Here is a 144179-nt window from a genome sequence, read left to right as displayed (position 1 = left end):
CAAGGGAAGGCTGTCATCTCCTTGCCGGCCCGCGGGGCTAGCTCCCTGAATTTCCACCATTGCAAATAAGATAGGCCATCGGCAATCCTATTATTCAGGCCTGGTATGTGCCCCACCCTAACCACTCTGTTAGCTCTCAACTAAATTAAGGTAAAACATCACAGCAGTCCAAGCACGCGGGCCACTTGTGAGCCACTGTTAACCACTTGCAGCACGGCCTGATTGTCAAACCACAGCATTATCTTCTTGTTGCTAAAATTCTCCTTTCAAATCTGAAAAACATACTTCAATTGGAAATAGCTCCAGTAACATTATGTTCCTTGTCAAGTGCTCCTCCTTCCACTGTCTCGTCCATGATCCTGCACACCAACTGCCGTTAAGGAAAGCCCCAAAGCCCTCACCAAAGGAGATGTCCGTAAACATACCCAGCTGTCTGCTAGACAGCCAGTCCTCCCTCCAAAGTGATATCTCATTGAAGTACCTTGGAAGTTCTACCCAGTGGGTCCACTTTTATCGCAGCTCCCAACCTGACATTGTGGTGTTTTTTGGATAGACTGATTGTCTTCAATGCCAGCCTCCCTGCGTAGACTCTCCCTGCAGGAATGACTCTCCCTGCGAAATTAAGTTGACCAAGCAACTTCTAGAGCTCTGCCAGTGTCACTTTCTGTCTACATCACATTATTACCACTGTCCCCCAGAACTGTTCCACCTTCTCTTTCGGTAGCTTACAGGTCCCCATATTTGAGTCTATTTTTGTTCCCAAAAATGGCATTGTAGTCATTGGATCTACTGTCTTATGCCCTGCCAAGGCGAACTCCGGCTCTTCTGCCAGCTGTTTGAAAGCCCCCAGTGCCAATCAACTGCTCCCTTCCACCTCTCTTCCTACAGAGATAAAGTCATCCCGGTACTGTGCCACTTTGGCTACTTCCCATCTTTCTCATACCGCCCGCTCAAGGACGGTGCTGAAAAATTCTAAATGGTGGCAAGACACAGAGAAACCCATGGGCATGCACTTCTAAAAGTATGTTTGTTGCGAAACTGGAATCCTAGCAGCCGAAAACTATGCAGGTATACCGGGAGAAGGCGGAAAGCTGCTTTGATATCCACCTTGACCATTAACGCCCCTTACCTTCCTCATTTATCAGGTCCATGGCCTTACCAAACGATGTTAAATGAACATCCTTCAGGGTATGAAAGATTGTGAATCAGCCTAAATTGTCCTTCCTCCTTTTCAGGTACCACCCTAATGGAGAAACCACAAAATCTTTGATGGGTGGTGTGGCGAATGGGCCCTCTATTCTACCTAGTGCCTGATGAAATCTATTAATTTGTGGTTCAACTATTTCTGACAATTCACTGAATTCAGATAACGTGACACCCTTCCACTAAAAGTATTGCAAGGCCATATGGAAAAACTCTCTGTGAAACCCATTAACAGTGACTCAGCTGCTGCTCTGTTGTGATATGCTTTGAATATGGGGCGTAATACTTCTAGCCTAACTTGCATTGGAGCTCTTCTAAACACACTAGTTTCCAACCCCTTTCTTCTTTGGCTGTTCCCTGTGTTTAGTTTGCGGCTTCTGTCTTTGTTCACAGTGGGTGTCATGGTCCCCACCACACCTGCTGCATGCATGTTTATGCCTGCAGTTCACTCCCCAGATGCAGTTTCCTTTTTCAAATCTCCAGCAAGTGGTACTTCTTCCAAAGGCCGCCAGTTACGGCCACCCTCCACCAGTCCAAAAGGGCAATTTCCCCTATCATTGCTGCTGCTGTAGCTATTTCCCCAGAAACTGCTGAATGCCCTGTGATATGTCTGAGGCTCGCCCACTGCCTGACGGTGGAAAGATTTTGCTGCTATCATCTTGTGGATATACCCTTATAAATCTTCATCAAACCAACTCATGCTGGAAACATCTGCTTTTATTACTTAAAACCCTCATCGTATTGCAACCAGGCATCTCCTGCATACTGATCCTGCACCTCCTGAATACGCTGCTTGAAAGTGATTAGGGACGCAGCATCCCACCGGTCTTTTTCCATCATTATCTCTGTGTACCTTCTGAAGCTATATAGCCAGACCCTCTTCCTATCTTCATACGTGTTGGAATGAACATCCAATATCCCAAACATGAGAGAACCTTTAAACTACGAAAGCCCCTAAAACAGAAGACTGAAACCACACAGAAAGCCAGAGTCTCAGACAATATGCACAGCACACAGGCCTTAGATGGCATCGACAAGAGAACAGATCCATCTCTGAGACCCCTACTGGACGTGAAATAGACAGTAGCCAGCAAGACACACACACATACACTTAGAATTGAGTCCATGTAGGATGATGGCAACGATAATGAATGTGCAGGAAAACATAAGGCTTAACCAAACATGCATGCCCATAAGTAAACACGGCCAAGACACTAGGAGTGCTGAGAGTAGCCATGTAAGCACTCATTAGAAAACACTAAAAGGTAGCAAGTACAAAGCATAATATACGTATATTTAACTTCCTTTGGGTGTGTAACACATAGAGTAGATGTCAGAATAAAGGTGTTTTCATAGGCTATCTAGATTCACTAGGCCTCAGAAAAAAGGCATAATTACACACAGTAAAATGCATCTAGTTTCAGCTCACATTAGAGAGCTACACAGACAACGTCAGAGGTCCCAGAAAAGTTATAAAGTCACAATGCGATTGTTCAGAAAAGAGAGGTGACACTAATTTCCAAGCTCCGAATGAGGAGCAGTGGCTTAATTAGGTGTTACAACTTTGTGAAAAGTACATGTGAAAGAATGTAAGAGATTCACAGGGGATGGGCAAGGAGCAGAAGGGCAGCAGGTTCCCTGGCCTGGAGTAAATGAAACATGTAACAAGTAATATGCCTATCCTGTGCTTTATAAACTAGCAAGACAAAGGTCACAGCTGCAAAGAAAAAGAACACAGCAGAAGAGTGCACAAGACAAGTTGATCAGGGAGAAGTCACACAATGCCCCTGAATGAAAACATCCCCCTAGGAGTGGAATCAGAAACACATAACCCTGTGAGCACCTCAACCATGGAAGAGATTGAAATTCAGGACCAAGAGATGTCATGAGGTCTTAGTACATATTAAGGAATACATTCAAGATTACACATTGATTCCCGATAACCCCTGGAGTATAGTTATGCATAGGCAATAGACCCATTTACCTCCATGCATACAGAAATACACTATTTAGACATGCACATGGTCCTAGAGCAAGAGGCCAATAAGCACGCCCCATGAAGTCATTCAAGGCACATCATGAAATAGGAAGGAAAAGGGTGACATGTTGGCAACGAGAAGTCGCAATATTAACTGTCAGTTGAACAGTCACATGGGTGATAGTGCTAAATTGGTGCCAACATTTCCCCAGAACATCCGAAAGAACATGTGCAATCAGCAGTCAGGTTGTATGTATAACATTTTAACCTGTCAACTGTTCAATCAAAGATGTGTGAAACTAGATGACCCCGAGGGTTGTATACTAATTGACCTTTTCACAACTGACCTCAGGAGAATTGACCTCAGGAGAATTGACCTAATTTAGAATGTCAATTAGGACATATATGTGGGCGGAAACCCCTGCAAGCCCCACCTAATCCAAAATTCCCTGCAACCCCCCACCCAATCCCCTTATATTATTTATAATCCAAAACCAACCCAATACATGTACAAAATAACTAAAATAATATAAAAGTCAATTGTGCAGAAGGTCAATTAGGACCACTATAATTAGGTCAATTGTGCAAAAGGCCAATTGTAAAAGGTCAATTTGGGTAATACCGTCATGGGATCATTGTCAAGAGGTAGTCATCAAAATGGTCACAAGGGATAGGATAAGGCAATAGGACTAGACATTGTATAGAATCACCTAGAGAGCAACAACACTGTCCAATCAGCGAGTGTGAATTTACATGCATCTTGAAACATTGTTAAAGTCTTCACTTTTAATTATATAAACTGGCATTTAATGATGTAATGTTGAATAGTTTGTGAATTATTCCCAGCTGTGGTTACATGTAATAAACTTTTGTTTTGTTTTGCTTCCATGCACTTTTATTGGCTCACTGGAATACTATTATAACATTTGTGTGGGCCCTACTCTATATATCTGTCCTCTTCCTTTTTCCCTTCTTTCACTAGCTGCTCCAGTTGTAAGTGTAAGAATATATCTATGACATTTTTGCTCCAAATTCTTTCTTTAATCACCACTAGCATGTGCCAGACAAGACCTGCCACTCTTGTGGCCATAGGTGTGAAACCCAGGCTGCTCCTAACCTCCACTGCCAAGGCCAGCGCACTTCCTTGCCTGGGTTGCCCCTTCTGTGTGGTGCTCTGGGATGCATGCCGCATGTATATACTCACCTCTGTTCAACTGGGTTTCTGCCGGGTGCTCTCTCCTGTTCCTTTCATTCGACACGCCTGTGTTCTGTCCCTCCTCTGCTCCACGATCTGCACTCCCTCCTGCCTTGCACACTGTGCTATTTTCTTTTGCCCTTGGCGCAGTGTTTGTATTGTACTCCCCCCTTCTACCTGCCTCTAAGCCATAATTTTTTTTTATGCATTCACAATGTCTACTTATATCTTCTCATTATTGTTATGCAGTGCATTCCTTTCTTATTCCATTACCATTTTGTTGATCTGCTCATCTAAATTGACACAAATTTGCTTGATCATTCGCTGCCATTGAGGCCACAGGTGATTGAGGTCCTTTTGAGCTTCCCGCACTCGTGTTCGCCCTTATTCTTTCCCGCAGGAGGTGGTTGACTTCCCCTTGGCTGCTTCCTCCACTTTTTTAGTCTCGCTCCTTGTCCTCATCAGTCTATTGGCCGGCAGAGGGCCTCCAGTGGCCTCTTCCCTTTTTGTCTTCTGCAGCACCACCATGCCTGTTGATGCAGTCTCTTGCTCCTCCACTGTGTGCTTCAGATGCATGTCTAGAATGCAAGATTCATCGTCCCTTTCTTCCACCCGCGCTACCTCCTCTTGCTCCTGTTCTTCAGCCAATGCTTGGCCTATCAGCCACTCAAGCCCATTCTTCTTTGAGGCTGCCCTGAACCTCTTCAGCAGTGCCACCATTTAATCTGAACGTTCCATTAGGTCCATGCTCCCGTTTTCTTTTGCAGGTCGCAAGCCCCCTCGTTTGCAGTCCTCCAGGATCTTGCTGGGGCTTGGACTGGCTCATCAACGACCAAGCTGGTGGTTACTATGCAGTCACTGGCCCACAGGCCATTGGTAGCGTACTGCCGGGCTCCTGCACCCGCATTCTTCGTTCCGTGAGCACGGACGGGAACACTTGTTTTGGCACCCCACTGCTTATGCCAGCTTGGCCAGGTGCGTAATCGCCCTTATCGAACCAATCCAATGGTCCCCTCTCCTTGCTTCAAGTCTCCCGTTGCTGTGTGGACTCCCTCCGGTTCATTCCAGCCCATAGGCGCTGAGTACATGGGGGTGCAAGGGGCAGCCACACCATTCTCTTTGAACAATGGGGGCAGGAGGGACATTTTACCAAAGGGGAATTATGTACGTATTTGTATGGAGATCTGTGTAAGTGAGACCAAAAACAAAAATAACAAAACATCTGTGAAGTGAAGGCAGTCACAAAAGGCAAGAAGATTGTGACTGTCCACACCCTCGGTGGGAACAGCAAGGTTTCTGCCTCCTCTCCTGCTGTGTTCAGTGTTAGTGTAGTTTTAGCATGAATCTTGCAAAATTAGCAAATGCTGCTCACTTCAAAGTGGGAAGAACGCCTCATCATCTCAACATTGATTATAGATGCAGTGGACACGCTGCGCTTGTTCTACTTTTGCTATTTCTTATGTGTTCCTCTTTAGTTTGCTTAATTTGTCTTGCTTTGATTTTTTGCATTTATCTTTATTTCCATGTGTTCTTTCCTGACGTTTCCAGCACCTCACCTGTCAACTCCCCTTTTTCTTTCATTCTTTCCTCTGCCTGGCATCCCCTCACCCCTGTGAATCTGCTGCCCTCTCTGTCTCCCTCTCTCTCTTAAGTGGTGAGTCATCCACCACCAGCTCTCATGTCACCTGTCCCAGGCTGTTTTAAACCAGAGGCCACTGATTTAAACTGAATAAAATAGCTAAGCATGTTAATGCACCTGCCGTGGAACTCTCTGTGCAACCAGAGTGTCGAGCTGCTTAAGAGACTGGCAGAGAGGATTGAAGAGTGGGAATTAAGGAGAGAACAAGGGGAAGAAAGCTAAGAGAGTGAGAAAGGTACGTCAAAGCATGGAGAGAAAGAGGGAGGGCGAGAAAGGCAGGGAGTGATCTAGAGATTGAAATTTGGAGAATAAAGGAGAGAAGGCAGTGTGGGGAATGAGGAAGAGAGTAGGTGACTGGGTTTGGGAATGTGCGAGCAAAGAAGAAAGAATGATGAACGGATCAGGGAGTAAAATTTGGAGAGAGTGAAGTAACGACGAGATGGAGACTGGGGGATTGTGAGTCGGAGAGATGGAGAGAGCAAAGGGAAAAAGCATTTGATGATGGAGAAAGAGAGGGGAAGAAGATGGTGTGACAGATGGGAAAAGAAAAATGGAGAGTTTGTATAGGGTAGACAGTGGAGGATGGAAGGATAGTGGAAGGTGTTAGATGGGAGGGGGATGGGAATACAAGTGCGAGGGGCAGACACAGGGATTGTGTAAATAGGCAAAGTGGCCCATCATGATGCAGGACCTCTGCCCCGAAGCATTTACACACAGATGCAAAGCCAGAGAAACAAAAGGTAAAAAACAGAAAAATAATCAATACTCTTGCAGAAGCCACTAGGATCTAGGATTTGCCACCCTCCAGGCGGTGAATCTGAACCAGAGGCCTTTTGAAGCGCAAGACCACTCTGAGGGCCTCCTTCTAACAGGACTGAGGGAAGGCCATCCAATCAATGTGCTGTTCACCCCACCACCCCCGAATGTTACTCTGACGGACAGAGATGCTTGTAAGTTTCCCACGGACAGCATCGGGGCCTTTCCATTTTGTCTGTTGAAATTAGCCTTGAGCCTGAATGGGGGGAGGGGGTGGGGGAATGTTGGCAGTCTTATGACACAGCAACATGGACCTTTAATTCAGGAAATTACATCTATGCTTTGTAGTACATGGGTTACATGTTCCCTTTGCTGGCACCTTCAGGCCATCACCTGTCTCTGGCCTCTTGCAGTATCCAGCAGTTTCATATCCCCTCGCTCCATTTTTACTCTGCTTTCCTCTACAATAGCACCCTGCTGTCAAATAGTGATTAATACCTTTTCAATGGACATTTAGTGTTTCAGCTACCCGCTGGCTGACTGCCCATAATAATCTGCAGGTATTAACACCCCTGCTGCATTCTTTTTTCCATCCGTAGGCAAGTGGGCTCCGAAAATAAAATTGAAATGGGTTCCCACCAGCCCTAATACATGCTCAGATGCCCTGCAGTTTCCTATTGCTTTGTATTCACTTCTCCTATGCCTCCGGTCCTTAGACCCCATGGTCACTGGTTTTACTCTAATGTATGCAGGTATCCGTCAAAACTAAGGAATGTTTCCATGTGTGACACAGGTTTCCATTCTCAGCAGGGAGGCGTGTGCTTTATATTGACTCACAGCACATTTGTGCAGAGAGGAACCTCATTGTTTGCTGTCTCAGCTGGTAGGCCGTGCTTGAATGGGAATGCATTATGGCTTAACTCACTCTCCTCTTTTGGGCAGATTTTCGGTTGTCAGCTTTTCTTTATATTATATTTTTCTTGTGATATACTAGACTTTTTTCAGCCATGAACACCATTATGGATGAATTTATTAGGGAGCAACTGTACGTGACATCACATAACTTGTTGATGAACATTGTGATAACTTTTGAAACATTAGGTGTAACGTTTAAGTGCAAAATTAAAACAAAATATTTCCCCCTGTAATGATCTCCACCCATACTCTTGCCTCTTACCTTTTTTCTGGGAGAAGTATTTTTGTCCTGTGAATGGGATGGGGTGCCTTAGCCCTCCACCATGTATGTCATGGCACCGTAACACCAGTGCTTTGAGTGGGCCAGGGCCAGCTCGAACTCCTCAATCCCACCATAACATGGCAGGAAACATTATCCTGCCACGGCCGCAGCCGCGATGGGAAATGTGTCCACAATTAAGTCAGGCAAGCTGACAGACGTGTCAGCAAGCCAAATCGCTGCTCAAACAGTTTGTGCGACGGTGTGGCTGGCTGGCACTTATGTCAGTCACTGTGACTTCCTCTGGTGACCCCTCCCCAGGTCACCAACGTATCTTTGACCCTCAGCAAGCCTAGGGACTCTCTGATATATTTCTAGGTTTACAAAAAATGGCTTGGAAAGAACACAATTCAAGGCATCTTTTACAAAGCTTTGCCGACGGACAAAGATGCCTCAGGCTTTGCCGAAAGACAAATACACCTCAGGCTTTATCTTGTTGGCAAAGCTTTATAAAAGATGGATAGAATTGTGTATTTTTCAAGCCATCCTTTATAAACATAGAAATATGCAACATATTTCTATATTTCTAAAAGATTGCTGGCAAAGTACACAAACCATAGTAACGCACGCATACAAATATATACATACATACATACATTTATACATTTGTTTGTCTACCTTACTATGGTTTGTGTACTTTTCAAGCCATGCCCATCATGCAGGCTACGCCCCCACATGAGGGCCCCCCTCAATGTCTTACCCCCCCTTAAAACCCTGCCTAACATCTTCCCTGCCCCCCACTTCTGGGGTAGCTGCACCATTTCCTAATCATTTGTTTGTGGATCAAGTGGCAAACAGGTTATCTTTGGCCCTGAAGAAGACCCACAGTTCGTTTTGCATTCCCAGAGGAGCAGGAGCTCCTACCACTGCTGGAGCAGTGGGCCCCACTGTAATCAAGGTCTCGACAGCTGAATGAAGTGGAGCCCCCCCCACTTAAACCTAAACAGAGAAATTCAAAGGGACTTATGTGGTGTTGCAACTATGCGAAAATTGTATTTATAATGTTACAACATTCTAGTATTCAAAGACATTGTGTTTATAAAGTCGAAAATGGCATTTCCGTGATGTAATATGGTGGCGAGGCACAGAATGAACAATAAGATAATCTGTAACACAGACAGAAATTCGTCTGGCTAAAATGCCTTTAATGAAAATACATGTAACCAAATTGTGACTAAAATAAGAAGAAACTGAGTAGTGCTCAAAGTGTGTAATGATGAGATCATTTTAAAGTTGAGACGTTCGAGGACACCATGCTTTCAGAAACTTGACTAATGGACAGAAACCAGACATTAAATCGGGCCTGGTCGAAACCCTTATCTGAAGAATCCAGCTGTACAAAATTATAATTGAACAGTGCACCAAAAGAAGAGTCAGGAATGCATGCTAGAGCGTATTTCATTTTGAAGGTTTTAGTCCAATTAAAATGAATTGCCCAATGAGCTAATGCTAACGATGAGGTTGTCTAAGACTGAGCAGGAGCGGTGGGGGCAGATTGCCTCCTCATATTTGGCTATAAAAATGAGCTCTAGGGAAGGCTGAGGGGGGTTCTTTTTGAGGCAGGGAACTTGACCACAGAAGATAGGGCTGTGCTCTGTTAGCAGGGAAATGAAATAAACCTTTATGAATTTAACAGTCTCTTTGCCACATTTAAGAGCAGTCCTTATTGAATTGTGTTGGAGTATGTGAATCCTGCACCCCAACCTCCTCAAGGTGCAGCTATCTTGTTTTACAGGTACTAGAGGGTGTGCTCTGACCTGTGGGCCCGTCAGAAGACTATGCGCCCTCTTGTACACATGGCAGCAGAGGACGGTTTTTGACCATCAATTATTGATTAAAACAAGTCACCTAATGGCCGTTGACACAAAGTAACTCTAGATCTTCGGCGATATCACAAGTCCTTCACCATTTCGGGCTTAGTAGACTGTGAAGCTCCCCGTAGACAATTGTAGTCATTAAGACCACAGTCTGGGCCTGAAGGGACCCGGCATATCTCCTCCCATCTCTATGGGCGGCGGACCAGACGAAAACCTGAAGAAGGCAGTGATCGAGAGGGTCGGGAGAACAAAAAAGGTGAGTGAAAACTGCCCTAGCCGATAGAGTCAGGGACACGGGGAAAAAGAATAATGGCAGTCCAGATTTGGGAAAAAACCAAAACCATTAACTGCATTCAAAAATCTATAACAAGAGTAAAATATTAATGAGGGACATGCATGCAGGTGGTCGGGGTTTGTGTCTGAGGTGTTACATGTCACGCTATGCATGTGTCTAAATTTGTATGTTGTGGCAGTTCATGTGGCTCGCTTCATGGCATAACTGTCTGCATGCGCAGTTAAAACATTGGAACTAGTATAAAAATTATATTTTAAGCTGAAAAAAAAAATTGGCGTCAAGCCAAGGTTTTGAAATTGCAAAAAATTGCATTAAAATAAGTGATCAGATATTATGGTTTAAAGCACACACATTCATGGTGATTGCGGCCCAAAAAGAGTTAGACAACCTGTCAAAAGTGCAAAAATGCTGGTACACTTTAAGTAAACACATTGTGTTTCAAACAAGCAGCTATGGCGATAAAGTTGTATTTCCTTGTAGCAGTCAATATAACTGATAAATTGTGCTAAAAAACCATGGATTTTTGCATTGAAATGGCTGAGTTGTAGTGATTTAGGGAAGTGCTGTTCTCGTGCATTAAGAGCACGACAAGAGAAATAAAAACATGCTTGCTTTATGGCCCACGAAAGTGAGCAGTGATTTGTCAAGAAAGGAATGTGCAAAGACAGTTTTGAGATAAAACACTGCCTGCCAAATGACCCTGCCTTGCAAAGCTGTATGGAAAAAGAAACAGGTTTACAGCCGATGTAGTTGTGAGGTTATTTCAGTGATCTATAGAATGTTTGAGTGCATGTGTGTTATACATTGTATTTAATTTTTAAAACAGAGTGCATTGCATGCAGAATAAATGTGCCTCACGGCAGAGCAGCCCCAGCAATTGTAGGAAAAGGGCTTGATTGCATATTAATGCGTCCAGCCTGTTGTGGAAAGCACTGCAAGATTCTTTCAATTTAGTACTGGTGAGTGGACATCCCAGCTCTTAGGAGCCGGATGACTAAAGCTAGGCCCCATTGTGGAGTTTCAAGAATAGGCATACATTATTGGGGTGACCTGGAGGATCTGGGGAACTAACAAGAGTGATTCATTCCGATAAGGATGAATGAGTGCGGACGAAAAGACATCTTTTGTGTGGTGCCAATGAGTTTTGGCAAAGAAATGCATTAGTTTTCTGATAGCCTGTGACTATGCGGCCGTGCTGCATTTAAGACAAGCATTTAAAATGTATAAAAAATTAAATGAGATGCCCAGGATCACACAGCGTTTGAGGGGTGAAGCTGGGATTTGTGCCAATATTGCAATTCCAAGCAGTTGAGCACTGTCTCTTCCAGCTCTCAACATGAACTAAAACAATCTAATGTTATAAAACTGAGTTGCAAGAGCACACAACCCGTATTTCCAAACCTGATAATTCTAAAACCCAAAATATTACAGACAGGGGCTGCACAACATAGGAATGATTTTTAGTGTGGGTTCTCAATTATCAAGGGAAGTTCCTGCATGCAAGTAGCTAAAACCTTGCAGAAAACAGCACAGTAATGCAAGGGATCACTGTGCCGTCTGTTTGCATAGCCAGGATATAAGCATGAACCCTTTTGCTGCACAGTCTCGAATTTGCATACTTGTTTGCCCTTGGACAGATATTCTATGCATATCTTTTAAGGGATTGCTTAGGTTTTAAGAATGCCCAGCTGAGCAAACTAATTTTAACCCCTATCTGGTGCAGGAACAGTGCTGCTAATTGAGCCGCTTGTGCTGCAAACCCAAGTAAACTGTGCAGGTATATTTGTGAACTTCAGATTTAAAAACAGTTCAGCCAGCCTCACTGGGATGTGCCCTTCTGATCCCACACATGAACACATATCCCTACAATAAGTGCTTAACACACTGAGACAACTTCTGAACCTCTGTGGATGAATATGGATTTCAACTTTGGCTAATGCACACGATCAGCAACATTCCCACAGAGGGGAAGTAACGCTACAAAGGTCGTGTTACCCAAACTATGTATTCCACAATGAAAGCGAAAGGCATTGCATGTTTTAATTGAACAAGGCAGAATGTACTTGTCAAAATCAACAGGCAATGGGTTTGGAGCATCAGCAGCATGCAATCAAATTTTCCTGGCATGTGCTATTTACACCTAATGTAAACTTGAATCTTGCTGTAGACCAGGCAGCATTGTGGGGGGCCCTAGGCAGCCACCCCATGGGCACTCCAAAGAAAACGTCTCTGGGATCTACTGACGTCTGGCAAGGAATGAGCGTTTCCTAATAGCACGGAGCATGCAGAAGCCCGTAGGCATTGTGGTGCTATTACAAGGAAGGGGCTTGCAGATTACAATAAGAAGGCATACACTAGGTACTGCGGGATGAAGCATGCATCGCCTGTGGTTATAGGACAAATAGATATATTGTAGTTACTATGAATGAGCTGCATGTTAAGCTCACACTGGATAGAGTACATTAAGTAAAACACAGCATAGTGGTTAAATTAGCAAAATGGGGATAAGTGCATACACTGCTGGGAGAACTGACAGAGGCAGGTAACCAAAGCAATGTTGAGAATTTTGCGAGAAATGAGGAGGGTTGGTTCTGCGCCAAGTTCACTGGAAAAAGCATTCCATGATTTGGGGACAAGACGAGGGAGTTTAGCCCTGTGGAATTAGCTCCTTTGGTTAATAGGGACAGCAGCTGGTGACACAGAGTCCATGAGCATGAGCACTGTGGGATAGCTCAGGATTTATGTAGTGCTTGCCCCTCGTATTGCATGCCGAAAAAGCTTCTCACCAAGGTAGGCCCTGCTGTGACGCGTATTCATGTGTTTATGTATTGTTAAGTACTGTATGGAAACAGGATGCTAGCAGTAGTGGTGAATTTTAACACTAAGGTTGCAGGGCGGGCGCACCTAATTGACTTGTTAAAATGGGATTTTAATCCGTGCAAGGGGAGGGGAATTCAAGGCAGTGTATGACCATCCTGCACACCCAATAGGGAACCAGTGATGACAATGAAACAGGTCTTAGCCCCATTTCTATTTTTTTTATATTGTGGGGTGGCAAACAGCCTGGTGCAGGTAGGCAACCTGACCCTGGCTGAGCATCACAGAAGAAATTGCCTGGGTCAGTGCACCAGCGGTCCCAGTGGCACATACATGCAGGACTGCTAGCAACTTAGGCAAATGGAATATGGCAGTCAGTGTATGAATGTTGCTTTCTATAGCATGCGTGGCTCTGAAGAAGCTAGAGAATGGAGGTCATAGTCTAATTTAGCTGTCTCCTTGCCCTCAACCCCTTTCTGGGCTAGCAGAGATCCTGTAAAGGGCAGAGTCTTTGTCTGTGCATATCTGTGAATGCCACCAGCCTCATACATGTCACTCAATGGGGTGCTGTTTGGACACGTGGCTCTCATACCCTTTGGTTGCAGACACCTTGGCTCAGATATTGCTTTGTATTTCTGAGATGTGGACTTTTAGTTAAGTTTATTGTGTATGTGCGTGGTATGGCGGAGGCACAGTGTTCCCCGTTTTGCGAACTGCCTTTGGGGATATGACTAGGTGCTTTATTTTAGGAAATTGTATTTGTTTGCCTTATTTGTTAATGCCTTCACATTAGTCCAGTCCAGGTGTCTGTGATCTGGGAAAAAAACATTGCAGATATTTCAGTGGATTCCAGGCTGTTTAGACTCATAATTAGGCCAGGATTTGTGATGTCATATGCCTGTGGGCTTGGACAGTAAATTGCACATCTTGGAAGCCATTTTTTCAAAAATGCCTTGCAGAGGGAGAAGCCACCGGTACACTGAGTGGTTTGAGGTGGCCTAGCTCGCTCCCAAAATCCTGCCAAGATATGTACACCCCACCAACTTCCAAGTCACCAGCCACCACTGGGCTGAACTGACCCTAGCACCAACATCAGTTAAATATACCAGCGCTGTGTAAGATTTACATTTATGACTTAAAATAAAAAGGTAGCCTTTCCTCCATGGATAGCCAGTGAGCACCTCATCTGGCGCAAAGTCATGTGTAGTCTTTCAAAGAATACTGAGAGTTGCGCACAGCAGCACTCCACGCTTTTAGAGCTTGTGAAGATTTTGTAAGATGCCGGCAAGAATGGCAGTGTAGTAATATAATTTAACACTGATAATGACAAGAAATGAATGAGCAGGTGGTGTAAGTATGGCGGGGAAAGGAAAGGGCCAGAGGCATTAGCAAATGAGATAGTGAAAGGGAAGTAATGACACAGGGACGTCACTCCACCTAAATGATAGAGGTAGCGGAAGTGACATCTCAATGACCCTTGACCTCTGATGATAACAGTATAGGAAAAGTTTTAAACATTTTTTAATTCTTAGGGTAGCAAAGGGGACTGCAGGACAGCAAGGGATACCTCCGGGGGTGCAGCCACAACCCCTGGCGACCCCCAAATGATGTCCCTGCAATGGCACTGCAACAATAAAGTGCAACAAACAGAGTGTAGCATGTAACCCGGCATGGCAAGAACAAGGGTTATTTTACAGCTACAGAAGTAGTGTTAGAATAAGAAGAGGTAGTGATAAACTTCATGAGATGAGGAACAAGTGATTTTACATGGGGTTTAAATCAATGTGCAGGCAGGAGCAGGCTCTGCCTTGTAGCTGAATGGTCCATTGCCATTCATGCGTTCCATCATTTTTGACTAAGAATGCCCCCTGAAATTAAAGGAGGTTAATGGATCATCTGTGACCTGCTTTTGGGGAATTTGGGGGAATTTTGGGGAATTTTGGGGATAGCACACATGTAGTGAAGGGGGTTTTTGGGTGCTCCTAAAGGCTTTTTCTAGGAGCTCCACCGTGACTGGTAGGACAATCAGTATGGAGTCATACCAGGAGTGGTAGTTTACAATTTTGAGGCCTTGTCAGCGGGAGGGGAGAACATTTTTATTAAATGGGGAAAAAACTTTCAGTTTGAGACGGGCGGTTGAGATTCTGGTATCGTAGGAATTAGATGAACGAAGAAAGACTTGAATGACAAAGCGTGAAAGAATGATGATAGTGTTGAGGTTACCAAGGAAAGCATGATTATTTAGGGCATGCCTTATTTAAACACAAGCAATTTTGAAGGCATGAAAGCGGCAGAAAGCAAATGAGATTGGGTGAGTGAGAAGTAAAAGATTAAGTATGTGTGCAGCGTAATGAATGTAGCCAGCTGTACAACCTGGTGAAGAAAAAAAGGGAGATGAAGGATTTTAGAAATTCAGGCTCAGGCTGCGAATTATGAACATTTGCAAACACGAGGTGAAACGGATGACCTCCAGGAAAATGAAAGCAGCCATAAATTAGGGAAATATGGCAGTTGATAAAAGAGCAAACAGAATGAAATAAGAATCACGAAGGACAGTAGTGGTTCAAGTAAGACTTCCGGCGGGGGGCACCCGAGAGAAAAACGTGAGAATTCCAGGGGGGGCCCGAGAGAAAAACGTAAGAATTCTGGGGGGCACCCGAGAGAAAAACGTAAGAATTCCGGGGGCCACCCGAGAGAAAAATGTAAGAATTCCAGGGGGGCACCCGAGAGAAAAACTTAAGAATTCCAGGGGGGGCACCTGAGAGAAAAACGTAAGAATTCCGGGGGGCACGTGAGAGAAAAATGTAAGAAATCCGGGGGGACACCTGAGATAAAACGTAAGGATTACCAGGGGGGCACCTGAGAAAAAAACCTAAGGATTTGCCTTAGCTTCTGCGCTTTAAAGAATGGTCAGAAGAAACGTGAACCCAGAGCCCACATAATAGGGGACGACTAGGCTTCGGTGACGATTAAAGAAGGCACAAATGGGGTTCGTTTACACCCCATGTCGGGGTATTGATTAGAAGGCAGGTATATGTGTGTCCAGCTGGTATTTGTCTAGTCTGTCAAGTGTCTGTTATACATGTCCTGTTTTATGTCATATATAAGGAATTGTGTCTCCTTGTTGGTTGAAATCAAGTAAAAGTTTAATGCGATTTGACAGTTGAGAAGGAATAGCACATAGATTGATGTTCTTTAGTAAATTGGTGGTATAAATAATTTGGCGGGAAGGGACTGGATTGGAGCTTGCTGCATTTGATGCCCGCTCATTGTAATGGGAGTTTTGGACTCACGTAAGGATATCAATAGAAACAGAGTTAAGCCCGGAAAACATTGCTCCAACTAGAGGAGTGGGTTAAAGGTACCACCCACAAGATGTTTATGCCACGGACACAAAATGAGTCTTCATCTAAAGCCATTTTACAACGCATGGCAATTTACTTGCATGCCGCTTAATGAAAAAAAAAGAGAGGTTAGAAAACGCTATGCTGTTCTCAAATTGTAAAAATATTAGAGCAAGGAAAGGAGGAAGAGCCTCCAGCAGCTTGGTTGAAAAAGAATATGCACTGAGGGGGGTGAGACACCTGCAGCAACGCCTGCCCCCCCTGAAACAGGAACCGAGGGAAGTAAGCCTGAGGGACTTTGCCCATTAAAGAGAGCTAAAAGCAGCCACACGTTATAGCAACCCCGCTTATGAGTCGCCTCCATACAGTAGTAGCAACAATCAAGGGAAGGTTAAGGACAAGAATCTCACATCCCTAGCCAAGGGACAAGGGGAGATGCAATGATGCGTTAATGAAGGACGGGATCAGGCACAGACAAGTGCATCTCTCGACAAGGGGAGAGAGGGAAAGAAGAGGAAAGAAAGTGAAGACAGAACTGATGAGATAGCATTTACAAAGGACGAATGGATGGGAGGACAAATCTCATTGAAACCCAATGGGAAAGGCAGTGATGATGGGAGGCCTAAAGAGAAGTTAGATGAGGCACAAAGGAGGAAGAAAAAGAAGGATTTAAGGGACTGAAGGATATGAAGGAAAGTTAGGCTAAGGCGAAAACAGCTTTATCACGAAGAGCAAGAAAAGCAGCTCGATCGCAAACCAGAGAGCAGCCTAGGAACGTGACAGACAGAAACAGCAAAGGTTAGAAGAAAGGCAAAAGGTACATGAAAGAAGGGATGAGGAAGTTCAAAGGAAAAATGAACATAGAGATAAAGAGAAAAGGAAGAGGATAGGGTCAGAGAAGAGGCGAGGAAGCGCACAAGGATTGGTCACAGAAATAAATAAACAAATAAATAAATAAATCAGGAAATACTGAAATGAGTGGTTATCTTGAATAAAAAAATAATAAAAGGATAAGGGATACACTCAAAAGCATAATGAAAAAAAGAGCAAACGGTGGAAAACAAATAGCACTTATGAGGTTTCCTGGCTAACAGGAAAAAGGAGCATTGGGCAATAAAAAACATCAGGAGACCATGAAGACCAAGAAAAGGAGTATGGCTGATAAAATTGGGTCAATTAAATGAAGGAAACTCGCACAAGCCATTTTAAGTAAATATGGTGAAATAATTAAAACAACTTGTAAATGCCAGTAACAATTTTGATGTATTTTACAGACAAGCTATGGACCTCTTGCGTGGAAGCACAAGAAATTGTCTGCATTGCCTAAAATTAGGGAAAAAAGAGAAAAAGGTATGTACTAGTTCACGCCAAAAGGGTTTGAACACGCAATTGATCAACAATAAAGTTAAGAGGATCCAGGTGAGTAACAGGAAAAGTAGCAAGAGACACAAGGTCTTCACAAGTTAGCTGTTTTTCCCCAAGATAGGTATAATCTGGTGCGGAAAGAGTAGAGAAATAGATAAACAGCATGGCCATTCCAGACAACCACAGAAAACAGAAGTAAAATATAAGGCTTGTAATTATTTTTATGATCATAATGTCAAAAAGATTGTTATGATAGAGGTATGCAAGCATTAGAATAGGCAAAACATTAATGAGAACAATAAAGGTGGAGGCACGTAGTAAGAATTGGTGCCATAGTCTTAGAAGACAGGGGTAGGCTAGATCAAGTTAGACAGTGACAGTGTGCAGCGAAACGCCTCTGTTTTATCTCCCTAGGATGAACACAAAGCACAAACATAGACCATGGTCCAACTAGAAAAAAAAGAATAGAAAGAATGGCTGCTAAGCTGAAGAAGTATGTGCAGCTAACCAGGAAGAATTTACTGCTAAACTGAAGAAGTATGTGCAGCTAACCAGCAAGAATTTACTACTAACCTGGAAGAATACAGCTAAGCTGAGCAAAGAACCCAGCCGAAACTAAGTATCCCCGCGGGGTGGTTGGGAATTAATTGTTTATATGCAGCAACGAATAGGGGAGAATGACCCAGAGAGTATTTTTTGATAGCAGAAAGGGAGCAAGGGGGTTAAAGTTGGGAAGAAAACCTGACCCCTTACAAATGCCCGAATGACTTTTGCCTTTATTTTGACTTTCTACAATGACGGGGATCCCCAAGGACGTTTCTGTCATCTACTACGGACATGCCTAGAAGACCAGGAAAGGAGAAGACATCCTTCTTTAATTGTTTTGTCTCCTTAGGGTTGCATGTGGCACCCAGAAGGGGAAAATGTGTCCCATGATGGACGTGATGTATTGAGTGGTATTGAAAACAAAAATCATTTTCCAAGCCAGCTGACACAGAGCTAGGAATGGGGGGTATTTTAGTTATGGTGTAAAAATGACCCACAAAGGGAAATGTTTAAAAGGAAATGTTTTGTAGCTTGTTTAGGAGGCAGGGGTGTCAAATAAGAGGGAATGTCTCAATTTCTAGGGAATAGGGTAAAGAGCAAATGCGAAAAGAGGTTTTAAGGAAATGGGTTGGTAGGAAATGTGTTAGATAAGTAGAGACCTGTTTATTTTACAAAAGAAACTCATTTAGTTTTATATTACAGGTATACGTTGAGGGACCTGTATGCCTTGGAAATTGACGTTGAACCGCGTGAGGAGAGAGTGAGGTCATAGAGAAACCCAGGGAGAGCCCGACGTTGAATTATGTCTGCAAAAGACTCCCCCAACACTGCATCCCCATGCTGAACCCTCCCCTCTTGTGGACTCATTGAACAATGAACCCTTTTGAAATAAGAATAACGATGGACAGTAGTGGTTCAAGTAAGAATACCGGGGGGGCACCCGAGAGAAAAACGTGAGAATTCCAGGGGGGCACCCGAGAGAAAAACGTAAGAATTCCAGGGGGGGACCCGAGAGAAAAACGTAAGATTTCCGGGGGCCACCCGAGAGAAAAATGTAAGAATTCCAGGGGGGCACCTGAGATAAAAACTTAAGAATTCCAGGGGGGGCATCTGAGAGATAAACGTAAGAATTCCGGGGGGCACACGAGAGAAAAATGTAAGAAATCCGGGGGGGGGCACCCGAGATAAAACGTAAGGATTACCAGGAGGGCACCTGAGAAAAAAACCTAAGGATTTGCCTTAGCTCCTGCGCTTTAAAGAATGGTCAGAAGAAACGTGAACCCAGAGCCCACATAATAGGGGGCGACTAGGCTTCGGTGACGATTAAAGAAGGCACAAATGGGGTTCGTTTACACCCCATGTCGGGGTATTGATTAGAAGGCAGGTATATGTGTGTCCAGCTGGTGTTTGTCTAGTCTGTCAAGTGTCTGTTATACATGTCCTGTTTTATGTCAAATATAAGGAATTGTGTCTCCTTGTTGGTTGAAATCAAGTAAAAGTTTAATGCGATTCTACAGTTGAGAATTAATCACACATAGATTGATGTTCTTTAGTAAATTGGTGGTATAAATAATTTGGCGGGAAGGGACTGGATTGGAGCTTGCTGCATTTGATGCCCGCTCATTGTAATGGGAGTTTTGGACTCACATAAGGATATCAATAGAAACAGAGTTAAGCCCGGAAAACATTGCTCCAACTAGAGGAGTGGGTTAAAGGTACCACCCACAAGATGTTTATGCCACGGCCACAAATTGAGTCTTCATCTAAAGCCATTTTACAACGCATGGCAATTTACTTGCATGCCGCTTAATGAAAAAAAAAGAGAGGTTAGAAAACGCTATGCTGTTCTCAAATTGTAAAAATATTAGAGCAAGGAAAGGAGGAAGAGCCTCCAGCAGCTTGGTTGAAAAAGAATGTGCACTGAGGGGGCTGAGACACCTGCAGCAACGCCTGCCCCCCCTGAAACAGGAACCGAGGGAAGTAAGCCTGAGGGACTTTGCCCATTAAAGAGAGCTAAAAGCAGCCACAGGTTATAGCAACCCCGCTTACGAGTCGCCTTCATACAGTAGTAGCAAAAATCAAGGGAAGGTTAAGGACAAGAATCTCACATCCCTAGCCAAGGGACAAGGGGAGATGCAATGATGCGTTAATGAAGGAGGGGATCAGGCACAGACAAGTGCATCTCTCCACAAGGGGAGAGAGGGAAAGAAGAGTAAAGAAAGTGAAGACAGAACTGATGAGATAGCATTTACAAAGGACGAATGGATGGGAGGACAAATCTCATTGAAACCCAATGGGAAAGGCAGTGATGATGGGAGGCCTAAAGAGAAGCTAGATGAGACACAAAGGAGGAAGAAAAAGAAGGATTTAAGGGACTGAAGGATAAGAAGGAAAGTTAGGCTAAGGCGAAAACAGCTTTATCGTGAAGAGCAAGAAAAGCAGCTCGATCGCAAACCAGAGAGCAGCCTATGAACGTGACAGACAGAAACAGCAAAGGTTAGAAGAAAAGCAAAAGGTACGTGAAAGAAGGGATGAGTAAGTTCAAAGGAAAAATTAACATAGAGATAAAGAGAAAAGGAAGAAGATAGGGTCAGAGAAGAGGCGAGGAAGCCCACAAGGATTGGTCACAGAAATAAATAAACACATAAATAAATAAATAAATCAGGAAATACTGAAATGAGTGGTTATCTTGAATAAAAAATCAATAAAAGGATAAGGGATACACTCAAAAGCATAATGAAAAAAAGAGCAAAATGTGGAAAACAAATAGCACTTATGAGGTTTCCTGGCTAACAGAAAAAAGGAACATTGGGCAATAAAAAACATCAGGAGACCATGAAGACCAAGAAAAGGAGTATGGCTGATAAAATTGGGTCAATTGAATGAAGGAAACTCGCACAAGCCATTTTAAGTAAATATGGTGAAATAAGCAAAACAACTTGTAAATGCCAGTAACAATTTTGATTTATTTTACAGACAAGCTATGGACCTCTTGCGTGGAAGCACAAGAAATTGTCTGCATGGCCTTAAATTAGGGAGAAAAGAGAAAAAGGTATGTACTGGTTCATGCCAAAAGGGTTTGAACACGCAATTGATCAACACTAAAGGTAAGAGGATCCAGGTGAGTAACAGGAAAAGGTAGCAAGAGACACAAGGTCTTCACAAGTTAGCTGTTTTTCCCCAAGATAGGTATAATCCGGTGCGGAAAGAGTAGAGAAATAGATAAACAGCATGGCCATTCCAGACAACCACAGAAAACAGAAGTAAAATATAAGGTTTGTAATTATTTTTATGATCATAATGTCAAAAAGATTGCTATGATAGAGGTATGCAAGCATTAGAATAGGCAAAACATTAATGAGAACAATAAAGGTGGAGGCACGTAGTAAGAATTGGTGCCATAGTCTTAGAAGACAGGGGTAGGCTAGATCAAGTTAGACAGTGACAGTGTGCAGCGAAACGCCTCTGTTTTATCTCCCTAGGATGAACACAAAGCACAAACATAGACCATGGTCCAACTAGAAAAAAAAGAATAGAAAGAATGGCTGCTAAGCTGAAGAAGTATGTGCAGCTAACCAGGAAGAATTTACTGCTAAACTGAAGAAGTATGTGCAGCTAACCCGCAAGAATTTACTACTAACCTGGAAGAATACAGCTAAGCTGAGCAAAGAACCCAGCCGAAACTAAGTATCCCCGCGGGGTGGTTGGGAATTAATTGTTTATATGCAGCAACGAATAGGGGAGAATGACCCAGAGAGTATTTTTTGATAGCAGAAAGGGAGCAAGGGGGTTAAAGTTGGGAAGAAAACCTGACCCCTTACAAATGCCCGAATGACTTTTGCCTTTATTTTGACTTTCTACAATGACGGGGATCCCCAAGGACGTTTCTGTCATCTACTACGGACATGCCTAGAAGACCAGGAAAGGAGAAGACATCCTTCTTTAATTGTTTTGTCTCCTTAGGGTTGCATGTGGCACCCGGAAGGGGAAAATGTGTCCCATGATGGACGTGATGTATTGAGTGGTATTGAAAACAAAAATCATTTTCCAAGCCAGCTGACACAGAGCTAGGAATGGGGGGTATTTTAGTTATGGTGTAAAAATGACCCACAAAGGGAAATGTTTAAAAGGAAATGTTTTGTAGCTTGTTTAGGAGGCAGGGGTGTCAAATAAGAGGGAATGTCTCAATTTCTAGGGAATAGGGTAAAGAGCAAATGCGAAAAGAGGTTTTAAGGAAATGGGTTGGTAGGAAATGTGTTAGATAAGTAGAGACCTGTTTATTTTACAAAAGAAACTCATTCAGTTTTATATTACAGGTATACGTTGAGGGACCTGTATGCCTTGGAAATTGACGTTGAACCGCGTGAGGAGAGAGTGAGGTCATAGAGAAACCCAGGGAGAGCCCGACGTTGAATTATGTCTGCAAAAGACTCCCCCAACACTGCATCCCCATGCTGAACCCTCCCCTCTTGTGGACTCATTGAACAATGAACCCTTTTGAAATAAGAATAACGATGGACAGTAGTGGTTCAAGTAAGAATACCGGGGGGGGCACCCGAGAGAAAAACGTGAGAATTCCAGGGGGGCACCCGAGAGAAAAACGTAAGAATTCCAGGGGGGGACCCGAGAGAAAAACGTAAGATTTCCGGGGGCCACCCGAGAGAAAAATGTAAGAATTCCAGGGGGGCACCTGAGAGAAAAACTTAAGAATTCCAGGGGGGGCATCTGAGAGATAAACGTAAGAATTCCGGGGGGCACACGAGAGAAAAATGTAAGAAATCCAGGGGGGGGCACCCGAGATAAAACGTAAGGATTACCATGAGGGCACCTGAGAAAAAAACCTAAGGATTTGCCTTAGCTCCTGCGCTTTAAAGAATGGTCAGAAGAAACGTGAACCCAGAGCCCACATAATAGGGGGCGACTAGGCTTCGGTGACGATTAAAGAAGGCACAAATGGGGTTCGTTTACACCCCATGTCGGGGTACTGATTAGAAGGCAGGTATATGTGTGTCCAGCTGGTGTTTGTCTAGTCTGTCAAGTGTCTGTTATACATGTCCTGTTTTATGTCAAATATAAGGAATTGTGTCTCCTTGTTGGTTGAAATCAAGTAAAAGTTTAATGTGATTCTACAGTTGAGAATTAATCACACATAGATTGATGTTCTTTAGTAAATTGGTGGTATAAATAATTTGGCGGGAAGGGACTGGATTGGAGCTTGCTGCATTTGATGCCCGCTCATTGTAATGGGAGTTTTGGACTCACATAAGGATATCAATAGAAACAGAGTTAAGCCCGGAAAACATTGCTCCAACTAGAGGAGTGGGTTAAAGGTACCACCCACAAGATGTTTATGCCACGGCCACAAATTGAGTCTTCATCTAAAGCCATTTTACAACGCATGGCAATTTACTTGCATGCCGCTTAATGAAAAAAAAAGAGAGGTTAGAAAACGCTATGCTGTTCTCAAATTGTAAAAATATTAGAGCAAGGAAAGGAGGAAGAGCCTCCAGCAGCTTGGTTGAAAAAGAATATGCACTGAGGGGGCTGAGACACCTGCAGCAACGCCTGCCCCCCCTGAAACAGGAACCGAGGGAAGTAAGCCTGAGGGACTTTGCCCATTAAAGAGAGCTAAAAGCAGCCACAGGTTATAGCAACCCCGCTTACGAGTCGCCTTCATACAGTAGTAGCAAAAATCAAGGGAAGGTTAAGGACAAGAATCTCACATCCCTAGCCAAGGGACAAGGGGAGATGCAATGATGCGTTAATGAAGGAGGGGATCAGGCACAGACAAGTGCATCTCTCCTCAAGGGGAGAGAGGGAAAGAAGAGGAAAGAAAGTGAAGACAGAACTGATGAGATAGCATTTACAAAGGACGAATGGATGGGAGGACAAATCTCATTGAAACCCAATGGGAAAGGCAGTGATGATGGGAGGCCTAAAGAGAAGCTAGATGAGACACAAAGGAGGAAGAAAAAGAAGGATTTAAGGGACTGAAGGATAAGAAGGAAAGTTAGGCTAAGGCGAAAACAGCTTTATCGCGAAGAGCAAGAAAAGCAGCTCGATCGCAAACCAGAGAGCAGCCTATGAACGTGACAGACAGAAACAGCAAAGGTTAGAAGAAAAGCAAAAGGTACGTGAAAGAAGGGATGAGTAAGTTCAAAGGAAAAATTAACATAGAGATAAAGAGAAAAGGAAGAAGATAGGGTCAGAGAAGAGGCGAGGAAGCCCACAAGGATTGGTCACAGAAATAAATAAACACATAAATAAATAAATAAATCAGGAAATACTGAAATGAGTGGTTATCTTGAATAAAAAATCAATAAAAGGATAAGGGATACACTCAAAAGCATAATGAAAAAAAGAGCAAAATGTGGAAAACAAATAGCACTTATGAGGTTTCCTGGCTAACAGAAAAAAGGAACATTGGGCAATAAAAAACATCAGGAGACCATGAAGACCAAGAAAAGGAGTATGGCTGATAAAATTGGGTCAATTGAATGAAGGAAACTCGCACAAGCCATTTTAAGTAAATATGGTGAAATAAGCAAAACAACTTGTAAATGCCAGTAACAATTTTGATTTATTTTACAGACAAGCTATGGACCTCTTGCGTGGAAGCACAAGAAATTGTCTGCATGGCCTTAAATTAGGGAGAAAAGAGAAAAAGGTATGTACTGGTTCATGCCAAAAGGGTTTGAACACGCAATTGATCAACACTAAAGGTAAGAGGATCCAGGTGAGTAACAGGAAAAGGTAGCAAGAGACACAAGGTCTTCACAAGTTAGCTGTTTTTCCCCAAGATAGGTATAATCCGGTGCGGAAAGAGTAGAGAAATAGATAAACAGCATGGCCATTCCAGACAACCACAGAAAACAGAAGTAAAATATAAGGTTTGTAATTATTTTTATGATCATAATGTCAAAAAGATTGCTATGATAGAGGTATGCAAGCATTAGAATAGGCAAAACATTAATGGGAACAATAAAGGTGGAGGCACGTAGTAAGAATTGGTGCCATAGTCTTAGAAGACAGGGGTAGGCTAGATCAAGTTAGACAGTGACAGTGTGCAGCGAAACGCCTCTGTTTTATCTCCCAAGGATGAGCACAAAGCACAAACATAGACCATGGTCCAACCAGAAAAAGAAGAATAGAAAGAATGGCTGCTAAGCTGAAGAAGTATGTGCAGCTAACCAGGATGAATTTACTGCTAAACTGAAGAAGTATGTGCAGCTAACCAGCAGGAATTTACTGCTAACCTAGAAGAATACAGCTAAACTGAGCAAAGAACCCAGCCGAAACTAAGTATCCCCGCGGGGTGGTTGGGAATTAATTGTTTATGTGCAGCAACAAATAGGGGAGAATGACCCAGAGTGTATTTTTTGATAGCAGAAAGGGAGGAAGGGGGTTAAAGTTGGGAAGAAAACCTGACCCCTTACAAATGCCTGAATGACTTTTGCCTTTATTTTGACTTTCTACAGACGACGGGGATCCCCAAGGACGTTTCTGTCATCTACTACAGACGTGCCTAGAAGACCAGGAAAGGAGAAGACATCTTTCTTTAATTGTTGTGTCTCCTTAGGGTTGCATGTGGCACCCGGAAGGGGAAAATGTGTCCCATGATGGACGTGATGTATTGAGTGGTATTGAAAACAAAAATAATTTTCCAAGCCATCTGACACAGAGCTAGGAATGGGGGGTATTTTAGTTATGGTGTAAAAATGACCCACAAAGGGAAATGTTTAAAAGGAAATGTTTTGTAGCTTGTTTAGGAGGCAGGGGTGTCAAATAAGAGGGAATGTCTCGATTTCTAGGGAATAGGGTAAAGAGCAAATGCGAAAAGAGGTTTTAAGGAAATGGGTTGGTAGGAAATGTGTTAGATAAGTAGAGACCTGTTTATTTTACAAAAGAAACTCATTCCGTTTTATATTACAGGTATACGTTGAGGGACCTGTATGGCTTGGAAAATTGACGTTGAACCGCGTGAGGTCAATAGAGAAACCCAGGGAGAGCCCGACGTTAAATTAGGTCTGCAAAAGACTCCCCCAACACGGCATCCCCATGCTGAACCCTCCCCTCTTGTGGACTCATTGAACAATGAACCCTTTTGAAAGACAGACACTCTGAAAAAACACTGAACCTCATGTGGTAAGGAACAAACAATGGACTTCTGGTCTAAGCATCCAAGAAACCAGGGAGACCGACTGTGAAAACAGCACAGTGGAAAGGAAAAGGCGACAGGACGCAGACGGTCCACCAACGCCAAACTCATGACAACTACAACGGAAGATACAGAAAAGGAAAGAGTGTGGACAAGAGGGAAGGACGAAGTGAAATGATATTCATGGACAGGAGAAGATGCTCAAGGAGAGATTGTACTTTGTTGGGGTGGGAGTTGCAGACAAGGTGTGACATACAAAGAGACAATGGGCTAATGGGTTACCTCAAAGCTTGACCAAACCTCTTGAGTCTCACAATGGCTGTGAATCGTCCAAGGCATACAGTTAGATTAAAGGCACACAATTACAGAAAGTAGGGCTTACATGGCAGGAGATGACACACACATGTTTGTTTTAAGTATGACAATATGTTATTATATTCCAAATTTTAAGATCGTGTTAAGAAATGTTTAGATAAATGTTAAGGTGAATGGAAATAGAATATGGTTTAAAGTTGTTGTTTTAAAACGACTGAACTTTCAAGATGGGGGAGTGTAATAAAGTTCCCGACTTATATATATATTGAATCAACAGTTGAATTAAGTGGAGGGCCCCCCCACACTTAAACCTAAACAGAGAAATTCAAAGGGACTTATGTGGTGTTGCAACTATGCGAAAATTGTATTTATAATGTTACAACATACTATTATTCAAAGGCATTGTGTTTATAAAGTCGAAAATGGCATTACTGTGATGTAATATGGTGGTGAGGCACAGAATGAACAATAAGATAATCTGTAACACAGACAGAAAATCGCCTGGCTAAAATGCCTTTAATGAAAATACATGTAACCAAATTGTGACTAAAATAAGAAGAAACTGAGTAGTGCTCAAAGTGTGTAATGATGAGATCATTTTAAAGTTGAGACGTTCGAGAACACCATGCTTTCAGAAACTTGACTAATGGACAGAAACCAGACATTAAATCGGGCCTGGTCGAAACCCTTATCTGAAGAATCCAGCTGTACAAAATTATAATTGAACAGTGCACCAAAAGAAGAGTCAGGAATGCATGCTAGAGCGTATTTCATTTTGAAGGTTTTAATCCAATTAAAATGAATTGCCCAATGAGCTAATGCTAACGAGGAGGTTGTCTAAGACTGAGCAGGGAAATGAAATAAACCTTTATGAACTTAACAGTCTCTTTGCCACATTTAAGAGCTGTCCTTATTGAATTGTGTTGGAGTATGTTAATCCTGCACCCCAACCTCCTCAAGGTGCAGCTATCTTGTTTTACAGGTACTAGACGGTGTGCTCTGACCTATGGGCCCGTCAGAAGACTGTGCGCCCTCGGGTACACCACCTCTTCAGATGCTGTAATATCTGAGGTAAGCCGAGGAAAAGCAATCGAAACAGCATGCCCACCTGGTAAACGCAATCTTCATTTTTTGCAAGAACCGTGCCTAAATTGCACAGGCAATATTGTCGCGCATCCGATAAATTGCTGATCTATTTGCCGCATTATTGAAAAGTGCCTGCAGCCAAGTACTAGAAGCCATTGGTACACACGAGGCCCGGACCCGTTCCAAGATGGACGCCCCTACATTGCTGGTCTGAGCTCTCCTGCCTGTCCCTCCTCCACTGAGGCTACTGCCATCGATTGGCTTGAGGATACTTTTATTGGCCAATTGTTAGCTGGCGAGGCGTATGCCGGCCCACAAATTGAAGGACCACGAAAATAAGGACCATAACCTGCCCCGTACCTGCCCAGTACTTCCAGACGCCAGCGGCACGAAACCCTCGTCAGTTGGACCTTACCCTGTGCCAACACAGCACACACCCTATCATACAGTAAGCATATGATGTCTCACTTCACACTAGCACCTTGTAACATTGGCACGCTTGTATCATACTGCCCACTCACCAACATAGTATAGATGTCCCCCGGCCACCACTGACCTATAATCCCTGCCGACCAAATGCCTTTATATGTTGTATTACTTTAAAACTATCACCCACGTCTGCATTAGAAAAATGTACTTGCAGTGCTCCATTATAAGGATATGGATTGCCTTATCAGCCTACACCCCAGCATCTGCCTGAAACTAGTACCAGACACTCACCTATTGATCTTGTACCTGATTTATTTCATAAGTGGTCGCTTCTGCACTCATCTAGGTGAAACCAGGTGAACCCCCACTATTAAAATTGCCTTGCCTGTTTTGTTGCACATGGCCGTTTACCCTTCCACTGCGATTATTGAACCTAAGTGGACCCCCATTACTGTTTACACAATGACCAGTGACTATTTCAGTGACTATTGTTCTAGTGACCATTGTACCTAGGTGAACCCCCATTATTGTTTTCACATTACTTTTTAGCCTTTACTGTGATTGTTGAATCTAGGCGAACCCCTAGTACCGCTTGCACATTGCTCTTTAGCCATTTACTGTGACTATTGAACCTAGGTGTACATCCACTACTGTTTGCACATTGCTCTCTAGCCGTTTACTATGATTATTGAATCTAGGTGAACCCCCAGTACTGCTTGCACATTGCTATTTAGTCGTTTACTGTGACTATTGAACCTAGGTGTACATCCGTGATCAGTCATAATATCGAGAAAAAAATGTTGAAAGACAATAATTTCGGAAAAAAAATGTCGAAAAAAAATAAATTGAATTATTTATTTTTTATTTATATATTTTTTTGGGGGTTTCGCGAGTAAAAAAAAGGTTACAAAAATAAAAAAGGGGGGGGTCAGAGGGGGGAACCCCTCCATTTCGTATAAAAACGTAGTTAAAAAGAAATTCAATTTTTTTTTTACATTATTTTTTAGAAAAAATTACTTTCGACATTTTTGTATTCGATATTATCACTATGAACCGTGTACATCCACTACTGTTTGCACATTGCTCTCTAGCCTTTTACTGTGATTATTGAATCCAGGCAAACCCCCAGTACTGCTTGCACATTGCTTTTTAGCCTCTACTGTGAATCTTCGCACCCAGGTGAACCCTCACTATTGAAGCTAGCCACTGGCACACAGCATTGCCTTTTAGCCCTCACTGTGACACTCGCTTTAGGTTAACCCCATTGTTGATGATAATGCTAGCAGAGCTATGTACACTCATAACTACCCTGACTACCACGAGTAGAAACTTGATCACCCAGACCTGCCCACTTATAATCTGTCTCCTCACAATCATGGCCTCCATTACCTATAGCACCAGCCCACCTACAGACAAAAACACAAGACTTCGGGCAAGTCCACCTCGCATCTATGAACCTAAAAGAAATGATGTAAACAAGACCACTGGATCTCCCTCTAGCCATGATTACCTTGCCAAGCAAACTCAGACAACTAAATTAGACACTCCTAATCTTGCACCCACCCACTTGTACATAAAGAAGTACCCGAGCCAAAATAAACATACAACCAAACCTTTATCTAATACTATTCCTAAGAGTGCCCTGAAGCTAACTGGATAGCTCATTAATGCCAGATCCATCGTAGCCCATGCCACCGAAATTGCAGCCATTCTAAATAACGGTAGTCTGGACTTTCTCGCTATAACAGAGACTTGGTTCCACGAGGCAGCTGGACCAACCCTGATGTTAGCTGTACCAGACAGTTACCAAATCCTCAGAGCAGACAGACCTAAGGCCAAAGGTGGTGTCCTAGCCATCATCTCTAAAACTACACTTACCATTAGGCTAAACACTCCACCCCTCTGTACATCTTGTGAAATACTCTCAGCTAAATTGTCGCTATTCAATAACCGCACGTTGACTATCCATTTGATTTATAGACCCTCAGGACCGCTAGGAACTTTTGAAGACGACCTCACTAGTCTCATAGCGAATAACACCCAAAACCACTCCCCAACATTGCTGATGGGTGACTTCAACATCGGCTTTAATGACCCAGACAACAAACATGCCCACTCTATAATGGCCTTACTCAATGACCATGGGTTTACCCAAAAAGTCCTCTCCCCCACACATATCAAAGGCAGAACCCTCGACTGGGTTTCCGAACTTAACTGCAACATTGTCATTACCGACTTCATCCCACATCCTTGGACAGACCACTATCTTATAAATTTCACTGCCACACTTGATCTCCTCAGCCCTAAATCCATCAATATGATACTCCCGCTCCCCACTAGCAGCAAAAAGATATTGCTGCAGAAAAACTCATCCCTCTCCTCCTTCCCGCTATCAATGGCCTGGAGAATAACACCAACACATTCACTCTAGTGGACACCTTCAACAAAGCTATGACCACTGCACTAGATACCGTAGCACCAATTAAACTACGTAAAGGTAAGCAAGAAGCTCACCTGAATGCCTGGTTCTCACCCCAACTCAAGGACCTAAGACAGCAAAAAAGAAAGCTTCAAGCTATCTGGCGCAATTCACCTACCGACAACAATAAAGCTAAACTAGCTCAACTATCTAAACTCTATAAGAAAGAAATTATCAACACAAAACAAAATTCTATTTAATGACAGAATCACTAAAACTAAATCAAATACTAAGGAACTTTTCTCCATCCTCAGGGAAATGGAATCCCCCCTCCAACCAGCTGACACTGTCCCTAAGGTCAAGATATGGTGTACTAACATAGAAAATGCCCTATCGAACAAAATATCTACCCTCCAACTCAAAATAGCAAAAAAAAGGACTCTTTGCCCATCTCTGACAACAAACTTCATTGCCTACCAAGCATTAATCTAACGCGCTTTTTTGCTTCAAAGCCATCTCAATTATTGACACTAGTTTCCCAGTGTCTCTTGTGTCTCACCCACCATGTACAACAAATTCACCAAGCCACTGTTTGACAAGTTGGATAGACTGGGCATCACCACCACTAATTACGCAGATGACACCCAGATCCTCATACTCCTTTCGGGCAACTATGAAACAGACCTGGCCTTGGTGAATAAGATATATATCCTCATTCAGGCATGGATGGCGACTCACGGCCTCTGCCTGAACGACGATAAAACTGAGATCCTGCTCCTAGGATCTAACTCTAACCTAAAAAAGCTCACCCTAACTACGCATCCTTTAATATTGATAAACAACGTAATTAAGGTTATGCCGGGGGTTAAAACTCTAGGATACTACCTGGACTCCTTTCTCACTCTTAAGAGGTAAGTCAATTCCCTCTCCTCTACAACAGCTTACACCTCTAAATTAATCCGAGCTGCTAGACTATTCCTCTCTAGTGCCAGGTGTCTCACCCTGGCCAATGCTCTTATCATGTCTAGACTAGACTATTGCAACGCCCTGTACTCAGGAGCTAACAAGTCGGTCACTGACGAACTCCAAAGACTGCAAAATAACGCCTTAAGAGCGGCATTGAACATCCCACTGAGATAGCATATCTCTAAATACTGGCCAGAGGCCCATTGGCTTAAAATCAAGGATAGAATCCCCCTTAAAATCATCTCTATCACGTCCAAATGCCTAAACAATCTAGCACCTCTTTACCTCTCTGAAAAAATTGCCAGAAGATCTACAACCCGACCTACGAGATCTGCTAACACATTTATGCTTGAAATCCCCAGATTTAAACTGACCACGGCTGGCGGAACCAGCTTCCCCATCAAAGCTGCGCAATCAGGGAACACTCTCCCACTTGACCTCAGACGCCCACTACCGTACGGCAGGTTTAGAAGCAATGCTCTCAAATGGCTTTGCACTAATAACCAGTAGAAACCGACATCCCACCTCACGACCACCCTATCCTTTTGACACCACCCTGACCCCCTCTGCATTTAACATTACCATAGCAACTTATACACTGAACATCTTCTCCATAGAGACGGACACCTTCCTAACATACGCAATGTTAAGCCTGATTCATGTTATGCCTATGACCAGTTAATCTACCCATGGGCGTAATTTTAGGGGGATACAGGGGTGTTTGTCCACCCCAACTGTCATGGCACACCATTTTGTCCCCATTCATTTGGCTGGGGCACCTTTTAAACAGATGTCATGCCCCTCCTCGCCCAACTTTTTCAGAAAGGTTACTCCACTGACTCTAACCAACTAAGCTCTTCTTCTTCCTATTGGCAATTTCCTGTACTGTACTATATTCTGCATTCTACTTTGTACTTACTTGTACTGTAACCAAGCTTCGAGACTTCTTGTACTGCTGCGCCCGGCTGCCCAAGGGCTTGGTGCGCATTATCAAATAAATAAACAAACAAACAGTCTAAGGATCAAAGGTCAGCCTTCCATGGTCATCCGCTGCTTGGGTTACTTCTCTCTTACAGACTGGCTTCCATAGGTGCTGCGTGTACATTTATTTCCACATCAGAGGAACTTCCAATAATCCGGATATGGCTTGCGTTAAAAAGGTTCCTTTAGAAACACACATTTGGGGACGGTAAATAAACACATGACTCTCTTTACAGAGTGAGCAAGGGGGCGTATTCCGCCTGCCAGCCGCAAGGAACCAGCACATACGTGACTGTGTTCAAAGTAGTGGCAAGCACGCGATTCCCAAACTTGGTTATGTGTGCTCCCTACAGGTAGAACAAGAGAATGCGCGTACGGCTTCATGGAAGGCGTGCAAAATGGTGTTACATTCGTCATCAAAAAAAGACATATATGGGTTAAGTAAATTAAACATTTCTGTCACGCAATAATCCCACAGACATTGTAGGTACAGTGGAAGCCATTCACAGAAAGGGGACTCCGAATAAACGGAGTATTACTTAGTTCATACTCCTAAACCATCCCTGTGGTGGTTTTTATGTTGATTGCGTCACGTTTCCTCTACTTTATGAAATGTTTCCGCCCGGGCAGACAGTGCTGCATGGTCCCGGTTGAAGAGCCCCTCCTTCCTTCCCGTATATTGGGAAATTTCGGAGTCGTGGAGTTTTTTTGCATGGTAATGAGCGTGTGCCGAGGGTAGCCAGCGGTGTTTAAAAAGCGAACGGGAGAGGGAGAAAGCAGACAGGAGGCGAGGCTGACGAGCAAACAGCAGCTACACAAGCAGAGCCACCCATCTCCCCAGCAAAGACAGCACTGACAGGAGCTGCAGAAGAGCCGGCAGCAACAGCAAAACAACCAAGCAACAGCTCACCCCGCAGCAGCAGTGCAGCCGACAACTACACCAAACACTTGTGACAGCCTCCCAGAGGCAGGTGGCAGCAGGGGGAGGCTCCACTGGACACAAGTAACCCAGCGACCCAGAGAGAGAGAGAGACTTTCAAGTGTGAGGAGGTCATTGTATACGCACCTTGCTCTGGTCATGAAGCCCGCCTTGCCAGTCTTACTCTTCCTTCTCATTGCAATCTACTCGGTTAACGTTGAAGGTAAGTTTCTAATATGTTGTTTATTTTATGTAGGGGCATGGGGGTTCTTAACACAATTCAGCATAGTTTTTCCTCAGAACCACTTCCAGACACAAGGGGTAGATCCCAAGGTGTGTTCATTCCCCATAGATATCGATGTAAGGTTGGACAGGGCAGTCTAGAACAGTCTCCGAAATGTGTCAATTCACTAGATATTGTGTGCTCTCGGTGTCGCACTCGTTTGGGGCGTTATTTGCACAAGTTTAAAATGCACCCCACTCTCAAAATCGGAAATTACATTGTTCTGGTCCCTATTGAGTCCCCCCAGTCACAAACACTCGGTCAAATCTGAATACTTGATGCTTCGATTTTTATGACTGAATGCACTCATGCCCTGCACCACAGCGCTAAAGTGCGCGCAAGTCATTCGTGAAATGGCGTCCTTGACATAGCATGGCTCATGCTTCAACTTGTTTCTATGACCACGAACAATTAAATGCCATTTAGGTGCTACTTGTCTGTGGAGAAAAATGAACGCACCATACTAGGGGATTATCCAAAATAACTCTTTTATTGTCTGCGGTAGAAATGCAGGAAATACAGAATAGAACACATGTGTTTAAGTGTAAACCTCATACTGTTGGATAAGTATTTCTCAGCACCGGGGAACATTTTGAACGCCGATATAAATCTTCGGCTCTGCTACTGAACCAAGGACGAAGCGCGAGACGTGTCACCTTTAACCTTTGTCACCTTGTCACCTTTAACTCAACGTGTTTCTGCGTTATTCTCAAAATACAGTACACGCAGGAAAAACAGGATGTTATTCTGTCGCCTTTCGCTACAGGTTCCAAATGCAAGTGTTTGAGGAAGGGTCCGAAGATCCGATTCTCAGACGTGCAGAAATTGGAGATAAAGCCCAGGTACCCCTACTGCGAGGAGAAGATGATCATGTAGGTACCCGCTGCGCGTGCGCCTGCGCGTGTTTCAATGGGACACTCGAAGTTCTCTGGGTTTTCCACACTTCACGTGCACTGCGCACATGTGCTCCTTCTTCCAAGCTGTCGGCTAATTATATTAGGCGACGCCTGACCTATTTTCACAGTCATGCAATGCAGCGCGACATCCATAATTACATTCAAAACCACGTTTCACGCTTATATGAAAAAAATATCCATTTTAGCAGACCATCTTTACACGACCCGTTGCCGCGACTGGATGAGGTAAACTAGAGCAGGAAGTGCGCTGTAGTGGGTGCGCCATGACAGCCTTCATTAAACGCGTACTCTAGTCGGTGCGTTCACTTTGCGACTTCTAGATTACAGAAGCAAGTGCAAAGATTGCACGGTACTAGCACTAGGGTAAAAATTGCCCTATTTTGAAAAACACTTGCTAATATTAGAAAACCACTGCACCATGAAAAGTGCATTTTGGCATGTTATAAGCATTAGGGCAAGCATTGTGCAAAAAAGATACATTTTCACTGTATTTGTGCACCAGAGCACAGTTTGCCCTGGTGCAAATACGCAAGTTAAAATGTATCTTTTTGCACTAGGTCACTGTTTGCCTTGGTGCTGATACCATGACAAATGGCACTTGCCATCCTGCAATGGTTTTTTAATATTTTCAAGTGTTTTTAGAAATAGGGCAAATTTTGCCCTAGTGCTAATACTGTGTAACTTTGCCCTTGCACCAGTGCTAAATTTCTGTAATCTGGCCCATAGGTGCTTTGGCTTTTGTTTGAGGTCCAAGCTCCAGGACTGAGGGCGGGGGCGGGGGGGGCTTCAACTCACTATCCGTATTCACTGTTTTGAAGAAATATGGCCTCATGACCGTATAGTGACTAATAGATAACTATATGTGGCCCCAGAGCAGTAATATTGGGATCTGGGAACATCTGTAACAGCCACATTATACAGAGAGACCTGTTGTGTTTTGGGATGATCAGTGAGGTGGCCAGAGGGTGAGAGATGGCGTAGCATGAATAGGGCTGTGAGGAAGACATGAGGAGGGGTGGCCAGTGAATGAGGCGGAACTGCGTGCCATGGGTAAGGGAGGGCTGAGCAGGGAACTGTGCGGGCTGAACAGTCAACCTGTATGTGTATTCTTGAATCCAGCAGCCTGAGTGGAAGATGGAGCAGGACATTTGTCAGAGCATGGGTGCCGACTTTTGATTTTCGTTATGGGGACGCCATTTTTATTTTTATTTTGCACTTACTGAATCCTTAACCCTAATGCAGCAAAAGCTACTGCACATTTTCACGACACGATGAAAACACCATAACTCGTTGGCAAAACACTGGGTTCTGTTGTAAGGTGGATACACGAGCACAATGTAATGCTTTGCGTTTCATTCAAGAGAGGAGTACAAAAAAGCATTCTGAATATAATGCAGTTTATTTATGATACAACTATTACAGGCACTCTTTCCATGCAAATGTGTTTTCACGTGCAGTTGCCGTCTAATACATTCATCCATAATGCTGGCCGTGTCTGAAAGGTCTAGCATATCACAGTGACAATTTTAAATCAATAAAGCTGACAACCCAAACTCTGCCCAAAACAGTGGAGTGATGTAGGCCATCATGCATGCCCATTCAAGACACGGCCTCCCAGCTGAGACAGCAAACACAGAGTTTCTGCTCTGCGCAAATGTGCAGTGATCCAATATGAAGCACAGATCTACACGCTGAGAATGAAAAACTTGTGTCATACATGGAAACACTTCTGAGTTTTGATTGACACCTGCATAATAGGGTAACACCAGTGACCATGGTGTATAAGGGCCAGAGGTTTAGAGGTGAATACAAAGAAATAGGAAACTGCAGGGTGTCTGAAAATGTATTGGGACTGCTGGGGGCCCATTTCAAAAATATGTTTCGGAGGCCCCTTACCTACAGATGGAAAAAACAGCCCAAAGCACTGATGGGATGCTTGCATTATAGTTCAGGCAGAAGAATGCAGCAAGGGGGTTAATAGCTGCAGATTATTATGGACAGGCAGCCAGCGAGGAGATGAAGCCTAAATGTCAATCGAAAAGCTATTAATCACTATTTCACAGCAGGGTAGTAATGCAGCAGACCAGAATAAAAATGCAGCAAGGTGCTAAGAAGATTGCAGGATACTGAATGTAGCTAGAGGGAGGTGATTGTCTGAAGGCGCCAGCAAAGGCAACCTGTAACGTGTGCACCTGCAAAGCACACATTTAATTTCCTAAATTAAAGGACCATGTTGCTGAGTCATAAGACTGCTTACATGGGCCCCCGTTGAAGCTCAGGGCTCATTCCAAATGAAAACATGGAAAGGCCCTGGTACAGTCCCTGGGAAAGTAACAAGACTATATGGCATTCAGAGTAACATTCAGGCGGTGGGGTGCACAGCACAATGACTGCATGGCCTTCCCTCAGCTCTGTAAGAAGGAGAGCCTCACACTGGCCTTGTGCTTCAGAAGGCCTGTGGTTCTGATGTACAGCTTGGATGGGGGAACATCTCTTCCTGGCTCCCTGTGGCTTCTTTGGCAGTATTGATTATTTTTCTGTGTTGTACCTTTTGTTCCTCAGGTTTTGTATCTGTGGGGGGGAGGTCCTGCACCATGAAGGGCCACTTTGCGTATCTACACAATCCCGTTATCTGCCCCTCGGCACTTGCATTCCCATACCCCCTCCCATCTCACTCCTTCCGTTAGCCCTCCATCCTCCCACCTCCTACCCACTCTCCCTTTATCTTTCCCCATCTGTCACTCCATCTTCTTCACCTCTCTTTCCCCATCCTTTACTCTCCACATTTCAATCTCTAGATCACTCCCGGCCTCTCTCCCTCCCTCCGTCTCTCCAGGGCTTCACATACCTTCATCCTCTCCCAACTTTCTTCAGTTGGTTCTCTTCTTAATTCCCACTCTTCCATTCCTCTCTGCCAGGCTCTTAAGAAGTTGGACACTCTGGTTGCACACAGCGTTCTACGGCAGGTGCATTCAAATGCTGAGCTATCTAATGCAGTTTGAATTGGTGGCCTCTGGTTTAAAACAGCCAGGGACATGACTTTTTCAGTGGGTGGTGACTGACTCAGCACTTCAGAGAGAGGGAGACAGAAACAGAGGGAGACAGAAACAGCAGCAAAATCATGGGGTGGAGGGATGGGACGCAGAAGTAAGAATCAAATAAAATGTGACCATTGACAGGTGAGATGACTGGAAACAAAGCTTCAGAAAGAAGGAGAAAGCCATGGAAGAAGGGATGGAAACAAATATAAATGCAAGAAATCAACGCAAGAACAATTAAACAAATTTAAGACAAAAAAAGTAAAAAAATAGCAACAAGAGAATGAGTGCAACGTGTCCACTGCCCCCATAATCTATGTTGAGGTGATGATGAGGTGGCCTTCCCACTTTGAAGTGTTCAGCACTTGCTAATTTTGCAAGATACTGCTAACACTTCACCAACACCGAGCACAGCAGGAGAAGCTCCAGAAGCCCTGCAGTGCCCTGTGAGTGTGTGGACAGTCACAACGTGCTGGCCTTTTGGGAATGCCTTTGCTTGACCCGGATGTTTTGTTATTTTCGTTTTTGGTCACACTTACACAGACCCTATGCAAATAAGAACATAGTGTCCAAACAGCAACGTCAATTGGTGTTCGCCAGGGGTCGCAATTGCGACCCCCTGGCAACCCCTTTGGAACCCATGGCTCTGCCTCTGCAACCCCAGAGGTCTACAGAGAGAAACCAAAAGTAAAGATGGCTACCACAGGAGAGCCCTCTTTACAGTAATTTCTTTTTGAAGTCGGTCTGACTTCAAAAAGAAACTATTGCAGTTATGGTTTTAATTTCTTTTTGAAGTAAGACTGAATTAAAAAGAAATCCCCTCCCGCCCCCACAGGACATGGAGGGCTCTAGCTCCCCTTTTCTGCACACGACGCCAATACCATAGCTGGTTTCTAGCATGCATAGAGCATGGGACATAGCCCTGCCTGCAGAGGAGTTCCTCGTCGGAGCAACACTGGATTTGGAAAAGGTAAGAACGTGTTTTTGTTTGTAAATATGTGTGTGTGCATGCATGAAAGGGTGTTGGTGTATGTAAACATATATCATGTAATGTGTGTGAGTTAGTGCATGATGTATGGTTGGCTGGGAGTGTGAGTGGCTGGTGGATAGGTGCAATATAAATGAGCATGAGATGGTATGCTTGTGTTCGATGCCTAGATTACTTAAATGCAATCTTCGTTACTCCTAGTCCTAATCGTCCTTGTCCCAGTACTTGCCCATGAAGCACCTTGCCTCATACAGTAAGTACTGGGGTGAGGACGATGAACATTGAGGTAATGCTGGGCCACGGTGCTGAGTTTGGGGTTGAAGGAGGAGGGTTGGAGGGATAGGGAACGTGTCAGGAGGGAGGGTAGGTGGGGGTGCATTATCACGTAGTGGGGATCCATGATAGAGTAGGCATTATATGTGTTATTAGTGCCTAGACTCACATTTTGTTACAGCGAGTCAAGTCCTTTCCTAATGTGGCATGACATTTTTACAGGGTATCTATGATAAAGTAGGCCTGATAAGTGTTTGTTACCTGTCTAGACTGGCATTTGTCATTTCTTACAGTGGTATGACATTTGTACAAGGCATCTATATAAAAGTAAGCATGATAAGTGTTTGTTACCTGTCTAGACTGGCATTTTGGTGCAGCCAGTCTAGTCATTTCTTACTGTGGCATGATATTCTTTACAGGGCATCTCTAATAAAGTAAGCATGCTAAGTATTCGTACCTGTTTAGGCTGGCATTTGGGTGCAGCCAGGCTAGCGATTTCTTAATGCATTGTGACATAATAGTCTGGACATCTATAATGAAATAAGAATCATAAGTGTTATTATGTTTCTATAATAGCATTTTGCTGCAGCTAGATCAGCAATTTCTTACTGTGGTTTGACATTTTTTACTGGGCATCTCTTAAAAAGCAATCATGTTAAGTGTAGTTACCTGGCTAGACTGGCATTTGGGTGCAGCCTATCATTAGTGTGGCATTTTATGTTTTGCTGGGCAGCTATGATAAAGTAAGCATTTTCAGTGTTATCACAGGGTTATGTTGGCATTTTGCTGCTGCCATTCTAGCTATGTCTTACTGTGGCATGTCATTTTTTACTGTACAGGAAACATGATAATTATTATTGCGTGTCTGGCCTACATTGTGCAGCCAGTTTTGACATGCTTTCTTCTGGTGGCATTGGATTTTTAATAGCAAAGCTGTAAAATAGCTGAGCGGGTGATCTGTGCGTGATCTGTAGGTTCAAATCCTGGCAAGGCCAACTCAGCCTTTCATTCTTCCAAGATCGATAAATCAGTACCAACTTCAGTTGAGATGGTAATTGTATGTAAATAGGAGCTATGTACCGCACTTTGACGAAAGTGCTATATCAGTAACACATCATTTTCAATAAAGCATCAATGCTCCTGTGCACTGAAAGTGACTTGCTTCTATTGGATTTTATGATACTCTATTATCACAGCAACTGACAATGTAGAGGATCTACTTTTCATATAATCAAAATAACCGACATACAGCTATAATTGGTATGATATGGAAGTAACTGGCCATGCAATGCTGAAATGGCATATCAATGGCACTGCCTCAGCCTATTTCTTTTTGTGCCTGTTGTCCGAATGGGCTCTGTAGACGGATATGATAACACTGATCCTGTAGGTCGTTGTTCCGATTTGCTTATCCCTTGATGTGCTTTTCACCCTGAAGTAAACTCCACTGAGAATGGGCGCATGTGGCTGGCTGACACACCCTGGAACAGACGTTGGAGGCAGGCTAGACTTCATATCCTGCTGCATAGTGGGTCCTTCTGTGCTCTCTCCCCACCTGTTGCATCACCCTGGCGCGATGCAGTTTGTTCTGGTGCGTTGCAGTGCCAATTTCTTCGAAACCGTACATCCTAGGGCCTGGAACTCGAGTTGTGTTCCTCCTGTCGGGACCAGTCCTTCTACGATCACATTGATGTTCCTCTGATTTCAGGCAATCATCTCATGTGTGAAGGTGCTGAAATCCGAGGAAAGGAGTGGGTCGTGCAAATGTCATGCAGCTAGTAATGTCCATAGGGGACAGTAACAAGTAACTATGCAACATTTGGTGCAGATCAGTGAACCAGTGTGGAATTGTATATTTAACAACGCTTCGCCAAGCCACAAACCCACACTCAAATTTGTACTTGTGCTGAAACCTGGAGAACAGGGTGGGATGGGCATATGTCATGTAGCCAGTAATGTCCAGAGTGTTGTAACAGGTGACGCTCCAAAATTTGGTGCAGAGTGGTGAAACAGTGTGGAATTGTATATCTAACAAGAAAAAAACATATGAACTGGGGAGTAACACATTGTAGTGCGCTCAACTTCCTTCAGTTGTTGTTGGCCAAATGCAACAGAAACTACACTTGAGGTTCCCCTGGGTTCCTCAATCAAGTATTTACAAAATGGTGTTGGTTGTGCAGCAATGCAGCGCAGAAGGCTCAACCTACTGGCTTTCTATGCCTCAGAGTAAGTGTTAGTCCCATATTGAGAAACAAATACAGCCATCCAATTGTGTGAATGGTGATTTATTCTTTTCACAGCAGACACGTGTTTTGACCATTCGGTCGTCCTCAAAGCGAGTATAGCAATGGATATATCCCTGGCAAGATATCTATGTCATTCCTCTTGCCGGTGAGATGTCTCATTAGACGTTCTTAAAGCGACAATCTGTCCTTAATCGCTATTGAATGTCATCAAACAGGGTGATGAGCCTTGTTTGTGTGTACCTTTGAATCGGAGGCCTCCGATTCAACAGTACATATGGGACTGATCCCATTGACTTGGCGACAGGTATTGGGACCTATGACTTGGGCATAGTAAACACGCAGATTCATTTTTGAATTTCGTCTACTTTTCATGCTAACGCGAACAAGACTCATCACCCTGTTTGAATACATTCAATAACGTTTAAGGACAGATTGTCGTTCTTATGAACATCTAATGAGGCATCTCACTGGCAAGAAGAATGACATAGATATCTTGCCGGGGATATATCCATTGCTTTATTCGCCTTGAGGACGACTGAATGGTCGAAAGACGTGTCGGCTGTGAAAAGACTAAATCACCATTCACACAAATGGATGGCTGTATTTGTTTCTTAATATGGGACTAACACTTACACTGAGGCATAGAAAGCCAGTACTTTGAGTCTTCTGTGCTGTATTACTTCACAACCAACACCATTTGGTATATCTAACAACGCTTCGCCAAACCACAAACCCACATACACATTTTGACTTGTGCTGAAATCCAGGGGAACGAGGTGGGGTGTACACATGCCATGTAGCCAGTAATGTCCAGAGTGTCCTAACAGGTGGCTCTGCAAAGTTTAGTATATTGTATAAGGAACACTTTGCCACAAACCCACAAATCTGGACTTTTTCTGAAATGTGGGAAAAAGGGTGGGATGTCCAAATGTCACATAGTTACATAATGACCGGATGGTCCGAAGAGGCAACTATGCAAAATTTGGTGTAGCTTGGTGAAACGTTATGGAGTTTTATAAGGAACAACGGTTCGCCACAAATCCTGCTACAAACAAAAAAACACATTTTGACATATATATAGATTAAAAACTTGAACACATTTTTAATCACATACTTCACAACTTTTAGTTCATTACAAATGGCAATAAATTACTTCAGGCACAAGATTCTAAAACAAACATTACAGTCATTAATGAATTCAACACAATAGAATATAATATCATGTTCTATATACCTTACAGGGCCTCCACGATTACATTTTCCACCTATCCAACAAATTAATCCCTTACCTACTTCATTATGGTGGACAAATCGAGAAAAACATTTTCTTCCAGCTTTTTGTGTATCACTATTAAAATATTCACTAAAGCAATGGTCAGTGAGATAGATCCTCCAATCTCCATATAAACTTTCCAAACCGCATTTTCCTTGGCCCTAGTGTTGTGTCACAGCCAATCAGCCAATGTTTTAGCGTTTCAGCTTCCCCCAGATATTTACAGAGCCAACAATGTCTTTCATTCCAAGGGATCCCTCATATGGGGCCCCACCTTTGTAGTGAACCTAGTAAGTTAAGACAAAAGCACATATACATGTAATGATATTTCAGCCCTGGGGATCTCAACACAGAGGACTGCATCTCCTCATATTTCCTCCGGTGTGTGGGTAGCTCTCATTGTAGGTTATACAATGACATTCTCTGTATATCTTTGCCCATTTTACAATATTAATTTTGTTTTACATCGTCACCAGGCTTTCCATTAATGTAAGCTTGTTTGTGTCCATTTAACTAAGAATAGACTCAGAGCACTCCCCAAAATTGCTCAATTCTTTGTAATAATTATTGATAAGATATGTTAGGTCATTTATAACGCGGCACAAGTGTTCCTAGGCGTGGAATTTGCTTAAAGATATATTCAAATCTTCAATTAGCGAATCTGATGGTGAAACCATTATTGCCTCTGCATATGTTGTACTATTGGGTCTGACCCTATTACATCAAGCACCCCATCCATGGCATATGAAGGCAACACCCTTATTAAAAAGGTGGTTGGTATATAAAACATTATTTTAAAAATGTTTACATTTATGTACTTCTTTTTACTTTTGCAAGCCATTTTCGGTAATGTTACCTGGGATTAAGAGGAACTGATGCCACCTGGGTCAAAGGTCAAGTAACATCACTTCCTGTTATGTCATCAGGTCTGTGATGTCACTTCCTCTACCCCTGGCATTTTGGTGAATTGACGTCCCTGTGTCCAAGGGTGCAAAATGACACTCCTGCCCTCATTGTTCTAAGAGAACGGGGGCAGCTGCCTGCTTTGCCCCCATGAACTTGGCACCTATGACCAAAGTAGTATAGAATAAAACGTATGCTGTAGTTGATGCGCCATGACCATCTTGCATAGACATGTGCTCTAGTCGCTGCGTTCACATTTTGATTTCTAGTTGTGCATTTGTTTTTGGCTGAGGTCCCAGCTCCATGACTGTAAACATGGGGTGGGGTCAGGGGGACCTTGAACTCACTATCTGTAGTCACAGTTTTGGAAAACTATGGCATCATCACCTTATAGTGCTTAATAGATCAGAAATGCAATACGTGGCCCCTGACCATTAATATTAGGCACGGGGAACATCAGTAACAATCACATTAAACAGAGAGACCTGTTGTGTTTCAGGATGATCAATGAGGCAGCCAGAGGATAAGAGATAGCATAGCATGAATGGGGGTGTGGGTAAGACATGAGGAACGGTGACCAGTGAGTGAGGCAGAATATAGAGTACAGTAAGCAGGGCGGACTGAGCAGTAAAGTGTGCCGGCTGAGCAGTGAACGTGTATGGTTAATGTTGAATCCAGCAGCCTGAGCAATAAATTGGTCAGTGGGCAGAAAATTGGCCCGATTCAGAGATCAATTAATGATTAATAATGAGCAATTCATCAGGTAACGAGATAAAGCAGCATTGCGGAAAGTGAATGCCTTCTTTATTTTGCTCTTGATAGCATCTAGCCCCACTCAATATGTGCCAAATAACCCAAGATTGGAAAATTGACGTTGTGTCGATGATTGTAGAAAAGGCTTAATACTGATTTTGAATAATGTATTCATGTCTCAATATGTTCCTTAGTTAGGTATGCTATAATTTCATGAAACCGTGAGGAACATTTCTGTTCCATTGACAGTCAATTTTTTGCCACTCATATTTTTCAGTGCGATTTCTTCACCTTCAGTAGGTTTGGTAGCTCAATTCGCTAAAGTCAAAGAAAACGTGGTCTTTCTGATGTTAAAAGAAAGGTATTAATTGGTATATACTTTACCGAACATCATAGAAAATGCTTATTCCATTTTGGATCAGTAGTGAGACTGTAGGGAGTTTTAGCCCACTTTGCAGGTAATGTTATATATAAGAGAAGAGAGCTAAGGAGTGGAGTCAGTGAAATCACAGCAATGCCTGCAATGTCCTTTGGGTGGGTTACTGCATTCTCACATAGCCACAACCATGCCACAGCCTTGTCTCCAGGCGGTGGCCACATCGCAACAGGGTCTAGGCAGCTTGACACCGGCCCCCAGAGCAAGCAGTCTACATGAGAGTAAGGGATATGGCTCATGCCCCAGAGGCCCCTCTTACATGTGGCAGCGAACTATGAGACCAGCACACAGTCAGAGATACAAGGCATCCTTGTAGTCCGCCACCCTACAAATCTCCCCGCTCATGCTGGTTTTGGCACTGGTGTGTGAGACTGGGCAGCAGCGAGAGGGGATTCTCTGTGGGTGTCCCGCTGCCTCTGTAGCGGTGCCCCTTCCCTGACAGTCTGCACAGACACACTCTCTAAGGCAATGAGACCAAGCTAGTGCAAGGGGCAAGGAAAGCACAGAGTGGTGCTGCAGTGTCTATGCACTCGCTCGTCCTGCGTGCTTCCCCGGGTCAGCTGCCAATTGCACTGGATGGACAGGTTGCCATACTCCTTGCCTAATCCCTCCTCATGTCTAGTGTTAGGGCATAGGAGGGGAGTGTAGCATAGCTGCTCATGTGTTTGTGATGCAAACACTGTTCGGTGGAACAGCATTAACAAGGACTCAGTGGTGAGGTGGGCTTATCGAGTGCTTTGACATTTAATAGAAACCCCTCTCAAAGTGGTCAGTACTCTGGCATGTGATTGCAACAGCTGGCTATGTGGTGAATATTTAGGTATTTTATGAACATCCTATCAATGGAGTGATTATCCAGACATCTGATGAAAGTGGTGGGCCGCCATGATTTTTGCTAAAGGGTTCTCAGGATAAACATTATAAACTGGGAGGAAAACAGGAAATCAGTGGGTGTTCAGGTCGAGGGGTCGAAGAAGAGTGGCCCATGGACTGTCATGAACGTCAATAGAGTGGACATTGAAATATTGGTCGACTCAAGCTTGCCACACACCAGGATAACTCTTAAGTTCTTTGGAAGTTGCTGTACAAATTAATTCCCACCCTTATACCATTTCACATAAACCCCAGTGCTTATGGCCAGTTTCCCATTATAGTTGTGGGATATGTTTGGTCTTGCATTGAGTATAAACTGTGTGTAGCCTCTATGAAGCTGTACTTGGCACACAAGGGGGTTAGTGTGTTATGCTAGGAGGAGCAAGTTACTTTAGAGATCAACTATATCGCAGCAGGGAGGTACCCATTTTGTACATGAGTATGTGTAATGACCCCAGATTCCTTAAAGGAAGAATGTCAGCTAGTTTGTACTGACAAGTTGGGAAAACCGAAGGGATTCTTTCATAAGATTACAATTAAGAAGGGGGAGATGCTTAAAGTCCATAAAGTAAGAATTGTCCTGGTGTTGGCAATGGGAGTCTTTAAATCAAAATTAAACAAACATAAGTCAGTGGGTGTGATCACAGGGGTGGGGCCTCCCTCTGGAACAGCCTCCCTGCCTCCCTGAAACTCGAGGAGAACCATCTCCGGTTCCAGAAGCACCTCAAGACCTTCCTCTTTGCTTCTGCTTTCTCCCCTCCTCTCCCCTGCTGAAATCCTGACTGGAACTGCACTCGTCACATGGCTATGCTCTGATCTTGGGCCCTGGTCCCCTCCCCTGTCAGTTTCACACCTGCACTGCCTCCCAGGCAATACCTGCACTTGAGGGCTGTTTCTGTATCCCTACAGTCCCCTACCAGCTCAGGACACTGGATGTCTGCACTTACACGTGCACTTGCCACAAGCTGGCCACACTTTTACTTATTGTTCTTATTTATTTTATTTATTTTACTGTTGATCCAATGTATTGCACTGCCCCTTCTCCCTTACACCCTACAATTTTCCCTTTTTTCCCTCCCCTGCACTTGCGCGATCTCAATGTCACCTGGACAAGTCAGATTGTCGTCTTTGTCCTCCCTTTGTCCCCCCCCCCCTTGCCTCATCACGCCGTGAAACGCTTTTGTATAGTCGCGTTATAAATGCCATATCATATCATATAATATCATATCATATCATATCATATCATATATCAAAGACATTGAATCATCAGGGTGGATTTCTCCAGTAGTACCTGCCTGTAAGTATGACAGGGGTTTGCAAATGTGCATTGATTTGTGGGAAGTAACTGTCAATATTTGAGTGGACAGAAACCTCTACCAAATATCAATGAACTGCTGGCTACTATGGGGTGGGTGTTTTTTTTTAGTTTTCTACATTCAAACTTTCCATAGCGTACCACCAGATCAATTTGCATGAGGTGTCATTTCTGCTTACCTCCTTCAAAACATCCTTTGGTGCTTTTAGATTTTGTATTATGCCATTTGGGTTGTTGCACGCGTCAATGTCATTTTCCAATGCTTAATGCAAGAATTGTTCAGTAGTATAGCATGGGTGAGTTACTTTCAGGACAACATAGTGGTAGGTGGACTGAAAGCACAAGAACATGATGAGAAGGTGATGAGGTGATGTCAAATCAAAAGTGCAGAGCATCACGTAACTTGGTCAAACCATTGACAGCAAGGGCCTTAAGGCTCAGGAAGGGCTGGCCAAGTTTATGTTGCAAGCCCTGCTCCCTCATCCAAGGAGCAGCTTAGGTCTTTGTTGGGTATGACCAAGAATTGTGTGGTGTTTATCCCTCCATGCGGAGAGAAGACTGTTCAGAAAAGGGAGCTGCTCAAAAAGATGTATATTTCACATAGTTACAGCAGTGTCAAGGGGAATGCGCCATCCTTGTGTACTTTTGATGTGAGATGTAAGATGATACCGACCACTGATGTCAGCAATGCAGGACTGGGTGCAGTATTGGCTCAGTGGTTTAACAGAGAGCATTGCCTGATCCCAATTTCTTCTAGGGCCCGAGAGATCAAACAAAGAGGAATGCTGTCATTGAAATGTGGACACTGGTGGCATGGTGGCCATCCAAGCGTTTTTTGCATGTTGTTGTGGGGCGTACCTTACTAGGTCAGCATGGATCATAAACCCCCCATGCATGCCATGACCAACAAAGGGTTAGTTTTGGTGTTTCCCCACATTGCCAGATGGATGGCTGCCTTACAACATTACAGAATTTGTGGTGGAGTATGTACCATGGAAAAGAAATGCAGTAGGGGACTGTCTATCACAGCTGCCATCTGCGACTGCATGCACGGTTGGGGATCAGGACAGTGTGCTGATTGCATGCATAATGCTGGCCCTGGACAAGGGAGAGTGACTGGTGCAGTCTGACAAAGTTTCTTAGTTAACATGGGTTTGCAATGGTTTGTGTGACAGTTTGACTAACTTTGAACATGAACATGAAGACAGGCTATACTACACGGTTTTGGATTAGCTGGAGGAGGGATTGTGGGAGCATCGCCATGTGAGAAAGGTTGGTCCTCCCTGTCTGATGGAGGGGCTGCCCAGTAAATTTAGCCCACAAGGGATATTTGGATAGGACCTTTTGCAAGATGCAGCTGCGAGGGTCGAAATTGGTGTCCAGTAATGGATAGGGAGGTGGAGCAGATAGTCAGAGATTTACGTCATGTGCCATTAGTGATAAGATTTAGACTGTACGTGCGTGTGTCAGAACGCTCCTCCAAATTCTTATGGTGCGTAGTTGACCCCGTAGTGTAGGAGAAGAGTTCTTCATACCAATGTTCCCCTCTAGATGTACAAATGAACATCCATAGGAGACCATTAATTGAAAAATGGATACAACACGAGCTGCTGGTGGCTGCAAGAAAATGCAAGTACAATGTGTTATTGAAGACAATTGGTATACACAAAGTTGTACTGTTTCTTAAGAGTGCAAAGGCTAACCTGTGAATACACACATCAGGGGTTGATTCTAGAGGGTAGCATTGCCGTGGTATAACATCTTGAAACAGGAGGTCTGAAACAATATACCAGAAGAGGGTCTTAGGGTAATGAAATGGAAGATACGTCAATCCAGATATAGTACACACAAACTGGCTTACCGTGTTGTGGCCTTTCTAAAACTAGAATCAAGGTAACAGTATGTGGATAGCTAAGAAGTCAAATAAAGTCTTCAGGGTCTGTGACAGTCAAGAAAATCCAGGAAAACCTGAACCGACAGCACAAAGACGCCTAACAAGAGTTCAAAACACTCACAGGAAGTCTCTAGAATGAGTGCATAGCTTGTAGAAAAGTACGTTGTTATAAGTTCACAAGAGCAAATCCAAAAACAAAGAAGAATTAATCCATCAGAAGTTTCGGGTCGAAGGGGTTGAATGTGGAACAGTGCTAAGTCGTGAAGCGAAGGAAAACCAAAATGCAGTCCGGGTCGATGAATCCAGGCGGGCAACAATGGTACAATGTCGGCATGCAAAACTCTCCAGTAGAATTCTGGGTCGGGATTCGGGCGTGCAGCAAGGTAGATGGCAAACGCAAGGTCAAAAACGGGAAAACAAATCGAGGGTTTGGGAACAAGAACAACCACAGCTAAAGTTCTATGCCAAGGAACACAGAAACGTAGAATAGGCTCAAAGAACAGATTCAGAAGCGCAGCGCAAATCGTAGGAGGGGCTTAAGTTCCCAATGTCACATGACCAGCGGGCTACGCTCTCCCATATGAAAGCAAAGAGCATCTATGCAAGGGAGGCCAACGTTGCCCTGGTAATCACCAGCCACACGTTACCACAGTTTTGTTGTTGTTCAGGGATTTTATAACCAGTTTCCTCTTGGTAAACACACTGGGGAGCAGATCGTTTACCCTGTCCTTTTTTGGACAAACCATGTAAACTCCTGGTAGATGAACCAACATTGAGCGAGGTCCTGGCAGTGTGCAAACCAATTGTCTAGTGTTAATTCCAGGTGAAGTTTGGGTCATGTTGGCTCTTGATATAATGGGAATGTTCGATACACTCTGGGTGACGAGGTGATGTTCTTGCTTATCATGGTTGACCATACGTCTATGTGGAAGGATTGACATTTTGAAAATTCATATACTAAATTACAGGTCAGTTTTAACAAAGATTGTATTTATTCTGATGCTGATCAGCCGACACGTGTTCCTACCACACAGGTTGTTCGCAAGGCAATACTTATTCCTTGTAAATTTTCTATAATAACCAAGGGTGACTTCCATCACACGAGTGCTAAGCACAAGGCAATATCGTAGACAGAATCTTGTGGTTCTCAAAGCTTCTTGTGAGTATCACATCTCTTTTCGTAAGGTTGAAAGAAGACTCTTGAGTCAAAAATTAACAAAGATTCTGTGGATAATTAATCCTGATCAAAAGTCGCCAAAACACGTGTCGGCTGATCAGAATCAGAATAAATACAATCTTTGTTAAAACTGACCTGTAATTTTGTATCTGAATTTTCAATATTTCAATCCTTCCATCAACAATATTTTTGGCAGTGCGCAAGTCACAATTTTTCCAATACAATTGGATCATATTACTAAATCAGGGCCCTGTTTGAGTGGGCTTTGTGGAAGGGTGAACGCTGCAGGCCATCATTTCAATACTCCATAGGTGGACAATTAAGCGCACAGGTATACTTGTTGAACCCTCTACCCAAATAACTCTAATACCTCTATGTGGCTTAAGGTTATCCCATCCAGTTGGTCTCAGGAAGCACGCAGTTGTAGGCAGCGTTATGACAGACAATGGCATGCCATTTGTCTGTCACCAGATGCTGGAATTATTTAGGAGTAGGGTACAGAACAGCATAGAACTACCCTGTGATATCCCAGTGCTAATGGGTCAGCAAAGAAGCTTATAGGTTCATTAAAGATGTAATTCAGTTGGCGTTGGCGGGTAGAATGGATTTGTGTGTTTTTATGGCTGAAGCAGTCAGAGCACACAGACACATACCATCTGACATTGCTCATCGTACAGATACCACGTCACTATTCCCCTGTACCTCAGTCTGTCCTCCTCTTGTTTCCTCCGATTTGAGCCAGTGCAGATTTTGGGATGAGGAACAGGACTGAATGGCAAAGAAGCTCAATAAATTAGAGATCATCTGTTCTCTCAACAAAGTAGGTCAGTCATCTAGGAATACAGGCACTTTCATAGCGGGGCTGGATGGGAGGGTGATGAGGAAACTGCAGGAGAAGAATCCATAGAAAGAACATTACCAGTAAGTCATTTCTCCTTCAGTGGATTGCTTTCTTATGCAGATTTCCCATCAGATAGACTCCCAAAGCAGTGCGTAGTCTGGTGTGGCGTTCGGATGAAAGTCCCGATACCAGGAAGGTCTGCAGCACTGCTCTACCAAGGCGAGCGTCAGCCCCACGCCACACATTCACACAATAACGATTGGTAAAAGTGTGCCAGGACTAACAAGTTCAGCACGGCAAATATCTCTAACCTGCACTCCCATTTGCCTTGCCGAGGATGCCGCTCCACCTCTAGTGGCGTGCTCCCTGATGCCTGCGGATGGATTCAATCATGCATTTTGCAATGCTGCATTGTGTTAGGACAGGTACATAAAGGCCTGAATTTGTCTACCTGACAAGCGGTGGTTGGAGCCATAGTTCCACTCTTTGTGTACACTTCAACCACTGGGTTTACCTGCCAGCTGACATGACGCACCTCCATGATCTCTCCTAGCACACCTGACGCAGCAAACCTGAGCCAAGTATCAGCTCATATGAACATGCCTGCAGGGATTCCTGTCTCCAAGGAAACCTGCAGCAAATGCGACATGCAGCTCACGCTTTACAAAACACTCCCTGGGCCAAGGCATCATTCCCTGAATACACCTGTCAGCAATGAGCCCTTGAGTCCCAGCTGGCATAGACACAGTTTCCCATTGATGCCTTGTACTGAGGTCACTCTTTGATATTACCCGGGGCGGATGTTTGCACAGCTGCTTCTAATGTAACGCAGCATCAGTGTGTGTTTAAAGCAAGTGCAAACTTTTAGTTGGTTTGCATTGACAATGGAACAATTGCCTAAATGCATGGTCATATTTCGATGCGCTGTTTTAACGACTGAATAATATATTGGATGCTGAGCATTTTGAAATAACCTGCAAAGCATCATACTACGCACTGGAGTACATGGGTAATAATAGCTGATAACGTTGCAGCAAATAATGGGCTCTGATGAAGAATGATACAAATGTAACTGCACCCGAACATTTCCCAAGTCGAATCAAACTCTTATTGCAATTAATTTCCAAGCACATGTATATAAACATTCAAAGAATTTGATTATGAAACTTTAAGGATCATGCGCCCTTTTCAGAATATTTACTAAAGCAGCATATGTTCCCCTCTTTTGTTCAATGCTGTCTGAATTAAAACATTAGATTACATTGAATTGAAAATACCTGTTGTGCCTCAGCCTTGTAAACTAGAAGTACGTTGTTCCATGTCTCTAATGTGATGACTTTTTTAATTATCATGCACTTATTAGAATCCGGGGTGGAGGAGCCAACCAATCAGGTTGCTATAATCGTGTGCTGAATCCCATGATCTCAGCACGCGTTCTGAACAGCTTAACGGCGCTCATCCGCCCGCCATCTTAAACCACCCCACTTCCCCCCAGGTCACTTTTCCCCCAACCGCCGACCTACCCATCTCACCTTTTTATTTTGGTGGCGGTACAACCGCCGCTCCAGCCTCCATCATAGTCCACCATGGAAATGGAAGAGGGGCTCCGCAAGCAGTATTTTCTTTGAATGCATTCATTCAAAGAGGCCTCCTGTTCATTCAAAGAAAATACATTACTATCAGCACCTCGGGTTTCTGGATTGGAAACCCGAGGTGCTATGGCAATAACACCCGATCTGGCCCACCGCACCAGGTGGTAGGTAACATTGCCTGGCCCCATTGTTAGAGCCCTCGCTGCGCTCAGGCCTATAATTTGGGCCCGGGCTGTTACCACCCGATCCAGCCCGTCAGATTGGGTGTTTTTGCCATATTAACCAAATGAATCTGGGTCAAGCGACGGAGATAATATCTTAGTCCATTGGTTTAAGCCTGTTTTTCTATCACCTCGCTCAATCCCTTTTCATTTCCCCACCATCTGTAATGAAGAATCTCACCCACTAGAATTGCAAGTGGAGGTTATATTCTAGGGAAATAGAGGCAAGAATGATGCTTTACCATTTTTTTGTAAATCTTGCAAACTGCAAAGAAATTCTATTAATAATGCAAGAAATGCTCCAGGAAAGGTGGTGTCATGACCACCCATACTCCCCTCCACTCCAGTCACTGTTTCCTTCCCTCTGCATCCCTCTCCCCTACTCACCTTATTCTTTTGGTGAATTCATTCAAAGATTGGAATCCCGTTGTGCTTATGGCACTAACCCCCGATCCGGCTCGCTGGTTCCGGTGATAACAGTGCCGGAGCCCATCGTTAATGCCCTTGCTGCGCTTAGGTTTTTTAAATTTATTTCGTTTATTTATTGGATATTTATAATACACCTATACAGTACATGGCGTTTCAAGGCGCATCAAGACAAAAGAGGGCGGGGGACAGCGATGAAGAAAAACAATAACGGTCCTACTAGGCCTTAAGTCAGGGTTGTCCAGCTCCTGGCCTCAAGGGCTGGGATCCTGACCTGTTTTCAGGATATCCTTCATTAATATTCATGAGGAAAAATGTGCATACATTTAGAATCATTGTATGCAAATGTAGGTCATGAATATTAATGTGAGTTGTCCTGAAAACCCGACATTGATCTGGCCCTCGAGGCATGGAATTGGACAACACTGCCTTCAGTCATTCGGATCATGCACGTGCAGTAATAAGAAGTGCAGGGAAGTGGGGGAGGAGAGGAAGTGCCGGCCAGCGCGGAATGTGCTAATGCTAAGGTGAGAAAAGAAGTGAAAGTTACAGTAAGTGCAAAGTGAACAGGTTCAAGCACAGCGCACGGGTGGAAAATGAGGAAACAACATTGGAGTGGGTACTTGGTGCAGGGGTCCACATCAAGTATCCAGTTACAAGTAGGAAACATGCATCATTGGAATGCCTCACCTCATGGTGCAGGGGGTCTACATCAAGTATGCAGGTACAAGTAGGTAAAATGCAGCATTGGAATGCATAAACTGATTGTTTAGGGGGCTACATCATGTATGCAGGTACAAGAAGGTAAAATGCAACATTGGAGTGGGTGCACAAATTGGGAAAACATAACCTCCTGGTGCATGGGGCTACATCAAGTATGCAGGTAAAATGCATCATTGGAATGCCTCACCTCATGGTGCATGGGGATACATCAAGTATGCAGGTATAATGCAGCACTGGAATGCCTCACCTCATGGTGCAGGTGGCTATATCACATCAAGTATGCAGGTAAAATGCAGCATTGGAATGCCTCACCTCATGGTGCATGGGGATACATCAAGTATGCAGGTATAATGCAGCACTGGAATGCCTCACCTCATGGTGCAGGTGGCTATATCACATCAAGTATGCAGGTACAATGCAGCATTGGAATGCCTCACCTCATGGTGCATGGGGATACATCAAGTATGCAGGTATAATGCAGCACTGGAATGCCTCACCTCATGGTGCAGGTGGCTATATCACATCAAGTATGCAGGTAAAATGCAGCATTGGAATGCCTCACCTCATGGTGCATGGGGATACATCAAGTATGCAGGTATAATGCAGCACTGGAATGCCTCACCTCATGGTGCAGGTGGCTATATCACATCAAGTATGCAGGTAAAATGCAGCATTGGAATGCCTCACCTCATGGTGCATGGGGATACATCAAGTATGCAGGTATAATGCAGCACTGGAATGCCTCACCTCATGGTGCAGGTGGCTATATCACATCAAGTATGCAGGTAAAATGCAGCATTGGAATGCCTCACCTCATGGTGCAGGGGGATACCTCAAGTATTCAGGTAAGAGTAGGTGAAATACAGCATTGGAGTCCAATGCCTCATGGGGCAGGGGGCTAAACCAGGTATACAGGTGCAATACAGACAAACAAGATACATAAACAGTGCTAAACTGTAAGTAAGGTCAGGTAGGATGCAAAGCACATTGAGCGGGCATAAGGTCATAATAAGGTGGTTCCAGGCAGCCTACGTAAACTGTACAAGATATACATAAAGAAGGTATCAGGCAGTGTACATATACTGGGCAAGGCAAGGTCACAATCAAGTATGTCAGAGGCATCTGCATACACCACCTGTGGAAAAAAAAGATCAGGTGGCTGCCGAGCAACTACAAAGTGGGGGTTGTTAGAGTTAGTCATTGGTAAGTTACTGTTACAGGGGTAGCAGACACGAGGAGAGCATTCCGAACATAAAGCACGCATCAGCTGAGCCGCACCAGCATTGGTGGGGCTCTATCAGATCTGCACAACCTACGAGATGAAGTCAGATTTTCACACGGCTCTTAAAGAGGTACTAGAGGAATCGTAGCAGAAGTCTGAAGTAAAAATAAATGTGCGATGCAAAAGAGGGAGTGAAGATAGTATGCTCCTTACCTTCTTGAGGCAAAAAGTTAATCTCGGCACCAGCATCACCTGTCCGGGCGCCTTTCGGGCCCAGACAGGCCAAGACAAGGGCTGAAGCAAGACCTTTATAGGGAACCTTTTGAGGAGCTGACGTCGCCAGCCGGCTCCCAATGCAGCAAAAGAGTTAGCCCGTGCCTCTTCCAATCGGCAGTCTGTTCGGAGGCGGACAATCCGATGGAGAAGGACTCTGGGGAACTGTGGCGGCAGCGGCGGCCATGATGAGGCAGACAATGAGGCTCATAATGAATGAGCAAAGTGTAGCAATGGGCTCACCTCCAGCCCGGATCGAAGGGTATGTTGATCCTGGTGTGCATGGATGGAATTGCACATGTGAACGTGGGGCCTGGGCCATTGCCACCCAATCTGGCCCGCCGGATTGGGTAGTTTTGCCATAGTAATCAAATGAATCTGGGTCAAGTGTTGGAGATCAGATCTTAGTCCATTGATTTAAGCCTATTTAGCTATCACCTCGCTTAATCCCTTTTCATCCCCCTACCATTTGTAATGCAGGAATTCACTCACTAGAATTGTAAGTGTAAATTATGTTCTAGTGAAATAGAGGCAAGCATTATGCTTTACCTTTTTGTAAATCTTGCGTACTGCATAGACATTCTATAAACAATGCAAGAAATGTTTTTTTAAAACAACATATTTATTTTTTCAAGAAGGTTGTGTCATGACCACATGGTGTTAGGTTAAGGTCCAGAGTTTATGAATGTTCTACTCACCCTGTGAACTTCATCTTCAGCAGTTGGTCATGCTGTAAGAAATCACAGAAGGAAGCTTGAAGTTGAATACAACAAACTGATGCTGAAAAGTACTTGGTAGCAAAATAAAGTCGATATGGACAGACCGCGATGTTACACTGAGAAGGGAGTGAGAACATGATTATGGGAAGGAGGGGAAGAGAAATGCTCGGCTCTGGACTTTTGGTGCAATATAAGCCCCTACTCACTAATTTTGTAAGATTATAGCAAAGGAAACAGATCGAGACAGTCTTCAACAGTTGGATTATACATATGATAACATTAACTTTGTTAATTTAGGGGTTGTAATGTGCTACATGTCCACGATGTGTCACTCACCATCACATGTACTTCTGTCAATGTACCATGATCCACACTCGCTTGTTGTTCCTGCTCTGAGTAGGCTTCACTCCCTCTAAGTAACTTTCTGATTCTCTTGCAAGAAATCAACATTTATTTGGTAGACCATCTTTTTTCCGTCGGGTTGGTGCATCTGAATTAACTCCTCCATTGTCCTCTGTCATAACCTGTCCCATTTACGACGTCTGCAGTAACTACCGCTCCTTGCAGTCAACGTCTTATGGTTCAGCAAGGGCTGTCTCACTCCAAATGGTTTTTGCTGTCTCTCCTATTTTTCTGCTTATCCCCCTTTTTCCGTCCAGCTTCCCCATCCCCTGCTATGGCTGGTGAGACTATTCATACACCACAGCGTCCCTTCTCCAGTATATATATGCCATCCCACACTACAGCTACACCATGCCTCTTCAGTCTTCGCCTCTTCCTCCCTCCCTTCCTGTTTTTGGCAAGTAGACTCGTTTTAAGGACCACAATTATGTGGGCATGGTCACATGTGGCTCGAAGTAAATGACAAACTGCCATCTCCTCATTGCTAGCATGAGCAAGGAGGGTGGTTTGTCACAATTTCCAGAAACAGTTGCATCCATGCAGAAGAACGTCTGTGCCTATCCCATGGGGTAGCCTATTGGATTTTGTGAAACCTTCAGAACAGAGATGGAGTCATATCTCTTGGATCCTATATGATCCTATATGAAACCTTATATGTTGACTTATCCACTTCCTGCATAAATGACCAATGACTATTATTCTTCAGTTGGACAGCAGATGCGGAGGTGGAACGTTTAGATGCTTTTCTACAGGAACCGGCAAATATCACTGGCATTGCGTTCCCAATCCCTATGCCTGATCTAGGTGTCTTCACTCGATTTTGGACATCAGAGCTATGATTATCATATCTTCTAGAGTTGTCACTAGACTTTACAAAGATGAGTGCACATCACATTTAACTTCTGACAGACCCAGCAGACAACCCTGAAACGAAACTCCCCAAACCAATTAACATTGATGCCCTGTTTACTACAAGTCAGCTCAGTCTTTCCCGAGCCTTACAAAAGACTATGGGCCTCATTACGACCCTGGCGGTAAGGGGTTAACGCCAGCGTTAGCTGCGCCGACCCCTTACCGCCAATTCCGAGTTCCCCTAGCGCCATGGAGGTTTTAACACCCGATTATAGCGGGTGTTAAAATCCATGGCGCTAAGGGACCATGGAGTTAATTACGCCACCGTAATTTACGGTGGCGTAATTAACGCCTTCCCCACTCCCATTATGCCCTATGGGGCAAAAATGGGAATGGGGAAGGGTAAATGGGGATTGGGGACTTACCGCCCCGCCAAGGTCGGAATGGGGCGGTAAGTCCGCCAACCACCATGGTGTAAACGCAGTTTACACCATGGTGGTAAAGTCACGGCCCAGGCGGTAACTTACCGCCTGGGTCGTAATGAGGCCCTATCTTTCCAGTATCATTGTGGCTCAAGCAAATTGGTAGGCAATGCCTGGTCAAAACACCCTGAGGTCCATTCAATTCAATATTCCCTTAAACTGAAATGTTCATCTTTATGGAATGTGATTTGTGATGAATCTGATGATGTCCGTCACTCCTTTCCCAGATGTGACCTCTTCTCACGTGGCCAGGGGATGGCAGCCACTACCTGATCCTGACCCTTAGGTTGGCTATTTGAGGGAGGACCACATGGGGGAGACGACCTTCTGGGGCATGACATGACATCATCAGGTGAAACAAAATATCCCCTTTTCCATTTTAGGGATAGTCCCTCCATTTCTCATGCCCTAATGGCATACTGCCATCATCCCCTTCAACAACTTGACAATTCTTCTCACAGTATCCCTCAATATCAGATAGCAAATAAAGGAACAGAAACTGAGATGAGGAAGATGCGAGGAGCAATGCTGATTATTCCTAATATGAACACCAGCAGCCTAGTAGCTGGAACAATATGATTGGCCCAACATGGTTTGAAATCATGCTGGGAAAAGAAGCATGGAGTTAATCTTCTTACCTTGCGCGGGTGAGAACAGCCACGTAGAGAGACCAGGAGTACAGTGCTGGCGGCGCATTAGATTGACTGCTTCCAAAGCAGGTTGGAAACAGCCAGAAGAAGCACACGCTCTTGCCAAGTCATGGGAACGTTGTTCAGAGAAGCTCACGGATTGAAGCACAGTTACCACAAGGCCGAGAAGAGAAGAAGCTGCCAAGAGGAACCAGAGGTGTAGTGGAAGCTGACAAGCCAACAAAGCACTCCGTAGACTGGACGACAAGCCGCATACTGACACAGGAAACACAAGCAACCCCACATCTGCTTTTGAGAGCCGCTGAACCCGCTGAGAGGGATGAGGAGGCCGGGAGATTTGGAAGTGTACCGTGTACCAAAGCAAACACAGTGTGAGAGCCGGGGGAAGCCTGAATAGGATAATAGGGCCCTTGGAACATTTTATTACAAGATAAGAAGTCCACGAGAAAGGGTCTGGGACCTGTAGACACATTAGAAAATACATGTGGGGAAAACAGTGTGGCAGAAAAGACTGAAATGCAATGCATGTTAAAAGACCAGGAAGGAAAGTATACCAGGCAAAGTCAAAGTGGGTGAAGTGAACTATAATGAATGTGAAAAGGAAACTGGCAGGAGTGTATACCTGGTGTTTTGTGAGTTAAATCCCAAGAAGACCCATGCCACAAGGATTCTGAGCTGCAGTGAATGTGTAAAGAGAACCTAGCATGAGAGTATACCAGGTGTTTTGCGAATCTGGGTCCCACACTCAAATGGTATCAAGGAGCTATATGAAAGATCCTGGCAGGGGAGTATGCCAGGTGCTGTTGTGTGAGTCAGAGAAATCCAAGGGAGATTATTGCCCTTAGGATATTTTTGGGATAATGTTGAATGTGAGAAGGACTTGTGGAAGGGAGACATTTTCCCTGGAATAAAGGTGCAACATCAAGAGGAGGGGACTTTTCCTCTTGAGCTACACAAAACATGATTATTCTTTTTAACATCTGTTTTTGTGGTGAGAAACCTGGGGAAGAAAGTGATTCCCGGAATAAGTTGGAACGGCAAGAGGAGGGGAGTGATCCTTTTGAGCTACAAAGAACCTGGTTACTCTTTTGAACTTTTGTTTTGGTGGAGAGATATCTGGGGAAAGGAGTGATTCCCTGGAACTGTGAATATTATTCATTTGGAACATTTGTTGGATTTACACCTTTTTGTTTAACTTGGACATGTGTGCACTTTGCAAGTCAGTGACATTATCCTTAGCACCTTAGAGTTACTTTTAGAGTGTTACGGCTAGAATAGGATTTAGGACACCATTTTTGCTCTGGACATCTTGACGCAAGACAGACCCTTAGTTTTAGTTGAAGTAGGAAAATACTACCTAGGTTAGGGACAGTGAGGCATTTTCCCGCCCCTTTCTTTTTTAATAAAAGTTTATGGCAAACACCATGAGTCCTCTGTGTCAACATTTCATTCCTGGCTCTTCACAGAACATAGTTCAGAATAGTATGTTTTCATTACCTTCTAATAACCCGTTACCATAGAAATGTTTTCAACAAAATTGGACATTTTACTTTGCCTTGTTACTTTCAGGGAATTTGAAAATCAAAACCTTAGATTTAGGCCAAAAGAATATGTATCTCACAGAGGGATAACCTTTTGATATTATGATACACAACTATGTAACGTCCAATTGATTATACTGCATTTCACAACATTCGAAACTCAAGTGTTGATCAATATATTTGAGGTTAATAGAGCCAGACAACTCACAAATAAACTTCTTCATCATGTCAACCACTCATTTTATTTATGCAGTCATCGAGCTTCAACAACTATTGCCAATGTGTGACATGTATTAGGAGTGAAATAAATATGTATTTATGTGTCACTCACTCAGCTAGTGTCATGGCTTCTACATCCCTATTTTATGATCATAGGCGGGCGGATATCGCTTGAGCAGTTGGATGGCCTTGCAAAACTTCTTTCTGGTCTGGTGTGAGTCCGTCCACCAATTTTGAATATGTAAATGCCAGCACACAGCAACCATGAAACCCAGGGTCATGGCCAGAGCCTTGACCCCATCGTAAACCCAGTCCAACAAGAATTACAGCTGTGAGCTGACCATTTGAATGTAGGGCATAGGTGTGGATCCATCCTCTAAAGCCTTCAAGACAGTCAGCAGGCCATCCAGTGCTGTCTAAGTATGAGTCAAACATGTAGCATAAAGACAAATGCACCACAGCATAAGCTTTCCTCAAGGACCCTTTGCTTTTTCCTGTCAGTCCCATCCGTAATGGCTACCTCCGGGGCCATGGAAGAATAATACACCAAGTTTGGAAGAATGTCACTCGCCTGCACTGACTGAGGCAGAAGCTCCTCTTTACCCTGAAGAGGGTACAGTTTAGATAGAAAACAGGGAATGGCAATCCGGTCAGCTTCCCTCCAAGCTGCTTAGACATCCTGCTTATTTTCAGTCAGAAGAGGAAGACCAGTCTTAAGGGCTTTCTTAAACTGAGGAGGAGGAACCCTGGGAATCTCCTACGTAGAGTCAGCAGTACGATCCAGTGAGGCAAAGTCCATGTAATGTGCCACTTGGAAAAGCACAGAAGCCACTGCCTCCTTATGCAGGTATTTCCCACAAAGCTCCTGCTGTGAACAGAAAAGGAAGCAGCCAAATCCAGTAATGAAGGGGTATACAATTACGAGTTGTATTTAACTAAAAGACCCCAACATCCTCCATGCTGCAGGAAAAGCAACAGAATAAGTAAGCATACTTTGCTGCGCGTGATGACATTCTAAATTGGAACGCTGAATGTCATTGCACGCTAGCAACCATTGCAATAACACATGGTGCATAAAACATGATTAGATATGACATATGCCTCTCCTTGTACTTTGCAGGTGCACATTAAAGATAACAAACTAGTAGAGATGTTATAACAAGAAAAATATATATAAATACAATATCTTAATATGATGATTAATGTAGAAATCTGGAGAAAAAATTATTACATACACATGTATTCAGAATGGTAGACATTTCATGGTCCCATAATCTCATTGATTAGATACATATGTATTAAGCAATGTTAGACATTTCATAGTCCTGAAATCTCATGGGTGCTCTCCTTTTCCTCCCACACCTCACACTTTCCAACTCCGCCCGCTGAACAACATCCTCTCTGCCACTATCCCTAGATTCTTTACCACCACTCCTGGTGGCCGGTATGTATAAACTCCCACCACCAGCACCTGAATCAACATCAACACCCTGATCTTGGTACCAGTCTTCAACCTCTACCCCCTCAGTATCATAGTTGCCTTGACTTGTCACTAACGTCATATTGTCCACACCATGATATAAAGCAACGCTTTCCATATTCCAACGTCTACCATCACTCGTCACAATGTGTTCTTTACTCACTTTGAGTATTCTTATTGGATCAAAATAACGTGAGCAACTCTTTGGAACCCTAAAAGGTTTTTGATTCATAGCAAATCTCCTACCCCCACTGGACCTGTACTACTGATGTCTCTTTGCATAACAGAATATTTCTCTTCTTCACAGAGCCATTGAGACACATTGGAGAGCATATCATCCTACCTCTCATCTTCTCAAAATGGGAAACTCTGGTTAATACATGGGGAATATCTCTATACACCTTTAACGTTTCCTGCACACACCCTTTCCATTTGATGCCATTAGCAAATGCTAGCTGAATTATCTCTTTGATAATACCATTCACTCTTTCAACTAATCCATTAGCTTTGGTATTGTATAGTGCTAGACGGTTATTCTCTATATTACGATTCCTCAAGTAATTACACATTTCCAAAGAAACCAACTGTACTCCATTATCTGAAATAATTATTTTAGGGTATGCTTCTGTTGAAAAAAGGGTTTCCAGTATTGTATCACACACTAATTTAAATGGTAGGTACAAACTCAACTTTAAACCATATTGAGGCATAGCCAACCACAAAAAACGCAAATCTACATTCAGGACCTACAATACTAATAGGGCCCATAAAGCAATGGCTATTTTTTCCCATGCTCGTTCTGGAATTTCCACACTACCCACCTCAGTTTTCTGAGTCTTTAGAGATTTGTCACTTGAAGAAAAGGGAACACAGCAGCCTACTTCAGTCACTCACTTTAGGTAAAGGGTGTCTTTTCACCAGAATATTCTTATTTAAATCCTGCAAGTCTACACATAATCTGATCCTGCCATCAGGACATTGTGTGACTACTAACGGTGATAACCACGCACTGCTCTCAATGGGTTCAATTACCACTTGTTCACAAAGAGTCCTCAACTCCAGCCTAAACTTTACCCTCAGACTCAGTGGAAGATACCTCACCTTATGTACAATTGGATTTGCATTTTCCAATGACTGAATGTTATGCACATAACCTCTTAGCCTCTTAGCCTCCAAATTCCATTATGAAACACTTTACTAAACCTTTTACCCATGTCATCACTGAATTTCTCAGAAACATTCCTACCTACTCTCCGTACTTGTGACTCCTTACGAGGGTGCAACTCTAGCCCTAGCTTACTCTGTTGTTTCCAACCTAGCAAGCAGTCCCCTTTGGTAGTCACATACACCTTCCCATGAATGTGTTTCTCTCCATGTGCAATATCACAGCACACAAAACCCTTCAAATCAAAGTTCCCTCCCCCATACGCTTTAGGTTTTATGTCTGTGTTGTGTAAGGTATATTCTTCTCATTCCAAAACTCTTTATATTTTGCCTCTGAAATGATGGTATAAGGTGACCCCGAATTGGCTAAAGCTCTGATAATGTTGCCTGCCAAAACAATGTCCACTTCTGGAGGTACATAGTCCCCTTCATACATCCCACACCTCCCCCACAACATGGACCACCTTGTTAGACCAATCATGTCTATCATCCTTAACAGCCTTTGCAGACATTTCTCCCACCACCAAACTGGGAGTGCTATTGATTGTAAAAAATCTTGCAAAATGATCTACAATATCACACTTCCTACATCTCCTTCTCATAGCTGGGCACTCCTTTGGGTTTAAACCGTGTTTCTCAAATCTGCACCAGTCACAATCTCTTTTGCGCCCCTCCATGCCCCTTTTAGAATGATTTTTGCTCCCTCCATGTCTGCTAGACTTCTTTAATGCATATACCTTTGAGACTTCCGCAAACACCTCCCCTTACCCCTCTCCACTTTTCATCATTTGAACCATTTTTTTTCCATTCTTAGTATTCACTTATTTGAGACATCTGTTTGTTAACTCTATACCTTTAGCAATGCCAATGCTTCAATTAATAGGGGATTTTTAGCTTGCCACAATCTGCATCATTAATTGGTCCCTTATATATTCCTCCTCCCTCCCAGTAAATTCACAAGAGGATAATATCCCCCTTAAACCAGCCACAAAACTGTCCACTGTCTCCCCAACACCTTATTGTCTTGAGAAAAACGGACATCTTTGAAAAATTTAATTTACTTGCTTGCCATATTGTGCCTCCAAGTTTCTTATGGCTTGCCATATAAACCAACTCCATCCACAACCCCCCCACCCCCTTACTCCTCATCATCTTCAACATCTGGTAGTTTTTTTTTTTATAACTCTCACAGCTTCAGCCCCACATGCAGCACATAAGAGTAGAAAATGTTCTCTCATCTGACAATCTTTCAAACCCAGATGCTACGAAGTAAAATATAAATACATCTTTCCAGTCCTCCCAAGGGATTGGAGGTTCCCCTGGGGTTGCCAGAAATGTATGGGGTGGGTCCACAATTTGCATGAGTAGACACAAATTTAAAGAAATTATCAATATAAACAAGCAAGAAAAAGGAAGAAAGGACAAACAAAATCGAGTTAAATTAAAGTTTCCTGAATCCATGCAGGATCGACCTCAGACGGCACACTAAGAAGATAACAGGAAGAAAACTGTATTGCAGACTGGAGCACCTTCCACTGCACTTAAAATCTTGATAAGACTTAAACACCTTCCGTTGAAAAATGAATAAGTGATGTAGTACAATATATTGTCAGCAGATGCGCATGTCTTGCACCCCAGCATGGTTGTAACAGCCACACTGAAATCACACCGTTGCCGAAACGCAAACTGAGTAATTAAGCACTGTAGAGCAGTGACTGCCCCGAGTTTCGAAATAGACCCTGATAGTGAAAATTAACTTTCCCTCCACAGATAGTGTGTCAGCCCGGAAATGATCCCTCAGTGCAACACTGTGAGTGGTCAACATGCCGTTAGATCACAACACAAGATCCAATTGCCCTGAGCCCTGAACTAGGTGCTGATAGGGTGAAACGTCCCTCAGTACAGAATATAGTGCGTAGCTTTCCCCAATAGAAGCACTGAAAGAATGTCTCTCATTGAGGTTTGCACGCCATACCGCGACTTGTCAAAATATATCCCTCAACCACCAACCGGTCCGTATATGGCCCCTGAATTGCATCTCTACAGCAGATATCCCATTGCAAACGGGAATGGGGAGCCACACTTCTAGTCATGACTATAACCTCACCGATGTTGGGGTCTTGTCGGTTCCTTGTCTCCACGTACTCGTCACCAATAAATTGTTGTGATCAGGAAAGGAAGTGGCATAATCGAGTAACAAAGGGGATTACAATCACAGGTGTTATTTAAGTAAAATACCCCAACGTCCTCTGTGCTGCAGGAAAAGCAACAGAATAAGTAAACGTTCATTGCTGTACGTGATGACGTTCTAAATTGGAACGCTGAATGTCATTGCGCTAGCAACCATTACAATAACACATGGCGGATAAACCATGAATACATAATTCAGCTCCCCATCTCTGGACACTGGGGAGTCTGAAGAATCGGACTGAGAGGAGGAGGAAGGACTGGACGACAGAGGGCAAGTCTGAACCCACCCCTTGCTGCATTTGGATGTTTCTTCTTCCTAAAAACCTGCAAGGGCTGTTTTCTTCACCATTCAGCCTTACACGTAGAAGTCAATTTAGGGGAGGAGTGTGGAAAAGAAGAAACAAAAAACAAAACAGAGGAGGACTGTGACAAAGAGGAGGAAGAGGAGCACACCCGGTGCTTCCTCTTTTTCGTGTGCTTCCCCATGGAGATGAAAGTATGGCAGAATTGGACAAGGAGCCAACACCACAAGAATACCAACGGCTGTAGCAGTGCGTGAATAACAACCAAAGAAAACCGCAGGAGCTGAGAGGGCCCTGTGGAGACAACCTCAGAGTCAACCATCTCAATGGCAACCGCAAACGAAACCGCTGGAGCGGCAAAGTGCCCAGGACCTCCCCCCACTCCTTACCACAGCCCCAAGATCAAAGGTGTAGACCAAACACCTGGGGCCCAAGCCACTTTGCAGAAGACAGCCAGAGCACAGCAGATGACGGACACTGAGGTCAGACCTTAGCAGGGACTCAGTGTCATAGCAACATTGCAATGCATGGCTGGGACCCAGAGCTCTGCAGGGGACACAGAGTGCATGCTGGAGGAGGACCCCGACCAGCTCTGCAGCAAGACACGCCTGCAGCATAGGAAATAGAGCCCCCTAAGGCCCACCAAGAGAAGGTGAGGACTTCCCACAAAGGTGAGTTCCTGTCCATTGGCCCGTTGAGGGGGCACTGCTGATATCCCTTAGCAAGGGGGCGGGACCAAAAGAATTTAAACATAGAGATAGGATTCCTGCAGGAGGTGGGACACCTCACACGTAAGTACTGGAACGAGGTAGAGGAACGTGGAGCTAATGCTGTATTAGTGATGGTTAGAATACCCGCTTGGAGAAAGCTTGAGTCGTAGTTTTTGGCAAAGATAAATCATTAAGGAGTACGTCGACGGACAAGTTCAGCAGGGTGTTCCCGTCTAGGCACTGGGTGTTATATGTATATGTAATCCATGCATCATAAAAACACCCACTATTAGGGCGTGAGAAGGTAACTACTTGCCAGGTGATGTGGTAGAAACTGGGTTTTAGCCATGGGGCATGCCTAAACGGTGTCTATCATGTCTTCAAGTGGAAACGAAAAAACTTTGTCTGAGTAACTTTTGTCAATAGTTGCAAGGCTTATTGTGTGACAACTACTGTTTCTGTGCATGATTGCCCCCAAAAATGTGTACTCGAGTGGAGGGTCTGAAATTCTCTTCTAGTGAATAGTCAGAACATATTCTACATGAGTGTCTTTTTCAGGGAGATCCTGGTTGCCACTTTCAGACATAAATTAATAGTCAGTGTTACTTTTCCCAAAGTCGGCAGGTTTAGTTCTTCATCCTAAGATTAGCCACGCCTATGGAAGTTGTACTTATCGTATACATAACACTCACCCAGTGCCACGTTTCTTGACAAGCAGTTTCCATGCTGCATGTTCCTGATTTGTATTCAGTGTTTGTCTTTCCACAACTTCCCTTCCATAGCAGGCCTCCCTCCATACTGTTTTTTTTTATTTTAAATAATATATATATGTTTGCACCTGCCGAAATCTCCTTCCCATCTCCATGGACTTTTCTCCTCATGCCTCCATTTGTTTTGCTGCCATTCGTTAATGCTGATAAATTGCATTTTTAGGAACATGTGTTCAGAAAATGCAATTTTTTAACACATGATCGGGCATACACATAGCATCCCCTACACACACTAAAGCTCCCTTTGCTGGGTATTGATATGTCTTAATGGAAGTCTTTCAAAATCATGATGATGAAATTGCTGTATGGATAAGTGGAAACATACTCGGTCATCATTATATGGTTTTAATTTGGTGGGCCAAAGGAGGGTGATATCTGGCAACTGCGCACTGTGGAAAATAATCACCTATATTAGCTATGGAGGGTCAACATAGATTGCTTCCCGGGTGCATCTGACACACAGCATTAAACATGCACTTGCAGTTTGATTACCTATGTTAAAGATGGTTTAAAATAGGCACCATCTTTGCAATGTTTCTATGTCACCTTATTCTTTTACTAAACCATTTCTCAAGGTTATTTTTAAGTTACAATTGCCCAATTATTTGACACAGTGTCCCTGTGCTATAGTTAAACATTGATTTATGCACCTCGCTTTATAAGAAATATATAAATATGTCAACATGTAAAACATCAAAGTGAGATACCAGTGACTCATCCACGAAATACGTTCTCTCTGTGCGTCAGAATTTTAAAACATCATGATATCATTAGCATAAGTCTGTCATGTGAAAATGTCCTGCCTGGGACTAAAGTTATTTTTTCTCATGCATGCATTGTAGCTCTTCCTATTTGATTGTTAAATATGGAGAGCCCGATTCTGAAATATTTGCATATGTGCAAACTATAAGATGGCCATGAGCTACCTTTATACCTGATTCACAAAGCCTAAAATTGGAGAAAATCTGAATATCCATGGGTGTTTGCTGTTGAACGACGCACGTATGAAGACATGAGCATTCTCAAGCTCATTCGCTGCCCAAATTATCCTGCCTAAATTAGCCCAGTTCTAAAGGGTTTTGCCCATAACATTTGGTTTGAGCTGGCAAAGGAGAGTGGCCTTATTTATTTGAACCTCTCCCCATCGAAATCGTAGCATGGGAACAATGCGGATGTGAAACGTTCGCTGGAAGCACTGGAGAGGGTGTGCCATCTTGGAGCGGCCTCCTGAGGCAGATGTCCGGCCAAGGACCGATTGGTGTGTAGCCATCCCAGCGCTATGATGCTGGACGTGACAGAGTGGATGTAGTACACTGATGTGGGCAAGAGGCAGGAGAGGGGCGATGGCCAAAAGTAGCCATGTTCGAGTGAGATCTCTGCTGCACACAGCATGTTTGCCTCCCTTTTCTCGCCCACCGCTTCCGGAGCCTGCCGGGTGTCGAGATCCATTTTCACTGCATGTACATGCTGAATGCACCAGTGCACCCTGATCTGTGAGGGGGGCTCTTAGTCAAATCTTCACTGGGCCCCACAGTTAAAGGAAAACAGGGGAGTGCCTGTCTAGTGCTGGGGACAGCAGAAAATCAAACAATGTGGGATATTACCACAACCCCTCACTGGGGTACATCACGTCTGCTAATCTTTCAAGGAATTATTGCATATTACACATGTAAAAGACCACGTTATACGACAGCTCTTAAGTGCTTAAATGCCTCACTGCATTAAATTAACATTCAACCCTGACAGGTCCTACTGGTGAGCACTGTACAGATTTGCACCTCTGCCTGCTCTTCAGAGATGGATTACAACAAAAGGGGATTATTGCCTCCTGAGATCTTAGTCTGGACTGCGACGCTTACTGGCTTTAGGCTCCCCTATTGCTACTGGGTATACATCATGGCCAAGGATAAGATAAAGAAACAAGGGAAACAAACCAAGATGGACCAATACACTGTGAATTCCATGGTGGCTTCTAGATCTGCTACTTCAGTCAATACTGTGCCAGACAAGGATGCCCTACCTGCTGCGTTCTACTTGACGGAGTTGATGAACGCCATTGCAGAATCTAGAAACTCTAAGATTGATGGGCTTAGCTTTGATGTCTTGCTGCTATAATATGACCTACACAAATGTCATCCCGAATGGGAGAAGCTGAACAATGGATTTCAGCCGCAGAAGATATTAATCGAGCAATTGAACGTCGACTTTCCACTATAACACAATGGATGAAGACCTTTGAAAACTGGGTCGAAGACGGAGATGGCCTTCTCGAAGAAACAATATCTGTATCTTAGACCTTCCCGAAAAAAACAAATGCCCGTGCATGGAACATTTCTTTGAAAAATGGCTAGTGGACCTCATGAAAACCCAAGACCATTTCAAAATGATTCTCAATCAAGAGAGCACATCGGATCCCTCCTGGTTCACCGACTTCGGGGGTTCCACTGTGGAGAGTGGTTACCAAACATTTGAACTATCGAGATCAGGATAATCTGCTCCAAATAGCGGGAGTAAAAGGAATGATTACTTATGATGGCACTAAAATCGCTTCATTCCCTGACTACACCAGGGAGGTTCAGATAGCCCGTCAGTCCTTTGACGCAGTCAAAAGAAGACTACATGCACAGAATATCAAATCTGCCCTCTTCTTCCCGGAACAACTCAGGACTCACCGATTTGATCGATCTAGTCCTTCTCCGACTCTCAGGCAGCATGTGCATGGGCAGAGATGCATACGGAAAGGGATCCCAATCGGTGAGGACATGGTGGCGACAGTTCACTTGCACGAGACTGGTTGCAGCCTTCACATTCACCGAAGCCCCAACTGTGCACACCTATTTCTCTGATAGATGAACCACAATCATCCTGTAACATGGACTGTGAAGACCCAATGCTCAATTATTGAGAAGACGAAACACTACGACTGATGATTTTTGGTACAAAGACTGGGCTTGACACACCGGGCTACGATGGAAACAGCATTCCTTCCTCTTACTTTCATCTCAGTCATATTTTCTTTGTTGTAACCAAAGGAACCAAGTGTAAGGGAAGGTCATACCTTAGTTTTATATTTACGAGGGGCCTGTGGTCAGTAAGGTATATGCCACTGAACAAATACATAAATAAATTAATTAATTAATTAATTAATTAATTAAAAAATAAAGGAGGGTGCACAACAGACTTCCTCTTGCTCCTGTTGCTATATTGACTAAATTTAGTCAAGTCCCAATGCACACAACCTTCAAGAGATACTAAATAGTTTCACTCTCAAAAACAAACCACTGCATACAAGAAAAAAGTTTCTTATACAACACAAATCATGCTTATTGAATGTCACTCTGATAATACACTCAAAGTGATCCAATCAATAAAACAAAAGTGGTGTCAAAGTGGTGTCAGTTTTGTTATATCCATTGGATCACTTTCAGTGTATTATCAGGGTGACATTCAATAAGCACCCGAAGGAGATGGTGCAAGGTGCCTAAGGTTGAGATTATAAAGGAACACAGTGACAGTATTCAACTCTAAGAGAATATAACAAACTCAACTGAGAAGTGTGACTACTGTGAATCAACTGAGTCTAGGTCATTCTATAGAACAATCCTTGATGTGATTCCGTATGTTCCCTTTGTACTGTGTGGTTAGACACCGCTTCCAAAAAGGAAGGTTGACAAAGTCAAAAAGACTTTCCACAAAGGAATGCTATGGCATAATTATACAGGCCACAAATGTACTAACCCAGATTGAATGTCATTGTGTATGTTGTAGAAATGGCACAAATATACGCTTTCTTTTTATGTCAGAATAAGAATGTAGGCAACTCAAGTTCTTTTCAGTTTTTTCGAACATGTATAAAAATCCTTTGTTGAATAAATATATTGTATGTCATATACAGAACATGATTTGTGTTAGATAAGAAACTTTTTTCTTATATGCAGTGGTTTGTTTTTGAGAGTGAAACTATTTAGTATCTATTGAAGGTTGTATGAATTGGGACTTCACTAAATTTAGTCAATATAGCAACAGGAGCAGGAGGAAACCAAAGGAACCAAGCAATTAAATTGCATCTGGGTGCAGATTATTTGATAGTGCAGAGCAGGGAGCCAGATTCATTATGGACAGTTACTAAAAAAAAAAGTGTTCAGCTTTTTTCTAAATTCACCCTGAGTTTCAATTGTCTAAAGATCAGGTGGCAGGGAATTCCAGGCATGGGGACCTGCGTAAGAAACACATCTGTCGCCCCAGGAAACCGACCTAGATGGTGGGATCGCCAGGAGAGGTTGTCCTGAAGATCATAAACAGTGATCTGGGTGGTAAGGGACAATCTTTGAGGAAAGATATGTAGGAGTAGCTCCTAGCACTAAAGGCCAGGCAAAGAACCTTAAACAGGACTCTTTGCTGAACTGGTAGCCATTGGAGATTTCTCCTCAACTGCAAGTTGGATGACCGTCTCGGCAGGGAGTAGACCAGCCTGACAGTTCATTTTGAGCGACCTGCAGGCATGGATTTGTCCTTTTGGGATATCCATTAACAGAGCATTGCAATAATCTAAACTGGAGTTCACCAGCTATCAAGGGACAATCTGTATCTGGAACAAGTGGCAGCAGACGTTTCAGCAATTGAAGGCGGTGGTACACAGATTTTACAATTGTGTTTACCTGTAAATTGCAGCCTAGATTTGTCGGCCAGATACAACCAAGATTCTTTACCTTGGATGCAAAAGATACTGGAACCCCAAAGAGTGAAGGGCAAGGTGTATACTGTGAAATTGCTGTAATGTTTGTCTTAGTTCCAAATAATATGATCTCTGTTTCAGCTGGGTTGAGTTGAAGCTTATTGGTCAGCATCCAACCTTTAATTTTACTGGCACAGGCCAGCACTTTGTCCATTGCTTCCAACGGTTCTCTTAGCCAAACAAAAATCTGCATTTCATTGGCATAAGAGTGATAGTGCGGGTCGAATTCTGAATAAATGTCCAACAGAGGGCAAATGTAAATGTTGAATAACAGTGGAGAGAGGGAAGAGCACTGGGGCACTCTGCATTTGACTAGTATTAAATCTGAGCTAAATGGGCCCAGTTTAACTTGCTTGGTTCGATTGGCCAGAAAGGATGTGAACCATTTCAGTCATTAGACGCTTGAGCCCCTGTGGATAGTCTAGAGATAAGAATCACAAAGTCCACTGTGTCACAGACTGCCGATACGTCCAGCCTTCAAAATGTCATCCCAGAAGGACACCAGTGCCGTCTCGGTCCCGTGTCCTTGCCTGAATCCTGATTGATACGTGTCCAAAATTCTCTTGCCCTCCAGAAAATCTTTCAACTGCATCATGAGGATTTCTTTTCCCTAAGATCTTGGATGGCCAGGGGAGGCCTGCAATGGGGTGATAGTTAGAAAGTACTTTGTGATCAAGTTTTTTTGTTTTTGCAGAAGTGGTGTAAAATAAGATTTTTTTTAGCTCCTTTGCAGTGATCCCCTGAGACTATGAGGTATTTAGAACAGATAAGAGCGGCCCACTAAGGGCTGCTATATGCCTCTCAGCTATGTATGCGAGGATGGGGTCATAATTATAATTAGTAGGCTTTAATTTAGTGATAAGATTAGAGACTGTTTCTCTGTCCACAGAGCTAAAGGAGAATCTAGAGCCTATCTGATCATCATGTTTCGTCACTTGTTCATTGACATGGTAATTTGCTGGATTACGGGTTGAAGATCAATTTCATTCCTGATCTGATCAATTGTGTAAGTGAAGAGAATGTTCAATTAATTTGCCAGGGACAAAGACGGGGAAAGATGTGGAATTGTACAAGATGGAGATGCAAAGTGTTTTATGGTTGTGAATAATGCTTTTGGCCTATTCGGTGCCAGGTCAGTCTGTCTTTGGAGACACACCACTTTAGCTAAAACAATAGCCTTCTTGTAGGCTTTAAGTGTTGTTTCTGTCCCCAAAAGGTGTACAGGTGACCTAGTCCTTAACCAGACCTTTTCTTCTTTCCGGTGGTACTCTTTTTTCATGATTCCGAGGGATTCATTGTACTACTGGTTATTCCTGCTTCTAGTTTTATTTGTGCTTGTTATATGGTCGAAATTATCACAATTTGTTTGTTGACAGGACAGCTGGAGGTACAGTTAGTCCATTAAGAAGTTCTGTGCATGTAATAGCGTCCATTTTCTTTTTACTACGTGCCAACTGAGCGTTAGAGACAGGACCTTTTTCTTGTAGAGTCTTGTCCCAATGGGATAGTGAATTTAATCACATGATGATCTGAGCATGTGACTGGTAGGTTTTCCTGATGGCATACCGTTTTCCCTCTGAGCATTACTATGTCCAGACAGTGTCCACCTACATGAGATGCCATTTCTGTCAGTATCAAGAGATTGTCGGTGTGCATAATGTCCTTAAACTGGATGTATTCCATGTTATCTGGTACATTGCACCATATCTTATAATCACACAAGAACATTATATTTGAACAGTGGAGTGCTTTGGTTCCAAGATACAGATCAAGGTCGTGTAAAAAGGACCGAGCTTGATCCAGGGGTCAGAGTGCTAGATGGTAAGAGTCGTTGTGAGATGTAGACAAAGTGCATGTGAGAAGATCGGAGTTTGTGTCCGAGGATAGTGTTTGAAAATTACGTAGGTCAAGAGATGATCTTGCGATCATGGCAACCTCTCCTCCCCTCATGAGATCTCTGTTTGCCCACTTCATCTGATCATTTTCAGGAACGAGCAGATGAAAGTGTGCAACAAAGGTGGCTTCAAACCAAGTTTCAGTTATAAATAAAATATCTAGATTCAGTGAGCTAATGAGGTTGTTGTGTGCGACAGCAGTCTTTATGGCAGATCTGGCATTGATCAATGCCATCTGCAAGGAAGATGAATGGTGTCCAGCTGGGGCAAGGTGACTTTTCAGGATGCCTAATTTTATTCAACGCACTTAGGGTTATTGTGTCACCATTATTATGCTGCATTTCCAGCAGGAAACCCTGTATATATTGTGGCATAGAGCCCTCCATGGCGCAACACTGACAGATGTCCCCAATGACAGTGCATGTTGCAGTGGGTTCACAATATCCATACTATCTCCTGGTAAATATCTCAGGCATAAAGGGCATAAAACAAAGATGAAATAAGAACAAGGGACATACCCCTCACACTATACCTTAAGTTGACAGTGCCTCGCGCCGACCATTGAACTGACCCAAACAGGCCCAAACAAGGTTTGAGCCTGGCGCGTGGGAGAGTGAAGCGACCACGGGCGACTGGTCCGGAAGGCAGGGATATGGAGTGAGAGATGCCCCAAAAATAGTCAATCACTTGACTATTTCTTTATAGGTGGTAGTTGAGGGACGAATTGGTCATATGTTTAGGCGACAGATACTTCAGGTTGGGAGGAAGTATGAGGTGGGGCAGGTGGGGAGGTTGGGTTAACTCATGTTTTGACAGAACACAGATTGGCACGATGGAGAATACTTGGCAGATCCACCCCATTAGAGCTTGCGGGGCACAGCTACATCCTAAGCATCTCCAATTCTAGAACTACATGGGGAATGTGGCTGTAGATAGAAACTTAAAGCTTATGACATGGAATGTTAATGGCTTATGTTCTTGCATTAAAAGGTGCATGGTTCTCCAATTCCAAAACAGATACTCGCCTGACGTGGCCCTTCTTCTCAAGACACACTAGGTGGTACTTGAATTGTAACTTCTTTAAATGATCAAACTATAAAGGCGCAACAGTTATGGGAGTAACTTTACCTGCAGAACCTTAACTGATGTTGTTGAGAATATGGGGCACTACTTCTCACAGACATTTTGAAAAGATATGTCTGTCTACTGCCGTCATCTTGATAAAATGGAGCATAGCTACCATGTAGGGTACCCCTTATAATCCACGATTTAGCAAATGGGTTTCGTACATAGATATGTGCATGTCACATGCAAGGAGAGTGTGCAATGTGTGGAAGTGACGGGCTAGCTTTCAGAAGATATGGAACAAATGGGTCGAGGCTTCATAAATGGGGATGGGCCCTGGGGTAATGGAAGCGAACCCGACTGTGTTAATAACTCTTTGCTTACTGTAGATCCAGGACCTCTGGACTATTTCTGTAAATGTACTCACTTTCTTTTCTGTTCGGATATACCTTTATTATAACAAAGTGTGTTATAAAAAACATCTGAATATCCATGAAACATCTCATATCTTGGGAAATCCAATGTGCAGGTGAGCAACTCAAAGATGCCTGAGAATCACCTTCTCTGCTCTAGTTTTAGACTTTGGGGAAACATTATAATGTAGAGATCATATCTGATAGACGCAAACCCTATGTGCTTCTGCTTGGCTCTGCCGCTGCTCTTGTGAGTGGCTGATCAGTGGCGGCCGCTTACATAGGGCGGGGGGCGCCACCCCCCACGCCAGGGAAGCACGGCGTGTGCAGGGAACAGATGTTCACGTTCTGTTCTCTAGCTCTGCTATGCATCCTTTTTCAGCAGCGCTGCTTGCCGTGAAATCATAAATAAATAAACAATCGGCTGCTCCCAGGCTCTCTGCCGTCTTCATGGCTGGCTGGGCCTGCTGCAGAGGGGCGCGTCCCCTTTTACGCATTTATTTCCACTGTAGAGTGCCTGGAGCTCGTAGCTCCACGCACTCTACGTAACACCAAAGCAATGTAGATGCTGGCGGGGCGCTCGAGGGGTGGCCCCGCCAGTATTATTCTGTGCGCAAACAGCGCACCTGTCAGGACCTCCTTGGCAATGGGCACAGCAACAGGTTATACTGGAATGCAGTGGCGGCCGCTTACATAGGGCGGGGGGGCGCCGCCCCCCACGCCAGGGAAGCACGGCGTGTGCAGGGAACAGATGTTCACGTTCTGTTCTCTAGCTCTGCTATGCATCCTTTTTCAGCAGCGCTGCCTGCCGTGAAATCAAGGCAATAAATAAATAAACAATCGGCTGCTCCCAGGCTCTCTGCCGTCTTCATGGCTGGCTGGGCCTGCTGCAGAAGGGCGCGTCCCCTTTTACGGATTTATTTCCACTGTAGAGTGCCTGGAGCTCGTAGCTCCACGCACCCTACGTAACACCAAAGCAATGTAGATGCTGGCGGGGCGCTCGAGGGGTGGCCCCGCCAGTATTATTCTGTGCGCAAACAGCGCACCTGTCAGGACCTCCTTGGCAATGGGCACAGCAACAGGTTATACTGGAATGCCATTGGCTGCTTGTCAGCCAATGACATTCATCATGGCTGTGTGGCTGGGCGCAAGCGTGTGGTGACGCCATCAAGCTGCCCACCCAGACCAAAGAACAGAAAAGCAGAGCAGGGTCCACGTCAGACGGCCTACCTCTGCCTCCTGTAAGTAAGTGAGCTAACTTAACATGATGCCCACCCGGCCTTCATTCCCCCGGACAGTGCTCCCAGCCCAGGGCCGTCCTAGTCTTCCTCTGGAGCCCTGCCCTGGGGAATGCAGGGGCCGGGCCTAGTTAAAGTTCGAAATGTTTGTGCCCACAGCCCGCCATTCCCCAGGACAGTGCTCCCACTCACAGACCGTCCTGGTCCTGGAGCCGTGCCCTGGGGTATGCAGGGCCTTGTTCCCCCTGTCGACGCCATCGACGGTCTGGCACCTTTACTCCCATGCCCAAAGTGTTGTTTTTTAAGTGGGCTGATTGCCGCTCCTGCGTTAAGGCGCACCCCTGCCGTTTGCACGACCTCCAGCCTGATCTGAATGGGAGGGGGTCGGAGTCCCCCTCTCTTTCAGATCAGGCTGGAGGTTGTGCAAACGGTGGTGGGTTAGGTTTGTGGGGAGCGGGGGAACATGCTGGATAGGTTTGCGAATGGTGTGTTATCCTTTTGACCACAACAGTGTGCCATTGTGCGCAACTAGACCGAGGCACAGAAACACATCATTCTCGCCTTTACCCGGAGACCTGCCTTGACACATAATACATATCATGGTCTTAAAAAATAAATGTTAAGGTGATTTCTTTCACTGGCATGTATTACAGGAAAACACACATGAAAGAAATCACCTTGACATTTATTTTTTAAGACCATGATATGTATTATGTGTCAAGGCAGGTCAATAAACTGTTATTCCTCAGTCACATGTAGACCAAAAGGTCAATTAAAATTGCCCTTTTAGCAATAAAAAAGGCAAATTTCCAGTGAAATGCAATAGCCAAATAACTAGTGATTAACATGCGGCCCCTTGATGCACGTACGCATTTAAAATACAAACCTTAAAATCTGCAATGGTTTTATGAATGAATTTTGTGATGTGCTTTATCATCTATTTTATGCAGTGAGTACTGGTTTGTGGTTGCATATTAATTAATCATACAGGCTTCACATTATAATTCCCTCGAAAATGATGTGCATACATAGCATTATATTTAATATGCCCTTTCTGAGGAAGCCAGCTAGGGGAAGGCGTGGCGGTAGAATGGGCCATTTGCGAGTGTTTTAGCAGTTGGAATAGATGTGACTCGATATGACTGGCCCATCCCTTATATATAAAAGAAAAACTCGTGCTAAATGTTGGCAACATGGTGGATCCCGTGAGATTTGGAATGTTGTATGCCATGCTTGGAGTATTGGCTCTGGACAATGCGTGATAACAATAACTGGCCCGTTTGATCTCCAGCAATCCTCAGTCTTTCTAAGAGCAATAATCAGGCAAAAGGGAATTAGCATGATAAGCAAGAACACAAATCAATCGCAGTCCTTGTAAGGCCGCCTTTGATTCCTTTGAACTGTCAAAAGATGGCAGAATCAAATCAAAAGTGCTTGAGGTTACGGGGTGATTTGTTCAAGAAGACATCACTCGAACAATTGACGCTGCTCGAGACAATAATTGGGTATTCAAAGAGAAAACAGTTCAAGTACCTGGGTGCTCATATTGACTCTTATGTCTCACATCCCTGCGCACCAATCCTTGCTGTTCCTCAACCAGCTGTTGTTTCTTGTATGCGTGTAGTGTCTCGGAGAGCTGCAAACCACCTTAAGGCGCCCTGTTATTGAAATTTGAACACAGTGGAATAATCAACCCATCTGGACTTCACAGTGCACCCACCTCTCCTGGGTTTTCCCTTTCACTAGGTTTTCTTCAGAGCTTCAGCTCAGCTGACAACTTAATATGTAACGTCCCATTGTTATATAGCGCTGCGCTCCATGCCAGGTTCTTCACGCTTCTAAGCATTGTAAAATGCCATCGGGCGATTGGAGGGCTGAGTTGGCCCTGCTGAAATGCAATCTTCTGTCTAGGCCGGGTGTTAGGTATTTGAGGCTGTGGATTGCAGGCTTTATGTTTGGGATGGGTGCTGTAGGCACGTGAGTTTTCTATTTATGCGCTATGCATTGACTTCTTAAGAATTTCTTTTGCTAAATTAGAAAGCCAGTAACAGAGTTACAAAATTATATTTTTCTATCATTACTGGATATGCCTACACCATAGTACCAGCTATTCTCAATACAAGCTGCTGTGAAATACACCATCACACGTGCACACGTAAGAATAATGTACCACCATTAGTATGTAAAACCTAATGCTTTTTATGTCCTTTTTCTGTGGGTTTGAACAGTAAATTGTACATTTTGGAAGCCATTTTTCAAATATTTTCACGGGGGTGACCCCCCCGCACCACTCCTCATGTGGGTTGGGCTCGCTCGCTCGCTCACTAATTCGCCAGGAGAAATTTACGCCCCACCACCTTTCAAAGTCACCAGCCGCCACTGTGGCTGATCATCCTTTTCTCATGATTTCTATTTCTATTTTATTTCAGAGTAACTATGCAGAACATGTCCCGGTTTAGAGGACAGCACTACTGCCTGCACCCCAAGCTCCACAGCACCAAAAAGTTAATCAAGTGGTACACCTTGTGGAAGGAGAAACACAGGTATGTACCGCACAGCTAGATGTATACGTCCTGGACTCAGCTGAATTGCTACATCACCTTAATCCGGTCACTGCCCTGCTCACTGACCTGCTGGCAACAATGAATATATGTTTTGTTTTAGGGCCTCAATCGAGTAGGGAGAGACTAGGCAACACCGTTGCACATGGCATCCCAGGTGTTCCGTGCAGTGACACAGAGACGGGGATCAAACAGTCCTATTTTTCTAAAGGCCGTCTTCATATCTGAAATTGCTTTTAAAAGATGATAAGCAGAGGTTTTTGAAAGGTGTTAGTAAGAGAAAATATTGCATTGCTAGAAAGTGCGAGAAGATGGATGACATTGTGAGTCCTGGTTTTATATGTAGTGAGTGGGACCTACAGGTAGAAAGGTTGTGACCACTGAGCTTGGATGTTGTGCTGTCCTTGATGCTCAGGGTTGCATCACACCCCAACCGCCTCACCCCCCGTTGAGAATGTGTAAATCTGAGGATAAAGGTGCACACATAGCAACACTGCCACTTTGAAGGGCAGCTGGTCCGCAGGTTTGGCAAGTGTGTCGTGGTGTTATGGTGTGCCCCAGTAGTATAAACATCCTTCACAGGCTGCTGCCTTCCCTGCCCTACCCCTGCCTCGTGGAATATTATTCTCTGTCTAGTCCTACTTAATAAGGCCCAGTTTCAGACCCAGAAAGCAGAGAGGTGCAGCATTCCTGGACCTGACAGGAAAGGTGCTTTCTGATCTGTTGCACATTGACCTGGCAACTTGGGATGAACAGAAGGGCTTTCTACTGGGGACATTCCTCTACTGAATGCATGATTCTAACCTACCTGAAGGTGATGCTCAGTGGTGAACTGGCCGGCAGGGATCACTGGAGATTGCCCAGCGGGCCTCTGCATCATGGGCCTCTTTTGTGTGGTTACTCTGTTTTTCTGCTCCTCTTATCCTCTTTTCAGTGCACCTCATCCCCTTCCCTCCATCTCTGCTCATCCCCCTGCATCACTTTGAAGTAAACTATTTGTTATAAAAATTCCAGAATACTAGTCACCCTCCTTAACAAATATTGTATATCAGTTTATTATGTTTAACTACTTTTTATCTCTATGTAGGGACAAATGTGTTTTAAATGTAACTAGTTGGACCCATTTATTTTGTTCAAATATTATTGTGGGATAACACCCCCCCCCCAACCCCCTCCCCGCCCCAACTAAACGCAGGGTAAAGCATTTCAAGTTGCAAACTGCTAGCCAGCCATAAAAAAGTCAACTCTCTACATACACTCAGTGCCCCATTTATTATTCGGCAAGAGCCAATTCTCACTAGCAAACAGCTTGTGGCGAGTGCACATGTTGTGCCCTGCTTAGAGGGGTTGGTCTTGCTCATATGGTGGAACATGGAACCAGGTTGACAAAGCTTTCCAGGGCCACTCTCGGTCCCCAGTACTTTCCTGGTGCTGCTGTGGAAGGAACATCTCCTAAATGGTTTTTCAGTCACTTGAATGCATCCATACTTTGATTAAAACTTCAGTGGTGAAAAAAGCCACCAAGCCACCCAGTCATAAAAGGACATGCTTAAATATGATATTGAACTTAAAAGCACCCCAAGGAAAAACTCAGTTCAATTCAATTTCATTGGCTTTCATTTGACAATGTAGCCATTTGCCAGGATTACACATTTTGGGAACATAAAAAGGTACAATACATCTAAAAACATAATTTATTTGTAGCCAAAATAAAAATATATAGTGTAAAAATAATTTAAAATAGGTTTTAAAATCATGTTTTCGGTACAATCCACATAAGTTTAGCACCATTTAGTGTGTACTTTAACAGACTCATAAACTGTACACTGGTAGGACACATTTTGAATATCATAGCACCAAGTTTCCATCTTTTATGGTTTTCGACCTTACTCGCCAAGCCTGGGTGAGATAACTTGCTAGACAATAAACCACTTTCATATCATTACAGTTTTTAAAAAGCTTGTGGGAGGAGAGCATAGGGGAAAACTTCCCCAGTGACTCCGGTCACTTGAAAACAGATGGGTCATCAAGAGGAACTGAGATTGGACCACTAGCTGCACAGATGCTTGAAGCATGTAGACATGACGTTTTTCCCGCAGTAAGGGATGAATCCTCGTCTGGTATTGGTATAGCAAGTGGTCCGTCTAGACTGAATTTGTAGTGTCCTACACACGTGTGCCGTCAGAGTGAGCTTCAGTGCAGCTTTGGCTATTGCCACTGACTACAGGTGAATGTTCTCTGTTCCCCATGTTAGACAATTGGCATTTTAAAAAAAGGACTTTCACTTCATTGCAGAAGTCTATGGGGCAGCTTCTACCATAGAAAACACACCAGCTCGGATTATGACCATGACTAGTTACCCAGTACATGTCAGACACCAAAATGTGTAGTAGGGTTGTGTTCATGGTGCCTGTGTTTGGGAACAAGAAGCTGTTGTAGTGACCGAGGGGTCCTAAGCAGGTTGCTGGTGGCAACACATCATAGCCTTTGATCCAGTAATGTTTTTGAGTCCTACTATTGTCACAATCACAACTGCCATTTTTCAAAATATCAAAGCAAAACAAAGAGGTGATGGCTGGCAGGTTTAGAATGAATATTAAACCTCTGGCAATTTCTCTGCGTAACCCTTCAGACCATCATTCTGCGCCTGCCAAGCCCTTACCGAAATATGGAAATCAGACTTGGTCTCACCCCAAAAGGGGCAGTCCAGCCCGCCCCGCTATGTCACATCCCTTCTGCACAGGACCAAGACTGATTTGTCCCTCCACATATGCAATGTCTCCCTATCTGTACTCTAATGCAATTGTTTCGGCTTCTAGGTGTTGCAAGCGGCACCTGATAGAGCAAAATAAAAATGATACGTAAGCTACTCACAATACTATGGATATGTGCCGTAGAATCTTGCCTAAGTGTTGTTGAAATGTGCTGTGGTTCCTGGATTACGTTATGGTGGGTCTACAAGTGTATCCTTAAAGCACACAACGAGGTGTGTCAAATATGACTTGAGATACATTTGAAGGATGAATTGTTGATGAGAAGTGGATATGCTCGTATTCCGTATCAGCAGTACCCTCGAGCTGAGATCCGAAGCTTCAGCCTGAAACCCTCTGTATAGTTCACATGGGACTGAAATCCTTTGTTCACAGAATGAGAATTAAAATGGACGGGGAAATGGTAGTTATTAGGTCCCCACATTACAGAACGCAATGCTGTACATCCCTTTTGTTTATGGTGGCGCACCATACAAATGATCAGCTCCAAGCCTTGTATGCAATCACATGACTGTGGGTGTTAGAGCATGGTGTTTAGCCAGCTGAGAAACACAATGTGCCAGTTCTAGCACATGCGGGTTTCATTTTCCAAATATCTCCTTAATTTAATTGTGCATATCCATCAGGACCGATCACAGTGAGTGGATTCCAGTTGCCCTTTCCAAACTGAACAATAGTTGCGTTTGTTTTTTTCAAGGCAGTCTGTTGCTCATTAAACGTGTAATGCACATCTCTGAGTGTGGCGTTTTCCCTGTGAAATCATAAACAGACAGCGTACTGGCATTGCGCAGAGGCCACTGTGGGCTGGAAAGCCAAGCATCCAACATATTTGCAAGTTCGGAGGTTCGAGTTTGTTGTGAAATCTCAAAAGGACATTTTGCAATTCCGATAATAAGATATGTGCATCACAAGGGTTTTAAACGGTTGACAATGCAGGGCTGACCACATTGGTGGTAACTTATATGCTGTATTTTGCAAAAAAATATTTAATTTCATTTCTGCTTTATTTTTGATAAAAAAGAAGTTACCATAAAAGCAAACATGTACACAGACAAACGGAAACAGAGGCTAATAGCACCAACAACTAGACATTTTGCCCAATTAATACAATAAAATACAGATTGCCAATACTCATATTAAAACAATTATTGATCAGTACCAATCTATGAAGGAAAGTGCTCATGTGCATACCGTATGTAAAGATTGTGGTTGTTGCATGCATCAATCATGGCTGTCAATCTTTAATACATAGACTATAATGGGCATAGCAACACTTAAAAAAATGTAATTGCAGTAAGGGAAGAAGATTGCTAAGTTTTGTTCTCCTTCACCAGGCATGTATCAAAAACCAAACTGTGGTAAACATGGGCAGGGGCACCTTAGCTCGCAAGCATAATCTGATGGCCTCAGCAACAGTTGAGACCTGGTTCTGCAGAAAAAGATACTTTAAAGACATTCTTCTCCGGTCCTTGTAAACGGGGCAGAGAAGCAAAACATCTAGCTTCCCTGACCTCTGTACAAAAAGGACAATACACGCCCATGTTGACATTCCATCTTCACTTTACAGATGCCAGAGGTAGAACGCCGAAACGAAGCTTGAGGAACAAAGAGCGCATTGCTTTGGGACTCGTAGAGTCCAGATAGTCTTTGTAGCCCTGCACCTGCTTAAGAGCCTAATAGGTACCAAACTGGGATGATATTTCCAATCTCCCAGCTATTTCTGCCATCCTTTAAGTGAATGCTGTAATGTGGCTTTTAAGTTTACACCAATGTTCGTAGGGTGGGCCCAAACATCCAAAAGACCCAGAGCCAAGAATTTGGTCTTTACATGCAGCAGCCAAGGGAGGGTTAGGCCACCCTCCTGGGCCATTACATCTTCCAAAGCTCTCTGCTGTTTTGCAAGCTTCTCATTTCTACACAACCTGATCCAGTATAGGAGCGTTTTAATTCTACATAACTGTTTGATGGACTGTAGATCCGATTCCAAAAGGATTTGAGAAGTCAGGCCAATAGTTGGAAGCCCCAGTACATTTTTAAGAAAAGCATTCTCACCCACAGACAAACCTGTGGCATTGCACCACCCCCATAGCTCAGTGGCGTAAACAGCAGCTTCTCTTGCTTGGGCCTTATAGGCCTCTAAAGCCACACCCACTTCACCACCCCCATAGGATTTAGCAAAGTTAGCTATTGAGCCATTATATCTAGACAATGTCAACCACGCCTTTTTGGATTGTTCGCCCCAAGAACAGTCTTCATGCACATACCCAGGTAGTCGTACATCTTATACTGCTCGATTTGTGACCAATCAAGGACCAGGTCCAATCTGGGGCACTTTTTTCCCTGGGGTGCCCTAAAAACCATGACCTTGGTCTTCTCAGTAATTATCAGGCCAATTTTGCTACAGAAACTTGAGAAGATGTCCAGCTGACGGTGCAATCCCCCCGTGGTCAAGGACAGAAGGATGGTGTTGTCAGTGAACATCAAAGATGGAATCCTATTGTGCTCCAATGCAGCTTGCATAGTGTAATCAATAAAACACGTGGGGTCCTACTGACAAAATTACTTTCCAATCTGCATGCACATAAAGTGCATGCAGGTTGGCATAAAGGTGCAGGTTGTCTGTTTTGCGACTCACAAAGAAGATTTGCATGTGCTCTTAGCAAATCCTGGAGTGATAGAATGTTGCGCTCAGAAGTGCTCTCCGACTTGTGACTGGATTCCTCAATTGTTGGTCTTACCAAGAGGCCAGACTGAGGGGAACATACCAGGCAGACAACAGTCATTGCAGACTCTTTCCTGCTAGGCATTCCCCAATACAAAAGGTCCTGCAAAGCAATATTACAATTACAAATGACGTTAAAACTAGAGGTCCAGGGATTGGGCATTTCAGGACAGGTACCATGAAAAACATGTTCCCAGCCCCAGAAGTGGGTGTTAGTGTGCAACTAACGTAGACCCTGTTTGCAAGACCCATTATAAAAAGGTCACTGCGAACGCTGGATGGACTACCAACAATACAACTCGTTGGGGCCTCTAATCCTATCTAGCAAGTAGGCATCACGTGTTTGTTACAGTTGAATCCCAGATCAATCGGGAGCCTCAGCTCTCAGGTCAGATAAGGGGCTGATTTGTTCAGTTTTTTTCAGCCAATCAGATCCCTTGAATATCGAAAAAAAGTTCAAACCTCTATAAAAGTCCCAGCTTAAGTCCTGATCATTTGAGGGGTTTGCTACACAGTGAGGAGCAGTGTTATACGGTTCATCCGATGCATGTGGTGAGTTATGAGTATTCTAAGCAGTATTAGAAGCATTATAATCCGTTTTTCTAATGTGGTGTTTTAGTGTAGCTTGGTGGTGTTTGCAGCTTGATCCTTGTCTATTTTCTGCATCCCTTTGTCTGCTTAGTGTTTGTTCAGTGTTCTTTTTACCTGCATCAGATTAAAAAAAAGAGGCTCAAAAAAGCTCTGGATTTTTTCTCTTGTCCATTTTTAGTTTGGGCTATTACGTGTCGCTTGAGTAAGTCTAAACTTTGCATTAGAGTGCAGATAGGGAGAAATAGCATGTGAGGAGGGAAACACGGTACAGCTTGTAAGTGTTGTTTGTTTATTTGTCCACCCATTGACTGGCCATTTGTTTATTTGTCCACCCATTGACTGGCCATGATCATGCTAATCCCTACGACCAGTACCACCCCATTTCTGCTCCTCCCCGCCCAAAACACCTCCTCATGGAAACTCTTTGAGCTAGCTTTAATCAAGCCTTACCATCAAATGTTGCACTCGAAGTGCCTGTTAGTGTTTTTTTTCAAAGCAGAGGAGTTATAAATACGCTACTGGTGTAACAAAAATGGCTTAACCATATTGCCTTCAGCTACTCTATTTGTAAGTACTCTGCGTGTCTTTTTCTGAATCCCTGTTAAAAACATGCATTGACAAAGCCAACTGTTTTGGTTTGTGTAGAAGTATTAGCTATTTGCCAGGCACTGAATTATAAACCCAGGTACTCGCACCATGTTGCTGCTGCTTCCATCGATGGCCAGTTACTACCACTGTGGCTTTCCCATGTCTTTACAAAAGCCAAAAACCTTGGCATTGTCAATGCTTGTTTATGAGCTATCAGCCAAATCGACTGCAGAAGGACGAATCTAGGATGATCTGGATTGGTATATTTTTTTCTGTATAGATCCACATGTTCTTAACTTCCTTTGGGGCTCTGTAAAAAAAAAAAAAACCTTGTAATACTCCTTAGGATAGCCAGCTGCTGAGATCCATGTCCATCTTGTGGGTCTCAAATTTGAGTGCCAGTGTTTTAAGCAGGTTCTTCATCATTATGCTAATGAGCATCTCAAAGTTGTCTGATAGTCACTAATACATTTTATGTCAGCATTGTTATTGAAGACATACGTTCTTTGGCACTAAAACTCTGGAAAGCACATTCAGAAGTTCTGTAAAATGAATGGCTGCTTATACCACTCTCTTATGATATGATATGATAGTCTATTTATATAGCGCCTATACATAATGTGTTTCAAAGCGATTCAAGGCAAGGGAGGGAACAAGGGAAAATACAATTACATTCTTACAGGCCATGAACAGTAAGGATGTGAAATTAACTATCGTACTCGGCCTGATAACATTTCAGATAGTGCAAGAGCTAAGACATAGATAAGGAAGGGAGGGGGAGAGTGAGAAGGAAATGGAAAAAGACGAGTGACTACCATACTATGCCTGACGTCACTTCTGGTAGAGCTGGAGAAAAACAAAAGGTGAGGGAGGGGTGCAGAAAGGGAGGGGAGGAACAAAACAAGCGACTATCATACTATGTCTGATGAAATTTCAGATAGTGCTGGGAGTAGAGGGGGGCAAGTAAGATAGAGTAAGTGCATTCGTTGACATCATTAGCAATTCATGGAATGCTATATAAATCTAGCAGGGAAGTCATTGGGCCAAATATATGTGAATGTTAAATGGACTTTAAACCATCAATTTAGTAGACATACAGATGCCGCGTGTGACACAGCATCCCATTGATTTAATGGCACACAATATTAGCCCTTAGACTCTCAATACAAAATTGAGACAGGGACAGAATCCCCGAATAATCCTGAAAAAATTGCTATGCCACAAAGTAGCAAAGTACATTTTGGAAAATAAAGGTACTGAGCGCATAACCAGCATGCGATTAAGGGTCACAATGAGGGAGAATAACCAGTGGTGCAGAGTGCAGGTCTCAGTCCTGGCCCTATATATACCGTTGTATTTCTTTGTACTGATTTCAGTATCTCGTGTATTCACTTCATTATTATATTGTATGGGGGCACCCTGCCTGCGTGTGCGTGAAGTGGAATGTTTACTTTGTAAGCGTGTGTGAGATTCTACGAATGGGAGTTAAGGAGTGAGGAATGGGCGGACGGGTTAAGAGGAAGCAGTGCAGGGCGCCGGGTCATTACTACGCCTTGAAATAAACTTGAAGTGCTCATACCTCACCCCGGGTTGCGTGCTTACTTCATTTGGCGACGAGGATGGGATACGAACCCACGCGTGCAGATCACAATGGATTATCCACCACCACGAACTTTAACAGCTATCTTGAACACTTCAATAACTTTAACAGGACTGCTGTACTTAGACTCACATTTTCTCACATTGCGTCCTAATTTGATTCTGACAAAATCACCAGGAGAAATTTTTAACCCACCTTGTTCAATGCACACTTCTTTGCTATCACACTCTTTTCTTTTCCTATAATTTACCCACATAGGATTATGATGTTGTATTTCTTTGTACTGATTTCAGTATCTCGTAATTCTGTGTAAATTGTATGGGGGCACCCTGCCTGCGTGTGCGTGAAGTGGAATGTTTACTTTGTAAGCGTGTGTGAGATTCTACGAATGGGAGTTAAGGAGTAAGGAACGGGCGGACGGGTTGAGAGGAAGCAGTGCAGGGCGCTGGGTCATTACTACACCTTGAAATAAACTTGAAGTGCTCATACCTCTCCCCGGGTTGTGTGCATACTTCATATACCTTCTGCAACACCAACAACTGAAACGGCCCCAGTGCTATTGTAATATGTGGAAATGAGTTCTAACAGCATATGACCTTCGATGAAACCCGAATAGCGTCCCAATATCAGATATGAAAGAGCACAGCTCTCTCTACAAAGCACACAACCCAACCCTCTGCACTGGAGGAGCACCAGAAATGTGTATACGCATACACAAAGAAGCCTGCAGCGGCCCCCACCCACCAGCACACTCTCTGCACACAGTACTGGGTGGGGAGGCAGCACAAGCAGTAGAAAGATGTACCCAGCCGTGATGGAGAGGAGAAGGCTGTAATGGTGCCATGTGTCATAACGCACGCATGAAATGCACCAAAAAACGAAATCCCTTCCAACTACACATAGATGGGGCATTAACAAACCATGCTTCAGGACTAACAACGAACACACAGGCAACAGCAAAATATCACCAGCAATTTGTAATGGCGTCTTTGAATTTGTTTTACAACCAATGCAAAACGTAGTTGGGATTTCACGTATCACAACATCTGCCTTTTGGGCAATTTCTTGGTGCTAGGTCCTGCAATGTTAGTGTGGAGAAAAGAAAGAGGCGACCTGAATGAATGATGCAGATCAGAAACATACATTCCACGTGTGTTGATGAGCCTCTACGTCATTTGGGTTAGGCCACATGGGCTCTTTGTTGCCAGAGCAGAACCCCATGGTTGTAATCCCGTGAGGAAGAGTCTGCCATGGCAAGGGGTTGTGCTGAGTGTGCTCTGTTGTGGAGGGTTGGAGGATGAGGTGTGAAGTGTCCTGGGTGCTGCTGCTTTAGAGGCAGGAAGGCTGTTATCGAAGTAACGGCCCATAATCTGTATATTGCATTTGACTGGCTGGTGTTTCTAGTGTAAGATGGGAAGCTGGAGGATGAGCGGGTTCGGGAAGGGGGTTCTATTATTCTAGTACCATGGTCACCTCTGCGCTATGGCAATAGTGGTTCATAATAGTCATATGGTCCACGTCATGTACCAGTGACTAGGGCCAAGATGTACGCCATGACAGAAGATACATTTTGAAAGATTTCATCAACTTAAAACAATACATGATCCCACTTACTCAACCTTGGGTTAAACTAAACATTTTGAGAACATGGGCCTGCTAATTTGGGGTTTTAGCCTTGCCAACTTCTCATATATAAAAAACCCAAACAAACAGTGCAAGTCCCATATATTGACAAGGTCTCCCCTATGCAGGCATGTTGCTAGGTCTGGAAAAGATCCAGGGCTACACAAATGTCGGGACAGCCACTGAGCCTCTATCTGGAGCTATAACCAAAAGACCAGGGGCTATAGGCCCCAAGTCCACCCTGGCGACACCTCCGCCCCTACCTTTCAAATGCTATAGTCTCTGGAGTCCTCAACTTTAAGAGTTCTGTAAGGACGTTACCTCTCAGTGGAGAGACCTCTGGTTTTACAGCTTTAAGGGTTCCTGAACCATCTTGCTGGTGTAAACTCATTGCTGGTTTCCAGGGATCCTGAACTAAGGACTAAGGCTTGCCAACAGTCCTTTGAGCAGCTAGACAGCTTGATGAGTTTTCTTGGAATGACGAGATGGAAAGGGAAAGACAGAGAGAGAGTGGGAGTTTGGTGATGTGTGCGAGGCAGAGGTCACCAGTGCAGTTGGAAGCTTTGAGGTGTTGGACGATGGTGATAGTTTCTGCTGTAATAACGGAGGTGAATTGGGTGGGGGAATGGTGGTTATGGGAGGGGAGGATGTAGGGTTGAAGGGTTTGGCTTGAGGGATCTGTGCTTTTCAGTGGTTGTGTCGAGGTCTAAGGTGAATAGGATTAGGGAGTGGTCTGTCCAGGGCACAGGGTTGATGTCTAAGATTTTGGTGTGGCTGTTTAGGGATAAGATCCAGTCCAGTGTGTGGCCTTTGATGTGGGTGGGTGCTTGGATGACTTGTGTGAAGTTCATCTCTTGGAATGTTGATGCGAGTGCTAAGGCATAGATCGGTTGGGTCCCCGAATATGAGACTAATGTCACCCAGGAGCAAGAATTTGGTATTGGGTTTCAAGAAGGGGGCAATGAGAAGAGGTATGTCGGAGTACGGTGTGACAGAGGTGTTGGGCTGGCGGTAGATGAGTAGGATGTTTGTAGTGGTTTGAGGGATAGGGTTGATCTTGGTAAGTAACATTTTGTATCCGCTGAGGGGGGGAACGGGAAGGGATTTAATAGGGCAGGAGGTTTTGAAGATGATGGTGACTCCACCACCGTGATTGGTGGGTCTGTCAGTGTGGAGTATGGAGTAGTTGGGGGGGTGGCGAGAGATAGGTAGGGTCCAGCTGCTTCGTGTGGCCAAGTCTCAGTGACTGCGAGCAGGTCAAGGTCATGGAGTAGTAGAAGGTTGTGGATATCTGTGGCATGTGCGGAAATTAAGCGAGCATTTATAAGGGCACAAGCTAAGGGCTTAGCGAGAGTGGAGGGGGGTTTGGCTGGTTGAGGGTGCTGTGGATGTGGTGCAGCTCTGTTGGTGGTGGGGTGGTGTAGTGGGTAATCTGAGATGTTGGAGTCTAGTGGTGCCTAGGATTGCGAATTGTGGGGCTATGGTGCGTGAGCTGAGGCATTGGAATCTGGTATTTCCTAGCAAGGCAACTGTGGTGGTATTAGATGGTTGAGAGAGGGTGGGTAAGTGTGTACTGTGTTGAGGTTGGTGTATGGTAGCGTGGATGTAGACTGGGTGTTTGGGTATGGGCCTTGTTTAGGCAAGTGAGTGCAGGGCTGAGTGAGTGCGTGTATAGGAATTTGTGTTGGATTGTGTAAGGGGGTGAGCTGGCCATTGAGTGTGGAGGTGCCAATCCAGAGCAGGGATAGTAGGTGGGGTGATTGTGGTGGGGCAGAAGGGGGTGTTTTAGGGCTGTAGCTGTTGCATGTGAGTTGTGGGGTCACAGTGTTAGTGAGGCTTCTGTGTGCAGTGCTATGTGAATGTGTGGAATAAGTAGTGATGTTATGTTGTGTGTAAGGAGGTCTGACGAGCAACCGGAGCATTTGTGTGTGGCATTTCTGTGTTTTCTAGTTGCTAGCTACAGGTGTTTAGTGTGGCGGGATAGGCCTTATGTTTTTATGGGGCTGTATTGTCGGTACGGAGGGGCTTGTGATAGGGGCGTTCCCCGAAGGAGAAGTACACTGTGTTATGTATATGGATACTAACTCCTCTCTTATTTACTACCACATATGCGAAAAAGACATGTTCTACCCATAATTAGATACATTTATTATTTTCTTCAATGGATCCTAGGTGTTTTTCCTGAATGCAAGCAATATCGGGATTACTTTTCCCTAAATGGTTAAGGACTCTTTGGGCCTCATTACGACCCAGGCGGACTTCGCGGTGCTAAATGCACCGCGAAGCATGGCGGAAAGCCGCCGATAGCGCCATGGGGGTTGGCGGATTCACCGCCCCATTCCGACCTCGGCGGAGCGGTAAATCCCCAATCCCCATTCTGCCCTTCCCCATTCCCATTTTTGCCCCATAGGGTATAATGGGAGTGGGGAAGGAGTTAATTACGCCACCGTAAAATACGGTGGCGTAATTAACAACGAGGTCCCGTAGCGCCATGGTTTTCTCCGGCTGGTAAAACCAGGCGGAGAAAACCTCCATGGCGCTACGGGAACTCGTAGTATGGCGGAGAGGTACGCCATGCACTACGCTGGCGTAATACCCTCTCCGCCAGGGTCCTAATGAGGCCCTTTGTCTTTTAATAGGGTTATTAAGCCCTTTAACATTCCATGACATAATGTTAATGCTCATAATTAGTAGGAATTAAACAGTGAAAACAAAAGAGACATGTAGAATGTAATGATAGAGCCAACACATTATGCAAAGTGATGCAACTTGGTATTTCCTTTGGTACATTGGTAATTAGATCACTTAATACAACAATAGTCTTAGTGTGACCAATATAATAGGGAGGTAAGGAAAGCACAAATGGAGAGGGAACATATAGAAAATAGAAACACTTGAATCTTACAGTAATACATAGTGCATGAAAATGCATTAATCAATAAGTGAACAACAATTTGCAAAAATATTGAAACAGGAATTTGTTAGGAGCAGCCATAAAAAGCAACAAGACAGTTCAAATGAATCAATGAGACCGACAGAGCTTACTCTATATGGGTTATAGGCCAATTTGTAGTGGAAAATCATGGGTGCACACATAACTGAAGTTGTGAAGGAAGAAACAAAGCTATTTGGCTGTAGAAGTATCTTCTGGGTCAACATGCTTTGACCGGGGACCTGGATTTATCTCTTTGGTTTTCTGTATTAGCGTGAGAACAAAGCGTGAAAACAAAGGTGAATTCAAGTGTGCACCACTTGGAGTTGCCAGGAAAGGCAGCAAGCCCCACCTAGTCACGGGACTTGCTACGGTGTGGTATTAACAATTAGACAATTGTAAGCACAGAACGCCTCCTTCACTGCGTGACCTGCACCCCTGTCCCAGCCCCCGCCAGCCGAACAGCCAACACTTCCCAGCACTTTGGATCCACGTGCAGGATGCACGTGCACCAGTGCTATGTAGGGACTGGCTGAGGTGAGGGGCGGGATCAACCTTCAGGTAGGAGCTGTGGGGGACAGAGAGAAGCAAGTTGAGTATGCTACGTGTAACTCATGTACACGGCAAGACCCACGGTAAGACCCGCGGTCTAAACAATAATAAAGTGACACGAGGCAAAAAGTCCAATTACTTGGAAGACACTAGTAGAATCCACGATGTTGCGGTGTGCTGCAAGCTTCCTCTTGCACACGGGGCTAGTCTTAAGCGACAATTCAGGGGTAGAGGCAAAGTCCTCCAGCGAGTACAGCCCAACAGCTAACACTTCCCAGCACTTTGGATGCGCGCGCAGGATGCGCGTGCACCAGTGCTATGTAGGGACTGGCTGAGGTGAAGGCTGGGATCAACCTTCAGGGAGGAGCTGTGGGGACAGAGAGAAGCAAGTTGAGTATGCTAAGTGTAACTCAAGTAAACGGCAAGACCCGCGGTCTAAACAATAATAAAGTGACACAAGGCAAAAAGTCCAATTACTTGGAAGACACCAGTAGAATCCACGATGTTGCGGTGTGCTGCAAGCTTCCTCTTGCCGACGCGGCTAGTCTTAAGCAACAGTTCAGGGGTAGAGGCAAAGTCCTCCAGCGAGTTCAGCCCAACAGCCAACACTTCCCAGCACTTTGGATGTGCGCGCAGGATTCGCACGCAGGATGCGCGTGCACCAGTGCTATGTAGGGACTGGCTGAAGTGAGGGGCGGGATCAACCTTCAGGGAGGAGTTAGAAGACACCAGTAGAATCCATGATGTTGCGACGTGCTGCAAGCTTCCTCTTGCAGACGGGGCTAGTCTTAAGCTACAGTTCAGGGGTAGAGGCATGGTTCTCCAGTGAGTTCAGCCCAACAGCCAACACTTCCCAGCACTTTGGATGCACGCCTGTATTTTCTGTATTATCAAACACATCAGGATTGAGATCAGATCTATTTGTGGAGTAGTGGGGTTTACCAGGTTTCAATTTGTGCTGGCCAAATAAATTATGGGTACGTAGAAGGGGCTGAATGGATGTCTTGAGACCCCTTAAGACCGATTCATCAGGCATAGTGTCCACATTGGAAGATTGGAGGAATTTTACATAGGCATGTAGGTCTTCAGGAATCAGGTATTCCTTGGTGATGCCACCTGGTGTGGTTATAAGCATTCTTCCCAGTTCCAGCAGGCCTTATTTAATGTCCACGTCCTTAAGTTCCAGCGTTAAATCAAAACATCCCTTTCTTTTGTTCTGAGTTGCTTTGGAAAAATCTGGGGAAAAATTATCTTGTAGCCTTGAAATGCCGAAGGTGAGAAAGTCTTTGCAGCAAGCAGAATATGCTGTGCTTGTTGGTGTCATAATAGGAAAGCAATCAGGGGTCTGGGTGAGTTCCTATTGGAGGTAAATCGAGGGTTTATTCAGTGAGCATGTTGAAACTCAAGGGGAGGTGAAAAGGTAATGTGTATACATTTTGGGAGCCAATCAGTGAGAACTGTAATGCAGTAATTTTGTTCAATATTTTCTGGCACCCCGTAAATTCTTCTATCATCCCTCCTATTTCTTTCTTTTAGATTGGCGACTTCTACTTTTAAATCCAGGATTTTACTGTCAACTTGTTCCAATCCTTCCAATCTGTCTTCCGTAAAAAAACCCACACTCCTGTACCTCTCACAATCTGGCATTAATACTTTTCATGTCATTTTTAAAAGAACTGAAATCATCCCGGATTAACAAGGACTTGAATCGAAGACAGAGATAGATGATTGCATGGAAGACAGTACTTGAAATAAAATGTCTTACCTGAGTCCCCGGCGGGGGACGAAGGAAGCCTCCAGCCATGGGGAGGCTCGGAGCATGGATTGCCCTGTTTAGAGCTTCCTCATTGGCTGAGGGGCTGCCACGCCCCTCGCCAGGAACAGAGAACCCGGCACGCACAATGTACAAGGGAATACCGTGTGGTATGGCTCGCAAATGAGCCAATCACCACGCTGTATTCCCGTTGCGCTGCGCGTGCCGGGTACTAAAGGAACACAAGTGTCTAGAAGTATTACCGGAATTGTGAACAGCAATTAGTAAGCCACAGGCTGAACATTAGATTTTTTTGTGTGAAAGGCTTTTGTCCTTCAAAAAGGCTTTAAATTGTGTTCAATTAGAAGCCCAATGGTAAAGATGTAAAGTAGAATGCAGCTTTAATAAGTGTACTACCAGATTTAGTCACTTGGTGTTAGGCAAGCGAGGGCTGCCGTAATTCAGGAAGCCACGTTCTCATGTTAAATGTGACGCAGCTTCATTAATTCAGAGGAGACGGTGTGTCACATTGCAACGCAGTCGGAGTCAGGAAGCAATGACATGGGATAATAGAGTGTGGGTCACCGTGGACAAACTATGAAGGCAATTGTGACCGCAGTCTACAATTAACTCACTGCCATAAATAACATTAACTTGTCATGCTCGCAGTAGCTGTCATGTCAATCCCCTTTCAAAGTTACATCAGACTTCCTCCAGGAGCATATCTGTATCCAGCGAGGCATGCCACATTAGTCCACCAGGCGTACTGAATGGATCAAAGCTGCAGAAGCACCAGAGCACCTAGCTTCACTTCAAGAGCAGGATCCAAGGTAAAAGGTCAGCGTTTCACCTGGTGATGTGTATGAAAGGCCATTTATCCAAAGCTCTGTTTGAGAGCTCATTAATCATGCAGCCATCTTGCTTGGCCGTCGGCCAGGCCCCCTCCTGAGAAATGTGTTTCTAATACAAATGTTGCATAAAAAGTGTTGCCTTGTCCTGTTCTTTTTGTACAGGAGTGATAACACATTTTGAGATTATTTGTTACCATTGGCGATACAATCAATGATTTTCATTGTTCTTTTAAGTGAACTGTGGAAACACCACATAATGGGTTAATCCTCTGCACATTTACCATTATTTAGGTTAGAGAATGTGCTAATTATAGAGCAAATAGCTTGAGAGGGAAAAACCATACATCTATTTATTAAAAATAGCATAGAGTATGGAAATCAATTGTGTATCGTTAGTCAGTGTCTCTTGATAAAAAAATGGTCTGAAATTGGTGACATATAACTTACTGGTAATTTGTTTTTTATAATAAAATATTGGGTTAAATATTCAGGAGCAATCAGTAAACTCTACTCTAGGAATCAATTTACTTCACTCATGAGATTTTCTGGCAAAACAATTAGCAACCAGCAGACAAACAATGAGCAATGAGGGTGTTGACAGGGGGCAGTTAGTATGCTGTATTGTGGCAAAGGGTTAATGATAGGTAGCCAGTGGGGCTCACTTAGGCCCCATGCTGCTCATGGAGGAAAGCATTGCATTTACTGCTTCTTTGAGTGTATCCTGAACAATAGTTTCAGGGATGAAGTCCTGTTGGTATTGGGGAAATAATAAGACCCTCCAGTTTAAATGTTGTAACTTGTGATAGGTTGCTCTGGGCTTCCACAATGGAAAAGGCAGTGATCATTGCAGAATATAATGTAATTATGTAATCACAAGGGGGCAGCTGTACCGAGTTAGACAGAGTGCAGTTGGGAGGGGCAGAGGGCACAAAATAATGTTAGGCTTTTGCATTGAGACAAAGGAGAAAACATTCTGGCTTGCGGTTATGGACCATTTTCAAGCAAGCATGTCATCATTGCATTGCGTGTTTGAGAGCTATCATCCATCAAGAACTTTCCAGTCCTCATAATCCCACTCGTAGTTCTACAAAGTTTCCACAGATTCCAAAATCAACACCTCAGAGGTTTCAATGTGCATTGCTCTGGAACTTGCTCCCACATTATTACAGAGAAAATGAAACATCATTTTGATAACATCTAAATGTGCAGGTCTATTGCCCAAACTGACCCAATTCGTGTTTCTATTTGTAATGTACCAATCTCTTTCCTCTCCCTCTCTGTCCACTCAAATGGGCCTTTGCAAATATCAAGCTTTACAAGAAAATTGTTCTGCGGTGTGTGCCAGGCCTATAAAATAAATAATACATGGTCTGCTATACTGAATAAGTGAGGCATTATCTGGCACATGATGACCATGCGTGACATATGAGAATAGAGCGAATTTAAAGTCAATATGTGTGATTCTATCTTAGCATATGGATTTAACCCTTAGTCCCAGGTAGTGCTAGGGAAAGCCCCTTTAGCAGCACCCCATTCTGCATCAACATGCAGTGAAAACGTTGACTTAGTTTATGCCATAGCCAAGGCATATTCTGGCAGTAGATGTGCACACCTGACTTATAATGGCATTATATGCACATTAAAGGCTGCAGTTGGCATATGATTGCAATATGCAAGGATATCATTGAGCAAACATTGGCATTAGCTGGGCATAGAAGTATATATTAATAAAGATAGATCTTTTGGCTTTGGTGATGTATGTTAACATGTTTTATCTTGATTTCACTCATCCATTATATCGATTTCTAAAGAATGTAAGACTTATATCAGCCTGACTAGATGTAAACTAGTCTGCAGCAGTTGGAAAAAGTGAATGATCTTTCTTGCTGCAAAGTTGAATAACCTCTCCCCTCTTAAGTACATTTACAATTGTTATCATTTTACAGTTCCTCTTGCTCATTCATTCTCTAGCCTCAACTCCCTCTCCCACTCCATCAATTGAGTCCTTTTTTGCAGCCTTTCCCAAATTTTAAGTATTAATTTTGAAGACAAGAAATGTATTCGAATTTCAGGGAGCACTTTTAGAATTTACAGAGAATTTCCCTACTATGGATTTGCCTAAATCTGCGATATACATTTCACTTCTTAGAAAGCATTTTCAGATGTTTGTAGGGCCATTTATTGGACCTGTCCATTCCTATAATTATTACAGACACCCTTTACAATGAACAAAACACTCATGAAAGAAATAAAGTTTTCCAATATTAATAATTGAAGAAAATAGAGTTTTGCTTGGGTAGAGGGGTGAGAAAGTTTAAGTAAATTTGATGTGACGACATTCCCTTCACTGCAGTTTAACAGTCAACCCCAAACCAAGTTCACTCAATTCTTTAATTTGGGTCCTTTAATGGATGAGACTAAAACGATTATATGTCAAGATAGGAGTGAGCATTATGCTTTGCTTTCTCTAACTCTGCAACTCAGAGCATTTCACATCTTAAACTATGAACTGAACAATATTTTGTTTTGGTTTGCTTCATCTCTTAAATCAAACGAAATGGGGCAAACAGTTCAAGGTTTTAGAGTTTTTGAAGAACTACAAATCCCCATAAGTCTCTAGTCTAAGGTAGTTCTGGAGCCCTCTGTATCCATCTATCAGCAGCCAAGCTTTGCTATGGGTCGCTTCCTGCCTGGGTCCTTTCCTCTTTCTTTAGACAGTGAACTTTCTGCCTCAACTTTGCAACTAAACAACTTCTTAACCATGAATCAGAACTGCTTAACAACCTCTCATTTCCTTTCCTTAGAGGGCGACAGCCCGCAAATGAACTTCTAGCACTGAAGGCTGAGTCCGGGCAACTTAGCTGGTTCGGCATCTCTCTTCTATAACTCATGTCGCTTTCTGTTCATCTGCTAAGAAAACAAGGAGAACAAAATCTTGAGGGTCAGAATATGCGTTTACTTATAAAGTACAACAAGATATATAATCACAATTCATCCTGCATATTCTGGGCAGGATATATTGCTCGCCATCTTTGTATTTACTAGAATAAAGACTACCCTACGTTGTACGTATGGGCAATCTTCATTGTATTGCCACTGCACTGGTAAACTCAGCTGACAAGCTATAAGAAGAAATCAAGATTTTTGCCAGAGTATTTTGTTTTTTATTTCCAGATCAAATTAATTTAAGCATAAGTGGACACTAGCTCAAGACTTGGTATGTCACCAAAATGTTACATATAAATTCAGGTTGTCACAAAATACAATATCGAACCACAATGCAATCTGTCCCTTTTGTCTTGCTAATCAAATAGAAAAAACATGAAATGCAGAAAGGGTATCACTTGTTCGAACAGACTTACATTCATGCATTATGATGGGTGGATGACTGTTCTAAACATGTCATAATATTTTGGTCACTTTGATGACAAACACAACATTATCATTAGTATTGAAATGAAATGTCATATTGTGTAACTTAGGAAAACAATATCAAATGTGGAGAAAGTCAGAATATGACACTTGGCCATCAATAAACTTTGATTGAAAGAATACCTCCTAATCAACAGTACGTTAATTTTCTTTGGTGGTCCAGAATTGGGAAACTTACAATTTGACTTGAAATGGTATCTAATTCAACAGAAATAACTGAGAAATTGTATGCGAGAGTACATTTTTCCTAACTACGCTGTGCAAGTTTACACTCCACATAATATGTTTAAACTGAATAAGAACACATTACTATTATTTTTAAAAAAATACTATATTTTGTGCATTTAGTTTTGAATGCAAACAGCAAGCACATTTATTACAACATTATTGCATTTGGATTAAAGAAGTTACATTTACACCTTAAAATAAATAAAAAGGAGAATAGGTAAGAATAAGTTAATATGAAGTGCTCATTGGTAGATCCTGATTGTTCCAGATTTAATCTCCCCTCAATTTGTTTAATTGACTCCCTCCATATATGGTAGGCTCCAGAGGTTCTTACCAGCGATTCAGCGCCAACCAAGGCGATCCAAAATTGCTCCGACTCAATTTAGGCATCAAAATGTACACGTACTTTGTAGCGCCTCCAATAAGCAAGTTTTAGAGCTAGGCAGGCAGTTAATAAAGGACGGCTATCCTCCAAATATTTGGAAAACAGGTGACAAGTGCACTCTTCCACTGGAATCCGCTTCCAAAACCAAATATATTCAGCTCTGGGCGAGATATTCAGTCAAAGACATAGGATAACACACTTAAAGCCCTGTGGCCAGGTCATTTTCAGGTAAGGCCTGAGTGTATCGAGCTGAAAGGCCTGATGTGAATATTCATTATATCTTTTTTTTTTAGGCTAGATGGTCAAGTCTTTTTATTCTATCCCCTGTCCTCAACTGCTTCTTTAGAGTTGAATCAACCACAGCAGAACTGGTGAATATTGAAAGGGAAAGGTTAAGGGTCTTGAGACCTGTAATTACAGCAGTCTCATCTCCCTCCAAAACCGATTTTCAGTCAGCCCCACTGGCCTCCTGCCCATTAAGGTCATCAATGGTTTAGTGTTCACATATTGAGATGTCAGTTTGCAGTAGAGCAGTGTTCTTTGTAAATACCAAATGGATCTCAATGATACCAGACCATACTCCAATCACAAGGCTTCTACTTGAATGGACGAAGGAACATTTATAGTACACAGAATTTGTGCCTCAATTTGGTCCAGCCAGCCCCCCTTGTTTTAAGGAGAGAAGCTCTAGGCTTGGTATGATGCATGTTTGATATATTTCTACCGTACCTTCAGTGTTATGGCCACACCGATTTGCTATGTAGTGTTTTACTGCCAGCCATGTACGCCAGATTTTTATCATAAGCATGTTACCCTGGTATGTGTTTGATGGTTTACACTTTATTGAGAACCTCAAGTATTTATACTCCTCGACCACATCTAGCTATTTGCCATTTTGTTTCCGGTTGAATGGGGTTTTTCTAGGTAGTCTGCCTGCCAGGTACATGATCTTTGTTCTTGCTACATTTATCTCCGTATGGATGTCTCTTATATATTGAGCTAGAACATTCACCGACCTTTGTAGACCGATAGGAGTGGTGTCAAATATGATTGCATCATCTGCATAGGTCATGCTTAGCACTGCCAATCCATTTATTTTTGGAGGTAAATTATGTTCACGGCTGAGGGTAATATTCATATCAGCGGCATAGAGGTTATAGAGCAGGGGTGCTAGGACTCAGCCCTGCTTTAGTCCCCAATTTGTCCGGAAATATTTGCTTAGAGATACTTGATGGTTTAGGAAGACTGAGACTGAGGTATTTATATTGACTGCCTTGATAAAACATAGCAGTTGATCTGCTATCCCCCAAAGCTCATGTTTCTTCCAATATAAATTATTCCTTTTCTCCTCCCGGGCCTCAGCCATAAAATGGTGCACAATGCAAAATACTCATAGTGCTATGTGATTTCCTGAAGCCTATCTGAAAGGTTTTGAGGATATCCTTTTCTTCTACCCATTTGCTGAGACATTTTAGCAATATGGTGGGAAATATTTTTTGGCTAATATCGAGCATGGCCAATAATCGATATCTGGCAGCTTCAGATCTGTCCCCTAAGACCGACATGGCCAACCCCTTGGGGCTATACAGAAAATACCTAAAGTCCCTAGTGTTCCATGATAGGCTGGCCTAGGAATCGCAATTTACCTCTCTCTGGACGCGCTCAGGGGCCCAGTATTCCACATCTGTATGCACCTCCAATTGCAGTCATTATATATTTGATAGTACTTTTAATGCAGCATGTTCAGCTGTCAGTATGTTCGTGCTCAGCTTTGAGGCTATGATATTTTGTGAAGGATGTGTCGACTGTGTTTGTTGTCTCTGCTTATGGCAAATTGTGAGGGAAAAGCCCCATTCTTCCCAAAACCCCATCTGTGCTTTCAACAATGTGACCATTAGTGGCATCAGAAATGTAGTTCTGGCCCAATTTTTGTCACAGCCTACTTTAGGTAATTCAATTCCTAAAATGTCAGTTGATGTGATTATTCGCAAGGGTGATATTTCTATGAACCGTGCAAGAATATTGGTGCGATTTTAAAAATGGTCTAACAGTTGTGGGAGGAGTTTCTTCCAATATGACTCATTTGCCTAGGTCGTTTAGACCATCAAGACCGTTTTTGACGATTGGCATGGCGAATTTAGAAAATGCTTGCACTTTTTGCTTGGCCACGATTGAGGTTTCCTTGAGGGGCTAGTTTCTAGTAGGGAAATTTCCGGATCCTGCAGAGTAGCATGAAAGAGCACTGCAGTCAGCAGGGTTGCCCAAGTTTTACTTCTCTGCCAAAGGCACATGAGGGGGTGGTTTCACCCATTTGCCCATGGGACCCTGCAGCGTTGTATCCCGGTAGGAACCGTCCGCTTGGTGATTTATCACCAGTGTTTTTGAGATTTGGTGACAGTGGGATTTTGTCTTATTCGGCTGGTTTGTCCCTCGTGCTTGCATAGGTAAAAGTTGTTTTTCTTGGGCTGGCTCCTATTGATTTTAAAGGCTGCTGCCATTATGGCAGCTGCCTGGGAAGCCTTGTCCTTTTCTGCCGTTCCTGAGTGACTTTGCGGGGGAATATGGATTTCCTCAAAATCCCACTCATCAGATGATTTTGGTGGGGATCGGTCCATGCTTGCCATTTGGGATGAATGTATGTCTAAAATTTGTGCCCCAGACCTTCTTTCTTTTGCCCTGGTGATGCTTTGCAGAGTTTCTCGATCCCGCTCTGGAACAACCACCATTTGTGCTTTGTCCGTCATTACCGAACAGTTCAAGCTCTTGTTCGAGTGTAGTTGAGCCATAGAGCATGGACTATGTTGGTCATTAGTTGCTTAAGGCCTACCTGCTCAGTCTTGATGCCTGTGATCGCTAATGGGAGGGCATCAACATTTGCACTAAGGTTTATTAACGCCTACTGAACTAAGCATGTAATACTTGCTAATGGAGTTTCCCTGGATTTCTCATCATCTTCACTTTCACTGTAGTCTTGTTCTGAGTCCTGCATCTCAGAGGAGAAGGATGAAGAGAAGAGCGCAATTAGGTCAGGTGTTGTGGAGAGGACAGTTCAAATTACATTTTCCCCTTTTTCTCCTACTGGAATGCCCTCACCCACAAATGTCTCCATGAACTTGCTCCACTCTACCTGACCCAAATAATCACCAAGCATACTGCCACAAGACCCTTAAGGAAGTGCTGCTCCAACATGATTGTCATGCCTAAAACGCGCAAGGTTTGTGCCGGTGGCTCCAGTTTTACCACCCAGGCCGCCACCCACTGGAACGCACTGCCACCTCACGTAAGAATGATTGAGTCCCACCAAGCATTCCGCAAAGCCATTAAAACCAAGTTTTTTGTATGAAATGTACATGATATCAGTCTGTTACTGTAAAACGCATATCATGCATCTTTATGTAACTATTTTTGTATCTGTGTAATTAAGAGACCTCTAGTCACCTGTCGAACCCCAGAATCGAAAATCCAACAAATTCTAACAGCGCCTCGATGCCCCTGGGCTGCCAGTGTGCTATACAAATGCAAATAAATAAATACATTCCCCACCCCGGGAGCCACATTTAAGGTCCATGACCATATTCAATAGTGAATAGTTGTTGTCTATTGTTGATGAGAGGGCCCGGTCAGGGGGTTTCGTGTGTATGGGCATGCAGTTCCATGTCAGCTTCCCTTTTTGCCACTCTGTTGAAATAGCCAGTCATTTCTGGTTGCTGTTCCCCAGTTTGCAATGACCGCTCTTTTATGGTCTTTTGTGTTTGTGCCTGTGTGGCAGTGGTTTGTGTTGGGCTGATTTGCTTTTTCCTTTCCCCTGTAGCTCACTGTATCTTATATTCGGTTGAGCCAGCGGGTTAGTGGATGTACCTGGCAGTGAAAGTCAGAGAGGGGTTACTTTGGTGTGCCTATTTTTCTCTATCGTCTTTCTTTCCCTAAGTCTCTAGGTTCACAAAGAACTCCCTGGCCCCAGCTTATACCACCTATCGCTCTCAGTAGTCACTGACACCTGCTTTTCTTTGGATCTTGTCACTCCATCCAGCACCCGACTAATGTTGTCCCTCCTCCAGCTACTATCCGTCCCCTGATGTTTCTTCCTCGTCACATACACACAAAAATCTCACCCCAACCTCATTCCTCTGATTCCATTAGTTGTTGCTAATTCTTCTCTGATGACTACATTCTCCTGGCTTCAATTTGCAACAATATGTGGACAGTTCCGTGTAATTCACAGTTAATCTCCTAAAACAGTTTATAACCCTCTCTAAACACGAGTTGCCATCACAGCCTACAGGGAAACACCCTTCCAAGAAGGGGAAGCTTATATTTTCACTTTTATAAATCGGGGGCTGTTCAGGGAGGGTTACAAGCTCTTTAATTTGGGCAAGGGGATGTAAGCAGCTGTGTTCCATGACATTTAGCTCAACGTGTTATATCATCCATTAACATTCCATGGCAGTAGCCAAGCTGTGTATACTTTGGGATCCATGTCTGGTATATTTGTTTTAATTTTGTGTGCTAAAATATTAACATCCTTTCAAATAGGTATATGTGTGCATATGTATCCCACACTTTCTGTTATTATGTCACAATGTGAACTTTTCACAAGTGGTCAGAGGCTCCAACAGTATTTTCAATTGGCCCAAAAAGAGAGAAAAACTAATAAATACAAGATTTCAGGTACCACAATTACAACTGTACATTCTTTCTTTATAGGGTATATGCAGAGTGAGGCGCCATGCATGGACAATCGATTGAGTGAGCCGAAGACTTTCTGACTGGACTTGGGAGAACATGAACGCTGTCTCCGAGATCAGACAAGAAATAAATGTTATTATATGCACTTTTTTACTGATGGTCAGTTTTCACTTTTATATGACCGATAAAGGAGGCTTTTAGAGATCATACGTGTTTTATATTTTTCATCTTCAATGTGTATTGTGTACATTATCCTTGAAACTGGGAAGGCACACACTGATTCTTTTTGAGGTACTTGTATGTTGTGTGGTACACTGCAAAGAGACATTGGAGATTGACAATCTGTTCAGCATGAAGAACAGTCGTCAAATGAAATCAAGAGCGCCATCCTCAACATCACAATAGTAGTACATTATGAAACAGTTTTGGAGTATTTTATGTGGAGTATGACATACATTGCATCTATTGTTAATGTGTTATTTTTTTAAATGTGCTCATACTTTATGCTAAGCAAGTGTGATGTTCTCCTGTTCATGTTAAAATTATGCAACATTTAGACTAATAACAATGCCACTACACTCAACAGGGGTTTATGTCCAAAGTAATACAATTAGCGTGTAAACAGCTGATTCGGTGGTAGAGTCAAGTAGACCACAATATGAGTGAGACTCTAATCCATTCTCCCCTTGTATATGTCCCAATATGTGCAGTAAACACTTTGACGTGGATGAGCTGTTCGAGTATGATGCAGTTTGCTTTTAGAGAGGCCTTCTGGAGTATGTTTCAAGTTCATGCATGTATTTAGGTATTGCCAGACACTCCGATTGGTATTTGGACTCTCGGAAAAACACATACGACACTTGTGTAAGAAGGCTAGATGCCAACGTGAGTACATTGGCCATTGAGATTTGCAATTTGCAGTTTGTAGAAGAAGTGACATTCTATAACGCAATATGTAGATGGCCTGCAAAAACCGCACATTACGCCCTAAACCGGCTGTCCTTTGTTCTCATTAGGCAATCCCTACCTTACTGGTCAATATGCCCTTTTATAATTTAATGCTGCACGTGTTATATTGCTATACTGCCCAGGGTCACCAAATGCAAGCAAAATGTGCATTTTGATTTTTCAAGTTATACTGAGAAACACTTTTTCTTGTGTAATTCAAGAAGAAGGGAAAACCAATTAAATCGACATCGTCTAATTAATTTTGTGATTCAATGCAGTGCAATTATGCATGAGTGAAGTTATTTTAGAGTAGGGAATGGCTGGTTGAATCAAAACTCATTCAAACCTATCGGCACAGCAGTGGTTCAAATTAGGCCCTATAGTTCAACCCCTTCAAAACTCGAAAAAACAGATTCATTAGATAGGCACACTTGTTGGATCCATCGGCTCAAACTTTTCGCTGTTTTTTATCTTAACTTAAATGCTTTTGATTTTATTGTGTTATTCACATAACATCAATTCAAGTTTATTTTGCATCATTTATGAAACCCTTAAATGTAAGCACAATCATATAATTACGAAAACACCTTAAAACCATATAAACCCATATATTGTTGTATAAAAGAAGGCTAGCAATATAGTGGACACTTGTCAAAAAGTAATTCAGTGTATGATAAAAATCCATCTCAAACACAGTTAATTAGGAGGATGAGTTAATCAGGGGAAACAAATGCAATCCCTATAGTTATTAAGCATTTCATATCAATAAGGTTAATGTAGTGCCCCAGTTTTGCCCACTATCAATTTAATTCTCCTTAGCGAAGCCCTCAGATAACTTGCAAAGATGAAGATCACTTCCACCTCTCCTGAACTTTGTAGAAACATCAAGGCAGATCAGAAATGGCTCAGTCGTCTTTCTCTAAGAATTTCAAGAAAAATATGTTTTCTGATGTCTGAATATAGAGGGGAGCATAGGTAGACATGGGACAGAGCCTCCTTCTCCCTGTATAAACATCTTTCATTAGAATATACTGTGTGATTCTTCAGCAATTTGCATGACGCTGCTTTCAAATGCAAGATATTAAAACTGGCGTTGGTAATACTTGTCGGTCACAAGCAAAATATAACCTGTTGCCCCCTCAAATGGTGAAAGTGGTAAAAATGTGCATAATTGATATTTTAAAAGCATCACTTCATCTCTGTGCCAGGCATACAATTGCACTGCTTTGAACTTTAGAAAATGTTTTGGCATTCTTATAATGGTTTCATGGTTATCCATAAAGGTATTCAAGGATAATGTATGTAATAAGGATCTAACATGAACTAACCAAATTACTTTATGATAACTATTCATAAAAATTAAATTCTTAATCAAATCTTAATTAACATACCATATTTCCCTGTGCACATAGCATGCCATACTAAAATGGGTCTCAAAGATTACAGGAAGCAGTTTCTAGGTGTACAATATATACTGAGGAAGAGGGAGTAACCATCAATTAATTGTTTAAAAAAGCATTCTACACCTTTTGTAAATTTTCAAAATTCATGAAACCACAAATCTCACAAGCCTTATATACTCTTAGAATTTGGTCAACCGTATAATGTTGCCTAGTTCTTACAAATCTCAACATTCTGCCTGTTACCTCTCTCATCTCTCATCTCAGAAGCTTGTTTTAACAACATGATCATCCCAGACCAGTCTCTTATTAAATCTCATCCCTGAATAATCAAACCAAGAGCAGCAACCCAGCCATTGTCCTTCCAACACAATTGGATGGAATCTGTTTTTAGTCCAGGAAACGCAAATACCTTGACAGTGGAACTTGTTAAAGCCTTGACTTCATATATTTAGCATGTTCCTCGACAAGTGTCTGTAATGAGTTTGAGGTTCTTGCCAGGAGAATCATGTCATCAGCATAGTTTAGCACTGGCAATCTCCCCACAGTACAGTACATCTGCCTTAGCTGCAACTAGGCAGTTTGCAAGAGAATGTGCATTCAAACTAAAAAGAAGAGATTCTAGCACAGAGCCTTGTCTAAATTCCCTTAGTGAACAGGACTTGTTCGCTCAATTATCCTTCTAAACAAAAGAAGTCTTCATCTAAGGCTTCCATCATGCATAGCATTGGACTTAGAATCCCCATTTCATCCAGAGTTTACTAGATGGGCCTCCTGTCCACGCAGTCAAAAGCGGAACTCAAACCCATAAAAGCCAAGTAGACTTGAGAGCTCCAAACTATCACATAATTAGCCAAGATACAATATAGCTTTAGGCCCTAAGGGACCGTTCCTTTCCCTTCCCTAAATGCTAGATGATTATCTGACAGGATGTCATTTTATTATTATTCCCATTCAAATTGATTTCATGGGTTATTATTATGATATTCATGTTTCATACAGATTAAATGCGATTAAACATGATTCAAACCAATGAGTGTGTCTAGTTTGCACGTGTTCAAATGATTCAAGTCACAAACAAGGAGAATTGGGCTTTAAAAAAACAATCATTCAATTGAACTCATTTCCCTTTAGGTTTTGCTCTACCCCAATATATGGCACAGAAGAGTGTGCAGATAGCAGAGCACGTATAGAGATGATCTTCTGTTTTCTATTGAATAATATGAGCCAGAATTTGAAGGTACCGGAGATTGGTTCATGTTTGTTAATCTTACTTTCTCATTTAGTTTTCTTGATTTCTCAGCTACAATGAGTTATACATTGGTTGGACAGTGCTTTAGCTATTGCAAAACTATGTCAAATTCTAGACCTCAAATTGTTGAATTGTAAATGCATCATGCACAGCACTTACTTGTGTGTGTGGCAGTGATGCCCGTGAGCACAGACAGCCCCAAATAGAGAGCCGCCCTCCTTCAATACCAGTGCATTTTCTACAGCAAAGGAAAGATGCACAAATTAACAAAGAATCCCCCTTCTAGATCCAAAGACCTGCTGCTTGCACGCAGGCACAGTCATGTGACAGTCCGGAAGAATTCAGACGTTGCAGCCAAAAGGTTATTTTTCAAAAACACTTGGTTGAATCTGATCTGTGTAACTAATGCACACAAGCACCCCGCCCAGGATACAGGGTAGTATTTCTGATCAGATTCCCTTTTGACGTAATACCAGAATGAGTATTAATTGTATTCTTGTTTCCACTGTGGCCCCACCTTAAAAGTCCTCAAAATGGAACAGAATATCCATTTCAGTTTCCCATCAAAAGTTGTGTTCACATAGAAAAGGTCTCTGTTTTGAAAACTTGTGTTAAAAAGTACATTTTGAGGCAATATCACAGAAACGTTGAATCAGTACACATGCAAATGGCAATAGGTCAAAAATTACCTCGGTGCAAAAAACATGCTCTCAATGCATTTGTCCACGAACGCAAAGGACTAGGACTGGGTAAACATTGCCGTTTAAGAACTCTTGTCAAAAGAGTTTGGATTTTGCACTAGTACCATGTTTGTGCTTTTGCTAATTACCTGCATTACATTTTCAGAAGTCCCATCTTCTGTTTTATTTGTGACCTCTTTAATTCATGCTGCAAAGTGTTCATGCACATTTTGAAACATTTACCTTCCTCACACTACTTCAGTTGTTGTGTAATGAACGTGTGATCTGTACCTACACACCTTCAGCACTCCCACGGTTAGATAATAGTTCTTGAGTATGTAAATTAATTCTATGTGGCACAGTCCTGCAGAGCATATTTTGGACATACAAAACAGGGTTTGAAAATGAAGTATTGGACTCTTTGATTGTGATGCCAGAGAAAAGTTAAAACCTGACTTATATTTTTGCAGCTAACGATAGGATCTCAGTCTCTAACTCTAAGACATGCAAACTACGTTTGTTCCTAACGTTTAAAATGGCAAATCTATGTAGCTTACATAGAAGAATATCCCCTATCATAAAAACACAGCCAGCACCATGCTGCTGCCATTTGCACTCTGCAGGCTAAATCGAAAACGTGTTGGGGAAAGTCAAAGCCCAGACCAAATTCTGCATAGCATTGTACCTCGCCGCAGCTTTGTGACTCTTGCTTGATGAGCATTCCCATGTTCTCTTACTACTTGTCAATTGTAAGCGCCTAATTGTGCTTAAGTCAATATGCAGTTTGGTGCAATAGCTGCTCAGATATACAGATAATATACCAGTTTTATCTTATGCATGCCGTATGTGACAAAATTATTTCTGATGCACTTTTATCAAGGAAATGTTATTTAAAGGATATCTTTTCACCCTGAGATGTTATATAGGATCTATTTCTGTGAAGTAACAATACACTTTAAGAGAAGTAAGCAAGGTTGCTTAGATTCTGAACTGAAATATTTTAGGGTTCCATTTTTATACAAAAATTCTAAAATGTTATGAAAAAATCTATATGCAGTTCTTAATGGATATCAGGTGAAAATTAAAAAGAAAAACAAGCAACAATGTTAATTCATTAATTTATAGGCTATTATTTGATGTTAATCATCGTATACTACTTTTATGAACTGAGTAATTATAACTTTTATTTGTAAATAAATTATGATAAAATGTCAAGTGTGTCTGTGTGTTTGTGTGCACCCACAAACATATGTATGTATATATACATGTATGCATGCACACACAATTGACTCTGTATATATGTACATAAATTAATTATACCTAAATGTTTTGCCATATTATTAATTTCTTGCTGTAGTACAATGTTCTAAAAGAAAGTAGCATGATTTGTTTATATGTTTTTTGTTTCTTATTTTCTAATAAACAATGTAATTGATACAAAGTGGTAGGACTATTTTCTGTTCGCAAGCATTATTTAATTATTTGCATGCCTCAAAATGTGCTTCTTTTATTCATGGCTGTGGCCAATTGAATCCAAAATAAATCAAGTAGGGATGTTGCAATTAACTTTAGGTAACTCCTTTCCCTTCTGGCACTCCTGTATACCAACAACGTACAAGTTCACATTTCCATGTAACCTAAGCAGTACACAGACACACTTCCTGTTGTGCATGTCACATTTGGCGTTCACTTTCCCGTATCCATAATGCTATTTGACAGAATTTCAACACTTAAGAGTCACCCGCACAGCCCTGTTGTGGCTATAACTTGTTCAATGCCTAAGCATAAATGTGTGGATGGGCTTTATCAAGCACAATCCTAGCTGGAAAGCAACAGTGCACTGCGCATGAGGGATGTACACTTGGGGGTAGAGATAGGGGTATAGGGAGGGGCTGAGGCAGGAGAGGTTTCTGAAGTAGGAGAATTAGAATTGAATGGGGCAATCAGCCATTAGCCTCCATCTTCAAGATCACACTGACAAAATCACAGAAGTCAGAACTAAACTGCCCAAAATTGAATTATGAAGAAAAGAACCAACCTATACAAAGAGCAAAGCGTTTAAGCCAGAACTTCACTGCACAGTACTATGAAACACATACTTTGGCATGCTCAGAGTGACAAAGGTAGTGGACCATTTCCGTTGAAGGAAATGTCATTGTCTGCCCCAATGGATTAAAGCACGCCAACATGCAATTGAACCCAAATACGGAAATCAAGTACTCACAATTTCAAAGTCATTTGACTCCTATTTCGTCCCGCTCGGAGTCAGCTAGCCTGGAAATTAACTGTACTAGAACATCCACAAGATAGCCTCCCAGGAAAACTTGCATTTAGCCCATACACACTTATGGTGGCCAATACCTCTGTACCCACTTCAGGCATATGACAATTAATCTGATCCTCTTGACCCTCCATTGCAATACCTAACTGCAAATCTTCTTGGAAAGCTATCTCTTCTCCAGTGTCACAAGTATCCCAGGTGAGCAAGAATGGACAGTGTCATCAATCACTGTTCACAACCTATTCTGGTAACAAGCAATCAAGGGCAATGAAGGAGATGAACTTTCAGGGAACAACGGAAAAGAGAATAAGTAGTGATAGATCAGAGAGACACAGGAAGAGTGTTCCAGTGAAGAGGGGCAAGAAGCTGGAAAGAATGGAAGCGGGATTGAGCACAGGGTGGAGGAGGGACTTTCAGCCTGAAAAGACAGGAAGAGCGAAGAGAGCAAAAAGGAACATAGAAAGAGAGAAAAGAAGCAAAATAGTCAGAAGAAAGCCCATAGAGGGATTTAAAGACTAAACAAAAAAAGTGAAATTTGAGTTGGGAGTGAAAGGGTAACCAACCAAGAGGGACATGATATTATGAGATAGAATCACGATAGGAAAGAAGACAAAGTAAACAAATAGAAGAGTGACACATTCATTTAAGAGGGGCAAGATGAGAGCAAATAAGGCCAAAAAGCATGACAGAACAATAGAATAAACGAGAAAATGAGTGAAAAAATGAGAAGTTTCATGTCATGAAAGGTTCAGATGTCAGAAAGAGATGAACTCTGCAAATATTGTAGAGATGAAAATGGCCGGAGAGAGATTTGAGAGAAATATGGTGAGCAAAGGAGAGATTAGAATCGAGATAGAGACCAAGATTGTGTGCAGTAGGAGAAATGGGGAGAATAGAGGGAAGAAAATAAATAGACAAAGGTGGGGGGTACGGGGTTGTGGGGTGTGGAGGAAGAGTGTTAGCAGGAAAGAATAAGACCTCAGTCCTCCGTGCATTTAGAGTGAGGAAATGAGAGGCCATCCAAGATTTGATGGCGGAAAGACTTGTTGAAAGCGTGTGTTGGATTTCAAAAGTAAAGGACGAGAAATATAGAAAAAGCTGAGTATCATAAAAGTGGTGCGATAATCCAAAGGAAGAAATTATAAGAGCGAGTAATGAAGTGTATAAGGAAAATAGAAAAGGGCCCAAGACTGACCCTTGGGGGACACTGTGTTCAAGAGGAAGACATGCAGAAGTCTTACCACCCCAGGAGACAGAAAAAGTTTGACTAGATAAGTAGGAGGAAAACCAGGAAAGAACAGAACCCCGGAGACCAAAAGATGAAAGCAAATCCAGAAGCAAGGAGTGGTCCAGGGTGTCGAAAGCTGCAGATAGATCGAGACGAATGAGAACAGAAGGGTGTATAGAATAGTGGGCTGTAAGAAGAGAGTTAAGCACACAGGTTAGAGCCATCTCAGTAGAGTGATGGGAACGAAAGCCAGACTGAAAGGGGGGAAGAAGAGATAGACCAGTAACAAACGATGAGGTCTGTGAATAAACAAGGTGCTACAGAAGCTTAGTTAGAAGCTAGCTAGCTAGCCCCGAGTCCTGACAGTTCCTACGTTAGCGTAGCGCCAGATCTTTTCCTGGCCTAACAACACCCCTGCAGTTATTCATAGCAACTTCCTATGACTCTTGAACTCAAGATCTGGAGTCAGCCAGGCCATCAATCAAATAAAGTTCTCACACTTCCTACAAATTCGCTGTGACAACCTTGTGTGAAACTATAACATCATCTGAAAATTGAGAAGGAATAGCAGGTATAAAATATACTGATTTACACTGACTCTGTCTCTTAACAAGTAGCAGTCATGTGTAGCAGGCAAAGTATTTGTTTGTTTCATTTATCTACAACCCCCTGAGCAGATGAGTTTTCCCATGAGATTTGATGGCTTTGCAGAGAAGCCTAGAAACACATACCTATGAATGTTTATTGTGAAGATACATGTTATTTGAGTCACTCATTCAGCATCTTACATTTGAAGTCAGATATGGAAAGATTTCTTTTTACTAACAAATTGCATTATCAATTCACATGGTCTAACAACTTGATCCTCCTTGGCATGCCCATCAAAGCCAGGTACACCCTAAACCCAATAATTCTATCTAGTCACCATCATGTTGAAGAAACCTGAATGTGGTAATTCATGCTGACTTTACCAGATCTACAAAATAGAAGAAATCCCTATCACTCTATCAGGATCCAGACTCTATTTACTTCATACAAATGAAGATGGTGTACGTTTGATGACAGGCAGAATTACATTAATGTTAATGTGGATCATGAGTGAAAACTGTCATAAAATAATCACGGGAAATTAAAAAGTTGGATTATGACATGATTGGGTCTGGGAAACATACAAAAGAGGTAGCACTGCAGTCCCGGGCATGAAAGGTAATCCATACATGAAAAAGCAAAACAATCATTATGATGACAGTAGTAAAAAAAGCTTGCATGGTTAACATGGGGTTCATGTTTCACCACTTTAGAAAGGATGACTACTGAAATGTGATGATAGAATTTTCCTTTGATGTCTGTTTTCAAATAAGAACATGTGCATATCCATGTACATCCCGCTTGATCAAGGTAGATATGGCCTGAGGTAGGAGTTGTGGGTGGAAAAATAATTAAAAAAATGTTTAACCTGGGAAATCCTCCAATATACATTTTTACAGCAAAGTCAGAGATAAAAGTTTTGGTTTATTATGTGTCAGCATGTTGAGGGAAGGATTTTTAAACATTATACAATGGTATACATGTAATTCAATGTACAGTCCTAGTTGGGAAGTATATACAATTTGCAGAAGAAGCTAAACATGCAGCTGTATTAGAATGGGAACATGTGCAATGATAGCCTAGGTAGGGGACACAGTAGGGATCAGAAGGTAAAAACAGAGAGCCGCTGAGACTGAGGATCTGATATGGGAAGAACATGAATAGATGGCAAGTGTCCATCTTGAGAAAAAGGGTAGTGGGGCCTCTAAAAGAAAGAATGTAAAAGATGCACAAAGTCTTTTGTAACAATTACATCAAGGTCAAATGATCAACACTTCACCATATTAAGTATTTCAACTTTTTCACTAACCTTTTCTGAATGATTTTCTACATCCTAGAAGGCAATCAAGTGACTCAAGCACCCCAAATGTTCACTGGCTGTCCACACACCCGTGACACTACAAGTATATACAGCAGTTGAGTTAACCCTGAATCAAAGTTGTATGCATCCCTTTGACACCGCCTTTACTTGTACTGGTCACAAGTTGTTGCCCCCAAATAATCTATTCATATATTTGTTAAACATTTGAGGACTTGTTCATTAGTTGTCCACTTCCAAACCTAACATGGATATTGGATTCTGGGTGTGGTGGACAACTTCTGGAACATTAAACTCCTTTTTACATTTACATGTATTACATGTATGATGCACACCACTGACCTGAGGGCTTAAGGGCGCAAAACCTCCTCCCTTGATCATCCAGCCCAAAAATGCATTTTTGGTATTTGCTGAATCTTGTCTGCTTCTGCTGTTAGAATGAGACATTTTAAGTTAAATTACTTTTGGGTGTCTTTTGTCCATTGTGGTATCATGGGAGTTCATATTGTACCACTTTGGACCCTGCTTTTATCCCATCCAGCCAACTCTTTATCAAAAGGGTCATCTCAGCTGCTGGTGCAGTTGGGTCATCGCTTTCGGCTTTCTTTTGGGTGTGGCTTGCTTAACACTTGATACTTGTTTAAGCATTTAGATGAGAGGGGATTCTGTCACACCTTGTCATGATGTTCCTCATGTTAACTATTTAGTCATTTTCAAATCCACACAGTTTGGGGGAAGGGAAGGTTGTGCTATTTCCTATAACCACCATGTGTCTGTTTAAAAATGTCCCTCTTCCACTTTACATTAATTTGATCATATGATTGTCTAAATGTAATGTAATTCTGAATATTCCATAGATTTAATGTGTACCCAACACCCCCTAAAAATGGATAAACATTTGTTAAGATATTTTTCAATAACAAGGTCATTTGGGTGTTTTTCATTTTTTTGTGGAGAATGCCATCAGTTCCTCAATGCTAGATTTTGTATCTTGCGTTAACCTCTTAGATTTGTTACCTTAATTTGATGTCCCTCTCATATTGCAGGGCATGAATTGGATTTGGTCGGAGACTACACTGTTATTACGAACAAAGCATGTACTCCTTCACATTGGATGGATCATACATTGGTTTATCATTGATTCTCAGTCAACATTACGTGTTCACTGTAAACAGTGATGCACTGCCCCTGTTCACACATTTTAATTTTCATAAGATCTACATCACTCATACAGCTATCTATTATCCAGGAATCGAGGTAGTCACTCATGTAGCATCTCTGTGTTCTGCTATTACACAGACCCTTGGTAGATGATGTTGCACAACCAAAAACTGGCATTACAATAGGAAAATAAACATGGAAACATTGAAAGGGAGATCCTTTGAGCTGGTTTGGTGATCATCTCTTTCCCGCATTGGCAAGGATGCATGCAGGGCATCTAACAAAGTCTACATGGCTGTGAGTGAAAGTGCAAAAAAGTGAACACAAACCATCTGGCACTTAAAAAGCCTACAGAGGATTCCACTAAGAAGATTTAAAAAATATTTAACAACCTCAATATCGCCCTCTGCCACATGCTATTTACAAGCCAAACCTCGGACGTTCTGTTACAAGTTTCTATATTTTTTTTATTTCAATTAGATAAGATTATTCTGGCTAATGCCATCAATCCAGATTGGTTCCAAGTACCCTCAAGCCAAATGGGGCAATTATGGTAGTTCTATCTCCTAATCCTACATATGTTTTTCTTTTCTCCTTTTCAACTTTGACCTTGCACTTCTCTTTGTAGGATTCTACTTGGTGTAGACAATTATTCATCTTCATTATTCATGTGCCCCATCAATGTTTTTAAGGCAACTATATCATATGTTTTGCAAGAATGTCCCACCATCTTTAATAATTATGTAGACATCTTCGCTTTCACCAGCTCTTGCAAACAAGAAGTGATGAGAAAGGAGCTTCTGCTAACGCTTCACAGCCATATAATTACCATCCCATCGCCAAACTGCCCATGTTGGGACATATCCTTCAAAAGATGTTCACCTTTCAGCTTCAAAATTGTATTGAAGGTCACTATCTTAATCACGATTTTCAATCAGCGTTTCGGTCAGGGGCGGTCACCAAAATGTGCATTCTGGACATATTACACATTACATGCAAAATATTGTTTGAATGGTGAGGTCCTGCTAAAACTGTAATTTTCCAGCACTGCTAGAATTGAGAACTGATTTTCAATTGGTACCAGCATGTCCTTACTCTTATTCCAAATGCTTTTCCCTATAGATAAAGGTGATATTCTAGGACTAAATTCATTCCATAATTTTCGTTCACCCAATGGAGCTTAAAGTGAAAAATCTCTCTTCATTTTCGCGATGAAAAATACATGGCCAGCACTGTGTTTTTGGTTGCTCATTAGTTTTGGCTATTGGGTGTAGTGTGTGACAAGTATTGTATTAGAATACAGGTAGGGAGAAATAGCATATGAGGAGGGACACACAGTTTATACATGTTGTTTGGTTATTTGCCCAACCATCGACTGCCCATAGCCCTGCAAATCCCTATGGCCTATGCCACTCAGTTCCTACCTCTAACCATCCAAAACACCACCTCATGGCAACTCATTGAGCTTGGTTTATTCAATCCTTACCATCAAACATTACATTCAAAGTGCCTGGCAGTGTGTTTATTTTCAAAGCAGCCTTCTGAGAGTTAATGGCTTACTTTGAGTTGTAAACCCGCTACTGATGTAATACAAATGTCTTAACCAAATTGCATTCAGCTGTAGGATATTTTGTCTTATTGGGGTAAATTTGGGGTTTGGTGGTATTTTCTTACCGTCAAAATATGAGCTGTACTTTGGTTGTAAATTAGCCTTGCATTGAGACTGGTTTTGGCCTCATATTATTTTAGTGACCATAACTTGTTCTATTATATTGGGGAACCTAGTGATATATTGTTTGCGGTATTTAGTGGTGAGCATAGTTTTCTTCCCTATATTCTGACCCCATCATAAAACAAAACTTTCCTTTCTATTAGAGTAGCTCCCAGTGGTCTATAGAGACCCTTTGACCTATGCACGTGATGGAAACCCAACAATGTTATATAGATCACCACCTATAGGTTGTGGCTGGTATCACTGGCTTATCTACATCCAGCGATCTATGCGCCCCTAGTATCACTGGTTTAGCCACACCCAGCGATCTATATTTTATATCAGATTCCTTCCAAACAGCATGCAAGGAAGGCACACACAAACACCCAAACCTGCTTTATCACTGAATATTATCAGCTTATTCTGAGTTGTTATTTTTACATGAAGGGGGCCGAATTGACAAATGCACTACTGAAGAGAAATTGACCTCCCTGTACTGTATACTTTATAGGTATATAAATAAGTTCACATGTGCAAAGATGACACTAAACCATTTGTGTTTATATATTCTCATTATATTATATACAAATTATTAGTTCTTACCATAAAAACATTGCATCATCATCTGGAAAACAAAAGAAGAGAATATAGAACAAGCAAGCCTTTTGAAATATGAGGTAATTCTTCCACATTCTGAACATGACAAAATAAAAATACAGGGGATTTCCTATCCTGTCTACACTGTGCTATAATTCAGTCATCCATGCGACAGTACACAGTGACCTCACTTATACTTATCTCCTTACCAAAAGTGTTTCTTTGATGTTCCCCCACGCGACCTTGTTTCATTTGCCTCACAAAGACAGGCCCAGTCAGCAAGAACCGCTCCTGTAATCTTGTGTGTCTGGGAAGCACGGCGAGAAACTTTCAAGCCAGCGCACTGTGACACCTTGAACTTTTGTCTTCACAGACCAGTCAGCACAAACTAATCTCTGTCAGTTTTGCCATTAGCAGAACTCGGAACCTTCCTACTTTGTCCATGTGATATGTCTGCAGACACTTTCCTCCAATCAGGTTAAAAAGCATGTTTTCAGGATCACCCTTCACTTTTATACAACGGGATCCTTGCTCACTGAGCAACTGTTTCAATTTTATTTCCTGCCACGCATACTTTCTGCTTTCTGCAACCCAACACAGAAAGAGAAAAAAAAATGCCAGTGTACATTTAAAAACGAATTATAGCAGTGCTACCAAAATATGTAATTTCACCTCATTTTGCACATGAGACTACATTATAATGTTAGGGAGTTAGAATTAGTGTTTAGTGAATGTTAATTAAGTTAGTAATTTATCTGATTAATGTAGTCTCATATATAGGACATCACAGAAAAAATGGGTGCAGTTTATTCTCTGCAGTTTCAAGCTGGCCTTTGCTGTGTTATAAATTCTATACTTTGCATGCCACCAACAACTTATTCACATGTTATACTGGCAACCCAAAAATAACTATATGTGTGTGCCATATTACTGCTGGCAACAACAAAAAATGCCATCACATTTAGTAAAGCATTATATATTCTTATAAAGCGCTATATATATTATTACAAATTCCCTCCTTTTCCCGACAATTATGGCTACTCAAATCCACAATTGGAGAAAACCAAATTGTGCCTCTCTTGTTTTAAAATGTATGTCAATTGGGATACCTTTCATTCCCTATTGTTGCCAATATCATAAGCAACATCCTCATCTTTACGGAAAAAATTATTAACCATCCTCCCATCACTAACACTACTACGGCTAAACCCACCATAGTGCTTTCCACCCAGCATCCCCAATTAAACACTTCCACTTGCATTACACCCAGGCCACTAACTGTAATGTTCTTCTTTCTCAGATTCATCTTAACAGTATGCTTTTCTTCATGATTCAACACAAATTCTATGTCTATGGGTCTATTGGGAATGTATCCCTTTGAAAAAACTCAATATTTTCTACTTGGATTTCCCAAATATCATTTGTAATATGGAATCATGTTAAACCCTCAATCGACACAACTGTATCCTTTGGAACCTGTAACTAAAATACGTTATATTTCAATTGCTTGACAATAAATGTTCCATGATTTAGATGGGTAATTGTTATATTTTTCATGAAGGTGCTGATCAACCATCTATTTTTAACCATTTTGGCTTGTGCTAACTCCTCACCACCCGAATTGCTAATGACCACTTCACATCCTCATGATACACCTGGATCAGTTTTTAAACAACAAACAGCATCTGTAGCATCAGGAACAAATGGTTTACCTGGACACATGTAATTTTGTTCTTTAAACTTTATGCATGTTTCCAGGTTTGGAATCAAGTAAATCTCAGGCTCCCATGACTGAAATGCCACCACCTCTGGAGTTTTAATTTCTATATATTTCCTTTCTTGACAAAATCCCACGTTATATACCCACTTAGTTTGATAAATAAGTTCAGGAGCTATATACGGGATGCACTACAAAAATCCAATGTCCATTCTTTCCAAATTCACATATAGGGACATTGCATTGCCCATTTCAAATGCAAATTTCACCTGTATCGCATCAATCTCTCTCTTAGTTAACCTTTCCATCATTTGATAAATAATATCTTGTGAAACAAAATATAACGGTATATGTCCTTGAATTAATTGAGAAATCGCAGTTTGGACCTCCCTCATGTAATTTGTCAACAATCTATCAACTGGATTTATTACGTTCATAATTTCATTCAATATTTGGTCATGCTTGATTATTAGTTTAGTACTATGTTGTATAATTTCAGCCTGTTCATTTAGTATTACTGCAGTTTCGTTGACAAATTTCACTTGTTCATCCAATCCACCTCTAATTCCATCCAAGGTCTTTTGGATCATTTCTAGATCGAAGTCAATTGTGATTTAGCACTCAATGTCCCTACTGAAATGGCATTGGCTGTTGACATTGTAGTACCTATTACAGCTCCAATAATAGACATTACCAAGGAGACAACAAGCATTACTGCTCCTCTCTTTCCCCTCCTTTTCTTTATATCCGCTGAATTCACAAATGTCTTTTCTAATTGCATTAACATATCTCTTATTGTCTGCTTAGCGTCCTCTTTTGTTAATCGTAGCCACTCTTTAGTCTGATCGGTAACGATCCCAGTTTTGTTGAAGCGTTTTTCCATCAAACTATCAGGATTCATGGGTATATATGTTCTGAAAGATCATCTCTCTATTGCCCATGACAAACCCAGGCGCTTCTTCCACCGCAATGCCAGATGCTGGTCCGGGCTCAATGATAACCTGTGCTTCCATATTTTTGAGATTTCCTGCAATCATTAAAAGTGTTATCCATGTCGCTGGCGCCATCATCAATGACATCCGTTTTATAGAATTGATCTCCGCCCCCGCCCGTGGCTTTTTCGGAATCTCCTCCCGCGCACTCCCTCATCTCTTGTTTCTTCTGGTGCTGTGACCTGAGACCAAAAGTGTTAATTAGTCATTCTAAATTAAACAGAAAAGAGACAGATTAAGTATATAACACAATACCAATTTCACCCTTTCTATAATAAAAAAAATCCAAAACATTCTGCTTTCTTCAGCTGAAATTAAGCACATGTTAGAGAGAAAACAAACATATGCACAAAGTTTACCATCTATGGTATTTTCATCTACTTTTATCTCTCTAATCTCTATAATAAAGACTCCAATTATTTTATTATTTCAATGATGTGGAATGCTATACAAACAATCACTGTGTCTTCCCTTCCATGTCTCCAGGGTACTTAAGCTGTTTCTACTTGCTCAAGTCTCCTGATTTCATGTTTGGGATGACAGGGCTTAATTTGATTAACATGAACAAATTGCTCTGTTACTATTTCACCCTCTTTCTTCAATATATTGTAGACAACTGGGGGCACGTTATCCACAATTTGAAAAGGCCCTTACCAGGCCACCAGAAATTTAGAATTTTAATGTTTACCTTTTCCAAAATTAAATTTATATACCTGATTCCCTACATTATATTCTTTCACAGATGTCTTTCTATCATAATATGATTTTGCACTGTCAGCATCCCTTTCGAAATTTCGCTGCACAAAAGCAAATGCATGTTGTAAATGCTTCCTCAGTTCTTCCACATATTTGTGAACTGTAGATGCGCTTACAAGTGTCTGTTCATGTGTCCTGTATAATAAATGTTGTGTCAGTACCATTTTCCTTCCTGTTAACACCTCATGAGGGCTGATATCTGTTGCTTTGGCAGGAGTCGATCTGAAGGAGCCATCAAAAATAGGGGTAATCGTTAATCCCAGCTGGAACCTGCCTCTGCTACAAACTTCTTTAATATCTCCACAACAGACCTGTTGCAATGTTCAACACCCCCAGAAGAGGTGGGTCTGTATGCAATATGCAGTTTTCTTTTCACCCCCAGTATCTGCCATACTTTACTCATTAATGCGCTTGTAAAATGACTTCCTTTGTCTGATTCTATTCTTTGTGGTAACCCAAATCTTGAAAATATATGATTTACCAATAATGTAGCTGCGGTTTGTGCACTACAATGTGATGCAGGAATACACTCTATCCATTTTGACATCAAACAAACCACAATCAAGATATAACGGTTCCCCCTGCTCGACCTTTTTACAGGCTCTACATAGTCTATTTGCAAATCCGACCATGGAAGGGTTAAGCCTCTTTTCATCAGTGGAGCTCTATGCATTGGTGAAGCAGGTTTAAATTGGGTACATACTAGGCACCCCCTATTGTATAACTCAACATCTTGGGACAAATGTGGCAGGTAAGCATGATCTTTCAGTATCTATAAAGTCTTTTGTGAACCTCTGTGTCCTGCAGTTATTGCATCATGTGCATGGTGTAGCATTAGCCCTCTGAATGAAAGGGGTTCCACCCACTGTATTTGTCCTGTTATGGATTCCCTAATCATGAGTCCATTTTGTAGTCTAATTCGTTTTTTTATTCTGTAAAAATACCCTCAACTCTTCTTTTCCTGTAACATCATTTTCAGTTAAAGGATTTTGTTTGGCGTCCATTAAATAATCATAATAGATTCCCAAAATTGGATCATCTTTTTGTGCCTTAATCAGATGTTGATCTGGTGTATCATAACTCAATTGCACTACTGGTTGTTCTACCTCTTTTGGAGCCTTGGAGTGGGTAAATGCATCAATCTGTATTTCACCAATTAAGTGTTCAATAGGTAGCAACTCTCCCATCACAGCCCCAATTTTGGCTAAATGATCTACTTTATCATTTCCCTCCTTATCTTCTCCTGCCGTTTTTAAATGTCACACATTTTCCTCCAGTATATTGTTAAATCATTCTCTGACACCAATTTGTCTATGGCCTGTATCATTTTTCCATGTTTGAGTGGCGTTGTATTATATGTAAGCATGCCTCTTGTTTTCCAGCCAGGCAAATACTCTACAAAACTATTTTGTGCATAATCAGAATCAGTCACCAGAACAATTTCATTGAATTTATTATCAACTGCAGTAGTAATTGCTTTATACATGGCTGCCAATTCTGCTACCTGACTACTCCTAGCCCCAATTTTCATCCCTATACTAGGAATGTCTTCACATTTCAGCCAGACATTTCCTATCCCTGAAACCAACTGTTTATTACTGTCATTTTCATTGTGAAAAGCACAACCGTCAACATGTACAGTTGGTAAATTCTTGCATGCCTTTTCATCAACAGCTTTGTGTGGTGATTGTTCAAACTCCTGCAAACTAGATTCCACCTCTACTTCATCTGATACACATTAATCTGCACAGTCATGTAAATCCGCTCCGCTAATCCTTGAGCAACTGGGCTCTTTTTATTTTGGCCACACCTTATTTCCACAGGAAATCCTTGTAATGCTAATGTCTATGAAGTAATTCTGGACTGTGCTAGGTTGCCTAACCTAATCATTTTACTCTGTAAAAACGTAATGGTTGATGATTTGTCTCAATGATTACCTTTTCTCTTTGAACAATGGGGCGGAAATGCTGCAACGCCCATACAGTGGTCAAAAGGGCCTTTTCACATTCACTGAATTTAATTTCAACTTGAGAAAATGCCTTACTTACACAAGCAATGGTTTTGTGATTCAAATCATGTTTTTGAGATAACACTGCTGACATACAATGTTCAGTGAAATCTATTTCTATACAGAAATCCCTGTATTTATGGGGTATGCTAAACATGGTGCCTTTATGAGACATTCCTTTAATTTAGCAAATGCCTCAGATTGCTCCTTTTCCCATTTCCAGGGCGTATTCAGCATCAATAATTTAGTTAATGGCTGAATAATTTCAGCATAATTTTCAATAAATTCCCTGTTATATCCCATCATTCCTAATAAACTTTTTAAACCTTTCACATTTCTGGGATCTTTCAATTTCTGTACGGCCTCTACCTTTTTCTTTTGTGGGTTTATTCCATGTTCAGTCACTTCATAGCCTAGGAAATTCACCATTTTCTTGCACCATTGTGCTTTCTGTAAAGTTACGTTGGCACCCGCCTTTTGCAATTGGCCAAGAACATGTCTAATTTCATCAAAATGGCTTTTTAAGCTTTCATTTTTTATCAGGACATCATCCACATAAACTATAGTTCCTCTTTACTCTGCATCAAGCATTGCCTTTCTCAAAAATATGCCAAACTCCCTCCCACTAATGACGTACCCGAATGGTGTTCTAGACCATGCGTATTTTGTTTTATCAAATGAAAATGAAAATAAATTCTGAATATCCTCTGCCAGTGGCACACACCAATATCCAGATGTGAGATCTAAGGTGGTAAATACCTTTGAGCCATGCACCTGAGCAAGACATTGATCAATGAATGGCAGTGGCCATCTGGACACTGGCACTCTTTTATTTAACTCTCTCAAGTCTGCACACAGACACCATTTACCAGTTGGCTTTAACACACCCAAAATAGGAGTGTTGGATGTACTATGAAGTTTTTAATTATCTCTGCCAATGACTCTAAAAATGCCAGTTGTAATCTATATTTGCACACAAATACTGGATTTTTATCACATCCTTCCGGTAATGTGGCAACATGTAAATTAGTTAGGCTGCAATCATATGCATCTTTGGCAAAAACATTTTTAAATTCCATAAATATTTTCCTCAATTCATCTTTATCCTCTTCGCTATCACATGCATCTGCTAACAAAATCTGCTCCTCTACCATTTTTGAAATTTCTGGAAAATCTTCCAATGGACGAATCTCTGTGCTTTCTTCCAACTGTGTGGCCGTGTCTCTCTGTAAAGCTGCCACTTTTAAATATTTTGACATATTAGCCTCCAGTTCAATGTGCTGATTTTCTAGTTCATTTTCATTTAAGTCAAACACGATCCAATTCTCTTGGAGACAGCACACTGTCTCATTGGAATCATAAGGGTAAACAGACTGAATTTTAAAGATCCCTTTGGGTTGAGAATCCAGATATTCTGGCAACACACCCTGTGCATCTACATATCTCTCGGGAATATTTCCAATCACCATGTTATTGAAATCTGCAGTATAATGTGATTTTTGTATGGCCATTCCTAATGAACAATTCTCTTCTAAATGAATATCCTGACACCCTTTATTATTCACCATAATGTTGACAGATCCTGCTCCAATATCTATCAATGGGGTGTATTCATAATCCAGGCCTTGCTGTTTTATGGATTCCTTCGGGCACACAAATGCATCAGAATCTTTCATTTGCTGTCCATTCTTGCACTTTAGCGTTATTGCAACCTGCTTGGTGAATGCAGGAATAGTAATATCCTTCCTCACCTGCAATTCAATTGCATATGGGACCAGTTGTGCGCAATGATAAGCCTTTCTCTTGTCTTCAAATTCAGGTGCAGGCCCACCTAACCGGGACCATATTTTTTGATTAAGGAAATCTAACACCATACACATTCTGTGCATGATATCATTGCCCATGTAAACATAATTTTGTGTTCCACTCATTATCCACACATTTTGGTAAATGATTTTCTGTCCAATATTAATCTTGAGCATGCATCTTCCTGCAATTCGGTTTTCAAAGTCTTGATTGTCCAAACCAGAGATATATTGGTTTTTAATTCTAAATTTTGGGATCTCCTCCATCTCCATTATTTTCTGCAGTAATTTTTCATTAATAAAGCTCCTTTCCTGTTCAAGTGCCAAAGTGGCTTTTATCATTTTAGAATGGTCATTTATACCAATGTGAACCCATGGTTTCTCATCTTCCATGTGTATTTCAGCAAGGGTGGTGATGTGTTTTTCTGTGTCTCATTTAGGAATAGTATTCTGTTTGCATGTCTTCTCTTTTAAATAAAAGCAAAATGTGTGTTAATCTATTTCAGTTTGCCAATTCTTCCTAGGATCCAAATAAATATGCACAAATTGTTTTTCTTTTTCACTTTCCATTTTATCCTGACACATCAAAATTACAGTGACGCTAGGTACACAGCTATTCTGAAGGTAAACCTCTACTGTATCATTTGTTTTGTATATATCTCACAATCTCAGCATAGTGCGTTCTGTTAATCCAATACAAAGGTATCTATACTTAGGTTTTAGGGGAATACTGAAAATGTTCATTCTCCGTCTTTCTTATAGCAGGTACAATCCAAAATAATCTCATATTTTTGCTCTCTTATTGCAGTAAAAAACGTGAGGCCTGGATGGGACTATTTTATGACAGGGACTATTTTTTTACTCGGGTGTGGTTCTAGGGACTTCTTACCTGGAACTACTTTGGAGGCTATTCAAACCACGCCCAAACAGCAGCACATTCTTCGCGTTATTCTGCATACAGCAGCTTAACGCTCACCGTGCCTGCAGTCAGCATCGAGTCTTCAACCACGCCCATCTCGAATCCAGAGCTCCTAGCAATAGAAGACAGAAGAAGGAAAGGTTACAATACAGATATTATTTCAATCCTTACCTGAATTCTGGATCCATCACGTCTTCGAACTTGAAAAGGACATTATTCTACATGTGTCGATTCGCCAGCTGCAGCGCCGCGCCATACTCACCAGTCCTCACAGCATTTTTCTATCCGGCGCAGCCTCCATCATTTTCTTCGCCGAATTCCACCATCTAGGGAACAAAAGAAACATAAGGTGAGCCAAGAGAGCCAACAAATACAACCTCTCCACCATAGACTTACCTGATTAACAACCGGAGGCATTATTCTGTAACAAACCCCAACTTCTTACACCACACCTGCAAGGAGAGAGAAGCCAGCAATTTATATACACGCATCTTTTACCGGACAGTGTTGGGTAATACAGACTCTTACCTGAACACCATCAGCTGCCTCAAGACAATCTTCCCTTGGATCCAGTTGCAACACAAGAAAGGAATGTACAAGAGTGAACATCGGACATATTGAACTCTTTGAACTTTATACTTACGGGTTCTCGCCTGGAACCTCGGAGTCAATATTCTTCCGGAACTCTTCAAATGCCTCCAAACCAGTCAAGTAACTGGTATCTACGCGCCCCTGCATTCCACGCAGGATGGAGAGCTCATCATTTAAAAACATAAGGGGAGCTTACTGAAAGTGAATATCGGTGGTGATTAGTGGGGAGGTGCCATTACTAGAATCCACGGGTGGCTAAATCCCTTTCTCCACTTGCAGGAGAATACTTCTACGGGTCAAGCAGACAAGATTAGGCGGTCCAGTCCAGTCTGTCATCTCTGCACTACGCTTCACGTTGGAGGAGGTCGCAGCTGTCTGGGTCCGATCGACGCCCCTGTGGGAGCCAGGTGAGTGTAACAGAATGCGAAGCCTATCTACAAATCCCCACCCGGGCGTTATGGAAACCTCTGAAACAGACCAACTAGCCCAATTATTAGGGGAACTTAGGGCGGAAGTGCACTCTGCGCCTCAAGAGACTAATGCCATCAGGAGAGAACTGATTGTGTCAATGGAACGCACAGATGATCTTGCTAGACAACTGCTGCAAAATCAAGCTGGGCAAACACCCCTACCTGGACTCGGGGAAAACCCAGCTCCTGTTTCATCGAGCAATCCTGTGCAAGTAATCCTACCAGGGGCTATTCCTTTAGCTCCATCCGAACGCTTTGCTGGGGACCCAAAAAGGTTTGCAGTGTTTATGAATCAATGCCGCTTGCACTTTTTATGCAGACCTGGAGCTTTTCCAAATGACCAAGCCAAAGTAGCCTTTGTACTATCACATCTTAGTGGCAGCGCAGCTGACTGGTCAATTCCACTAGTCAACCCTCTTCTTCGGGATTTTCACGGTTTTCAAAGAAGCATGGAAAGACTATTCGCCAGACATTCACAGGGACAGGCCATGGATAACAAACTTTTATCCCTACGACAGGGTGATCAGGATCTGCTGACCTATATCCTATATCACAACCTTCAATAGGTTGGTGGTGGAAACCAGATGGCCTGAGGAGAAACAAATTACATTATTTTATCGTGGGCTTCGGGGAGAACTCAAAGATGTTTTGGCTCAAGTTGTGAACCCACCTCAGGATTGCGCAGAATATATAGACTTAGTGGTCCAGTTAGACCACTGACTTCAGAATAGAAAGGCGTATTGAGCTAAGTTCGAGAGTCGGGTATGGGTTAAACCCAATGTTACCCCCAAAGGAACAGATGCATCAGAACCTATGCAGATCGGGGGGGTTAAAGGACCCTTAACTCAAAAGGAAAGAGAAAAGAGACGGCAGATACAATGGTGTCTGTACTGTGGAACCGCAGGACATTTTCTATGGGATTGCCTTATAAAACCACCCAAGAAAGTAGTAGGAGTTGCTGACAAAAGTCAAATAGAGCCTGATTCGGGAAACGACCACGCCCGACAAGCGTAGAGGTCCGCTTGCCGAGCTTAAAGAAGGACACTCAGACCTCCCACCTAATTACACCAATGGTCCTAATTGATCCAAGGCAGCCATCACGTATGCACACAGTAAGGGCATACATTGATAGCGGGGCAATAGGAAACTACATGGACCACAAATTGGCCTCAAGAATGAATCTACCCCTTTGCAAAAAGACCGCTTCGGATGTCATCACCACAGTCGATGGAACTGAAATTGCCTCTGGGCCTGTAACTCATTCCACTACTGAGCTGACACTGTTGGGTCAAGATGGGCATCAAGAAACTATTGTGTTTGATTTAATCAAGGCCCCGCAATTCCAAATTATTCTGGGAATGCCATGGTTGGAAACACATAATCCTTGTATTGATTGGCGAGAGAAGAGAGTGACCTTCCCAGATTGTGCACACACCTGTTACCCGGAAAAAAACCTTGAACAAAATCCTGGCCACCGTCACTAATCCAGTTGTGCAGTTACCTCAGGAATATCAAGAATTTCAGGATGTTTTTCAAAAAGAACAGGCAAATACCATACCACCTCACAGATTATACGATTGTCAAATCGACCTAGTACCCGGTGCACAACCTCCATGCAGTAAAATCTACGCCCTTACGGAACCCGAAAATCTTCACCTACGACAATATCTGGACCAATACCTTGCTAATGGCTTCATTCGTCCATCCAAATCTCCTGCATCCTCAGCTCTATTCGTCGTGCCTAAAAAGGAAGGTGACCTTAGAACGTGTATAGACTACCGCACATTAAATCAGATTACGGTAAAAAAACAATACCCATTGCCTCTGATCCCCGAATTACTAGACCAAGTAAAGGATGCTTGTATCTACACTAAGTTAAACCTCCGAGGGGCATATCATCTGGTACGTGTAAAGAAAGGCGATGAATGGAAGACTCCCTTTCGCACCAAGTACGGGTTATTCGAATACCAGGTGATGCCCTTCGGGTTGTGCAATGCACCAGCAGCCTTCCAGTATTTTATGAACGATGTCCTTCGTGAACTCATTGACCTCTGTGTTGTCGTATACATAGACGATATTCTAGTGTACTCCTCCTCAGAATCAGACCATGTGAAGCACGTTCGTGCAGTCCTTGAGAAACTACGCCAGCACAAGTTATACGCAAAATTGGAGAAATGTGTTTTTCATTCTACAGAAGTTGAATTCCTCGGATTTATCCTGACTCCAAAAGGAGTTTGAATGGACTCTCGAAAAGTGGACGCAATCCTCAAGTGGACATCACCCAGTTCAGTTAAAGGGGTACAAAGCATGCTTGGATTTGCTAATTTCTATCACAGATTTATTCCTGAATTCTCACATATTGTACACCCCATCACAGCACTTTTGCAAAAAAACAAATGTTTTTTGTGGACTGAAGAGGCTTAAAGAGCCTTCCAAGAGCTAAAATCGAAATTCACGTCTGCACCTGTCTTAAAGCATCCACGCCCTGAGCTTCCATACATAGTTGAAACTGATGCATCCAGTTTAGCCATGGGAGCTGTCCTGTCCCAGAAGGATCCCGAAACCGGTCAACTTCATCCATTAGCATTCTGGTCAAGAAAGTTCTCAGCACCCGAATTAAACTATGCGGTTACTGATAAGGAGTTATTAGCCATCACGTCCGCCTTCAAGGCTTGGCGGCATTAGCATTATCTTCTCGGTGCAGGCATACCATCACTGTAATCACCGATCACAGGAATCTGCAGTATTTGAAAACAGCCAAGGCCCAATCATCGCGTCAACTTCGGTGGGCATTATTCTTTGCCAAATTAGATTTTGTGATCACTTATCGACCAGGTTGTAAAAACAGCAAGGCAGATGCCTTATCCCGAATAGGGATGGGAGAAGTATATTCGAACCCGGAACCGGTGCCTATAATTTCAGAACAAAGAATTCTTCGCATAACTACTCTACAGACTCTAGAAGACATTCATTTAATAATCCAACAACTTTTCGATTCAGCAGCCCTGCAGGACTGGGTAAAGAAAGGTCAAGATTATTCAGTCATCAATGACCTACCTACCTACAAGGACATCTATTTCTACCACACAAAGAACTACAAGAACTAGTCATCTCCAATTATCAAGACGCCCTTATGGAAGGACACCCAAGTATCGCAAAAACTGAAGCTAAAATTAAAAGACAATTCTGGTGGCCCACCTGGCGAAGGACGTAAAGTCATTTGTGATGTCTTGTGGTATCTGCACCCAAAACAAAAGTCAGAAGAAAAAACCAGCTGGCCTTTTACAACCTTTGGATATTCCACCTTCACCATGGCACACCTTGTCTTTAGACTTCATTACAGAACTACCTCTGTGTAATGGATTTAACACCATTATAGTTATTGTGGATCTTTTTTCCAAAATGGCCCACTTTATTCCTTTAAAGGGGTTACCTTCCGCTTCGATTTTGGCCAAGGAATTTCTCGAAAACATTGTTCGAATCCATGGATTTCCTTCTGTATTGGTCTCTGACCGAGGTAGTCAATTCATTTCGCAATTTTGGAAGAAATGCTGTCGATTGGCGCAAATCGACGTAAGGCTATCATCCAGTCACCACCCCCAAACTGATGGTCAGACGGACAGGACCAACCACAATCTTGAACAATACCTACGTTGTATGCTACACCAAACCGAAAGCAATTGGAAAGATATTTTATGGATTTCCGAATACGCAAACATACATTCAGGAACCGGACAAAGCCCCTTTTATACCATATATGTTCATCTTCTAATGCATAAGAATATCTGGTTTCTGAAGGTATAGGAAAAGAAGTCCCTGCCTCAGTAATGCTTCTTGGGAGGATTTGGAGCTGTCCTCCTCTTGTTCTTTAAAGCCCTGCACAAGATCCTCTGCTTGCTACGTTTCACATGGAACCTGCAATCAATGGGCCTCATTAGGAGGCAGGCGGCCATGTAATGAACGGTGCCGGTACGGGACCGGCACCGGTCATTACGGGCTGCCCTATTACGAAGACTGCTGCGGTTCTTGCTAAGGAATGCCTGGTCAGGCCAGGCGTTCTTAACGGGTCCTGCTAGCAGTCCAGGATGCTAACAACTGGCCCGTCATTAACGGGCACGTTGTTAGCATCCTCCCCATTCCCATTGAGCCCTATTGGGGCTCAAATGGGAATGGGGATGTCCCGGGTCTGGGTCCCGTGAAAGGGATTTACCGAGCCCTCCAAGGTCAGAATGGCCCGGTAAATCCCCTTTTGGGGGACCCGGACCTGGAACCCCGTTTGGAGGTAGCCATGCCGCTTTTACTTATAATGAGGCCTAATGTATCTACAAAGGAACTGTTAGAACAAATAGGCTAGCCTGTTCTTATGATGTGAATATATTGACAGAAAACTTCTTAAAGCCTTGGTTAAGATGGCTTAGTCGATATGGGATCTTGTCAGGTTATGAGGCACACTGGGCAAGAGTGAGATCATGCCTGTTTACAAGATCTATTTGAGGTGCCACTGCAAGTGTACTGGGTTCATGAGGGCAAATGGGTGGTTGTAAAATATCTCAATGTGACTATGGCCAGTGATGATGCAAGGATTGTGTCAGTTTATGTTGTGAGAGCGATTAAAGGAATAAAGAAGGATATTGTTTAGAAGATGGTTCCTCCTGAACCTGCCCCTTCATGGAATAATCATCCTAATTAAGATGGCAATGCTACCTACATATTTGTACATTTTTAATAATTTGCCACTCTCTTTGTCAGAGAAAGAGGCGAGGCTGATCCATAGAGTCTTGAGAGCTTTATTTTGATGTGAGGGATAGATGGCAAGTTTTATCCCATAAAGTCTTCAAATAAGCATTGTGAGGGGGGGAAAAAGGAATTAGGACTGCGTGTCCATGATTCATTATCGCTTGTTCCATGTTAGTTCATTGCTCTGAGGCAACACCCAAATAATGAACCAAAACAAGAAATTGGACTGCAAGTCTTGGATATTAGCATGTATCCTAAAGGACATGGATGTTGGTGCGGGAAATTCCATGTTTACATATAATTTCTTAAAATGTAAGTATAAGTGGGAGAAGGAGATGTACGAAGATGCTGGTCAGTGAGGCTATTTCTGGAGGCCGTACATGGTATGACACGTTGGGGATTTCTGACATACCCCCAATTGCAAAGCTGTTATGCTCAGGTGGATATAGGGCATGCGTCATTCATTTGCTTATGATTGCATGAAGAAATGCACAGAATTAGAGCATCCTAGAAGAAAGAGCTGTGCACTGATTTTTCTGAAGCAATGCGGTTTTGCAGTGTACTGATATGAAGATGAAGAGATGCTTATGAGATCTAAACCTGTGATCCACTCTGCCGAATCAGATGAAACCTTTACTTTGTGAGGCTCCGGCCTTTGTTATTGTTCAGTGGGTGGGGGCACTCATGCCTAGGGCGCATATTTTGGACAGGCAGATCAGTTCCAAATGTATGCAGAGATGGGAATATATTGTTGGCCCAATTTTCTCTTCTCCTTCACCATTTTGCCAATTAGGGTTTTCTTTAACCACATCCAACGTTCTGATGTTTGTACGGAACTCATAGACATTCAAATAAAAAAATATTAGAAAGATTTAATAACAGCAATAAACAAAATACTGAAGATTGGATCTCAATTATGCTGCTTTTGTTTAAATATTACATTAATATGTTTTGCTGAATTTGCTGAAGGAATTGCTGAAATGAGGTGATATGGGAACATTGTAATGGCCTGCATGCTGTTTGAAGAGTGGTGTTTGTCCATGATGAAGTGTGGTTTGGAAGTCTGTGCCTTCGCACTCTGTTGCCCTATACCTGCATGTTAGGAGATAAGGTTATTTGATTGTTATGCAGTTTGCGGAGTTTGGATGATGACTTATAACGTCTGTTCTTCACTTCACCGTGTCGCTCTCTGATCACACTGTTACTGGGCACCTTTTCTCATGTTCTCTAGATTCCTTCTGGATCACCACATCTTTGTGCCCCAAACCACTGTCTCCCTTGCAATTTATTTCCCTCTTATCGGTGCTCCTTTTTTCACTGCTGGGTCTCTAGTCTGGCCCTACTGCAGAGGGAAAAGAAGATGCAGGGCTGCATCCAGCAGACTAAAATGTGTGGTTTCATGGTAGTGCCATTCCACAGTTGCCTGCTGTGTTTGTGCCCATAGTATGTTTTACAATATTTGTGCTCTTACTGTAGCAAAGTGCAGTGGTTTAACTTTCTTCTTACAGGTGGTGCAGAATAACACATATGAAACTATTTTGTAGTTAAAAAAATTAGGAGCAAATGTTATGACTAGTACCACAGTCCAGCATCCACCCTCCCCTTAATTTCCTATAATACTTATGTTTGCTCTCTCCTCCTTCCACGTTATCCTCCTTATCGAAAAACATAATTATTTTTCATCAGGAGATTTGTTTTACATTTTAATTTTCATTTGACGCATGAGTGATCTTTGCTCATATTGGTATTTTGCATGACATGTTTTTCACAGAGAATATAACATTCATGCAGTTTATGAGAAATGAAAATCTATATGTGATGACTAGAAGCCCTCAACTCTACTTGAATCCAAAGGTGTAGTTGAATAGAAGGTATGGGCGGCCGCAATACAACATACCTTCTGTGAGAAACCTGATGGTGCTCTCCCATCTCGGAGTCCTCCAGTCAGGTGTCCAGGGAAGGCCAATCACTATTCGATCCCAACCCTGGGTGTGGGCAAACGAGGGAGGATCACCTGAGTGAAGGGTCACAGGGAATTGGGAGGAGAACCTCTGCAGGCGAGACATGAAATTCCCCCCTTTTCCTTGTCACCTCAAAACAATTCCCTCAGCTTTCATGGGTTATTTCCAAACCCATTCCATCTCCCCCTCCCCATTTCCAATAAATACAGGGACAAGGAAGGGGAAACCGGGAGTAGTGAAGATGTCCCATAGCAATAACATGGGGAGTGTAAGGAAAACTGGCTGTATTATGAATTTAAGTTGTCCCATTGATAGAGTAAGGCAGAGTCAGGCATGTACTAATTATCACTCACACCTGACTCTACCTCACTGTTTTTCCAACTATAAAAGATGTGGTTCTACACAGGTGAAAGGGTGAGTTAGGGACATTGTTTGGACCAAAGAGGCGAAGGAGCTGACAGCATCAGGATTGACAGCCCAGATAAAAATGTTGTGCCGAGTCGCTGGCCTGGTGTTTGTGAGGGGTTGCTGCATGGCTAGGGAGCAGTGTCTCCAGAGAGCCGGAGTGAAGCAGGCTGCTATTGGCAGTCAGAACATTGCTCATTCCATTGGGACATGTGCCGGCCCCAAGGGTATCTAAGGGGCAGGTGGTGAGACCCTGACCTCAGGCCCGCACAACCAGAAGGGAACGCTTGTCACTGCGTTGCTGCCCTGGTGAGTCTTGTGAAAGTAGGAAAGAGAGAGAGAGAGAGAGAGAGAGAGAGAGAGAGAGAGAGAGAGAGAAAGAGAGAGAGAGAGAGAGAGAGAGAGAGACTCTGGAGCATGCGGCTAAATGAATTGGAGCAGGTGAAAGTAATGCAGAAAGCGGCACAGAGCGAAAAAGAGGAAAGAAATGAAAGGAAAATAGTAAAGCAATATAGATTGGAAGAAGAGTGACAAGATCACGAGAAAGAACTGTAATAAAGAGGGTGCAAGCAACCTGAAGAGAGAGAGAAGGGTGCAAGCAACCCGACAGAGTGGAACGTGTGCACGGGAAAGCTGGAAAAGGTGCCTGTGGGCACAGAAAGGTAAAGAGAGTGCAAGTGTGCACGAGCAAGCCAGAGAAAGTGCCAGGGGGGCACAAAAAGGACAAAGAGGGTGCAAGTGTGCATAGAGGAACTTAAAGAAGGTGCCAGTGAGCATAAGAAGGAGAGGAAAGTGCAAGTGTGCAGGAGAAGGAAAGAAAGGTGCCACTGGGCACAAGAAAGAAGTCAAGAAAACTGAGGGGACCAAGAAGGGGTGCATATATCCCCTGAAAGCCAAAGATTAAGAGAAGGAAGAGCAGGAAATAAAGAGAGGGGTTAACGCGCAGAGTGGTCATGCTTAGGAGGAGTAAAGAACTTGGTGTTTTCAAAAGTCTTTGATGCTACCACTTGAAAGAACTGTATATGAAAGAAAGCTACATACTGACAAACTGAACTATTGTTTTGAAACCGAAGAGGGGCCTGAGCTTCGGGAAGGAAACCCAGAGAGGCCTAAGAAATAAACTTGTATTTGAACCTGGAAGAGGCCTAAGCTTGGGCAAAGGAATCCTAAGAGGGCTATCAAAGTGGAATCGTGATTATTTGGTGTTACTGAAGGAATTGAAGCTTGGGGAAGGGAACCCCAAAGCATTAAGAACATAGACATTTGTTTGAACGATGAAGATCCTATAAACAGTCCCTTTTAATTTAGCTCATTCTTTTGAAGCTGACCAACCTACACCTAGAGATAAGACCACCTGAAACCAATCCTGGTTTTCTATTTTTGTTGAACTACCACTTTTTTTTTTTTTGGGGAGACTGAGTCACGCTGGGCAGGCTCACTGCTGCTATTTGTCGGCGCCATCTGCTTTTCTGGCCGTTCATGTTGCTGCTGTGCCCCCTTTATTAAGAGGTTTTTTTTGTACTCGGATCATTTTTACTCTGATCATTTTCTGTAAACATTTAAAGTTTGGACTTGCTTGGGATGCCCTGATAGACCCACAGCAGTCACGAACCCGGGATCTGACAGTGTCAGCCTCCCCATTGCTAGAGCTGGGATTACAGACGCACGCCACTTTTTCCTTTTTGCTTTTTGCTTTTGAAAGAATCCCTGGCACATTTGTGTTAAAAAGTGAGGGCAGGCAAAGGTTTAGACACAGACATATTAGTGTTTTGGACCCCCAGACTTCGACATCCTTAGAAACATCAGTTGATGGAACCATCCCTTTTGCATTAGGGCCATTTAGGCCTTACACCAACCCAGGAACTTTAGTAAATAAAGGTTTTGAAATGGTCATCTTTGAGTCTGTGTCTCTCTCTTGATACCATGCCTCTCTCACATAACCCAGCCCTCTACACATGCACCACAGTTGGATATGGCAACTTCAGATGTGTGCAGTAGCATCACACCCACATGAATGTATTGGAGAGAATGGGTGCTGTACATGGAGAGATATAAAAGAGGCTTTATAGTTCAGTGACGGTTTAACATGCAATATTAAAGGTATGACATGTAGATTATGGGCTATGTCTTAACATGTAGATAACCAGTTCGTGCATAGTCATGAAATTGGCGTGGCATGCAACCTTCAGGGGGTGCCTTTAAATGCCGCTTATTTAGGGTGGAACTTTTTTCCCTATTGCAAAATAAAGTGCCTGATTTCCTTAAACTAAAGGATTATTTTGCCTGCAACCTTCCAGCTCCACGATTCACATTCCTTTCACGTAAATCATTGTGTAACATCTGAAATCGGCTCAGCTAGAAGAAGCAACAGCACATACGGTTATGTAAATAAAGAGCCAGGATGGGTTTGAAATGTGTAGAAATGTGCCTCTGGGTGTCCTTTTCCTGTATACTGTTAGGAAACCAAATACACTAAGATCCATAAAATGTTTTCTATGGAAGACTATTACAAGCCAAAGCCACTTTTAATGATTTCATATTCTATGGATTATTTGGAAACGGGTTTCACTATAATAATATTTGGACATTAAGTAAGTCTGTGAAGGAATGTGGGAGAGGAGACTGCCTTGGAGCATCTGGCCACTGCAGTTGAGAGCAATACAGAGTTCATGTTGCATACATTCATAATTTGACTGCGGGCAGCCATTCAGTGTTGACCAATAGGTAGGTGGATCCCCACAGCCAAATGTTCATCATTTGCACAGTGGAGTTCAAATGTGCAGGGAAAAAGGCAATGTACATGTCTGTACACTGCATTTTGTCCTGCAATCTTGCGCTCTGCCTTGCAAAGTGTCTAACATACTTGCATGTCAGACAGCGTTTAATTTTCATTGAGGACACTGATTACCACACAACAACAGTAAGCAGTGTTCACAATTACAAATAAATGCTGTCCAACCTATCCGTTCCGCCTGCTTTATGCTGGTGCTTAGGGAGCGCCAGCATTTCAGCCAGCATGAAAATCCATGCCGACGCAAAAACTGGAGCATTTGTATGGTGCAAGTCACTTTTCACCCCTCTTCTCTGCCAAAGAAATGAGAGGAAATGACATTAATACTAATTTGAACATGAGTTATTTTGTGGTTATACTACTTTCATCAAGAATGGTAACTTAAATGTCTAATCTCATGGAGTATGGGGTTGCCCATCCACTTGTGTGCTTATTAGACTTGTGTGCAAACTTTAGAACAGCAGACGAAAGTTCCCCCGAAATCCCCTGTTCACTCAGACTGCTCAAGATAAATTACCAACCTGAGCGAGCTTAAAGTGTGTCTACAGGAGAAGTGCAGTGAGGAGAAGGAAATGAAGGAGGATGGCAACCGACTGGCTTTGTTTATGGTCCAAGTCCTTGTCCGGCCTAGCCTGTTTTACAAGTTTGCTGCAAAATACTGCCATTGAACTGAATGCTGTCTGTTGTCTTGGCTTGCTTTATGTGTCTGCAACAGATTGAGCAGGTAATATCAGCTTGTCCGTGATTGTATGCTCGAGATTCACACCAGCCCCCTCCCCTGCCTGCCCTATAATACCCTCTACTGGCCCTGCACACATTTTAGCCGCTGTCTCGCTGTTCGCCTGCAAACTGTTTTGTCCAAGTGTGAGCATGTGCTGGGTGCTGGGTGGAGCATGTGCTGCAACTGTGTTGCTGAAAATTGTGGAACTGTGAGGGGGACTTCATCTTTTATGCCAGGAGTGTTAAACTCATGGCCTCGAGGGTCAGAAACATGCTGAATGTTCAGGATGCCCCTCATTAATATTCGTGAGGTACATTTGCATACAATGATTCCAAATGTATGCAATTATTTTCTCATGAATATTAATGAGGCATAGCCTTAAACCCCATCAGGATTCCAGCTCTCGAGGCCTGGAATTGGGCAACCCTGTTTTATACATTGTAGTTTGTAGAACTGCACAATACCTGAAGCATGCACTGTTCACAGGCGTGATGGCTGAAGCAACAGGTTTGGAACTAGGGCTAAAAACGGGCGGCCTTGCCCCTCAGGCCACACCCTATTTACATCAGTGATTCAAACTCCTAGATAATTGTTGCATTTGCTTTGTTCAGATTTGCCAGAATGTCAGTTAACTTGCATTCCTGAAAGGAAGTGTAAGAGAAAGTGTTCTGTTTAGGTTGTCAAAATGGCACCTGAGCTTCTTCAAGAAAACTCTGGTGGGTATTCAGCATTGCTGAAAATCCCAATCCATGGAATGGTGATCAGGAACCATGTGAGTGGTGGCTGGTTTGGATGTGCTGTGAATCAATCACACACTTACAATTAATGCAAATGGGACAATCTTCATAGCCTCTGTGACATTTGCCATACTCTTACCCAAAATACAATAATCAGTATCTATTGTTTTAAAACACATTTAAAATAAGTATAATGTTTAACAACGGGACATACCAAAATCATTGTCTTATTATCAAGATCTTGTAAGAGTATTAAAGTGCTATGTGTGCATTGCTAATTTAATTTTTTCATTCTCCAGCATGAAGCTAGTCAAGCTTAACCTAGCTTTCGCCAAACAGGATCATTGTCAACACATTGTCACACTTCACCCGGTGCGCAAGCGGCGGTTCGGCTTCCCCCGTGCTCCTGGATGGACACTCTTGTGGGTGCCGCGGGACTGCGCACAGAACTGTGGCCATTCCGTATGGTGTGTGCTGTTTTGTTGCAGCATTTTTTGCTAGATGGTGTCTTTGGCGGCACTAGATAACAGGTGCCTGTATTGGGACTACATCTCCCAAGCTGCTATGCCTGTGTCAGGTGACCTACGCTTCCAGTCATGGAGAAACTCTGCCTACTTAAGCAGCTGTGAAACTTTCCTAGCTGCTTCTATTTGAAGTTACTCCTCGAAGTCATGTCTTCCCTGCTTTCCGTGTTAATTGACTCCTGCTTTCGTTTATGGACTTCCCTGCTTTGTGATTCTGTTCCTGGCACTTCAGATCGTGTACCAGACCTCTTGTTACTCCTCACGGACTGAGTTAGATTACGATTTTGTTCTTGGCGTCCAGACCCGTGTACCAGACCCTACTACTCCCACGGACTGCTTCTGATTACGATTTTGTTATTGACTTGCCAACCTTTGTACCAGACCCTTGGCTACTCTCACGGACTGCACAACATTACGATTTGTGTCTGGGGCACCAGCTCGTGTACCGGACCGTGGATATTGATAACTGTTATCTTCATTTATCAACAGCTGTGACATCATTCACCTCCAGCAACATGCCACCCATCCTCAGCATCTGAGGTCTTCCGGTAATGTGAGTGTTCCTTTTCCTTTCTTTTAGAGATGAATTCTCCACTCGCCTATTAGTGACTTATTTCTGAAATTGGACTGCCTATCCTAACTTCCCATCTTCAACCTGTACTGGTATTCATCCTGTTGATTGTTACTACGTGCACTTGGGATGCTACGCTGATCGTGCACCAACCAGGAACTAGAGCGCCCCTCGTGCCGTCTGGGTCTAGTTTCCCTACTAATCACTGATTTTTTTTTTTTTTTTATACCTGTCGTTGTTTCCCTGGAAGTCGAGCCAGTACATTCATTGCCAATATCTGACATCCTCCTTTTTGGGTACTCCATCATGAGTTATTATTCCAGTTTACAACGTTGTTATTTCTTTTGTTTTGTATCATTAGGTGGGAAGGCGCCTATGTGTTTCTAGTCACTAATGAGGGGGGAGGACTTATCAGGTATACACCAGAGAGAGACTATAGCTTATGTCAATTTACCTGTCACCCGTTACTCACGGTCTCTTGTTCCTTGCAGCTGGTACCATGGCAGTGTGTTCTCCCTGCTCTTTTGAGTGATCGGGTCCTTTGTACTGTACACCAGTAGAGGGCCATATCATTAAAAAGATCTTAATCCCTCACAGAGAGGAGGCTCGGGTGGAGGCTCCAACCCGAACTCTTCAAGCAAATCACCAACCAAACAGACGTAGTCGCCAATCCAAGCCACCCCTGTACAGTGAGCGACAGAAACAGAAGCCATGGAAGGAGAGGACCCTCTAGCCGCCATTGTTCGCTTAGTCGCTGAGCTCAGGGCAGACATGGTGGCTGCACATGACGCCATACACCATAGGATAGAAGCCTTGCAGACTTTTCCGACTCCCCAGACACTTGGGATCGACACATCCAATGCGACTGCTTCGGCTTCTGGGGTTTCTTCCACCTCTGGTTCTGATTTTGAGGCGGCCCGAGTTTTGATGGCGTCTCAGTTTCCATTAGCCCCCCCTGAGAGGTTTATGATCTACAGGACCTTTAATAATCAATGCAAATTGCATTTCCTGTGCCGTCCAACGGCATTTCCTAACTCAACCACCAAAGACGCGTTTGTCATTTCCCACCTAGGAGGGACAGCAGCGGCTTGGGCTAATCCTTTGCTTGAGTCCAACAGCTATATGCTGTATGACTGCGATGCTCTTATATCTGCTATGCACCGAGTCTTCGATACTCGCTACAAGTCTCAGGCCACGGACTTGGAGTTTCTGAATCTTCGTCAAGGGACGTCCTCTCTCTTTACATACCTCACTCGGTTTAACCAACTAGCAGCAGAGACAGACTGGCCTGAAGAGAAGAAATCAGCGGTTTTCTGTAAGTGATTTTCTGAAGAACTAAAAGATATACTAGCCACAGTTCCTGTGGTTCCTTCCACCTTTGGGGAATTGCTCGATCTGGTTCTGCAAATTGACGCTAGGAGAGCGGAAAGGAAAGGCGAATGTAAACCGGTTGCCCCGGTTTCTCCGATTTCAGATACTACAGGCCCCCTTTCTTCTTCAGCCCTGGAACCCATGCAGGTAGGGGCTATTCAGGGCCCTCTGACCCCTGCTCAGAGGGAACACTGCAGGGCAAATAATCTATGTATGTACTGCAGTTCAGCAGAACATCAATTAAAGGATTGCCCAAAAAAAAACAGACAAGAAGGCGGGAAATGCCAGACCCCGGCGGTAGTTAGAGTCCCTACGCCGGGGGTACATTCGCTGGACTCTCCAGGAAAGACGGCAGCTCCTGTCAACCTGCCCGTGGTTTTTACCACTGCTCCTAACTCCTCATTTTCTTCCTTGGCGATCATTGATTCCAGAGCTAACGGGAATTATATGGATTATGATTATGCCATTTCCCACGACGTTCCGTTGTTATCGAAAGCACAACCGGAATACGTTCATGCCGTGGATGGTTCTTCTTTGGTTCCTGGGTTGGTCACTCAAAATACCTTTGATGTCCGGATGCAGACAGAGGAAGGACATGTGGAGACCATCTCTTTTGATCTCATCAAGGCCCTGCAGTTTTGGGTCATCTTAGGGGTTCCCTGGCTTCAGCGGCATAATCCTGCCATTGACTGGGCTAACAGAGTTGTCCAGTTCCCGTCATCTCTCTGTAACAAACAGCGTTTTCAGAACACCTGTGTCTCTCCTGGTTCTTCCTGCCAGGCCTTGGTGGCTTCATCAGCCCTCATTGGGGCTGTTACCACCACTCACCAAAATTGTATTCCACCAGAGTACTCTTCGTTTCTTGATGTCTTCGACAAGGGTCGAGCTGAACATTTGTCACCACATCGACCCTACGATTGCCCCATCGATGTTATTCCTGGTGCCAAAATCCCAGTGGGTAGGGTCTATTCGCTCACGATTCCAGAAGACAGGGTACTGAAGGAATACATCGACAAATCTCTGGCTACAGGATTCATCAGACCTTCTAGGTCACCAGAGGACTCTCCTCTGTTTTTCGTCCCAAAGAAGGAGGGCGACCTCAGCCCTTGTATTGACTATCGGGCTTTGAATGCCAACACAGTGAAAAACCAGTATCCCCTCCCTTTGATCTCGGTCCTTTTAGACCAACTCGGGTCCTCTCTCATCTTCACCAGATTAGATCTCCGGGGTGCGTACAATCTGGTCATATTCGTGAGGGGGATGAGTGGAAGACAGCATTCAAAACCCTTTATGGCTTGTATGAATACTTGGTGATGCCATTCGGACTCTGCAATGCCCCGGCTACATTCCAAGCCTTTATGAACAATGTTTTTCATGACTACCTGGACCAGTTTGTGGTGGTCTACCTGGATGACATCCTGATATACTCAGCGTCTGCTAAAGACCATGTCAACGAGGTTTGTTTTGTTCTTCAACGGCTCTGGGAAAATCATCTCTTTGTGAAGGCCGAGAAGTGTGTCTTTAATACCACTGAGGTGGAGTTCCTTGGTTATGATCTCACTAACCAGGGCATTCCTATGAGTCGGTCTAAAGTCAAAGCCATTCTACAATGTCCTGTTCCAACTACCGTCAAGGCACTCCAGTCCTTCCGCGGTTTTTCAAACTTCTACAGGCGCTTTATTCATTCCTTTTCGGCCATTTCGGCCTCTTTAACCACCTTAACCAGTTCCAAACAACCCTACCGATGGAATCCTGAAGCCCAACGGGCCTTTGACGCTCTGAAAGCGGCTTTCTCGTCCGCACTGGTTTTACAGCATCCTAACCCTCTTCTACCATATCTGGTCGAGGCTGATGCTTCGGGATCTGCTATTGGTGTGGTATTATCCCAGCGCTGTCCCGATTCAGGGGAAATCCATCCAATAGCATTCTTTTCTCGGAAGTTAACCCCTTATGAAAAGAATTATCCTATTACAGAGAGGGAGTTGTTAGCCATTAAAGACGCTTTTTTCTGAGTGGAGACACCATCTACTGGGTGCCCGACATCTGGTCACTGTCTTTTCGGACCATCGTAGTCTACTTGCTTTCAAGTCCATGAAGTGTCTCACCGCACGTCAAGCTCGGTTGCACCTCTTCTTTTCGCAATTTAACTTCAGCATCACCTACCGTCCTGCTTGTCTCAACACATGCACTAATGCCCTATCTCAACTGGCTCCCGACCTTCGTCCCACCACGTTGGAATGAACTTTGGTGTTGACTTCCCGGGTGGTCTGTGGGGGCACGCCGCAACCTTCTTTACGTTCTTTGGTTGCGGACTGGGTTTCCTCTCATTCAGCTGAATGTACCAAACTCAATCTTGACGTGGAACAGGGCCTGCCTTATATTCAAGTTTGCTTGTACTTACCATTGGGGGAGGTGCATTTGCGGGCCCTTGCCTGGTCCCATGATTCCCTGTTGGCAGGTCATCCGGGTCAGCAGACGACTTTGGACTCCATCCGCCGTTGGGCTTGGTGGCCCTCAATGTCCAGGGACGTTATTGACTATCTTGCTTCCTGTTCTATTTGTGCACAGTGTAAAACCTTGCGCTCTAGACCTGTGGGCCTCTTACATCCGCTCCTGGTCCCGCACAAGCCTTGGTACATGATATCAATGAACTTTATAGTCGACTTACCTCCGGTGGACGGATTTGATATGATATGATATGATATGGCATTTGTAACGCGCCTATACACAAGTGTTTCAAGGCGCGACGAGGCAGGGAGGGGGGAACAAGGGGAAGACAGACAACGATCCTACTAGGCCAGGTGTCATTCAGATCGCGCAAGTGCAGGGGTAGGGGGAAGGGAAGAAGTGCAAGGGGAAGGGGAGGGGGGAAGTGCAGTACAAAGCAAGTAGAATAAAAATAAATAAATAGGGCCAGCTGGTGGCAAGTGCAAGGTAAGTGTGACAAGAGCTGGGAAGGGGGTGCTGTAGGGATACAGAGACAGTCCTGCAGTGCAGGGGTTGCCAGGGAGGCAGTGCAAGTGGAGAGTGGCTGGGCCCAGGACCGAGGTCGCTGAGAGTGGCCCAGTTGCAGATTCAGTGCAGTTTCAGTGAAGAATTTAGCAGGGGAGAGGGAGAGAGAAAGCAGAAGCAAAGAGGAAGGTTTTGAGGTGCTTCCGGAACCGGAGATGGTTCTCCTCAAGTTTCAGGGAGGCAGGAAGGCTGTTCCAGAGGGAGGCCCCTGCCGCGGAGAGAGATCTACCCCCAGCTCGTTGCTTCGAGAAGCGGCTGTCCCTGAGGGAGTTGGAGACGGATGAGAGAAGGTCTCGGGAAGGAAGATATTTAGGAAGAGAGAGTTGAAGGTATTTAGGCCCCAGGCCCCAGAAGGCCTTGTGGATAATGCAGAGGGTTTTGAACTTAATCCTCGCAGCCACTGGGAGCCAGTGTAGAGATTTCAGTCCTGGAGAGATACGGTCGCTGGGCTTGAGGCCAAGGACAAGTCTCGCAGTTCTGTTCTGGATGAGTTGCAGAGGGCGGAGAGTGGAGGCAGGCAGTTTAAGATAGAGGCTGTTACAGTAGTCCAGCTTCGAGAGAACCAGGGCTCGGGAGACAGTGAGCTTCTGGGGGAAGGAGAGGAAGGGAAGAATACCTCTGAGGAGGTGCAGCTGGTAGTGTGACTTCTTAGAGACGTCAGATATATGAGGAGAGAAGGAGAGTGTGGAGTCGAAGATGACCCCCAGGTTTTTTGCCTTGCAGATAGGAGCAGGAAGGGGGCCAAGGGAGGCTGGCCAGAGAGCTGCAGGGAAGGAGGGAGTGGGTGTGCCGATGAGTAGGATCTCAGTCTTACTGGCATTAAGGCAGAGGTCATTGGCGGCACACCATTCCTGGATAGCAGACAGACAGTCAGAGATGAGGGAAGGAGAGGAGGAGGCCGAGGGTAGCCTGAAAATGAGCTGGGTATCGTCCGCATAGCACTGGAAGTTGGGGCAGAGAGCGGCGATGCGGTGGGCGAGGAGTGCCAGATACTGGTTAAACAGCCAGGGAGAGAGATTAGATCCCTGGGGGACACCACAGGTGGAGAAAAAGATGTCAGAGAGGAAGGACCCCAGTTGGACCTGGTAGGGTCGATTGGAAAGGAAAGAGGTCAGCCACGCCAGAGCCTGACCAGTGATACCCAGGTTATCACAGAGACGGTTGAGCAGGATGGCATGGTTGACAGTATCAAAGGCAGAAGAGAGATCAAGCAGAATGAGAACACACAGAGTGTTGGAGTCGAGGTTCAAGAGCAGGTCCTCACGGATGTTCAGGAGAGCAGTTTCCGTGCTTCTGGCAGCTCTGAAGCCAGATTGATGGTCATGAAGACTACCAACAGATTCAGCATGGAGGTTAAGCTGGGAGGTGACCAGTTTCTCCAGGAGCTTGCCCAGGAAGGGAGTGATGGAGACTGGGCGATAGTTAGCCGGGCAGGAGGGGTCTGAAGAGAGTTTCTTGAGAAGAGGGTGCACAAGGGAGTGCTTGAGGGGGGATGGGAAGACTCCAGAGGCGAAGGAGTGGTTGCAAAAGTCAGCCAGGGCAGGAGCCAGGGAGTCGATGTGGTCCTTGATAGTTTTGGAGGAACAGGGGTGAACCTGTTTAGACGAGACTTTCATAGATCGGACTTGTCTGGAAACCTCATCAGCAGAAAAAAGGGGAAAGGCAGAGAAGGAGGGAGGAGGGGTGGCTGCAGCAG

The 144179-nt window shown here is 43.2% G+C and overlaps 1 protein-coding gene across 1 annotated transcript; it reads left to right on the top strand.

Moving 5' to 3' along the window:
* The first annotated feature begins 33321 nt into the window (after positions 1 to 33321).
* LOC138581335 (C-X-C motif chemokine 14-like) lies at positions 33322 to 103438 on the top strand. The gene is made up of 4 exons (XM_069652591.1): positions 33322 to 33685; positions 34512 to 34617; positions 78386 to 78499; positions 103250 to 103438. Exons 1-4 carry the CDS (start codon positions 33622 to 33624, stop codon positions 103263 to 103265), a joined length of 300 nt encoding a protein of 99 aa, XP_069508692.1. The 5' UTR covers positions 33322 to 33621; the 3' UTR covers positions 103266 to 103438.
* Positions 103439 to 144179: the final 40741 nt, after the last annotated feature.

The sequence above is a fragment of the Ambystoma mexicanum genome, chromosome 3p (genome assembly GCF_040938575.1).
Source record: "Ambystoma mexicanum isolate Mex_15411 chromosome 3p, UKY_AmexF1_1, whole genome shotgun sequence".
Lineage (NCBI taxonomy): Eukaryota > Metazoa > Chordata > Amphibia > Caudata > Ambystomatidae > Ambystoma > Ambystoma mexicanum.
This window is presented reverse-complemented; position numbering and strand designations above follow the sequence as displayed.

Bases quoted from the DNA above. Each gene is read 5' to 3' on its own strand.
- LOC138581335 (XM_069652591.1), top strand. From the start codon at position 33,622: ATGAAGCCCGCCTTGCCAGTCTTACTCTTCCTTCTCATTGCAATCTAC. The intron at 33,686-34,511 runs GTAAGTTTCTAA...CTTTCGCTACAG, and splicing joins CTACTCGGTTAACGTTGAAG to GTTCCAAATGCAAGTGTTTG. The intron at 34,618-78,385 runs GTAGGTACCCGC...ATTTTATTTCAG, and splicing joins TGCGAGGAGAAGATGATCAT to AGTAACTATGCAGAACATGT.